Below are 144179 nucleotides of genomic sequence, written 5' to 3'. Positions count from 1 at the left end.
CCCCAACTATCTCATACCCTACCTATCTCATACCCTTTCTGTTCCCCAGGGAAGGTGAGGTCATCCATAAGGGGTCTTCAGAGTCTGTAATGACTTTAATTTTGTATTTTTTATTAGTTCAAATTAGGAACAACCTTGCTTCACATGTCCATCCTTTCTCCCTCTCCCTCCCCTATCGACCACCCCTACCCCCTACCCCACAACTACCCCTAACCCAATCCACTTTCCACTACCCAACCATGGTAGAGGCCATGAAATGGACTTGCATAAGTCCACCACATCATCCTGGGCTGTGCCTAGGCCCTCCTCCATGTGTCCAGACCAAGAGTGCATCCCTTGACTTGGGATGGGCACTCAAAGTCCTTTCTTACACCAGGGAAAATATTAATCCACTATCACGGTCCACTTAGAGTGCAGAGGCCTCCTAATTGACATCCATGTTCAGGGGTCTGGATCCCTCCTGTACTGACCTCCCAGACAGCAGTCTGGTGTCCATGTGCTCCCCCTTGTTCAGGCCAGCTGTTTCTTCGGGTTTCACCAGCCTGGTATCCACCCCTTTGGTCTTCATTCCTCCCTCTCTACAACTAAGTTCCAGAGTTCAGTTCAGTGTATATCTGTGGATGTCTGCCTCTGCTTCCATCAGCCACTGGATGATTGTTCTAGGATGGCATAAAAAGTAGTCATCAGTCTCATTAAAGGGGAAGAATCCCTCGCTACATAATAATAAAAATTTAAAACATACAGAATAAAAAGTCAATATTAAGAGTTGCAAAGGAAACAGGCCAAAGAACATATAAAGGCAGACCTATCAGAATCACACCTGACTTCTCAATGGAAACTTTGAAAGCCAGAAGGTCCTGGATAGAGATCCTACAAACACTAAGGGAGCATGGATACCAACCCAGACTACTGTATCCAGCAAAACTTTCAATCACTACAGATGGAGAAAACAAGATATTCTATGACAAAACAAGTCTTTTTTTTTTTTTTGGTTTTTCAAGACAGGGTTTCTCTGTATAGCTTTGGAGCCTATCCAGGCACTAACTTTGGAGATCAGGCTGGCCTCGAACTCACAGAGATCCACCTGCCTCGGCCTCCCAAGTGCTGGGATTAAAGGCGTGCACCACCAACGCCTGGCTGACAAAACCAGTCTTAAACAATACATATCCACAAAACCAGCACTACAGAGAGTTCTGGAAGTAAAACTCCAACCCAACGAAGATAAATACATTCACAAAAACATAGGCAATAGGTAATCCAATTTTACCAAACATGAAAAGAAAGAGGAGGGCAAAATACACGCACAATGACACCACCAACGATAAATCCAAAACAAACAACAACCAACAAAAAATGAACATTTATATCCCTTAAGGACAATGGTCTTAACCTGCCCAAAAAAAGATACAGGCTAAAATTATGGATATGAAGACAGAATCCATCCCTCTGCTGTATACTAGAAACATGCCTCAACTTCAAAGGCAGGTGTTACCTCAGAGTAGAGTGTTGGGAAAAGATTTTCTAATCAAATGGTTCCAAGAAACAAGCTGGTGTATCAATCCTCATATCCAACAAATTAAACTTCAAATTAAAATCAATCAAAAGAGATGAAGAAGGGCATTTCATACTCATCACAGGAAAAGTCCATCAAGTTGAAGTCTCAATCCTGAGCACCTATGCCCCAAATACCAAGGCACCCACATCTGTAAAGAAACATTACTAAAGCTTAAACCACGCATAAAACCACAAACACTTATAGTAGGAGACTTCAACACCCCGCTTTCACCACTAGACAGGACCACCAGACAGAAATAAAGAAACAAAGAAACAAAGGATCTGACAGAAGTTATGACCCAACTGGGTTTACAGATATCTATAGAACATTCCATCCAAACACAAAAGAATATACCTTCTTCTCAGCATCACATAGAACCTTTTCTAAAATTGACCACATAGTTGTCAGTAAAGCAAACCTCCACAGATACAAAAGAATTGAAATAACCCCCTGTATCTTATCAGATCACCATACATCAAAGTTAGAATTCAATAGCAATACAAATTCAGAAAACCTACAAACTCGTCGAAATTGAATAACACCCAATTGCACCATTCCTGTGTCGAGGAAGAAAGGAAAAAATAAATTAAAGACTTCCTAGAATTTAATGAGAATTTAGACACAACATATCCAAACATATGGGACACTCTGAAAGCAGTGATAAGAGGAAAGTTCATAGCACTAAGTGCCCACATGAAGAAACTGGAGAAAAGTCACATTAGAGAATTGACAGAACAACTGAAAGCTTTAGAGCAAAAAGAAGCATAGTCACCACAGACGAGTAGACGCCAGGAAATAATCAAACTGAGGGCTGGAATCAATAAAGTAGAAACTAGGAAAACATTACAAAATATCAATGAAACAAAGAGTTGATTCTTTGAGAATATCAACAAGATAGACAAACCTCTTTCAAAAATAACCAAAAGGCAGAGAGAGAGAGAGCAGGCTAATTAACAAAATCAGAAACGAAAAGGGGGATATAACAACAGACACTGAGGAAATCCAGAGAATCTTCAGGTCATACTTTGAAAACCTGTACTCCACAAAATTGGAAAATCTAAAGGAAATGGACAATTTTCTTCATAGATATCACTTAACAAAATTATACCAAGAACAGATAAGCATTTTAAATCAACCTATAACCCCTAATGTATTAGAAGCAGTCATCAAAAGACTCCCAACCAAAAGAAGCCCAGGCAAAGATGGATTCACTGCAGAATTCTACCAGAAATTCAACCAAAGAGCTAATATCTGTACTCCTCAAATTGTTCCACACAATAGAAGCAGAAGTGACATTGCCAAACACTTTTTAGGAGGCTACAATCACTTTGATAACCAAGCCACACAAAGATACAACTAAAAAAGAGATCTACAGACCAATATCCCTCATGAACATCAATTCAAAAATACTCAACAAAATATTGGGGAATCATATGCAAGAACACATCAGAAAAAATCACCCACTATGATCAAGTAGTCTTCATCCCAGGGATGCAAGGATGGTTAAAAATACTAAAATCCATCAATGTAATCCACTATATAAACAAACTAAAACAGAAAAACCACATGATTATCTCACTAGATGCTGAAAAAAGTCGTTGAAAAAAATCCAACCTCCCGCCAGTACAGGACTAATCCAGCCCCCTGAGCATGGATGCCAATGGGGAGGCCCATGCACTCCTGGGAGTCTCCGGAGGTGGACTGGCGTTTTGCCCTGGTGTGTGTGGGGGACTTCGAGAGCCCATCCCACTTGAAGGGATTCGCTCTGTCTCTGAACACATGGGGAGGGACCTAGGCCCAGGACAGGAAGATTCGGTGGACTTGGTGGAGGCCCGGTTGGGGGCCCTACCTTGCCTGGGGAGTGGTGGGTGGATGGGGTGGGGGGTAGGTTGGAGGTGGGGGAGAAGGAATGGGGGTAAGGGGAGGGAGAGGGAGAGGGGAATTACATGTGAAACAAGCCTGTTCCCTAACTTGAATTAATAATAATAATAATAATAATAATAATAATAATAATAATAATAAGAGAGAAAAAATCCAACCTCCCTTCATGATAAAGATCTTGGAGAGAATAGGAATAACAGGAATATATCTATACATGATAAAAGTATTATACACTAAACCAACAGCTAACATCAAACTAAATGGAGAGAAACTCAAAGCGTTTCCTCTAAAATCAGGAACAAGACAATGCTGTCCACTCTTTCCATATCTCTTCAATATTGTACTTGAAGTTCTAGCTAGATCAATAAAACAAGAAAAGGAGACGAGAGTGATACGAATTGGAAAGGAAGAAGTCAAACGCTCACTATTTGTAGATGTTATGATAGCTTACATAAGTGACCTGAGAATCTCTACCAGGGAACTCATATGGCTGAAAAACACCTTCAGCAAAGTAGTAGGATACAAAATTAAATAAAAAATCAGTAGCCCTACTATATACAGATGATAAAACCAATGAGAAGGAAATCAGGGAAACATCACACTCCACCATATCCACAAGCTACCTAAAATAACTTGGTAACACTAACCAAAAAAGTGAAAGACCTGTACAGTAAGAACTTTGAGGCTTTAAAGAAAGAAAGTAAGGAAGATACCAGAAATTGAGAAGACCTCCCATGCTCTTGGAAAGGTAGAATCAACATAGTAAAAATGGCAATGTTGCCCATTGTAATCTACAGATTCAAAACAATCCCCATCAAAATCCCAGCACAGTTCTTCACAGACCTTGAAAGAACAATACTCAAGTTTATATGGAAAAACAAAAAACCCAGGAGAGCCAAAACAACTCTGTACAATAAAGGATCTGCTGGAGGCATCTCCATCCTCGATTCAAGCTCTATTATAGAGCCATAGTTCTGAAAACAGCATGGCATTGAAACAACAATAGACAGATATACCAAGGGAATCAAATTGGAAACCCTGACATTAACCCACACACCTATGAACACCTTATCTTTGACAAAGATTCCAAATCAATACAATTATAGAAAGATAGCATCTTCAACAAATGGTGCTGGCACAACTGGATTCTAGCATGCAGAAGATTGCAGATAGATCTGTCACCATGCATAAAACTTAAGTGCAAATGGATCAAAGATCTCAACATACATCCAGCCACACTGAATCTTCTAGAAGAGAAAGTGGGAGATACCCTTGAACGAATTGGCATAGGAGACTGCTTCCTGAACATTACACCAGTAGCACAGACATTGAGATCTGCAATTAATAAATGGGACCTCCTGAAACTGAGAAGTTTCTGTAAGGCAAAGGACACAGTCAGTATGACAAATTAACAGCCCACAGAATGGGAAAAGATCTTCACCAACCCCACATCTGACAGAGGGCTGATTTCCAAAATATACAATGAACTCAAGAAGCTAGCCACCAAGATACCAAACAATGAAATTAAAAAGTGGGGTGCAGAATTCTCAACTGAGGAATCTGAAATGGCTGAAGGACACTTAAGAAACTGCTTAAAATTCTTGGCCATCAGAGAAATGAAACTCAAACAACTCTGAGATACCATCTTACACCGGCCAGAATGGCTAAAATCAAAAACACTAATGAAAATCCATGCTGAAGAGGATGTGGAGAAAAAGGAACACTCCTCCATTGCTGGTGAAAGTGCAAACTTGTAAAACCACTCTGGAAATCAATGTGGTGTTTGATCAGCAAAATGGGAATCAGTCTACCTCAACATCCAGCAATTCCTCTCTTGGGAATATACCCAAATAATGCTGTCCATACAACAAGGACATATATACAACCATGTTCATAGCAGCATTGTTTTTATTGCCAGAACCTGGAAGACTTTATTTTCAAGCTATTTATTTATTTATGATTGTCTATACCCTTTTTCTTTCTTTTTGCTTATGCCTACCCACATTGTTAAACACACTGTAACCTATTTAGAGGATTTTCCCACCTGAACCTGCTTTCCTGTGTATCTGCAATCATTTCTGTCTGAATGAGTGCAACTCAAACCACTGTACGGCTTAGGCCATGTAGTGCTGGTGGCTCTATGTCTGCAGGCTGCGGCTGGGAGACACATCTTTGTATCATGGCCCAAGGAGAGACTGGGACTAGGAAGCCATGTTTGGCTCAATTTTTGTGTGTTTTAGGAACCTTTGAAAAAGCCTTTTCAGGTCTTATGTGGAAAAACATGCTCCACACTTGACACCATTTGTAGGCAAATCTTTTCTTTGAGAACTCTGGCTCCCCAATAATGACATGGAGACTTATTATTAATTATGAAAGCTTGGCCTATTGATAGCTTAGGCTTGTTTCTAACTAGTTCTAATAACTTAAATTAACCCATATCTTTTAGTCTATGTTCTTATATGTGGCTAACTTACCTTTACTTTTTAATGGCCATGCCGTTTCTTCTCCATCTGGCTGGCAACTCACCCTTCCTTCTTTTTCTCAGAATCCTGTGTGCCTGATGATCCTGCCTAGCTATTGGGCCTTTGGCTTTTTATCGAACCAATCAGAATGACACATCTTCACATTGTACAAAAAGATCATTCCACAACAGAGAGGAGGGCACATATATTGGACAAACACTCAGAAACCAGGTGTATGGTTTATTGGGAGGGAGTGGTTGACTACATGAGTATTCTGTGCATAAGAGAAATATCTTCAAGGATTCCTCTGGCAGATATTCAAAACGCCAGAGCTCACATTTCAGACTTTTTAATCCATCTGTTTGGAAGTATTCCAGGCCTTGAGTTTTCTCTGTATTTTCAATGACCTGATCTCAAAGAGGATCATAAGTACAGCAACCAGTGAAAGAATTGTTGCCATGATCCCAATGGGAAACACATGAGTGTGGTGTTTCTTTATCAGGGCTTCTTTCCTAACAGGAAAAGCAGGTGGAAAGCCAAGAGTTGTTTCGCCATAAAGATCTACTACATGGTTCTAGGTGACAGAAAGAATCGTGCAAAAGCTGCTGAGAACCAGAACTAAGGCATAGCCCTTGTAGCAGAGCATGTGTATATCAGGGACTTTGGCTTTTATGATGCTGATTCTAATGGCCACTAAGGGGCATACCAGGATAACAGGTTTTATCAAAATCGACAGCAATATCAGGTACCACCCATATCGAAATTCAGGTGAAATGGTCCAGCTTGAGTTGACCAGGATGTGCATGGGAATACTGACCACAGAGCTAGATATGTTTAACTCTTGATTGTAAAAATTTGTTGTCAAATTCCCAGAGGCGCCAGTATCTGCTGTGTACAAGGATTATTCCAAACACCAAAGAGCAGAGGCTGCAAAGGAAGCCAGTGAGTTTGAACATCCACTGCTTCATCTCAGTAAATCTGTAGATGAGATTGAGCATACAGAGTCAAGTTACAAGTATTGAGAATATGAAAAAACAGAATAAGTCATGGTTTACAGTGTTGTAAGTTCTAACACCTTGTCCCTGTTGTCATATACTTGTATTAAAGTAGTCTATATACTTACTCTACACAAAAGTTTAAGTGTGTATAAGAAATCTTGAAATCTTTCGCTGTGGCAGGAGTTCCCATCTCAGGACATTTTGGACAACATATTACAGTGTCCTCCAAATGCTGTTTTTTGACTAAGAATATGCAGTCAATTCAGGAACAGAAGGGAAGTCAGGAAAACAGAATGAGATATGGTTTACCAATCACTAAGTACTCATGCCTGCACTTCCATCTCAAAATTGTGTTCAAATAATCCAAATACTGTGGATAAGAATAAAGGAAGGATGGCAGAGACTATTCACTGGTGAAGAGTGTAGTGTTCTAGCTTAGGACCCAATTTCAGTTCCCAGAACTCACTTTGGGTGGCTTACAATTCTGTATAAGTGTACAAGGTCCTCTTACAATGACCTGTACTTGCATGCATATATCCACCCACAGACATAGAGACACATAATCCAAAATAAAATAAATATTAAAAAAAGAAGAGAAAGCAACTAGAAATCCATGACTATGGCAAGAGTACCCATTATAAGGTTTGAAAGTGATTTGATTGTTTGTCTGCATGTATATCTGTGTACCACATCCATGCTTGGTGCACCCTTCTGTGTGGAGGTCAGAAGAGGACATTGTATCCCTCGGAACTGGAGTTCTAGATAGTTGTAAGCTGTCATGGAGGTGGTGAGAATGGAATAGGTGTCCTCTGGAAGAACAGTCAGTGCTCTTAATCACTAGCCAAATATAAGACATTTTAGACAACAATATGGCAATGTCTTTTGTTAGGGTACCCTGTACTTCAGGTGGCAGTCCACCATGTCTGGACAGCTCTCTGAGCTTGGTGTCAAATGGAGGACTCCCCTCCCCCAGCAGGGCTACCTGCTCTCTCCCTGACCTTATCTGTAGCTGTCTCTAAGCATGGATGCCTGACCCATCTGGAGAATGACCTTTGATAAAGTTCCCTGCAGATGCTCACCCCCTGCTGCCCATATAATAATTAGGCATTGTGCTCTAGCTCTATGGTAGGACTGTGCTCACAATCTTTCACAAGTTGAAATGTTCAAGTTTTTTGACTAGAAATTTCATTTCCTGCAATTAATAGTAGCATAATTGGTTACAATATCATATATAATGTGATATTTATTTCATTTCAGTTTTCAAACCAGAAAAAACAATTATTAATAACGTGAGTGTAGAAAGCAGAGGATTGCTCAGATTTACTATGACTTCTCCAATAGTGTAGTGGAATATCATATGACCTTTGCCAAGCATGGATTAATGTATATGATCTTAGAGGAAGCAGGCAAAATGAGAAATAATACACATGGAATGCCCATTTATGTTCAAGAAAACATACTTTTTCAAATATCTAAGAAGATTGGAATATAAAAGTTGTGCAAAATAAAAAATCTAAGCAGATCAATTGGTGGAATAGAAACTATCATTCCTATTTGCACACTTTCCTAGAATGTGCACTTTTCTAAAGAAACCTTTGCATGGCACTTTATAACTTAAGACAGACTGAACACAAACCTTAAACATCCATATGTAACTGGAAGGAGATATAGCTTGGTGCTGGTGTAATTAACTAACATGTGTGAGGCACTAGGGCACTCCCCACTCCCAGGAAAATAAAATCTGCATATAGAAGATGAAAAACAGTGGATATGCCCATTTTGTAGCTATTCTTTTTGTTTTGTTTTGTTTTTCGAAACAGGGTTTCTCTGTGTAACTTGGAGCCAATAGTGTCACCCGGTCTGTAGACCAGCCTGGTATCGATCTCATAGAGATCTGCCTGCCTCTGCCTCTCGAGTGCTAGGATTAAAGGCAGGAGCCACCAACGGCTAGCTTTGTAGTTATTCTTTACTTTACATTCCACCTTGAGACAATTAGGTGAAACATACAATGTACACTGATGTATTTGGGGTGAACATGTATCTTCTTTGAAGCAAAACTTACACTTCCCTTTAACACTATGAGGCAACATATTTAGATCTTTTGACAACCCAAATCTTTGAATGTAGCAATAATGAAATTGAGAAAATCCCACTGAAGGATCCCACTGATTCATTTAGTAAAAAGGAAGGCAAAGTCCTTCAGTCACTAAGCACATAGATAATGCCATTGTCATTGCCATTGTCCATGCAGAAGTTTTGAGGGACCTTAAACTGGATCTCCTTACCAGGAAACCATCCCTACCAGCCACCCACTGTTCCATGGTCTCTGTGGAATGCACTTTCTAACTGGGTGAAGGCAGTATAACTGCTCTACTAGGGAAGTAACATCAGCAAGTTAGGTGTGAAACTGAGGGTGGCTTGGGTAAAACCCTGCCCATCCCCTCTTCCTTGACCAGGCAGGTCTGAGGTAGTGGTCTGCGCAAACAATGTGCTTTGAAACCTAACTGAAAACAGAGTGGAAAATGCTGTTGTGTCAAATAAATGGGCTACCGGGGCAGATTTTATGCTTGGATCTGAAACCCAAAGCGTGGAGGTATTTATTTCTTAATGACCTAGTAGGAAAGCCTCCATACAACTTAGTTTCAATTATTACCTTATTGTTTTGTAGGTGAAGTAATAATTTGAAGGCTGATTTACAAAGCAGCTGGAAACGTTGACCATAGAGGGCATCACATGAAGAGGGAAGTACCTTGAATAAAAGAAGTACAGATAATTCTGTTCATAACAAGATTGGTTGATAGGCTCTCATAATCTTTCGATTATCTGGAGAGTCTTTTATAACTTGAGGAATATTAGCCCATTTGATATTCCCATTCCTCCAACAATACCCTTCCGATAATTATGCCCATTTTTAGATAAGGCAACAAAACCCATAGGCAAATTCACACAGTCAACTTCATGGAGCTATACAGACAGCATTGCACCTCCCTGATTCCATGTAGTCACACATGGGGCTTCAAGGCTCTTATGATATGTAGCAGAACTTACACACACTTAATCATATGTCATTGGCCCCTTCTGGCATTCAGTGTCCTGTTAAATTGAATGTAATAAGCTCAGTCGGTAGAGCATAAGACTCTTAATCTCAGGGTCGTGGGTTCGTGCCCCACGTTGGGCGCCACCTGTAACGATTAAAGTCTCTTTATTCAAGAAAACACCAGGGCAAAACACAGGCCAGAGCGAGGTTATAGAACCCAGCAAGCGCGGCCAGAACAAAAGGGGCTTGGGTCTCCACGAGCCGGTCTTTAAGAAGCCTCCCTTACGTCACCTTGGCTTTCCTACACCACGCCCTTATGGGCGAGTCCTGGGTCCACGTGGTACCTGTCCCAGGGCGGGGTTAGGGTGTCTCCCTACAGTAATTAATAAAAGACTCCTGGAAGTTATAAAAATACTTGCCTGTTTTCTTTTCTTTGAAGTCCAAATGTTAGTGGTTTCCCAACATAAGAAAGACAATTACTGCAAACGTTCTTATGTTTCCATGGATACCTGGGCTTAAAAGGCAGACTCTGAACAATGAGAACATTCCAAATACAAGAATGTACTATCAGGAATCTCTTTAACATGTTGATAAGTCTTTGTAGAAATGAAATTTATTTTCAAACTCCAATGTGTTGATAATCCTTTGTAGAAATAAAATTCATTTATTTTTTTAAATTTATTTATTAGTTTTAGTTAGGGAACAATCTTGTTTCACATGTAAGTCCCTTCTCCCTCTCCCTCCCCTAACCCCCATCCCTCCTCCCTCAACCCCAGCCTACCCCAACTCCATCCACCCACCACTCCCAAGGCAGGGTAGGGCCCTCAATGGGGGCTCTGCAAAGTCCACCAAATCTTCCAGTGCTGGTCCTGGGCCCTTCCCCATGTGTCCAGGGCCAGGGTATAACCCTTCACGTGGGATGGGCTCTCAAAGTCTTTTCTTGCACCAGGGAAAAGTACTAATCCACCACCAGAGGCTCCCTGGAGTGCAGAGGCCTCCTTATTGACATCCATGTTCAGGGGTCTGCTTCAGTCTTGAACTGGGCTCCCCGACAGGATCTGGGGTCGATGTGCTCTCCCTTGTTCAGACCAATTGTTCCTGTGGGTTTCCCCAACCTGGTACAGACCACTTCTTTCTTCATTCCTCCCTCTCTTCAACTAAATTCCCGATTTCAGCTCAGTGTGTATTGGTGGATGTCTGTCTCTGCTTCCATCAGCCACTGGATGAGGGCTCTAGGATGGCATAAAGAGAAGTCATAAATCTCATTTTAGGGGAAGGGCTTTTAGGTTATCCTCTCCACCATTGTCTCGATTGTCAGATCGTGTCATCCTTGTAGGTGTCTGGAGATCTCCCTGGTTCAAAACTCTTCTCGGACCTATAGTGGCTCCCTCTGATATGGTATCTCTCATCCTGTTCTCTTTCCTCTATTCTTCCCCAACTCAATATTTCTGCCCCTCCATTTCCTCTCCTCTACTCCTCTTCTCTTGCTCTTATTGTAGCAGCTCCTTCCCCCCTACCCTCATGCTCCCAATTAGTTCAGGAGTTCATGCCACTTTCATTCCTGGGGACTATTTATCCCTTAGAGTCCTTCATGTTTCCTAGTTTCTTTGGTGAAGAGGATTATAGGCTGGTAATCCTTTGCTCTATGTCTAAAATTCATATATTCATACCATGTTTGTCTTTTGTGACTGGGTTACCTCACTCAGGATGGTTTCTTCTAGTTCCATCCAATTGCCTACGAATTTCAAGATTCCATTGCTTTTTTCTACTGAGTAGTACTCCATTGTATAAATGTACCACATTTTCTCTATCCTTTCTTCAGTTGAGGGGTATCTAGGTTGCTTCCAGGTTCTGGCTATTACAAACAATGCTGCTATGAACATGGTTGAACATATGTCCTTGTTGTAGGAACATGCACTATTTAGGTATATATCCAAGAGAGGAATGGCTGGATCTGCTTCCCGTTTATCTGAGCAACCTCCATACTGATTTCCAGAGTGGTTTTACAAGTTCGCACTCCCACCAGCAATGGAGGAGTGTTCCTTTTTCTCCACATCCTCTCCAGCATAGATTGTCATTGGTATTTTTGATTTTAGCCATTCTGACAGGTACGAGGTGGTATCTCAGAGTTGTTTTGAGTTGCATTTCTCTGATGGCCAATGATTTTGAGCACTTTCTTAAGTGTCTTTCAGCCATTTCAGATTCCTCTGTTGAGAATTCTCTATTTAGTTCTGCACCCCACTTTTTAATTTCATTGTTTGGTGTTTGGTGGCTAGCTTCTTGAGCTCCTTATATATTTTGGAAATCAGTCCTCTGTCTGATGTGGGATCGGTGAAGATCTTTTCCCATTCTGTGGGTGGTCGTTTTGTCTTACTGACTGTTTCCTTTGCCTTGAAGAAGCTTCCCAGTTTCAGGAGGTCCCATTTATTAATTGCAGACCTCAATATCTGTGCTACTGGCTTAATGTTCAGGAAGCGGTCTCCTGTGCCAATTTGTTCAAGGGTAATTCCCACTTTCTCTTCTAGAAGATTCAGTGTGGCTGGATGTATGTTGAGATCTTTGATCCATTTGCACTTAAGTTTTGTGTATGGTGACAGGTATGGATCTATCTGCAATTTTCTGCTTGTCCAAATCCAATTGTACCAGCACCATTTGTTGAAGATGCTATCTTTTTTCCATTGTATAGATTTAGCACCTTTATCAAAAATAAGTTATTCGTAGGTGTGTGGGTTAATATCAGGGTTTTCAATTCGATGCCATTGGTCTATCTGTCTATTTTTGTGCCAATACCAAGCTTTGTTTTCAGAACTATGGCTCTATAGTAGAGCTTGAAGCCGGGGATGGTGATGCCTCCAGAAGATCCTTTATTGTAATGAGTTGTTTTGTCTATCCTGGGTTTTTTATTTTTCCATATAAAGTTGAGTATTGTTGTTTCAATGTCTGAGAAAAACTGTGTTGGGATTTTGATGGGGGATTGCATTGAATCTGTAGATTGCTTTTTCCAGGATTGCCACTTTTACTATGTTAATTCTACCTATCCAAGAGCATGGGAGATCTTTCCATTTTCTGGTATCTTCTTTAATTTCTTTCTTTAAAGTCTCAAAGTTCTTATTGTACAGTCTTTCACTTTTTTGGTTAGTATTACCCCAAGATATTTTATGTTGCTTGTGGATATTGTGAAAGGTGATGTTTCCCTGATTTCTTTCTCATTGGATTTATCATCTGTATATAGTAGGGCTACTGACTTTTTTGAGTTAATTTTTTACCCTACTACCTTGCTGAAGGTGTTTATCAGTGGTAGGAGTTCCCTGGTAGAGTTTTTCGGGTCACTAATGTAGGCTATCATGTTGTCTGAAAATAGTGAAAGTTTGACTTCATCCTTTCCAATTTGTATCCCTTTGATCCCCTTTGCTTGTCTTATTGCTCTAGCCAGAACTTCAAGTACAATATTGAAGAGATATGGAGAGAGTGGACAGCCTTGTTTTGTTCCTGATTTTAGAGGAAACGCTTTGAGTTTCTCTCCATTTCGTTTGATGTTGGCTATTGGTTTGGTGTATATTGCGTTTATCATGTTTAGATATGTTCCTGTTATTTCTGTTCTCTCTAAGATCTTTATCATGAAGGGATGTTGGATTGTGTCAAAGACTTTTTCAGCATCTAGTGAGATGATCATGTGGTTTTTCTTTTTCAGTTTGTTTATATGGTAGATTACATTGATTGATTTTCGTTTGTTGAACCATCCTTGCATCCCTGGGATGAAGCCTACTTGATCATGGTGGATGATTTTTCTGATATGTTCTTGGATTCAGGTTGCCAATATTTTATTGAGTATTTCAGCATCGATGTTCATGAGGGATATCGGTCTGTAGTTCTCTTTCTTAGTCATATCTTTTTGTGGCTTGGGTATCAATGTGATTGTAGCCTCGTAGAATGAGTTTGGCAATATCCCATCTGCTTCTATTGTGTGGAACAGTTTGAGGAGTACTGGAATTAGTTCTTGTTTAAATTTCTGGTAGAATTCTGCAGTGAAGCTATCTGTCCCTTGGCTTTTTTTGGTTGTGAGGCTTTTGATGACTGCTTCTATCTCATTAGGGGTTATAGGTCGATTTCAACTGTTTATCTGATCTTGATTTAATTTTGGTAAGTGATATTTATCCAGAAATCTGTCCATTTCCTTTTGATTTTCCAATTTGGTGGACTACAGGTGTTCAAAGTATGACCTGAAGATTCTCTGGATATCCTCAGTGTCCCTTGTTATATCCCTCTTTTCATTTCTGATTTTGTTAATTAGCATGCTCTCTCTCTGCCTTTTGGTTAGTTTGGATAGAGGTTTGTCTATCTTATTGATATTCTCAAAGAACCAACTCTTTGTTTCATTGATTCTTTGTACTGTTTTCCCAGTTTCTACTTTGTTGATTTTGGCTCTCAGGTTGATTATTTCCTGGTGTATACTCCTCCTTGGTGTGTTTGCTTCTTTTTGCTCTAAAGCTTTCAGTTGTTCTGTCAATTCTCTAATGTGACTTTCCTTCAGTTTCTTCATGTGGGCACTTAGTGCTATGAACTTCCCTCTTAGCACTGCTTTCAGAGTGTCCCATAAGTTTGGTTATGTTGTGTCTACATTCTCATTAAATTCTAGGAAGTCTTTAATTTCTTTTATTATTTCTTCCTCAACCCAGGATTGGTGCAATTGGTTGTTATTCATTTTCCACGCGAATGTAGATTTTCTCCAATTCGTATTTCTGTTGAATTCTAGCTTTAATGCTTGGTGGTCTGATAAGATACAGGGGATTATTTCAATTCTTTTGTAATTTTGGAGGTTTGCTTTGCTGCCAACTATGTGGTCAATTTTTGAGAAGGTTCCATGTGGCACTGAGAAGAAAGTATATTCTTTTGTGTTTGGATGGAATGTTCTATAGGTTAAATCCAGTTGGGTCATAACTTCTGTCACATCCTTTGTTTCTTTGTTAAGTTTCAGTCTGGTGGTCCTGTCTAGTGGTGTAAGGGGGTATTGAAGTCTCCTACTATAAGTGTGTGTGGTTTTATGTGTGGTTTGAGCTTTAGTAATGTTTCTTTTACAAATGTGGGTGCTTTCGTATTTGGGGCATAGATGTTCAGGCTTGAGACTTCTTCTTGATGGACTTTTCCTGTGATGAGTATGAAATGCCCTTCTTCATCTCTTTTGATTTCTTTTAGTTTAAAGTCTAATTTGTTAGATATTAGGATTGCTACACCAGCTTGTTTCTTGATCCCATTTGATTGGCAAATTTTTTCCCATCCTTTTACTCTGAGGTATTGCCTGTCTTTGAAATTGAGGTGTGTTTCTTGTAAACTGCAGAAGGATGGATTCTGTCTTCGTATCCATTCTGTTAGCCTAGATCTTTTTATGGGTAAGTTAAGACCATTGACATTTAGGGATATTAATCTCCATTGTTCATTTGTTCTTCTTTGTTTTGGATTTATTGGTGGTGGTGTCGTTGTGTGTGGATTTTGCCCTCCTGTGCTTTTTCTGTTTGGTCAAATTAGATTATCTATTTCCAGTGTTTTTGTGAGTGTAGTTATGGTCGTTGGGTTGGAGGTTTCCTTCCAGAACCTTCAGTAGTGCTGGATTTGTGGATATGTATTGTTTAAATCTGTTTTTGTCATGGAATATCTTGTTTTCTCCATCTATAGTGATTGAAAGTTTTGCTGGGTTCAGTAGTCTTGGTTGACTTCCATGCTCCCTTAGTGCGTGTAGGGTATCTATCCAAGACTTTCTGGCTTTCAGAGTTTCCATTGAGAAGTCGGGTGTAATTCTGATTGGTTTGCCTTCATATGTTACTTAGCCTTTTTCCTTTGCTGCTCTTAATATTTTCTCTTTATTCTGTAGATTTGGTGTTTTGATTATTATGTGTTAGGGCGACTTCTTTTTGTGGTCCAGTCTGTTTGGTGTCCTGTAAGCTTCTTGTACTTTCATAGGCATATCCTTCCCTAGGTTGGGGAAGTTTTCTTATATGATTTTGTTGAATATGTTTTCTGTACCTTTGAGAAGTGTTTCCTCACCTTCTTCTACACTGATTATTCTTAGGTTTGATCTTTTTACGGTGTCCCATATTTCCTGGATATTTTGTGACAGGGATTTGTTGGACATGAGGTTTTCTTTGGTTGATGAATGTATATCCTCTAGCGAGTCTTCAATAGCTGAGATTCTCTCTTCCATCTCTTGAATTTTTTTTATTTAATTTTTTATTAGTTCAAATTAGGAACAAGCTTGTTTCACATATCAATCCCTTCTCCCTCTCCCTTCCCTCACCCCCACCCCTCCTCCCCCACCCCACCTACTCCCTACCCCATCCTCCCTCCACTCCCCAGGCAGGGTAGGGCCCTCAACGGGGGGCTCCCCAAAGTCCACCACATGATCCTGGGCCTAGGCCCATGACTCTTTTTTTCTCTCTTTTTATTATTATTAATTCAAGTTAGGGAACAGGCTTGTTTGTAGAAATAAAATTTATTTTTGAAGTCATGAAACAAATAGCTACTATACTTAATGAGATCCCTAAAGAATGTTTAAGAAACAAACCCTGGGCAGATTAAATGACTTAGTGGATAAAGGCACCTGCCCGAAATCTTGATAATCAGGAACCCACATGGTGAAAAGCTGAAAAGAATCCACAGAGTTGTACTCTGACCTATGTGTGTTCCTTGGCGAGACCCCACAAGCGCACACACACACACCTGCACACACACAAAGATACAATGAGGGAGAAAACCAAGAAGCTTTTTAAAAGGAATCTCCAGATAGGAGAAACAGCTAAGGAAACAGCATTGAACCAAACCAAACACTCTGAATGTGGGTGCCAGGTAGGAGGCCAAGGCAGTCTATGGGACCTCTAACAGTGGAGACATTCTTTAACCTTAGAGCTCAAATGGTCTTTGGGAGCCCATTCCCTATGGAGGGATCATATTGCAGTGCAGATACACCAAACAATATGAGAGACTTTGAAAGTCCTTGGTGTAGGGCCTCACTATCCCTGGGGAGGAGTTTGGTGATGTGTTGGGGGGGTTGGTGGGAAACATAGGAGGGTGGGAGGGCGAGGGAATGGGGGTGAATGGATACGTAAATATGAGTAGCAATTAAAGAATAAAAAGAGAAAATAAGACCACTACAGCAATTTAAAGCCAAATTTGAAGTAAGCTTTAATTAAACACTGGCCATGTCTATCTTTGGGATTCCAGAAGATGGCCCAAATTCAAGTTTTACAATAGGTGCAGTCAAGGGCAAGCACACATCCTGATGTATTATTTCCTGACTGTGAGGCTCATGCCCACAATGTGATCAAGCATATCCATTGCTGATGGAGCAAATAAACTTGTTTTGGGGAGTAAAAAACAGGTGGCTTATTATCTCCCATAACAACAGCCTCCAGAATCTCAGAAACTATTTGTTCTTGAGCAAGAGGCGCACACATCAGACATTTTTGTTTCATCAATCAGTCTCTTAAGCTCCCATATTGGCTGTTAAGATTGTTCAGCATGTAAATGTGTTTCTCAAAGCCTGATGAATTGAGTTCTATCCTCAAACTCTACATAAAAGTGGAAATAGAATCAACTTTAAGAACTTGTTTTCTGAGTGGAGCGGTAGTGGTGCACGCCTTTAATCCTAGCACTCCAAAGGCAGAGGCAGGTGGATCACTGTGAGTTCTTGACCAACACGGTCTACAGGAGTTAGTTCCATGACAGCGTCCAAAGCAACAGAAAAACCCTGTCTCGAAAAGAAAAAAAGAAAACCAAACCAACAATAAAGGAAAACCCAATGGACCTGGAAAGCTTGTTTGGAGGTTCTAGCATGGGAGCACAGCTACTCTTGTACCCTTGACCAAAGAACGGTCCTCCTCAATTTGGGGAAGGTTGTCCTCATCGACAGAGCACACAGCTTCTGTAGGGACACACATGGAGGAGGAAGGAAGGGGACCCCTGCCTAGCCAGCCAGATCAGCCCAATCAACCCTGGCAAGCAATGGGGTGTCACATGTCACAGCCAGATCACCTTCACATCCAAAAGAGGAGGGATGCAGAGGACATGAGGGAGCAGAAAGGTTGTGTCAGGTGAAGAATAGAAGAAAACAAGAAAGGAGATACCATCAGGCACTAGGGAAATGTCTGGAGATCTACAAAATGACAACAGCTAACAATCTAAGCAACAGAGGAGAGGCTACCTTAAATGCCCTCCCCTGATAATGAGATTGATGACTTACTTACATGCTACCTGATAGCCCTCATCCAGCAGCTGGTGAAAGTAGAAGCAGACACCCACCACTAATCACTGAACTGAACTGGAACCCAGATGCAGAGAAGAACAGGAGAAGAGCAAAGTGGTCCAGACCAGGCTGATGAAACCCACAGAAACAGCTGACCTGAATACCGGAGAGTTCTTGCTCCCCAGACTGATAGCTGAGATACCAGCATGGGACTGAACCAGACCTCAGGAACATGGGTTTCAGTGAGGAAACATTGGAAATCTACAGGACCTCCTGTAGTAGTTCAGTACTTATCCCTAGCATAGGTGTGGACTTTGGGAGCCAATTCTACAAAGAGGAATACTCCCTGAGCCAAGACACACATGGGTGGGCATAGGCCCTATGCCAAAGGATAAAATAGACTCTTATGACACACTGTGGAAGGCCTCACCATCCAGGGGGAGCCAAAAAGGACATGTGATAGGTAGGGTTTTAGTTGGTGGTGGCTGGAAGTGGAGGACAGGATGGAGAAGGGACCTGGGATTGTCATATAAAACAATCTTGTTTCTAATTCAAATTAAAAACATCTGAGAAAAAAGAAAAACCAAAAAAAGACAAAAAAGAAAGAAAAAGAACTGGTCTTCTGACCTCCACATGCAGTCTGTGGCATGTGTATGCCCACACACAATGATTATTATTTAAAAAGAAATCCCACATTGGCTAGAAAGATGTCCTGGTATAAAAGCCAAATATCTTTAATGCAAAAATTAGGTCAACCTGGCCACCCTGAATTCTTTGAAACACAGAACCATGGTTAGATAATGATGGTCTGCATTTCCTAACCTGTTTTGGGAATTTTGGTTTTGTAGTTACAAACATATGTCTATTTCTTCTCCTTTCAGTATTTTACTTTCAATGTGGTTGTGACCTGGTTATGTTAAAGGTTGTATATTCACACTATTTTTGTTCATCCTATATAAAATTTTTGAGAAATTCCCACACTCTAGGAGGTACAGAGGTCTTTGTGCTCACAAAGAAGACCTAGGGGAATCTGGAATGTTAAGCACACAGTTATTACTTCAAGGGAAGCAATGTAATACATTAACTTTTCAGATGGCAAGGAATGGTAATACTCATTAGCCTAGTGTCTTTTGCTCTATCAGTGTGGTAGAGACTTTCCCAGCACTATATACTCCCCCAGACTCTCATTCTAAATTTGTTTTTCTCAATCTATAGAATCTATCTTCATGGACTTTACAAAGAGTTTTGTAACAGCCACACCTGATCTTTATTTAGTTTACTTTGTTCCTCAAGGAGATTTATGTATGCTTTGTTCTCCACACGTGATAGTTAATTGTCACCAGAATAATGTTCACCAAATTATATTGTGCGTAAATATGTCTAAAGCAAACAACTGAGAGTCAGACTCCCAAAGTTTGAACCAACACTTGATACTAAATCATGTTGACCTGAACTGCCTGCTTGCTTCTCAAAGGCCTGTGAGGGTTGCAGATAATCCCATACCATAAGAACACATTCAAAACAAACCCCAATTTATTTTGTTAAAGTCAAGCAAGAGGATATGTTGGCATGTGGTAAGCACCAAGCACAAATGTGCATTTTTTGACAGGGCAGAGTTCAGGGTAAAGCCACAAGAACTGACCACAAGCAAGGTCAGTGTTTATACAGAGAGTTCCATAGCTATGCCCATGCCTATGCATACCAAGGACCAACCATTAGCACCAGATTGTTTCTTATGAAACAGTACCATTATTCTCAGACATATGTACATGGACTCTCTGGAATTCTTGAGTCCCTACTACTCAGACATAGAACAGGCAAGCAGGGAATGGACATGAAGGTCATAATTGTTATGTGATTCAGTACAAGTATGCCACACACCACATATTATTCTCTATAACAGACAATTTTGGAACAACACAAAAAGGCAGGTTACAGATAAACAAAATTCCATTATTCACATTTTACACACATATCACTAAAATGTTCACAACACTGTATTTGGGGATAAAGACCCACAGGTAAATAGCTTGTTGAAAAATTAAAACAAGACAGTCTGAAGTTCCTTAAAAAGTTTGTGGACAGCCAGCAACACATTTCCTGACATGACCCATGATCACAGCAAGGGATGGCCAAGTGGAAGAAGGAGGCTGCACTGTCGGATCAGGGACTTCCAAAGGTAGAAGTAGCTCTGTTTGATAGGAGTCAACACTCTTGTAAAGATTTTCTTCCAACTGATGGTGATAGGCTGACAACAAGGCCATCTGTGGTCTGCAATAGAGAAGCTTGCCCATATTGTCTCAGCTGTACAGAGGGCACTATCATCTTCACCAGAGCATCTCGTGTCACCCTCTATTCCTGTGGCTCTGGAAGCACAGAATCTGGTCCTTTAAGACAACTGCATGTGAGAGTGTGAGCACATGAATATACACATGTACCTAAGTGTGCATGTGTATTCTGGAAAGGGTGTGGTTACTGCTGAAAGAGGGAAATCTTTGCATCTGCTGCAATCTCAGGGGAAAAGAAGGATTCAATAATCCCTTGGTAGAACAAAGACTAGTGATGTCTAAACATCTAATCACTAAAGGGACTTGCTCAACTGTCACCATGCATTGTGTTACATAAACATTGTTTGAACTACACCAAATCTACACACATTTAACATTAAGTAAGTTATACATGCCACTGGTGGCTGAACATTTTTCATGTTTTATCTGCCACACATACATCTTCTTTGGTGAAGTGTCTAGTCAAGTCTTTTGCCCACATTTTTCAAACAGTTTGTTTTCTATTGTTGGGTGTTGGGAATTCGTTAAAGAATTCCCTGAATAAATCTTTTATTCAGAATTTCAGAGCCATGGAAGTGGGGTATGATGGTAAAACGAGAACTCAGAAAGTGGAGGCAGGAGGATCAGGATTTCAAGCTCATCTGGACTACATAAGGAGACTGAAGTCAATATGGATTTCATGAGACTCTTCTAAAACATACAAACAATAATAAAAACAAAATGAGTAACAAATCAGACACATGATTGACAAATATTGTTTCCCAATCTCTACTGTGCTTACTGGAAACCAATCGAATGACAGTGTTGATTTAATGAGTAACACTCTAATAGTTGTTTTTCCATTTCTAATGCTGAGGACAAGGAACCTTGAAACTCTGTTTCATACGTAAGCAACAGTCACTCCACAGGACCTCTGACAAACCAGAAGATGGATCTTATGTCTTAAGCTACATGGCATGTGGCCCATGGTAACATTGAGAAAAGCAAGAAGAGACAAGCCACAGATTATCATGAAGGATCACATACACAAACAACTTATTGTTTTGGGGAAGGAAACTACAAAATATTCCATCATTCTCAGGAAAAAAGAGTAATTAATAACATTATTATTAGACACACTTCTAACCAAGAATGTCACTTGGCTACAAATTATTTAAGATGTGATAAAAAGGACACTAGCTATCTGTTTGTGGTGTTTCAAATCATGCACACAAGTTATGTGATGATTTTACTCTAGGAATGAATGTATCCAATATGTAGGTTGTTCATTTCTTAGTTGGTATTTTCCCACTAGGAAACTTGATGTTTCCCACACATCAATAAATTACCATCATCACTGTTTTTTACTGGGTCAGAGAATGTCATGATGATAGCCTAATGAATGCTTGCATTGTTGAATGAACATGGATAGAACACACAGCAGCCCATGCCTGGATAAATCACAAGGGTCTTTCCTCTCATGCACCATAGGGATGTATTTGCCATCTACTCAAGGGAGGAACAATGCTGCCACCACTGCAAAGGAGTGTTTGAATATTTTATGGGCCCACCCATTGAACATCCTAGGGGACCCTGCTGAACAGCAAAGCCTGGAATTCTGTGAAGTTACATGTAATAGGAAACTGCTCAACAAACCAACAGAAATAAAAACATAACTAAATCATCACATACTAACAGGACATTATTGCTTTTTTACTAGCCTTGTTGCTCCAGAGTGTGTCTCTCCAGAGATGTGCAAATAGGCTTGGGTTCACTCTTGTATTCCCAGGCATTAATCTCCTGGCTCAGTGTCCAACTTCTGCAGGGATGGACCTCTCATTTGCTTCTCTCAGGCTGTAGGCTGTCGAACAAGCACTTGAGCTGCTCTTCACCCAGGTGGATTTTATCTTCCAGCTCTCGCTGTTCAATAATGAGGGCTGACTTCATCTTCACAAAGTGCTCATAGTCAGCCAGGTTCTCCTCGCTGAGGTAGGTGGCCAGGATGTCAAACACAATGCGCTCACGACGGTCTAGGTTCTCTTTAAGCTCTTTGGCGTCCTCATGCTGCTGGGTTAGAATTCTCTGTTTCTCCAACAGTGATTGCTGTTGAGAGGGAGGGAGACAGAAAGTCCTGTTGAGGCACAGCCAAAGCAAAGACTCTGGTCAACCCCTTAAAAGCCCTGCAGAATATAGAGATTGGTCTCTTAACTGCCCATGGAAAACTTGAAGCCACATGGGATCTCCATAGGAATGACCAGGATGTAGTCTACATGTGCTTTTAACTATGGCTAGCTTCTCTACAATTCTTCCTTTCCTCACCCTTCCAGAAGCCACTCATAGGCCCCACTGGGTTTCCTCTCTCTGTCTGTGACTTCTTCTATGCCATTTGCCTTAAAGTCAGGGAACAGAAACTACAGAGTTCTGACATGTTTCAAAGGGACAAAGGACTTGAGGATTCTGTTTGTCCCAAAATTGTAAAATGGAAATACGATAATTAAGTTGAGCCTGGAGGCTCAGGCTTGTAATGTCAGCTACTCAGGAGGCTGGGGCAGAAAGCTCATAAGGTATGCCCTGGCTATGAAGTAAATTCCAGTCTAGCCTAGCAAACCTTCTGACACCTGGCTTCAAAATAAAAAGCAAAACTAGCATTGAGCTATAGTTCGGAGGTAGAGAGTTTTCCTTGTATGAGTAAGCTTATGGGTTCAATCTCTAGTATGAGAGGGAGAGGAGGAGAGGGGTAAGGATGGATGGACACACACACACACACACACACACACACACACACACACACACACACACACACACACACACAGAGAGAGAGAGAGAGAGAGAGAGAGAGAGAGAGAGAGAGAGAGAGAGAGAGATTGATTCTAGGGCAGGATTAAACTAACTCTTCGACAGGAAGTGGTACAAGGACAAGCAAAGGCCAGAAAACAAGACACAGGGTGAAGCTGCTGGAAGGTGTGTATGGAACAGTATTGAATAGCCCTTAAGTCTTTACAGTGTCCTGTTTGGTATGGGGTATACAGTGTCCTGGTTCAGACAATGATGTCTGTAACACACAGAACTTGCAATCACTGCTTTCAGTTTATAGATTATATACATCCAATAGAAACCCTACCACATTCAAGATGAAAGAAGCTAAGAAAGTATGAGATGAATGCATCCATTGTCTTCACATGGAGACTAGTAGAAAGAGGTCAGCAAACAGGACTATTAACTCTTACTAAATGTGGCCTGAACAAGAAACTCTCTTTGGCATTCCTATGACCACATAAGGTTTAGAAAACATCTTGCCTTGTCAGCTCCAAGACAAACAAAGTTATCAGATATTTTCTGAAAAGAGACCAGGTAAAGCCATTGTACTCCAATCAGAAAATAAGCAGACTGTAACATGTTCTACAAATGTAGTTCAGGTTGTGAAAATGCCTGAAAGCTACTGAGATAGTGGTGGAAGATTGCAGTAGATGTTTGATTAATAAACAGGTTCATTTTGAAGTCCCATAATATGCAAGGAGCACAGAAAGATGTTGACTGAAACATAACCTATGAAACAAAGTCGGCAAGTAATGTATTTCCCTTCCTTTGAGTACAAGAAAACTGAGGATTCACATGGTGGACCATGCCGTAATGGCCCCTACACCCACATCTCATTAGCTTCTTCTTTCAACTGAAAGGAAACGGAGAAGAATGGACCTCAGATGGACCAGAACACCATGCTCTAGACACTATACTGGCCATGCACAGATAGCATGAGGCTTCTGAGAGCTGACTTTCTTAGCATCCCCCACACACAGGACAGCATTTCTAATGACCATCATCACTTCCCATATCCCTGACAGATGTATTTGCAATTCCCCGATCACCAATAGAAGGACTGTCATCCAAATTATTGAGGGCATTTCCCCCATGAGCCAGGCGGCCTGACAGAGACAGCAGGTGGTTCACCACATTGTCCAGGTCCGCAGTGAACATCTGGAACTTGTCGGACTCATTAGGTTTGCAGACATCTTTCACAATGGCTTCCACCCCATCCCCCCAGAGCATTATTGTCTTGGATGTTCTCCATCAGGCTCTCTCAGGCTTACAGGAGTACCTGCAGCTTGAGGATGATACTGTCAATGAGCTCTTGCTGTAGGGCAAGGAGGCATGGGGACACTTGTTAGAATGATCTCAAGCTAGTGCCCTAAGTTAGAGTAGGCAAATCATACACAGCCTGGGAAGAATTCATTCAGATAAGGGGTGTTAGCCTTTGTACCACCAAATAAAGGGGGATTTATAAAATCAGTGAGAGGAAGGCCTCCTTTTCAAGTATGAGCCTCCTTGTTTGTATGAGCCAAAGAGGTGGCTCAGCTGAGAAAGGAGCTTGCTGCCAAGTCTGATGACCTGAGTTCCATTTCTACAACCCATATAGTGAAAGGAGAACCAACTCCCACCAGTTGTACTCAAACCTCCATTCATGTGCTGTGACATGCACGCATGGACGCACACATGCACACTCATGTGTGCCCACACTAAAAGAAATTAAATTGTTTGTGGTAGAATATTATTTTAAGGTATGTTACTTTTGTTTATGCAACATTTGTTTAACTATGTGAAACTATGTTACTGTGCCTGTCTAACACACCTGGTTGTCCTAATAAAAGCACTGAATGGCCAATAGTGAAGCAGGAGCAAGGATAGGTGGAGCTGGCAGGCAGAGAGAATAAATAGGAGAAATTAGGAGCAGAGAGCAGCAAGAGAACATGGAGAGGAGGAATGTAGGGGCCAGCCACCTACCCAGCCAGCCAGTCACAGTGTAAGAAGGAAAGTAAGATATATAGAAGTAAGAAAGATAAAAGCCCAGAGGGAAATGGTAGATGGGTTAATTTAAGATAAACTGGCAAGAAACAAGCCAAGCCAAGGCAGGGCATTCATAACTCAGAATAAGACTCCAATTGTGATTTACTTGGGAGCTGGGTGTTAGGCCCCTCAAAAGACCCTCAAACAGCCAAAAAAGCCAAAAGAGTAAATATATATATATAATATATATATATATATATATTTATAAACAAAATAGGGCTGGTGCATAAGTCAGTGATAATATATATGTCTAGTATGTCTGAGGTCTTGGGTGCCAGCCTCTGCACTACAAATATGCACAAATGAATCAGGAAAGAAGGAAGAAGCCAGGTCTGTTGTTACATGACTTTAATTTCAGCACCGGAGAGAGAGGCTCAAGGATGATGAACTCTAGGCTGGCCCGGGCTATATAGTGAGATGCTATTTAAAAACATAAAAACAAAAATTAAATAAAACAAATTTTTATTTGGTGAATGTTCTGTTACATTACAGCTACCTCAGTTTGACTCATAGTAGATAACGACTTCAATTTCTATGTCTGCAAGGATTCATAGAATCTATATGATACCTTGGGCTCTGTCTTTTCAAGTATACGAGTTATAGACTTACATAAAGAGACATTTTCATTCCTATGTCTAGCACTGTTATTGATCCCTGTTCTTGAGTGAAAGAGCTATCATTTATTTTTTATTAAAATTTATGTGTTTAGTGTGTGTGCATGTGCATGCATGCTTACAAGTACATACATGCCATGGGACACATGTAGAGCTTCGAGGAAAATTCTGAAGACTTGTATCTGTTCTGTCACCTTGTGAGTTCTTGGGATTAAACTCAGATCTTCAGGCTTGTGTAATAGAGCTTCTATCTATCTAGCTATCTCCCAGGCCTGTCATTACCCAAAAGCAGAAAAGAGACCATCCACAAGATCAGCTTAACTCTCCCCCAGAGAAGGAGAGAGTAGGAAAAGGTCCTAAGTGTGTCTCCTGAGATCCCAGCCAGTTACTCCTGTACATTTTCTATTAGCATGCAGTATTGCCCCCATTGCATATGTCTTTCGGAGCTGGGAAATGGTATATAGACCATGAATGTTTAACTGAAGGGGGAGAGGGCTCCACCTATGCAGCTTTTGGGAAGTTGTTATCTAAGCTGGGGTGAGTCTTCTCCAGTGATGGGATTGTTTTGGGGTCACTCTTGCTTCTTTCAGTAAATACAGTAAATTCACTGATTCACCAAGCTATATATGCGTGGAACCATTCTTTTTGTTGCCAGTTCTGTGCAGAGTTAGACATGAGGCAACTGAGGACGACTGCTTTATGTGTCTTAAGCACTATGTTTCCTGAGAGAATGCCCCCTTTGTGGTTAGATGTCCTTGAAGATGCAGATAGGCTGTTCCTACTTTATCAGAAACTAAGGAGCCAGGGCATTCTCCCACACATGTGTACTAACAAAGAGTCTCCATCCTCAACAGACCTGAAATCAACATTGCATTATGGTTGACACCCTTCCTTCTGTGAGCTTTTATGAGGACCATGTGAATGCTATCCTATTAAAAAGGAGGTCTGCTGCACCATGATCTCAGAAGTATAAAGAGTTGCCTTATTCCATGAATATGCCACCCACTTCACAAATATTGACTAAAATTCCTTAAAAATTCACAATGAAGAACCATGGGCTGCTCTGTGCTTTGGAAAGTCTACCCAATTTATCGTTGAAATGTTTGCTTTGCTTAGGGAAATATATATGTACCATAAATGATTTAACATTTCTGACTTTCACTTTTTTGCAGTGCTGGGGATATAACTCTGGGCCTTGTTCATTCTAGGCATTCACTATATCACTGAGCTACACAGACTCAGATATTGACTATTTTTAAGAGTGTGGCAATGTGGAATTTTTCACTTTCATGCTTCTGTACAGCTGCTTACTACCAGGCATTGGTTTCTAGAACCCCATGTTCCTCAGACAGAGCAGTAAACATCAACACTATAACCCACCTCTATATAAACCGTTTAATGAAGTGGGACTCAAACTATAGGTCACGATCCTTTGCAGTGAAATGACCCTTTCATGGGGGTCGCATAAGACCATTAGAAAATAGATATTTACACCATGATTCATCACAGTAGCAAAATTACATTTCTGTAGTAGCAATGAAGATAATTTTTTGGTTGGGTGTCATCACAGCATGAGGAAGTCTAATTATATTAAAAGGCTGTAGCACTAACAAGGTTGAGAACTAGTATTTAAAGGATAACTTTTATTTATTATTTTTATGTGGTCCTGAGGATCAAATCCAGGACCTGCTACATGCTGGACATGTACTCTGTCACTGAGCTAATCCCAGTCCTAAAACACTAATTTTGTGTCTGGTCTTTACTGTTGTTGAGACAGTCTTTCTGTGTATTTCAACCTGGTCTAAAACTTGTGTTCCTCCTGATTCAACCTCAATGTGAGGATCATGGGTGCAACCTCCTTGCATTTCATCTATATGTCGTATGCATATATGTAAGTATGCAGATCTTAGCATGCATGAGAAGATAGAGGTTGACATGAGTGCTATCCTTGATTGCTCTTCTCCTTCTATATTGAGGCAGGATCTCCCATTTAAATACAGATCATAAAAAATTGGCTGTTCTAGTTAGTTGGCTTGTTCTGTGGGACCCCTGTCTTCTTCTCCTAAGAACTGGAATTACTGACAGGCTGTCACACCCACTATATATTTTTGTGGGTTCTAGGGATCTGAAATCCAGCCTTCCCTAATTCCTGGGAGAGCATTTTACCCACAGAGACATCTCCCTAGTCCTAAAGCATTGATTTTCAAAGAGCAAAAGTAAAAGTACAATGTGGAGCTGGATATCATGGTTCTTGCCTATCCATCATGGAGGTAGCTGATATAGGAGGATTGTAAGAGATTTAAGAACAGGCTAGGGTAATATGGAGTACCAGGGCAGACAAGGCTACATATCAGGACTCTGTCTCAAAAACTAAGTATACCAAATACATACATGTGTCCACCACATACATAGGAATCCCCCCTTTTATGTCATAATTGAAAGGGGGATTGGGATGCAGCTTAGAGACAGAGTGATACCTATGATGATTTAGGCCCTACCTTTCGTCCCAAGAACAGGGAGGAAATGGGCAAATTAATATTTAGTATCTAAAAATGTATGCCAGGCTGGGTATGTTTTTGCAGTTATGTAATCCCAGCACTTAGGAGGCTGAAGCAAGGAGACAAGTTAGAACCCACCCTGAACTGCACATCAAGTTGTAGGTCAGCCTGGGCTACATATCATGACTCTGTGTCCAAAAATAAATAAATCAAATATAGTAAAACTGTCCAGGCTCTGTGATTCACTCAGACCCAAAGCAGGTGCCTCTAGTGACACAGTATTCAAGCAAATGGTACCTTTCAGAACAAATAGGTATAGCACCATACAGAGAGAGGTGGGTGACAGCATTTTTTAAATTGTTTTTTGGGATGAGATTTCTGAGATAGGGACTTGTTATGTACCTCTGGCTGGTATCGAACTGGCTAAGTATCCCAGAGTAACCCTGAACTAAGGTGTTAATCCATGTCCCTCTTCATCCTGAATGCTAGGATTACAGGTATGTGTCACCACAGCTAGATTTTAAAGATATTTTGGAATACTTTGTGGGGTAGGGTGCCAGACAATGAATCCAGGACCAAACACATGCTAGGTCAGCATTCTGCCAATGAGCTATGTCCTTGGCCAAGGCATGCACTTATAAATGCATTGTCCTAACTGTGAAAAGGGCAGTTCCCTGTGTGTAGAGTGTGTCCTAAATTAAATGCTTCAAATTCTTTGACTTCTGTTTTATGAGTAAAAACTGAAAATGCTGATGTGTTTTTAAAAATATGGTCATGTGGCTAAAGTACACAGTTCTGTAATTCAAAGTCTCTAAGAGACCAAAGCCCCATCTTCCTATTTAATTCCTAGAATCCAAAAGGTTACCATTTTCTACACTGAAAAGACTTTTTAAAATGTAGAAACAGTTCAGGATACTACCTCCCTTATATTACTAGCACAATTAACATAAATCTGTGCTATCTTTCAAATCACCATGTTGGGAGCAATAGATAACACTTTCCTTGCAGTGATTGTCATGGGTGCTATGTAACATGACCTTGAGGTAAATTCTTACCTTCTTTCCTTGTTCAGGAAGCTGAAGCCTTACTTTCTGTGTCTTTTCCCAAAAACCACCAAGCTCCCAGCTAGGACATCTGTATCTGCTTCATGTTTCCCCTACATGGTACACATTTTTAGGGCTTGAGCCTGGCATCACTCTGGGTTCTGCAATCACTGGTCCTTGCCTCTTTCTAGTTATTCACACTATTCCAACTGTTTAATACCTGATGTAGTGTAACATGGGTTGGCAAAATTGTCCCATTAGGTGCTAGAAAGTAGATATTTTATTCCTTGTAGGCTGCATGGTCAGTGATAGTAAAACCAATATCCAAAATCAGGTAGACAGTCAGGAAAACCAAGCCTATGTTAAACATGTTTTTATTTTTTGGTGGTTGTGGCCATACATATTTCCATTGAGAACACAAGGTCCCTTACAGAGGGGCTTCTTTCTCGAGTCTGCCTATAGTTGGATCCTGAAGCTTTGTAGAAGAGTTGGAACATAATTAAGTATGAAGGGCTAATTCATGCTGAACCATGTCTTGCATGATATGCAAGCAGAAATGTCTCAGAGATGTTACGTAAGGTATCTGCTGGGGTGACAAATAAGTGGTCCCTCTACCTTTCACTGACCCCGCATACAATTCTGAGGGGAGGTTTGTTTGTTTTTTAGTAATGAGTATTTTTTTACAGTCCAATTCCACTTCCCCTTCCCTCTTCTCCTCCTACATCCCTGGCACCACATCTCCAATTTGCTCCTCAGAGAGGGTATGCCCCCCATCGAGGGCATCTACTAAGTCTAAGCCCCCCCCCCCCGGAATCTGCTAAGTCTCTGCATCATCTTGTTGGGGCAGGACCAAGGCACATTTAGTTGTCCAGACCCCGCAGGACAGCAACCTAGAGCACGAAATCCAGGGAGGGGAATGGAGACAAGAGATGTGAGAGAATGATCAGAAGACAGGATTCTGATCAAGTGGCAAATTTTATTTTTTCCTGGCTAGCTTATATAGTCAGTAGTATGGGCTAAAGCGGAGGGGGAGAATAGGCCAAGAGCCAGGTGTTAGTTTATGCAGGATGTTAGAAAATTATATAAAGAGGATATAGGCAGTGTAAAAATTTCGTGGGTGAGAGAAAGGGAGGCTTACCTAGATAAGTGGTGGGGTGAGCGAGTGTTGCCTAGGTAAGTGGGCCTTGTGGTTGGAAAAAGGGATTGACGTCTGGGTCATGTTGTTCCTTCTAGGTGTTCATGCTTCTAGAAGCCATTTATAATCTAAAGCACCTCCACTCACCGTGGTGTCTAGGCTGAGCAAGGGAGCAATTTGATTTTCTTTTATCTTTTTGAGGAAGGATCACATTGGGAAGCTCAGGTTGACCTTGAATTTAATGTGCAGCATAGACTGATTCAAACTTGTCACCCTCCTGCCTCAGCCTTGCTAGTGCTGGAAACACAGGCATGTTATCACCATGCTCAGCAGATAGGGGATTTTTGCATGAAGGAAGGCCTTGCTATTTCTCCCAGACTGGCCAGAATTCCTGGCCTTAGATGATTCTCTTGCCTCAGTCTACTTAGTAGTGGTGAGTTGGAGGTACTGGGTTGAGGTCAGATTCATACTTCTCCTTCTTACCTTCTTAACTGACAGGTCATGGTCCAATTCACCCCCTGAATACTCCTCAGGCTAATGTAGGTCCTTCATCTTGATAAGCAGTTCTGCCTTGGGGGCTGATGTGCTGTAATAGGTAAAATTGGTGGTCAAGGACACAACCCCTGACGCACCTGGATCCTGTTTCCTGGGTATACAGGCCAAAATTTTAATCAGCTGTGTCATTTGCACACTCTTTGAACCCATTACCTTTGTTTTTTCAAATGGCACTGGCAGAAATACAACAGCCAGGATGGTGAGAAAAAAAGTTAAATCCAAAATATTAACGACAACAACAACAACACAAACAAAATAAAAACCCCACTAATACTCATAAGGCTCACAGAGTGCTATTGATTGCTGCCCTTCTTTTCAGTAGTAGATTGGGAACTGTGGGCCTCACATTGCTAAGCAAGTGCTCTCATAAACTGTTGTGTCCCTAACCAAGGACCACAGTGCTTTAATTTTTCTTTGTTTTTTGGTTTTTCCAGATAGGGTTTCTCTGTAGCTATGGAGTCTGTCCTGGAACATGCTCTGCAGACCATGCTGGCCTGGAACTCACAGAGATCCACCTGCCTCTGCCTCTCTAGTGCTGGGATGAAATGTGTGTGCCACCACAGCCTGGGCAATGTTTTAATTTTTAAGTTTGTGTGCATGTTCTATTGAATCATAAGCCTATACTAGATACCAACTCCACAACCACTGATGCAGAAAAAAACTGAGTTTAGACACTGCCACATGGCCAAGTGTCTTCATAGAAGCAAGACTGCTTTTCCTATCCCATCAGTGATTCAGATTAAAGCCATGTCTTTACACATGGTAGGTAAGTACTTTACCTCTGAGATGCATGCTTGGCCCCAAGGTAACTGAAATTTAAACAAACAAACAAACTACATCTCTAATGAAACAAAATTGTGTTCAGTATCATGTCCTTAGGCTTTGTAATGTGACTCAAAATTAGGTGAAAGGCAGGTAGACAAAAGATACATAGATTAAATACTTGCAAAGATTACGTGATAGCTGTAGGACGAGTGTACAATGCCATCTCTTAGGGATCTAAGGTGGGAAGACTTTGTCTTCAAAGCCAGTCAAGGTAACATGTCTCAATCAAAATAAAATGGGAAGGGCCTATTGCTTAGTGATGACAAACTTGCCTAACATATATGAGGACCTGGATTTTAGTTCAACATTTTCAAGAAGTCGGTAGGAGGGAGATAGGCAGTTGTGGTGGTATATTCCTATAACCCTAGGGTTTAGGAAGCTGAAGTAAATGGATCAAGTCCAAGGAAGCCCAAGCTTCAAAGAGAACCTACTTCAAAAACAAATGGATGAATGAAAAGGCATGTGATACACATATTAAATATAGAGATTAGGTGATGGACACAACACAGGTGAGGGGGTGGACGGTTAGCCTCACACCAACAGAGGGTTTCTCAGGGCCAGCACTGACAGTATCTGAGAGCTGTCTCATAAACTGTAAGATCTGTAGTAGTATCTGCTGCCTTTCCACTTAGGTGTGAGGAGTGCTCCATTCTCCAGTGTAGCAGGTGAAATTACAGAATGGCATTCCTAAAGGCACCTAGAGAGGACATGTGGGTACTGCCATATCCATTCCAGTTGTAAGGTAAGGACAGCAGCAGCAGCTCCAGTGGGCTTCACCTTGCCTCTGTTAAGTTCCATGCAATCAAATCCAGATATGATCATTTAAAAACTTACCAAAAAGTGCTAAGTACTGGGGACCCCAAGGAAAACCAGCACCTCTCTGCAGAAGCAATCATGAATATCAATACAGCCCTAAATCCCTTCTTTCACTTCTAATCACACAAGAGAGAGGGACTGAGAAACAAACATCCCATGGTGTGTGTCATCTACTCACTTGTCCTCTGTGACTCTGGGTGAGGGGATTTTGGGAAGCAGCTTTCTTAACTGCTGAGTTTCCTCCATGAGGTATTCATCTTTGGGGAAAATTCCCTCCGTCAGATCCATGGTTGTTTTGATCTTCACGTTGGAGTCCAGGATGTCAGCCAATGACTTGTCCTTTACCACAATCTCCCTGGATAATTTTTCACACTTCAAGTCACCCATGGTCTTCTCCTTGGCTTTCCCACAGTTGAGTGTGGGAGGGGAGGAACAGGTAACTTTGACAGGAGGTTCAGAGGTGCTGGGTTGCCTGGGCTCTGGAGGGAGGGCTCTCTGAGGTGTTTCCCCCTCCTGTCATGTATACACACAGAAGCTGGAATAGCACTGTTCTGTTGTGCTCAATGACTTGATCTGGTCCCTCTCCAGCACACTGTGCAGCGTGTGCAGCTCAGTTGGGCATGCGAGACTCTGTTGGCCCTCCTTCTTATGCTGGATTCCTGAGTGCACAATTTTTATGGGCACCATTTCACAGTGGTGTTGTTGTCTATCCCTCTGCTCAATTATGCATAGACAAGGGTTGTCCTCTGAATTCTTAACATGTAGAGATTCCCAACCAGGATTCACACAGTGATCCCAACACAAAGAACCACTGTCAACCAGACAAATAAAAAACAAGTCAGAGGTTGCAAAGTGTCCTCATCTGGCCCCTCACATGCTCTCTGGATGCCTAGCAGTCCAACACAAACTCTGTCACATACCTACAGGCATTGGAGAAAGGGATCCTGAATGATGTGAGACCTGCTTAATATTTATTTTTGTTTTCTTTAAAATTGGGCATTGAACCTATGGACTTAGGTAAAGACAAGTTCTCTATCTCATGAGCTATGTCTACACTCCCTGATTGAGTGTTTTTATTATGAGGCAATATAAATGCATCAAGCCCCATTTGTTCAATCTCCTTTTGTAGGAAAAAATCATCACTGGATAGAATTACTACAAGTCTAAAAGTAGGTTGCTGCATACCAGCAAGTGCCTGGGTAGCCTTCTGTATCCCTAGAAGACTTCTAATGGGAGTATCTCTGTTTGGAATAATTGATGAGTACCTACACTCATGGATTTCACTTAGGAGCTTTGTCATGTGCACTGCATCCCATGTTTCATGTGCTCTTACAAAGGATGGCTTCAGATGTTAGTATGAGACTAGGAAACCTTCTGTCCAAATCCCTAACAACAATGCTGTCATCTGAAAGATGCTGATATGATACCACATAAGAAATAAAACACAGCTGAGTCATACATATAAAGTTGTGGATTCAATACCATCACTGGAGACTGTGCTTGTTTTTTTGTTTGTTTGTTTTGTTAATGTCATACAAGCTAACGTTCTCTGGGAAGAGAGAACATCAACTGTAATGTAACTCCTTCTGATTGGCCTATAGGCAAGTGTGGGACTTTTTCTTGAGTAATGTTTGATATGGGAAAGTCTGGCCCACTCTGGCAGGTGGTCTTGGGTTATATAAGAAAGCAGCCTGAGCAGGCCATGGAGAACAAGCCAGGAAGCAGTGTTCCTCCAAGGTCTCTGTTTTAGTTCTTTCTCTGACTTTCTTTAAGTTGCTCTAATGTGGGAAATTACAAATATGAAGCCAGGTAAAAATACAAGGGATTTTAATAGTGAAAAGCCTAACTTACAAAGCTACCTGGCCAGCTGGATGGCAGCAGCCTGTACAGCAATCTGAAAGTGAAACTGAAAATAGAAACCCGCCAGCTGAATGTCCCTCGAAGGCATTGTCAGGCACACTTGTAGCCTGCCCCTAAGCTACAACATCCCCTACAATTCCCCTTTTAGTCTAAAAGAGGATTAAAACTTAACAGTGTAAAGTATCCAAAATTAACAATCATAAATGTGAAATGTAAGAAGATCTGCTTATGTCACATTCTAAGTATGTCTATTTTAACTAAACCCTAAAGTTAGCTGAAAGAGTTGTCCAAGCCTGAGATCCTTCCAATCTCAAACATAAACAATAGGAAGCTGTCTGTAACTAGGTATATACACTCTCCTTAGTGACAACAATGGGGCAAAGGTGGCATAGCATTCTCCAAGTTACTTCCTGCTGAAGTGGGACTAGGACAGCCCTGTGGGTTCCTGCAGGAAGAAAATGTTTGTGTAGTGAAAGTCTTGAATGGATTGTATACTGTCCATTTTAGATGGGATTTGCTTGATTGAAGATCTCGCTTGAAATCCTCAATTTGATTGAAGTCGGTACCTGAACCTCTGGCCATAGTGTCAGTTGAAATGGATCAAGTTGGATCCAGTGTAGTTGAGGAGGAGTGGCCCATTTTCTCTCCGGGGTTTCCAGGGATTGCTGTCAGGCAGGTCTTCATTGGCTGTGTGGGACTCAAACATAAACAGTTAGCAGAGAAATGTTTTTTGTGTATGTACACATACTGAGAAAGGCAACCATGGAGCATAACAATTATGAGAGGGTGCACACCTTGAAAGAAATAGCCAAGAAAAGACAAAGACAGTCCACAAATTCTTATCTTATTCTGTATTGCATCAATTGGCTTCTTGATACAATACAGAAACTCTAAGTTTAGTTAAACAAAGTGCTTGGATTTTAGAGGAGGAATGCCAAATCCGCTGCTGAATCCAGCATTGGTTAAATTGAATAGGGACTAGGAAATAAAGAGAAATAGAGTTCTCTGAGAGACAGCTGTAAAATTTACTGTATGGCACGGTCCTTTTGTTTAATGGTTATAGCTACCTTCTCTTCTTAAGTATCTACCCATACAGTGTCCTTTGCCTTCTGGAGATGAGTGTTCCTGTGAAGATAAAAGCAAAAACACTTCCCTTTCTTTGGGAGGTTTCTATTTACTTCATGTGATATTCCTTAGTAGAATACATGTCATTTTTCCTTGTCGAGAGGTTTTTCCTTTTCATCTCAAATCTTGATCAACTTTGATGGTATCCAAAGTTTTTCTTCTCCTGTGAAAACCAATGCAAACCCCCTACCCCATTGTATCAAATGTCCTGGTTTCCATACAGAGGTTAGTACATCTTTGAATTATACAGGTGATTGACTTCAGCAGTTTTTTCTGTAGTCCAGTGTCTTTCTGCAGCTGTTTGTCCTTTCTTATTGGCATTAAGAAAGTTTAGTGTTAATAAAGCATTATGCAACCTATGTTTGGGGGGTTTTGACTTCCCAGCCTGTCTATGGAGCATTTTCTTAAGTGTTCTATTAGATCTCTCAACCACTGCTTGTCCTGTAGGATTGTGTGGTATACCAGTTACATGCTTTATGTTATAATATTTGAAAAATTGTTCCAATTTTGTGGAGACATATGCTGGAGCGCTGTCAGTTTTTATTTGTGCAGGTATACCCATAACTGCCATCATCTCTAGCAGGTGTGTAATAATAGAATCAGCCTTTTCAGAGTCAAAAGCAGTAGCCCTTGGAACCCTGAGAATGTGTCTATAGTATGATGCACATATTACAAATTTCCAAATTCTGCAAAGTGAAAGACATCCATCTGCAAAACTTCATTTCTCCGAATGCTCTTAGGATTATAGCCTGCTGGCAATGGAGTTTGGTTACAAAAGGAACAAGTAGAACAGTGTCTCACTATCTCCTTGGCTTGTTGCCAAGTAATGGAGAAGTCCTTTTTCAAACCTTTGCCATTTACATGATGTTTTTTTATGAAATTCTGAGGCTTCTAGCACACTTCCAATTAATAAATGATCAATTTCATCCTTGCCTTGTGCCAGTGGGCCTAGCAGATCCGTATGGCATCTGATATGTGTAATGTATATAGGATTACTTCTGTTTCTGATTGTTTCCTGTAATTGTACAAACAGTGAAGTTAATTCTGTGTTTTCAGGAACAAATTCTGCAGTCATAATATGTAACACGACTCTCTCTGCATATTGAGAATCAGTAACTATAATTAGAGGTTCTGTAAAATCCATGAGTACCGCATAGGAAGATTTGGTGGACTTTGCAGAGCCCCCGTTGAGGGCCCTACCCTGCCTGGGGAGTGGTGGGTGGATGGGGTGGGGTAGACTGGGGGTGGGGAGGAGGGTTGGGGTGAGGGGAGGGAGAGGGAGAAGGGACTTGAAATAAGCTTGTTCCCTAACTAGAACTAATAAAATAAAAAATAAAAAAGCTGAAATACAAAAAAAATATCCATGAGTACCATGAGAATTGCATATAATTCTGCCTCCTGTACAGATGTATATGGACTTTGAACTACTTTACTTACCTCACCTGATTTATAACCAGCTTTACCTGATTTGTTGGCATCAGTGTAGAATGTAAGAACTCCAGAAATGGGAGTATGTCTTACAATACGTGGAAGAATGCAGACTGTCTTTTTTTTTATTAATTTAATCCTGTCAGTTTTGGGATAATTGTTGCTAATCATTCCCAAAAAGTCAGTAAGAGCTATTTGCCAATATTCATTATCCTTCCATAAGGAGGAAATTTCTTCATTAGTTAAAGGTACTATGATTTCTGCTGGATCTTTTCCAGTCAGTTGTCGAAGTCTTAATTTTCCCTTTAGAATCAAATCAGAAATATAACTGCATATGTCTTTAACATTTTATTCTGTTTATGTGGCAGAAATATCCACTCCAATATGGTGTCTTCCCTCTTCATCAGAATCCCAGAAGGGTATTCTCTGGATGGCAAGATAACAAGAATACAGTCTAAAGTAAGGCTTATCCGATCTAACGTGTATCCACTATTCTGTTTTTTACCCATTGTAACTCTTTTTCTGCCTCAGGGGATAATATTTTCTGAGTGTTCAGGTCCTTATCACCTTTTAGGGCCATCTTTAAATGCTTTAAGTCATGTCCTTCTACCCCAATAATTGTCTGTAATTGAGAAATTTACCCTAATAATTTCTGAAGAGAATTATGAGTTTGATAATGATCTCTCCTAATTTGTACCTTCTGTGGCCCGATGCTATGTGAATCTATCTTGAAACCTAAATAGTTAATAGAATCTCCTTTTTGTATCTTTTCTGGGGCAATATGTAACCCCCAACTAGGCAGAACTTCCTTCACCATTTCAAACATAAGTTCCAATGTTTCCTTATTAGAATCTGATAAAAGAATATCATCCATGTAATGATAAACAAGAGATTGTGAAAATTTCTTACGAATTATTTCCAAAGTTTGCTGTAAAAAGTGCTGACACACAGTAGGACTATTTAGCATTCCTTGTGGCAAAACCCTGCACTGATATCTCCTAACTGGCTGTGAATTATTAACAGTTGGTAGAGTAAATGCAAATTTTTCTCTATCATTTTCCTGTAATGGTATTGTGAAAAAAACAGTCTTTTAGATCAATGACTATGATAGGCCATCCTTTAGGTATTAAGCAAGGCAGTCGCATTCCAGGTTGCAGAGAGCCCATTGGTTGAATTACCTTATTTATGGCTCCCAGGTCTGTCAGCATTCTCCACTCACCTGACTTCTTTTTGATAACAAATACAGGAGAATTCCACAGGCTGGTAGATTCCTCTATGTGTCCAGCCTCTAGCTGTTCCTGTACTAACTTTTCTAAAGCCTCTAGCTTCTCAGAGATCACAGGCCATTGTCCTACCCAAACAGGTTCATCTGTAAGCCACTTGAATGTTAGGGCTTTGGGCTCTTCTGAAGGTCTATCATTTGTATTTCATTTCTGTACATCCTGGATGGTTGGTAACCGTTTTCCATAGAGTCTTACCAGATCTTTTCTACAATGTAAAGATTGTACATAATTTGTATCTGACACTAGAGGAATATTAATCTGAGTATTACATTGCTGTAAGAGATCACGACCCCAGAGATTTATAGCTATTTCTGCCACATATGGTTTCAGTATCCCTTTCTGTCCTTCCAGTCCAATGCAGACCACCGAGTAAACACTCTGTTGAACTCTAGATAGAGTTCCAATTCCTAAAAATTGTACATTCCCCTCTCTAAGAGGCCATTTCTGAGGCCAAGACTTTTGGGTAATGATAGTTACATCCTCCCCAGTGTCTACTAAGTCTGTAATAACGTTATTATTAATATTCACTTTCAACTGAAGTCTTTTATCATTAATAGAAGTTTGCCAAAATATGCATTTCTCCTTTCGTCCATTCACATTTGATTCTTCATCACTATTCAAACTACCATCTAGAGCAGTATCATTTTTCACAATAGGTACAGAACTACCTATTTGTCCTGTGAGAGATTGTCTTCCACTGCTACTGGGAACGACTGGACCTTTCTTGATGTGGAGGTCTTCTTGTGTCCCCACTCGGGGTTTCCCCGGCCTTAACAGGTTTCCTTGCATGTCCATGTTTGATCTACATTCATTGGTCCAGTGTCTGCCCTTACCACATCTTCTATACAATGCAGAAGACAGTAGCCTTCCGTATGAGGCATTTGTAGAATTCCTTTGTCTACAGTTCCTCTTGATACGTCCCACTCTACGACAGCTGAAACATCTAGGTTCCTGGCACCTTCGTGGGCTCCGAGGAAGGCTGTTCCTACCCAAGGTTCTGGTTCACAGTAGTAGTAACCTCTAGCCTCTTGGTACCTATGTTGAATTCCGTAAGGTGCTTCTCCTTCCCAAGCCCTTGCATCCTCACCTCTAGAACTTTTAAACTCCTGTTGCTTTTTTAATCATTTCGAGATGCCTTCTCTTACCCAAGCTCCAGTATCTTGCACATTATAGTCAATGTTGGCTGCATGAAAAACCCATTCTTCTAGCAGAGCTGATCTGATCTTTAAAGGCAAAAGTATTCTTTTGCATATTGGGTTTGCATTTTCATAAGCGATTGCATATATAATTGATTGTCTTGTTTCCAGATCTGTTACCTGTAATTCTACTGCCCTAGTTAACCTTTGTAATAAGTCCTGGAACTGTTTGGTAGGTCTCTGTTCTATTCTGGTATAAGCTACTAGGCATTCTCCTGGCTCACGGACCTTATCCCAGGCGTTTAATGCTGCTTTCCTGCATAGGGACAGTATATGGTCGTCATATTCAGCCTGAGCCTGTGGGTTAGCATAAATACCCTCACCAAGAATCTTATCTGGGGGAAAGGGCTTCAAAACCTTCCTTTATGCCTTGATGCTCAAGGAGCTTTTCTTCCTCCCTGAACAATGCCCTCCATTGGATTTGGCATGAATTCTCATGTACAGCTGCTACCAAGCGTTCCCAATCTGTGGGTGTCACCCTGTTAAAGGTTGCCCATAAATGCAATAGCTGTTTTACATATGGGCTATGGAGACCATATGAGACAACTGATTCTTTTATAGTCTTGAGATCCTTCAGGTGTATAGGTTGCCATTCATAAGTCATCTGTCCCTGAGGGTGTTTCTTAGAAGATGGCATTTCTACCATGGTAGCTAGGTTGACTAATGTCTTACCAGTAACACCGTTAGAATAGTCATGATACCTGGGTGGAATAGGTGCCTCAGATTGGAGTGATTCTGACTCTGAGGCATCCCAATGATCTTTAAGTCTAGTAATGATATCCTCATTAAAAGTTTCAATCTCCTTAATCATAAAATTCCAAGCATGTTAGTGAATCTGGAAATTGCTCTAACTGGTCCTCTACACGTTTTTTCTGAGGTCTTTAATATGGTCGTCCTTAGAAAGCATCTGGATTGTAATTTCCATGGGTTTGTAGGTTTTCTGTAGTTAGTGTTGTTGTTGAATTCTAATTTTAAAGCATGGTGGTCTGATAAGACACAGGGGGGTTATTTCAAACCTTACCCACTTACCAAATTGTCTTATGAAATTTGGGCTTTAATTGATGACAATGAAGGAAATAAACCCAATAATATGAAAATGTGTATCAGAGCACATTAATCTCTCTTATAGATGCCTGGATCCACATCTCTTCCATATGAAGTTTTCCAAATGTGTTCAATTTGACAAATCAGTGGAAGGAATCTCCCAAGTATATTACAAGACTTAATGGCCTGAAGATGTCTATATTTCCATTAATAAGCAATCATTTTCTGCTTATCCAACCTAATAGCATTTGTGACTATCATACAAAACCTCTTGCGGCATATTGAAAGGTCACTAGGTACCACTAACTCAGAAACTAAGAATATCAGCAGATTACATATGAAATCTATAGCTGAGATTTCTCCTCTTTGATGTAACTCAACTACCTAATGTTCATAGCAGTTCATTGAGGGATGCCTTGGATTATGACTTTATTTTGTTTCCTAGCCTGAAAAACCTCATATACGCTAAACACATATCCCTTCACTCATTCATTTCAGCCCTTGCATAGCTGCCCATTCCTCTTCTAGGTAGCAATATCATGTCTAAATTTCAGGCCCAATTAAATCTCCTGGGAATCTGATTCCTCTTCTTACCTCCTTGTGCTCTTACACACACACACACACACACACACACACACACACACACACACACACACACTACACACACAAAATATTTAAAGCAGCATTTAGAAGTGACACTCACTGTGTTGTCCATAACTCAGATGCCATGAGTTGCCTCTTTTAAAGCTGTTAGACTTTAAGGTCTCATAGACCCCAACTATTTAGGTTATTACCATTGCTGTTGGTTTCCTTCCAAAACTTCATGGTCTGTTCCTATTGCTAAGAGACCATGTACTTGAATCACAAAAATATGAAAAAAAGCTGGTAATGACCCAAATGCTTCATCCCCACTGGCTAGCTTTCATAGTGCTAGGAGGTGTTATTGACAATGGTAGGGGAGTAAATTAATCAACAATCTCACCCAGCTGTGAACTCTGGGAATTGTAGTAATGAATGTCCTGGAAAATCTCCTGATACAATAGTGACAGGATTGTTATGGAGTAAACAGCTTTTTTATTGGATTTCAGACCTGCTTGACAAAACAGAACTTATGGCTGATACTGTTAAGTGCCAAAAACTCATAGCTGGTTAGGCCATAGTCCCTAGCAAAGATCCAACCCATTCTGCTAAGTGGACATAGCATTAAATCCTCCCTCAAGTACTTGTCTGTATACCCATAGGTACATCTTAACCCTTATCAGAGAACCTTCTTTTACAATAGAAGTCAATTAACATAGATATCCATTAACTCCTGCAGAGAGTAGGAAACTTCTAAGTTTTCAACACTAAATGTGACATAATATCACATTTTCTCCCAAAGTTGAGAGATCATTGTGGAAGAGTGACTGGGAAGCTTGTAAGAGACTGAGGTAGTGGATGACTACTATGAAACTATTTTCCAGACAGGACAGGGCAGCTGTACATATGAGCTCACAGTGGCTTTGACTGCATGCACAAGATTAGGCTAGACACATCCCAGCACACATAGAGGAGAGCTTCACTAACTCCCACTCCCTACTGAGGGGCTGTTGGCAATCAATGGCTGCTAGGAGAGGAGGGAATCAGTTCTTTCAAGATGTGACCCCTGGGAGGCTACCCATGCTCTATACCGAAGCACATACTAACAACACTAAGTGGACTCAAAAGTTTTAAAAGACAAAGCAAAACAAAAAGTAACATGAAATCAGGAAAGAATAGTGGAGGATTGTGGGGTGGATTTCATGAAAACATAAGCATGTATAGAATTCTCACAATAGAAAATCATTTTAGAAGGGACATCATTAATGTTGTTATTACATCTCTGTCCTAGTTAAGTTTCTACAGCTGTGATAAGGACCATGACCAAAAGCAACATGGGGAAGGAGAGGCTCTCTTTCACTTTACAGCTTACAGAGCACCTTGAAAGAAAGTCAGAGAAAGAACTGAAACAGAGACCTTGGAGGAACACTACTTACTGGCTTATTCCTGTAAGGCCTGCTCAGCCTGCTTTCTTATATAACCCAGACCACGTGCCACAGTGGGCCAGGCTCTCCCACATCAAACATTATTCAAGAAAATATTCCAGAGACTTGCCTATAGGCCAATCTGATGGAGGTACTTTACAGTTGAAGTTCTTTCTTCCCAGAGGACTTTAGGTTGTATGATACTAGCAAAACAAACAAAAAAACAAGCACAGTCTCCAGTGATGGTATTGAATCCACAACTTTATATGCATGCCTCATCTGTGTATTATTTCTTATGTGGTATCACTTCAGCATCTTTCCGATGGCAGCATTGTTGTTAAGGATTTGGAGATAAGGTGTCCTAGTCTCACACTGACATCTGAAGCCACCCTTTGTAAGGGCACATGGAACATGGGATGCAGTGCACATGACAAATCTCCTGAGTGGAATCCATGGGTGTAGGTACTCAACAATAATTTCAAACACAGCTACTCCCATTAGAAGTCCTCTAGGGATAAGGAAGGCTACCCAGGCACCTGCTGATATGCAGCAACCTAATTTTAGACTTGTGGTAATTCTATCCACTGATGATTTTTTTCCTACAAAAGGAGGTTGAACAAATGGGGCTTGATGCATTTGTATTGCCTCAGAATAAAAACACTCAATGAGGGAGTGTATCCATAGTTTGCGTGATGAAGCACTTGTCTTTACCTAAGTCCCTGGGTTCAATATTCAATTTTGAAGAAAAAAATTAATATTAAGCAGGTCTCACATCATGCAGGATCTCTTCCTCCAATGCCTATAGGTATGTGACAATTTGAGTTGGACTGCTAGGCATGGAGAGAGCATGTGAGAGGTCAGATGAGGACACCTTCCAACCTCTGCCTTGTTTTTTATTTGTATGGTAGACAGTGGGTCTTTCAGTTGGGATCCCTTTGGCAATCGTGGGTGGGAATCTCTACATGTCAAGATTTCACAGGACAGCTCTTGTCTTTGCACAATGGAGTGGGTGATGGACAACACCACCTCTGTGAAAATGGTGCCCATAAAAATTGTGCACTCAGAAAGCCAGCCTGAGAAGAAGAGCTGACAAGGGTCTCCTATGCCCAACTGAGCTGCCCTTGCTGCCCAGTGGGCTGGAGAGGGACCAGATGAAGTCATTGAGCACATCAGAGCAGTGATATTCTTGCTTCTGTGTGTATACATGACAGCAGATGGAAGCCCCTCAGAGAGCCCACATTCCATAGCCCAGGCCACACAGCACCCCTGCACCTCCTGTCAAAGATTACTGTTCCTCCCCTCCCTTGCTCAACTATGGGAAGGCCAAGGAGAAGACCATGGATGACTTGAAGTCTGAAGAGTTAGCCAAGGAGATTGTGGTAAAGGACAAGTCATTGGCTGACATCCTGGACCCCAGCGTGAAGATCTAAACAACCATGGATCTGATGGAGGGAATTCTCCCCAAAGATGAGTACCTACTGGAGGATGCTCAGCAGTGAAGTAAGCTGCTTCCCAAAGTCCCCTCACCTAGAGTCACAGAGGACAAGTGAGTAGATGACACACACCATGGGATGTTTGTTCCTCAGTCCCTCTCTCTTGTGTGCTTAGAAGTGAAAGAAGGGATTTAGGGGTGTATTGATATTCATGATTGCTTCTGCAGAGAGGTGCTGGTTTTCTTTGGGGTCCCCAGTACTTGAAGTTTTTGGTAACTTTTTAAATGATCATACCTGGATTTGATTGATGGAACTTAGCCGAGGCAAGGTGAGGCCCCGCTGGAGCTGCTGCTGCTGTCCTTAGCTTATAACTGGAATCGATATGGCAGTACTCATATGTCCTCTCTAGGTACCTTTTTTTGAGGTTTTCTATAAAAACTTATTTATTTATTTATTTATTTATTTATTTATTTATTTATTTATTTATTAGTTCTAGTTAGGGAACAAGCTTGTTTCACATGTAAGTCCCTCCTCCCTCTGCCTCCCCTCACCCCCATTCCTCCTCCCCCACTCCCAGCCTACCCCCCACCCCATCCACCGACCACTCCCCAGGCAGGGTAGGGCCCTCAACGGGGGCTCTTCAGTGTCCACCAAATCATCCTGTGCTGGTCCTGGGCCCTTCCCCATGTGTCCAGGGCCAGAGTGTATCCCTTCATGTGGGATGGGCTCTCAAAGTCCCTTCTTTCACCAGGGAAAAATACTAATCCACCACCAGAGGCTCCCTGGAGTGCAGAGGCTTCCTTATTGACATCCATGTTCAGGGGTCTGGATCAGTCTTGTACTGGCCTCCCCGACAGCATCTGAGGTCGATGTGCTCTCCCTTGTTCAGGCCAACTGTTCCTGTGGGTTTCTCCAACCTGATACAGACCACTTCGCTCTTAATTCCTCCCTCTCTTCAACTAAATTCCCGATTTCAGCTCAGTGTATATCTGTGGATGTCTGTCTCTGCTTCCATCAGCCACTGGATGAGGGCTCTAGGGTGGCATAAAGAGAAGTCATCAGTCTCAATTTAGGGGAAGGGCTTTTAGGTTATCCTCTCCACCATTGCCTCGATTGTCAGATCGTGTCATCCTTGTAGGTCTCTGGAGATATCCCTGGTTCCAGATCTCTTCTCGAACTTATAGTGGCTCCCTCTGATATGGTATCTATCATCCTGCTCTCTCTCCTCTATTCTTCCCCAACTCAATATTTCTGCCCCTCCATTTCCTCTCCTCTACTCCTCTTCTCTTGCTCTTATTGTAGCATCTCCCTCCCCACTACCCTCATGCTCCCAATTAGTTCAGGAGTTCATGCCACTTTCATTCCTGGGGACCATTTATCCCTTAGAGTCCTTCATGTTTCCTAGTTTCTTTGGTGAAGAGGATTATAGGCTGGTAATCCTTTGCTCTATGTCTAAACTTCATATATGAGTGAGTAATACCATGTTTGTCTTTTTGTGACTGCGTTACCTCACTCAGGATGGTTTCTTCTAGTTCCATCCAATTGCCTACGAATTTCAAGATTCCATTGCTTTTTTCTACTGAGTAGTACTCCATTGTATAAATGTACCACATTTTCTCTATCCTTTCTTCAGTTGAGGGGCATCTAGGCTGCTTCCAGGTTCTGGCTATTACAAACAATGCTGCTATGAACATGGTTGAACATATGTCCTTGTTGTATGAACATGCACTATTTAGGTATATATCCAAGAGAGGAATGGCTGGATCTTGAGGTAGACTGCTTCCCTTTTTTCTGAGCAACCTCCATACTGATTTCCAAAGTGGTCTTACAAGTTCACAGTCCCACCAGCAATGGAGGAGTGTTCCTTCTTCTCCACATCCTCTCCAGCATAGATTGTCATTGGTGTTTTTGATTTTAGCCATTCTGACAGGTGTGAGGTGGTATCTCAGAATTGTTTTGAGTTGCATTTCTCTGATGGCCACGGATTTTGAGCACTTTCTTAAGTGTCTTTCAGCCATTTCAGATTCCTCTGTTGAGAATTCTCTATTTAGTTCTGCACCCCACTTTTTAATTTCATTGTTTGGTGTTTTGGTGGCTAGCTTCTTGAGCTCCTTATATATTTTGGAAATCAGTCCTCTGTCAGATGTGGGATCGGTGAAGATCTTTTCCCATTCTGTGGGTGGTCGTTTTGTCTTACTGACTGTTTCCTTTGCCTTGCAGAAGCTTCTCAGTTTCAGGAGGTCCCATTTATTAATTGCAGACCTCAATATCTGTGTTACTGGCATAATGTTCAGGAAGCGGTCTCCTGTGCCAATTTGTTCAAGGGTAATTCCCACTTTCTCTTCTAGAAGATTCAGTGTGGCTGGATTTATGTTGAGATCTTTGATCCATTTGCACTTAAGTTATGTGCATTGTGAAAGGTATGGATCTATCTGCAATTTTCTGCATGTCCGAATCCAATTTTACCAGCAGAACTTGTTGAAGATGCTATCTTTTTTCCATTGTATAGATTTAGCACCTTTGTCAAAAATAAGGTATTCATTGGTATATGTGTCAATATAGGAACGCCATTCTGTAACTTTATCTGCTACACTGGAGAATGGAGCACTCCTGCCACCTCATGGAAAGGCAGCAGATAGATACTACTACAGATCTTAGAGTTTATCAGACATCCCTCAGATACTGTCGTCAGTGCTGGCCCTGAGAAAACCTCTGTTGGTGTGAGACTAACAGTCCACCCCCTCACCTGTGTTGTGTCCATCATCTAATATCTGTATTCAATATGCATATCATATGTCTTTCCATCCATCCATTTTTGTTAAGTATGGTCTCTATGAAACTTGGGCTCCCTTGGACTTGATCCTTCTATTTCAGCTTCCTATACCCAAGGGTTATAGGAATATGTCACCACAACTGCCTATCTCTCTTGTACCTACTTCTTGAAAATGTTGAACTAGAACCCAGGTCCTCGTGTATATTAGGCAAGTTTGTCATCACTAAGCAATAGGCCTTACCCATTTCATTTTATTTGAGACAAGTTACCTTGACGGGCTTTGAACACAAAGTCTTCCTGCCTTAGATTCCTAAGGATATCTTAATCTGTACCCTCTCGGTACACAACATGTAGCTAGCTCTTAGGAAGCATGGTTACAGTGTCTCCCTACACCTAAGAGCTGGTATTGTACATGAGTACTACAGCTATCATATAATCTTTGCAAGTATTGTATCTATGTATCTTCTGTCTGCCTGCCTTTCACTTAATTTTGACTTGCATTATGAAGCCTGAGGATGTGATACTGAACAGCATTTTCTTTCATTAGAGATGTTCATTTGTTTGTTTGTTTGTTTAAATTTCAATTACCTAGGGGCCAAGGATGCATCTCAGAGGTAAAGTACTTATCTATCATGTGTGACGACTTGGCTCTAATCTGAATCACTGATGGGATGGGAAAAGCAATTTTGCTTCTATGAGAGATATGTGACCATGTGGCAGTGTCTAAACTCAGTTTTGTTTTCTGCATCTGGGATTTTAGAGTTGGTTTCTAATAAATGCTCAAGATTCAACATAACATACGCAATACTTTAAAAATTAAAAATTTCTAGGGCCTGGTGGCACACACCTTTAATGCCAGCACTCCAGAGACAGAGGCAGGTGGAATTCTGAGAGTTTTAGGCCAGCCTGGTCTTCAGAGTGAGTTCCAGGACAGACTCCATAGCTACAGAGAAACCCTGTCTTGAAAAAGCAAAGAACAAAGAAAAAATTAAGCACTGTGGTTCTGGGTTGGGGATCCAATAGGGAGCACTTGCTTAGCAATGCAAGGCCCACAGTTCCCAACCTAATACTGAAAAGAAGGGCAGCAATCAATCGCAGACTGTCAACCTTGTGAGTATTAGTGTGGTTTTTCTTTTCTTTTTTTAATTGTTGTTAATGTTTTGGGTTTAACTTTTTTTCTCACCTTCTTGGCTCTTGTCCTTCTGTCAGTGGCATTTGTGACAACCCATGTGCTGGGTTCAAAGAGTGTGCATGTGTCATAGCTGATTAAAATTTTGGACTCTACCCAGGAAATGGAATCCAGGTTTGCCAGGGGTCATGTCCTTGGCCACCAGTTTTACCTATTACAGCACATCAGCCCCCAAGGCAGAAGTGCTGGTCAAGATGAAGGACCTACAGCAGCCTGAGGAGAATTCAGGGGGTCACTTGGAACATGACCTGACAGTTAAGAAGGTAAGAAGAAGTATGAATCTGACCTTAACCCAGTACCTCCAACTCACCACTACTAAGGAGACTGAGGCAAGAGAATCATCTAAGGCTGGGAATTCTGGCCTTAATAACAAGTCTGGGAGAAATAGCAAGACCTTCCTTTATTCTAACAAAATCCCCTATCTGCTGAGCATGGTGGTAACATGCCTTTGATACCAGCACTAAGAAGGGTGAGGCAGGAGGGTGACAAGTTTGAATTAGTCTATGCTTCACATTAAATTCAAGGTCAACCTGAGCTTCCCAATGTGATCCTTCCTCAAAAAGATAAAAGAAAAACAAACAGCCAGCTTGCTCAACCTCAACACTGTGGTGAGAGGAGATGCCTTGGTCCTGCCTCAACCAGATGATGCAGAGACTTAGGAGATGCCCTAGCAGGGGACCTTACCCTCTCTGAGGATCAAATTGGAGATGGGGTGCCAGGGAAGCTGGAGGAGAGGGGGAAGGAGGTAGTAGAATTGGACTGTAAAAAATACACATTACTAAAAAACCAATAACCCTCCTCTCAGAATTGTATGCGGGGTCAGTGAAAGGTAGTGGGGCCACTCATTTGTCACCCTAGCAGATACCTTACATAACATCTCTGAGGTCATTTTTGCTTGCATATCATGCAAGACTAGGTTCAGCACGAATAAGCCCTTCATGCTTAATTATCTTCCAACTCTTCAACAAAGCTTGAGGATCCAACTCCCAGCAGACTTGGGAAAGAAACCCTTCTCTAAGGGACCTTGTGTTCTCATTGGAATTATGTATGGCCACTACACACCAAAATAAAAGCATGTCTATTATAGGCTTGGTAATCCTGACCCTCTACTTGCTTTTGGAAATAGGTTTTACTGTCACTGACCTTACGGCCTACAAGGAGTAAAATATCTACACTCTAGCACCTAATGGGATAAGTTTGTCAATCCTTGTTATACTACATCAGGTATTAGACAGTTGGAATAGTGTGAATTGCTAGAAAGAGACAAGGACCAGTGATTGCAGAAACCCAGAGTGATGCCAGGCTCAAGCCCTAAAAATATGTACCATGTATGGGAAACGTGAAGCAGGTACAGATGTCCTAGCTGGGAGCTTGGTGGTTTTTGGGAAAAGATGCAGAAAGCTTCCTGAACAAGGAAAGAAGGTAAGAATTTATCTCAAGGTCATGTTACATAGTACCCATGACAATCACTGCAAGGAAAGTGTTATCTATTACGCCCAACAAGGGGATTTGAAAGATAGCACAGATTGATGTTAATTGTGCTAGTAATATAAGGGAGGTAGTATCCTGACCTGTTTCTACATTTTAAAATTTTTTCAGTGTAGAAAATGGCAACCTTTAGGATTCTGGGAATTAAATAGTGACATGGGTGTTTGGTCTCTTACAAACTTTGAATTAGAGTACAGTGTATTTTAGTCACATGACCATGTTTTTAAAAAACACTTCAGCATTTTCAGTTTTTCCTCATAAAACAGAAGTGTTAGAATATGAAGCATTTAATTTAGGCTATACTGTACACACAGGGAACTGCCTTTTTTACAGTTAGTACAATACATTTAGAAGTGTATGCCCTGGCCAAGGACATAGCTCATTGGCAGAATGCTGACCTGGCATGTGTTAGGTCTGAGATTTATTCTCTTGCACACTACCCCACAAAGGACTCTAAAATATCTTTAAAATCCATCAGGCTGGAGAAACCCACAGAAACAGCTGACCTGAACAAGTTGTTGCTCATGGACTCCCAACTGATAGTTGTGAAACCATCATAGAAATGTTCCAGACCCCCTGAATGAGGATGTCAGTTCTGGACAATCTATGAGGACTCTTTTAGTGGATCAGTATTTATCCCTAGTACAAGAATGGACTTTGTGAGCCCACTCCACATAGAGGGAAACTCTCTCAGCCTAACCACATGGGGGGTGGGGGTGTAGGCCCTGTTCCAAATGATATGACAGACTTTTATGATCCCCCATGGAAGGCCTAACCCTCCCTGAGAAAGTTGTTGGGATAGGGGACCTGTGATGGGCAAGGGCGGAGGGGAGGGAGAAGAAACTGGGATTGAAATGTAAAATAACATTGTTTCTAAATTAAATAAAAAATAAAAATAAAAAACCCAGCTGTGGTGACACATACCTGTAATCCTAGAATTCAGGATGAAGACAGAAGTAGATTAACACAAGTTCAGGGTCACTCAGTGATACTTAGCCAGCTTGATACCAGGAAGAGCTCTACAGGAAGTCCCTGTATCAGAAATGCCACCCCCAAAAACAATAAAAAAAATATGCTGTCATCTACCTTTGTCTGTATGGTGCTCTACCTCTTTGTTCTGAAATGTACCATTTGCTGTGATAAAGTGTCACTAGAGGCACCTGCTTTGGGTCTGAGTGAATCACAGAGCCTGGACAGTTTTACTATATTTGATTTATTTATTTTTGGACACAGAGTCATGTTATGTAGCCCAGGCTGTCCTACAACTTGATGTGCAGTTCAGGGTGGGTTCTAACTTGTCTCTTTGCTTCAGCCTCCTAAATGTTGGGATTACATAACTGCAAAAACATGCCCAGGCCAGCTTTCATTTTTAGATAGTAAATATTATTTTGCCCATTTCCTCCATGTTCTTGGGACGAAAGGTAGGGCCTAAATCATCATAGGTAGCACTCTGTGTCTAAGCTGAATCCCAATCCTATTTTCAATTATAATATAAAAGGGGGAATTCCTATTTATGCGGTGGACACATGTATGTATTTGGTATACTAATTTTTTGAGTCAGAGTCCTGATATGTAGCCTCATCTGCCCTGGAACTCCATATGTGGCCTAGGTTGGTCTTAAATCTCTTACAATCCTTCTATCTCAGCTACCTCCATGATGGATAGGCATGAACCATGATATCCAGCTCCACATCATACTTTTACTTTTGCTCTTTGAAAATCAATGCTTTAGGGCTAGAGAGATGTCTCTGTGGGTAAAATGCTCTTCCAGGAAGTAAGGAAGGCTGGGTTTCAGATCCCAAGAACCCACATAAATATGTAGTGGGTGTCTGTAATTCCAGTTCTTAAGAGACAGAGACAGGGGCCCACAGATCAAGCCAACTAGCTAGAACAGCCAATTTGACATGATCTGTGTTTAAATGAGAGATCCTGCCTCAATATAGAAGGTGTAGAGCAATCAAGGAGAACACTCATGTCAACTTCTGGCCTTCTCATGTATGCTAAGATCTGTATACATACATATATGCATACGACATACAGATGAAATGCAAGGAGGTTGCACCTATGATCCTAGCATTGAGGTTGAACCAGGAGGAACACAAGTTTTAGCACAGGCTGCAATGCACATAAAGACTGTCTCAACAACAGTAAAGACCAGAAACAAAATTATTGTTTTAGGACTGGGATCTATCTCAGTGACAGAGTGAATGCCTAACATTTAGCAGGTCCGGGATTTGATCCTCAGGACCACAAAATAAATAAATAAATAAAAGTTATCCTATAAATAGTGGTTCTTAACCTTCTTAGTGCTACAACCCTTTAATATAGTTAGAGTTCCTTATGCTATGATGATCCCCAACATAATAATACGTTCATTCCTACTTCATAACTTTAATTTGGTTACTGTTATGGATCACAGTGTAAATATCTATTTTCTAATGGTCTTATGGGACACCAATGAAAGGGTCATTTTACTCCAAAGGATTGCAACCTATAGTTTGAGAACCACTGCTTTGAATGGATTATATAGGGGGTGGAAAAGCCTTCTTTGAGGGTTGACACTGTTTATAGAAGCATTCAATACAGCTTTCCTTCCTCATGCATTTAATAGCCCCACCTCCTTGTTCAGCTGTATGCAATAACCCCTCCTCTCAGTTCAACTCCATGTAATATGTATGCTGAGCTTACAGACTGCTGTGGTATCTCCATCAGAGATCCCAGTCTACCTGACCCCTGATTCCTGTGGCCATTCCACATGTCCATGTACCCATCTTCCTTTTCTTCATTCGGTCATCACAGCAGCCAGTGCTTTGATGTGGCATACCTGCCTAGGGATGCTGCTGCCCAAAGTGAGCCCACTTACATCAATTAGCAATTAAGAAAATACACCACAGACATTCCCACAGGCCAATGAAACAAATTCCTCACCTGAGGGACCTTCGTTCTTCATGACTTGTTTGTTTGTGTCAAGCAGGCAAAACTAACTAGCACAGTGTCCAACCTCTGTCAGCCATATGAACCATGGTTTCAATTGGTAGCAGTACCAGAAAGGACCCCTTCCTAGTTGATTTCAGCTTATTCTCTTTCCAGCAATTTATCAGCAGTCAGTCCCCATGTAGGGAGGAAAGGGTTAGATATCTGAGTGGAGGGATTTGGAGGAAAAGGCCTTTTAACCTAAGGGAAGCCAAAGAGGAGGAAAAGCCCAGTGTGTAATTTGTGAGGAATTATCCCTTAATTTCCATGGTGGGAGGTCAGTGGCTCTCCCAAAGTATGACAGTCCATATAGAAACTCTTAATGAGACAGTCCTAGGTTGTTTCAAGGGGCTATAGGGTTCCTAAGCAAAGGTATAAGCAAAAGTCTGGTATAAGGCACTTGAATCAAATAGAAATTTGCTATTTATGGGGCTGATACATTCTTTCAACTTTACATGAGGAGGGAGGGTGCCAAGATATATGATAGCTCCTATTAGTATCTAATGTCTTCATGAGGTCTTTTAGAATAATGGTTTGATTTATCTGAGTCTGTATTTTCTATTAAAATCAGTCTTAGGACCGTTGCTTCTAAGACTGTTAAATGGTTAGCTGCAGGTACAAGGGTGAGAGAAAGCTTCTATCCAATTAGTCAGTGCTTGTGGTGATTTAAACAAGAAATGACCCCAACAGGGTCCAGTTTTTGAATACTTGGTTTCTGGTTGGTGTCACTGTTGGGGGAGGTTTGGGAGGTAGGGCCTTGATGGAGGAAATATGTCACTTTGAGAGCACAAAGTCTCGCCCTACTTGCAGTTCATTCTCTGCTTCCTGCTTGCATTTGAAGCTGTGAGCTCTCAGCTTGCTCCTCTTCCCACCATGCCTGAATCTTTCTGCAATGCCTCCCTACCATATTGAACTCTATTAACCCTGGAAGCATAAGCAAAATTAAATTCCTTCATATTTATGCTCCTTTGGGTTTGCTCCAGCAACAGAAAAATAATGAATATAGGGGTCACAATAACCAATAAATATTTCAACTGCCATCCCTGTGGTGTCTACTTAGATACTCTGGAAGCATTTCAGCCCATGAGGCCTCTTTCTGGACTTCTTTGTTTCTTATTTGTGTTTCCATCATCATTTTCTTGTTGATCTTTTGGCATGTGTGCTGTCTAGTTTTATATTAACTTGACACAAGCTAGAATTATCTGAAAGGAGGCAACTATTTGAGAAAATGCCCCTATAATATCTGGCTCTCGGGCATATTCTAAATTACTAACTGATGCAGGAGGGCATAGCTGCCATTGTGTGTGGTGCCATCCCTGTGCTGGTGTCTTTAGGTTGTATAAGAATGCAGGCTAATGCTGTGTGGTGGTGGCTCTCGTTTTTATTCCCAGCTCTCAGGAGGCAGAGGCAGGTAGATCTCTGAGTTCTGAGTTCGAAGCCAGCATGGTCTATAGTGAGAGTTTCAGTACAGCTGGGACTATACAGAGAGACCCTGTATTGAAAAACAGAAGAAAACGAACAACAAACATCAAATAAAAAGACAATAAAGGAGGCTGAGTAAGTCAGTAAGTAGCACTCCTCCATGGCCTCTGCATCAGCTCTTGCCTTCAGGTTCCATCCCTGTTTAAGTTCCTGTCCAGTTTCCTGCAGTGATGGACTACAATGTGGGAGCATGAGGAAAGTGAACTCTTGCCTCCTCAACTTGCTTTTGGTCATGGTGCTTCATTGCAACATTAAAATTCCTCACTAGACCAGAAAGTCACACATCTCCCATATACCTATTTATCAAAGGTATAGGCCCCATACAATGATAAGTTTTGTATTATATCTTACATAGACTGAGGTTCCCAATGACACTTCCCATTCTCACATGATATGCACTCTTAAGATGTCCAATATCTGATGATTTTTGTGATCTCTCTGCTCAAGAGGACAAGTGATTAGTCACAAAGGCCCCATAATTCCATCATTTCATATTCTTTATTTTTAATTTTTATTGATGCATAGTAGAAACTGGCAAAGGCTCAGAGCTGATTATTCTTGTTTTGTTTTGTCCATGACTTCCCTGACAAGTAGTAGGCCACCACATAGATAAGGATTTGAGGAATTTGTGAGGTATCCAATATAACAAAAAGGTTACAGTATGACCAGTGAATGTTGTTTTAGATTTACCAACAGGCGTCATAATTTCCTTGTTCAAAATTACTTCTCTATCCGACTCCATTTTAAATTTATTTTTCATCTCAAACATTTATGTCTTTATTTTTAACTCAAAATTTGAGGGCTCCTTCATTCAATAAATACAGAATATATTGTCACCATTAATTTTCTTCAGCATTTTGAAGATTTTCCTTTCTGTTTACTTTGCTTGCTTACTCACTTGTTTCTTTTAGGTGCTCACTGTCAGATGTGGGTCTATTGGCATAATTGTAAGTGGTTAATTCTTAATTTATGAATTTCTATTTGTTCCTCAAAGAACATTTTTGGGGCATCAAAGGACACAGGATCCCTTTTCAGGTTCTTAGTCTAGCTGACAAAAAATTGTAAAAATGGATTCAGAATAAAACTGGCATAAAATTCATTGGACGAAAAAAATTATGGCAGGCAAGCTATAGACCTCAGTCACTGCCAGGAAGAGAGAAATGCAATAGAATAAAGAGTTAAAAATACATTAGAGCATTTAAAAATACATCCTAGAAGATCAGACAGAAACACTGGGGAACGGGCCCAGTTACTTTCTCCTTGTAAGATTTATGAAATGGTTCTTTGTCTTTCACTATAACTTCCTTTTCTTTTTGTAAAAAGATACATATATATATATATATATATATATATATATATATATATATATATTCTCCAGGATTATCATATATAAACCTTTTTACCAAAGAGAAGGAATATAAGTTTTTAAAGCAACGATGGTATTTGAACATGGTATATGAATACTTACTAATAGGTAAATAAATTAAGAATCAAATATCATAACCACTTCCTACATTAATAATCAAATAAATAAAACTCTCTACTCTCTACTGCACCACAATCTATATATCTCTCCACCAGGAAACTCAGCATCTTGAGTTAATGGTCCAATAAACAACGGTGTTCTCTCTCCCTCTCCATCTCTCCTTCCTTTCATTCTCCCGTCTCATTTTTGATTGTTGGCCAATCTCAAACTTATGGCTTTCTTGCCTCAGTCACACAAGTGGTTGGATTACAGGCATGTGCCACCATATCTGACTTTATATATTCATGCTACTTTAATGAGTTCTATAAGTTTTACCTAAGGAAAATTCATTGTTTATAATAATCATGACTTATAATTCTTTAACTTTAAATATATAAGAATACATTTAGATTTTATCACTTAGCTACAGTCATAAAATATTTTCCCATGTGTCCACGGGATAGTAGTATAATATCATCAAAAGCAATAGAAAATATTTCAATTATTCGAACAGCTTATAGCGTTTTCCATTTGGCCACAAGATGGCATCAGAATCCCACCAAGCAAAGCAGATGGACCAGGTAATTTCAGTTCTTCCATGTTCATAGAGTATTATTCCATTTCTCCACGTGATCACAGCATCAGACCAGCACATACAGTACAAACTATTTCAAGGCTTTCCTTTCCACAAATGATTCTTCCACCAGTCCACAAGAACACAGCAAAAGGACATTAGCTACAAAAGAAGCAACAAATTCTTTCAAATAGCTGTATCCTTAAAGAATTTTTCACCAGCTGTAAAACAACTATGTCTAACAGACATTTGCAAAACATTCCACCGAAACATTAAAGAATCTCTTTCTTCTCAGCATTCCATGGAAAATTCTCCAATATCAAACACAAATTAGGACACATACGAAGTCTCAACAAAATTAGGAAAATTTAAATATTATCCAGGATCCTAACAGGGCATGATAGAATAAAACTTGGTATTAAAAGGAATAGAGACTATATAAACTCATGGAAAAGAGAACAACACATGACTGAAAAGAAATTGGGTCATGAATGTGATTTTCATATTCCTATAACTTATTAAAAATGGAAACACAACCTACCAAAATCTATGGGATACAATAGAAGTAGTCATAAAAGGAAAGATTATAGCAATATGGCCCCATGTCAGAATAATCCACCAAGAATAACCTACTTAATATTCAATTAAGTAGACAGGAAAAGATAATGAAAATCAGGGCTAAAATTAGTTAAATAGAAAATACATAAAATCAATGAAACAGAGTTGGTTCTTTGAAAAGATTAACAAGATTAACAAACTTTCAGCCAAGTTAAAAAAAAAAGAGGATTTCTAAAAATTACAGATGAAAAAGGAGACATTACAACAAACATTCAGGAAATTCAGTTAATCATAAAAACATATTCTTTTTCTTTAAGAAGCTGTTTGTTATTCTTTGTTTTAGAGATTACAGCACATACAAGTGAATTTTATCAAAATATAGCAATTTCTTCTACTATATTCATAAAAATCAATTCCTATGTAAATAGTATTGAAAAGTCAACTAAGATGAGTTAAAATTTACAAAGAGTTGTTAAATGGTTTCAATCAAGATTATTAAAAGTATACAGTACAATACCCAATTTGTAACAGCTTGAAAGGAGTGTAATATTTGAGCTCAGATATTTAAAAGTGCTGACTATTCTTTCTAGGAATGGAAATACTTCCAACTCATTTTGTAAATATAATGCAGGTGTTGTTTTAGCTAATCCTCTAAAGATCTCAACTAAGTCAAGGTTGAAGAAAAATCATAACACATTAGAAATACCCAAATTATGCATCTCAGAAATTAAAAAATGAATTCAAGAATGGAATATTGCTCTAACAAAAGTTTCCAGACTAGCCTCAACTAAAAACAGTTGCTGGTTTCCTATGGCACTTTTCTGTGGTTCAAATAATCATGTATTACTTCTTACCCCTGCATGTCATTCAAATTTTATTTGATTACATACAACAAAAGCAAATAAAATTAATGATCTGGATATAAACAAAATTAATAACTTCCATCATCAAATACTTGTTACAGTAACTGGGAACAAAGGCAATTGGCAGTAAAGCACTATTACACCCACACATTTAGAAACCCTTTAACGACTCTGAAGTGTGGAGTTCACATTGAATGTATGTGTAGGAACAGCCTTTTATCTGCACACGTAACACACTGGTAGGCCTCGAGGACCATCCCTTTGCTCTACAACTCCCCACAGCAATTCTCTATCACCGTGCCAGTCTCAAAGATTTGCTTTGGTTTCCTAGCTCCATGAGCACTCCACGTTTCCTTTCACTTTACCAAGGCGATGCCAGGCTGAACAAAATCAAGAGGCTTTCCTAAACCTTCTGAAACTTTGTATTACAGGCAACATATACAATCTTAAAACTGGCCTTTTAGTTTCATTTGCTTCTTAAAACAAAAATTATAAATTAGATTATGATGGAAACTAATTATAAAAATTAGATTGCAAGTACCACCATTTGCTAAAGAAAAACATATCAGGGAACTTTGTAGTAAGGGAAATGTGTGGACATGCATCTACATTAGAGTTAAAACTTCAGTAACTAAAAAAATTAAAAATTGAATCACCAGTAGCAAATGTATAGTCAACAGCTATGACAAGAATTGATCTTGCAGAGCTCATAAAATGCAATTATTGTCTTTTTAAAAGACGTCATGTATTTTATTGCATTATTCTATTAATAAAAATACATTATCATATAACTTTTTTCACTGTTAGCCTCAGATTTTATAGGAAATAATGTTTTAATCTGGCCTCAGAAAGTGAACCCACCAGCACCAACTTCATCTAGCCACTCTTCAGTATGCACATAGCAAAAGCCAACATTTCAAATCTCTTACCCACATGGAAAAAAGTAGTTCAGCAGAAAAAACATTAATACCAGTTGGAGAAAAATAAGGGCACAAAAGCTGTGAGATAGATAGCTCTGCCATCTGTCTCTGGGCTACAATCAAGGCTAACTATTGCCTTGCGTACAGTCAGTCATGTGTATGAAATCCAAAAATAAACCTACAATCTATACAAAAACAACAATTTTGTTTTTTAGCCTTGATTTGCTAAGTTTAAAAACCTAGCAACAAATTTCATATATGAATTCAACAGTCTCTTTTATCTTCTGTACAGTGGCTCTTCCCATCTAACCACAAGCTCCATTATTTCAGTAATGTACAAGTTCCAAGCCAACTGCCTGAGTTCTTCTTTATATATAAAAATAACCAAAATAGTCATTTCCCCTGCAAGTGTCTTTCAATAAATCTTCCCTTTTTTGTCTATAGTGCTTATGAAGAAACTTCTCATACAATGATGAGTTCTACTGTGTTCTGGAAAGTTTTTAACAAGGACACTGCTTGTCCATGTTCAATGTTGATAAAACTGTAGCCATTAGCCTGAATAATTTTATCACCTGGCTGTAGTAATCTTGATACTGGTCCTTCAGGCTGTACCCTTGTTACAAATATACCATCATCATCAGGCCTGAAAGGGTTTCCTCTACACCCCCCCACCTCCTGATATGCTAAATCCACGTTCTGGATCCTTTTCTACTCTTACTCAAACTCTTGCTTTGCCTGCTCATAGCCTTGTCTAGGAGAACAATGGGGATGTGTATATGGAGGCTGGTGGGCCACTTTCAGCATCAAATAATCAATGAGTTGTTCTCTAGAGGGATGGCTTGCCACAGATGCCTGAGGGGGATGATGTATTTGACTATAATTTGCCTGAGGCCTGAGAGGCTGGCCCATCTGTCCATTACTCAAAGGCATGTTCAATTACCTTTTCTAACTTTTTGGCCTCAATATGTCGAAGTACTTGTTCTTACCAGTGATGAGGAACTTTACTTTTTCCTGGAGGATCTAATAAAGAATGTTCAGAACCAACCCTTGCATTTGGTCTTTTTGAAGGACTAGTCCGTGAGTAATTGAAATCACTAACTGACATAGTTCTCTCTGTTATTTCACTAATAGAGGGGTGGGCACTTTGAGGCCTTGAAGAATTTGGGCCATCAATGCTCTATGCCCATGCAGAAAGAGGTCTCTGCGATCCTGACATCACTGGTGTTCTTCCCACTGAATGTAATTCTCTGTATGATAAATAATCTCCTTCAGAAATCTGAGTACGCCTCGTGAGACCAGGATCACGAGAGTTACAGAAGCTGTTGAAGACACACTACTCTGTCGTTGAACTGGAGTCAGAGTTACTGTTGGAACCAGCCGGTCATTTGGGGAAGACAGCTCACATTTCTCCATGTCTGGCTGGAGCAAGTCTCTGATGTAAATGGTATGCAGTATTGGCCCTCACATTGTTATGGTTAGAGAAATTCATATTGGCAGAATGCTTGATGTAACTGTGATTTTCTGTGCTCTCTGATCTAGGAAGGCGCTGAGGAGGACAACTGACAGGATCTATTTGTGAATTCTGTTTAGGGTGCCACAAAGTGTCTTTGGCTGCAGCACTGCCACTAAATTGGACATTATACTGCGGAGGACCATATAGTTGAGGTGTAGACTCTGGGCCGGCTACTGTGGGGGTTCTTATTAAATCGGGATCCTCAGGGTTATGATTTGAAACAAACTTGAAAACGGCCTTTGTAGCTGACATTAAATCAGAGGATGAGGAAGAGGAAGTGAACACCTGCAGTGGCTGGTCATACAGCAGTGTGGCAGACTTGCTCCTCACTATGTTTTTCCCATCCACGGCAGATGCGATTTTAACTGCTGCACTTGGCAGCTGAGGGCCATCATCACTAAGGATGTCATAGATCTTCAAGCCTCCAGTTTCCATGTTAGTTATACTATGAGATTTCACAACAGATCCAACTGGACCACTTCTCTGAGGGGAGAGATCATCAATGCTTTTAGAAATACCCACGTCAGCAGAAGAAGTGGAGTTCTGTGGTTTAATCCTACCAGAAGACTGTGGAAATTCCTCAGAAACACCATTTATTTTGTTTATGGATTCCAAATTCAGATACTTATTTCCATTTTCTGTATGCTGAGCTTCACTTTTAGGATGAAAACTTAAAAAAGCCTTTTCCAAGCACTATATCCTGTATCTTTGATCTTTCCATTATTTCTGGCTGGAAGTATTATTTGTCACAAGTTTATTAAGATTCATGTTGATATGGTCTAACAGGTGAGGTTCATCAGATTCGGCTTTTGAGTCATCTTTTTCAATCAGAACTAATCGCTCTTCAATACTCAAATCATAATCAGGGAACTTAAAATCCTTTTTTATCATTAACTTTGAATTTTTCTTCTGGTGAATTGTTTAAAATATCTCCATTTTGTAAAAGTCTGTCAAAATTTTCATCTTCTTGCCTGATTTTGGAGTTACTATCAATAAGAGTCTGTTTCACTGGAGAACAGAGTGAGGTGTCTTGACTACTGTCAGTATTAAGAGAAACTGAATCAGACATCCGAGATGGAGAAGAACAATTGCTGTTATTCTGATTGCTATTGTGTGTGACTTCATCTGATAAAGAATCTGTATCCTTTGCATCATCCTTTTTGTTACTACTAAGTGCTACATCTTTGGGCTGGTTAATTGAGGTTTCAATTAATGGGGGTCACATCTCTGCCATTTTCATTTTTTCATCAGAAGAATGTTCTTCAGATTCCTCAAAAACATCATCATGGTTAACAATATGTTTCAGGTCCCTAGACACTTTCCTATTCGAAATCACTGGCAAATTGCCAGGGCTGGTCTCAGGTTCAGGTTCACTCATCTTCTGTACAGAATTCATGTATTTTTCTCTTTCATCCAGTTGGCTTTTCATTGTAGTACTTTCTGAAGTCTTCACACCCAGATCCTTATTTACAACTTGCTGATCTTCATGTTTCATATCTCTCCCAGAATCTTCATTAGTCTCTTCATCTTTTAATCTATGTACAATGGTTTGAACAGTCTTGACCATATTCTCAAGTTCATCTGGGTATGGTGTTGGATATCTCTTCAAGTTCCCCTCCCTGGGGGGTGCCACTCTCTCATCTTTGTCTTCATCACATTCAAATGCCACTTGGGCCCACTATTTCCTCTGTTCTTGGTGTTAGTGTCTTGGGGTAACACTAACCAAAAAAGTGAAAGACCTGTACAAGAAGAACCTTGAGACTATAAAAAATGAAATTAAAGAAGATACCCGAAAATGGAAAGATCTCCCATTCTCTTGGAAAGGTAGAATTAGCATAGTAAAAATGGCAATCCTGCCAAAAGCAATCTACAGATTCAACGCAATCCCCATCAAAATCCCAACACAGTTTTGCACAGACAATGAAAGAACAATACTCAACTTTATATGGAAAAATAAAAAAACCCAGGATAGCCATAACAACTCTTTACAATAAAGGATCTTCTGGAGGCATCACCATCCCCGACTTCAAGCTCTACTATAGGGCCATAGTTCTGAAAAAAGCTTGGTATTGGCACAAAGATAGACAGCTAGACCAATGGAATCGAATTGAAAACCCTGATACTAAACCCACGCAACTACAAACACCTTAGTTTTGACAAAGGTGCTAAATCAATACAATGGAAAAAAGATAGCATCTTCAACAAATGGTGCTGGCACAATTGGATTCGGACATGCAGAAAATTGCAGATAGATCCATACCTGTCACCATGCACAAAACTTAAGTGCAAATGGATCAAAGATCTCAACATAAATCCAGCCACACTGAAACTTCTAGAAGAGAACAAATTGGCACAGGAGACCGCTTCCTGAACATTACACCACTAGCACGAACATTGAGGTCTGCAATTAATAAATGTGACGTCCTGAAACTGAGAGGCTTCTGTAAGGCAAAGGAAACAGTAAGACAAAACGACCACCCACAGAATGGGAAAAGATCTTCACCGATCCCACATCTGACAGACGACTGATTTCCAAAATATATAAGGAGCTCAAGAAGCTAGCCACCAAGACACCAAACAATGAAATTAAAAAGTGGGGTGCAGAACTAAATAGAGATTTTTCAACAGAGGAATCTGAAATGGCTGAAAGACACTTAAGAAAGTGCTCAAAATCCGTGGCCATCAGAGAAATGCAACTCAAAACAATTCTGACATACGACCTCACACCTGTCAGAATGGCTAAAATCAAAAACACCAATGACAATCTATGCTGGAGAGGATGTGGAGAAGAAGGAAGACTTCTCCATTGCTGGTGGGAGTGCGAACTTGTAAGACCACTCTGGAAATCAGTATGGCGGTTGCTCAGAAAAATGGGAATCAGTCTACCTCAAGATCCAGCCATTCCTCTCTTGGGTATATACCTAAATAGTGCATGTTCATACAACAAGGACATATGTTCAAGTATGTTCATAGCAGCATTGTTTGTAATAGCCAGAACCTGGAAGCAACCTAGATGCCCCCCAACTAAAGAAAGGATAGAGAAAATGTGGTACATTTATACAATGGAGGACTACTCAACAGAAAAAAATCAATGGAATCTTGAAATTTGTAGGCAATGGATGGAACTAGAAGAAACCATCCTGAGTGAGGTAACCCAGTCACAAAAAGACAAACATGGTATGTACTCACTCATATATGAATTTAGACATAGAGCAAAGGATTACCAGCCTATAATCCTCTTCACCAAAGAAACTAGGAAACATGAAGGACTCTAAGGGATAAATGGACCCCAGGAATGGGAAGTGGCATGAACTCCTGAGCAAATTGGGAGCATGAGGGTAGGGGAGAGGGAGCTGCCACAATAAGAGCAAGAGAAGAGTAGTAGAGGAGAGGAAATGGAGTAGCAGAAATATTGAGTTGGGTGAAGAATAGAGGAGAGAGAGCAGGATGAGAGACACCATATCAGAGGGAGCCACTATAGGTCCGAGAAGGAATCTGGAACTAGGGAGATCTCCAGAGACCTACAAGGATGACACTATCTGACAAACCAGGCAATGGTGGAGAGGATAACCTAAAAGCCCTTCCCCTAAAATGAGATTGATGACTATGCTTTATGCCATCCTAGAGCACTCATCCAGTGGCTGATGGAAGCAGAGACAGACTCCACAGATATATGCTGAGCTGAAATCTGGAATTTAGTTGAAGAGAGGGAGGAATGAAGATCGAAGGGGTCTGTACCAGGTTGGAGAAACCCACAGGAACAGTTGACCTGAACAAGGGAGAGCACATTGACCCCAGATGCTGTCAGGGAGGCCAGTACAAGACTGAAGCAGACCCCTGAACATGGATGTCAATAAGGAGGCCTCTGCACTCCAGCGAGCCTCTGGTAGTGGATTAGTATTTTTCTCTGGTTCAAGAAGGGAATTTGAGAGCCCATCCCACGTGAACGTTTACACTCTGGCCCTGGACACATGGGGAAGAGCCCAGGCCCAGCACAGGAAGATTTGGTGGACACTGCAGAGGCCCCATTGAGGGCCCTACCTTGCCTGGGGAGTGGTGGATGGATGGGGTGGGGGTAGGTTGGGGGTGGGGGAGGACAGTAGGGATGAGGGGAGGGAGAAGGAGAAGGACTTACATGTGAAACAAGCTTGTTCCATAACTTGAACTAATAAATTTTAAAAAAAGAGAAAAAACATGAAAACACTCAGACACACACACACACACACACACACACACACACACACACACACACACGGGAGAGAGAGAGAGAGAGAGAGAGAGAGAGAGAGAGAGAGAGAGAGAGGAGAGAGAGTTAAGATGTAATTAACTTATAACAATAACCCTACTAGATACCGGGGGTTAACAAAAAATATGCAACTTGAAAGAACAATTCTCAACTTTATGTGGAGAAACAAAAGACCCAGGATAGCCAACACATCCCTATAGGATAAAGGAACTTCTGGAGGCATCACCATCCCTAACTTCAAGCTCTATTACAGAGCTATAGTCCTGAAAACAGCTTGGTATTGGCACAAAAATAGACAGGTAGACAAATGGAATAGAATTGAAAACCCTGATATTACCCCACACACCTATGAAGACCTGATTTTTGACAAACAATCCAAATTTATACACTGGAACAAAGAGAACATCTTCAACAAATGGTGCTGGCATAACTGGTTGCAGACATATAGAAGACTGCAGTTAGACCCAAGCCTTGCACAAAACTTAAGTAAAAATGGATCAAAGATCTCAACATAAATCCAGCTACACTGAACCTATTAGAAGACAAATTGGGAAATACCCTTGAATTAATCGGTCCAGGAGACCGCTTCCTGAACATTACACCAGTAGCACAGACACTGAGGTCAACAATTGATAAATGGGACCTCCTGAAACTGAGAAGCTTCTGTAAGGCAAAGGACATAGTCAGCAAGACAAAATGGCAGCCCAAGACTGGGAAAAGGTATTCACCAACCCCACATTTGACAGAGGGCTGAGCTCCTAAATATACAAAGAACTCAAGAAGCTAGTTCCCCAAACACCAAACAATCCGATTAAAAAGTGGGGTACGGAACTAAATAGACAATTCTCAATAGAGTAATATAAAATGGCTGAAAGACACATGAGAAAGTGCTCAACAGCCTTAGTCATCAGGGAAATGCAAATGAAAACAACTCTGAGATACCATCTTACTCCTGTCAGAATGGCTAAAATCAAAAATATCAATGACAGTTTATGCTGGAGAGGATGCAGAGAAAGAGGAACACTCCTCCATTGCTGGTGGGAGTGCCAACTTGTAAAGCCACTGTGGAAATCAGTATGGCGACTCCTCAAGAAAATGGAAATGAGTCTACCACAAGATCCAGCAATTCCACTTCTAGGCTTGTACCCAAAAGAAGCACATTCATATAACAACCATGTACATAGCAGCATTATTTGTAATAGGCAGAAACTGCAAGCAGCCTAGATGCCCCTCAACCGAAGAATGGATAGAGAAAATGTGGTACATTTACACAATGGAGTACTACTCAGCAGAAAAAAACAATGGAATCTTGAAATTTGCAGGAAAATGGATGGAACTCAAAGAAACCACTCTGAGCAAGGTAACCCAATCACAAAAAGACAAACATGATATGTACTCACTCAGATGTGGACCTGCTTTATGATACATAGTAGTGACCATGCTTTATCAGAGCTGTTTTTAATGATGTTGCTCGGAATGGTTTCCTCCCAGATGATGACTGAGAAGCTAATTTAAAAAAAAATGGTGCCAAGTACCACATGAGTAACAGAACTGCGCTGTTTTCTGGGATTTGTTTTTTACATTTTTGTTGTTGTTTGTTTGCTTATTTGTTTATTTTTTTGTTTTTGTCTTTTTTTGTATTTTGTTTTTTGTAGTTTGCTTTTTAAATGGAGTGTGCTGGATAATATAATATAATTTTGTTAAAATGACTGCAGAACCTGGAAAAGCTGTTGCTGCTATTGATGCATAACATATGGCCATTATTGCTTTATATATTATATATATATATATATATATATATATATATATTAATTGAAACTCAAATATGTGATAAATCCAAGGTATTTCAGAGAGTGCTCACCTGTGCATGCAAATTTGATTTCATCTTTAGTAAGTAGTTAAGTTATATGCTTGCCAAAAAAAAATAAGTGACACACTGGAAGACAAATGTCACACAATTTCTATTTTATGTGTAACCTAGAAATGATGAACTTATGGGAAGAGAGAGCAGAATTATGGCTATTAGGCTTTAATGTGGGTCTTTTAACAATGGGGAAATGATTGGTTTAAGGATATAAAACTGCAGTTGGACAAGAGGCATGGACTCTCTGAAGTCTTGAGGTCTACTGAGAGCATGATAAATATGGTTGATAACAATATGCTATATTTTAAAAGTTGTGAGATAGTATACTTTAAGTGTTCTCAAAACAAAAATGATGAATATGTGTGACATAACATGTTAATTGGTTTAATTCAGCCATGCCATTGTGAACATGCTGTATTGTGTATCATAATTGTGCATGACTTTATTTATGAGCTAAATAAATGAATGAAAAAAAAAGAAGGGACTTTGAGAGCCCATCCCATGTGATGGGATGCTCTCATCCAGGACACATGGGGGAGGGCCTAGGCCTGGCCCAGAATGATGTTGTGGAATTTGGGGAGCCCCCGTGGAAGGCTCTACCCTCTATGGGGACTGGATGGGGGAAGGGGGATGGTGGTGGATTGGGGGGGGGAAGGAAGAAGGGATTGACATGTGAAATTATAATTTGTAAAAATTAAATAAAAATTAAATAAAAAAGAATTACTTGTTTTGAAGTTGTTAGTCAGTGAAGTCCTGTACATCCCCAAATAGTAAGATCCCCAAATAGTACAGATTATTGATATTGCAGAGGAGTTTAAAATAACAGAAAGGGTGTCTGCAAAAGACAGAAGGAGTCATACTATTAACTATCTATATAAAATCACCCTTTAATAAACACAAATCTGGGTACAAATCTACTTATATAATTTAAAAGAAATTCTCTTTGGGGCTGATAATGCTCCCTCTAAATGCCAAAGATCATATAACAAAATCCCCAGTACCAAACATGATAAACCCTATTTCCAGTTGTTGGTCAGAATTGTGCAAAACCTCCCAAAACATATTGTTGTGGCCCTTGGTTACTCTCCAGAGGTAGAAGGCAAGTCCCAAATTGCTAAAGACACCATGAACCCCAGACACAAGATCAAGAAGATATTGAGCTAGAACTGACCTGAAAGCTTCTTCCTTGAGGTCTAGCTTTCATGGTACAAGCAGGCATCATACAAGATTCCAAAGGAGGGAAGCAATAACAATCCTACTCAGGTATGACTCTTGTGAACTACATCCATAAAGACCTCTTCCATAAATCCAGCAGATGGCAGCAAAGTCAATCAAATGCAGTAGAAACAAAAGATTTCAAAAGTTTTCATATGAAGGTGGGACAACCATACCCCATGGCTCCTCCTCACCATTTAGGAAAATAGAATGAATCAAAAGTTTATGAAATATGTAGCTAAAGGTATACTTAAAACAAAGTTACTATGGAATATCTAGATATTTGTTTAGAATTAGAACACCTCCAAGAAGGAGAGCAGAACTTTCTCCATATGAAAATTATATGACTCCCTATATCTTAGTGGGTTCACTGACCTCCCTACTGTGGAAATCAAAGAACAATTTACCAAAGAAATGAATAAATAAGTGCCAAAAGAAAAAAGAAAAGAAACTGGGCTGGCTGTCAAGCATGGTGATGCACAATTTTAATCACAGTACACAGGAGGCAGAGGCAGGTGGGTTTAGATGAATTTGAGGTCAGTTTTGTCTACATAGCAAGTTTCAGACCAACCAAAGCTACATAGTGAGACTGTGTCTCAAATACAAAAAAAAAGAAAGGAAGAAAGAAAGAAGGAAGGAAAAAATGGAGGAAGGAAGAAAGAAGGAAGGAAAAAAGAGCAAGAAAGGAAAAAAGGAAGGAAGGAAGGGAGGGAGGGAGGAAGGAAGGAAGGAAGGAAGGAAGGAAGGAAGGAAGGAAGGAAGAAAGGAAGGAAGCAAAAATGAAACTGGGTTGGAGAGACGGTTCAACCATTAAGAGCACTCGTTCTTGCATAGGACTGTGGATCAATTCCAAGCACTCATATGGTGGCTTACAACCATTTGTAACTCCAGTTTCAGATGATCTGGCATCCCTTTCTGACATCCATGGGCACTAAGCTAAGAGGTCCAGCTCTACCCTCCAGACGAATGAACACTTAAGTGTCTCCACTCAGGAATCTGGTGACTTTTCTGTGTTGAGGTCCAGTTTACTTGCAAACCTTTCACCTGATATTTGTCTTTTTATTTAAGCAACTCGCATTTCACCAGTACTCTTGCCTGATAATACTTGTTGTCAGTATCTGAAGGCATGATAATGACCTGCAAACTTTAGGATGTGAAAACATTTAAAGAATGGAATGAAACTGACAGGCAGAGGTGTAGATGGACTTTTTTGTCCTGCTAGCCAGATCTCAAATAACCACATGGAGACTTTTTATTAATTGTGAAAGCATGGCCAATAGCTTAGGATTGTTTCTAACTAGCTCTTAAACGAACCCAATTCTATTAATTTACTTTTTGCCTTGTGACATTATTACCTTTACTATGTACTACCCATATTGCTTTCCTGATTCCTCTATTTCTGACTAGTGACTCCCTTTTCTTTTCAGTCATCTCCTTCTTCTTTCTTCTCCCCCACCTTCCTCCTCTTCCATTCACCCTCTTCTTGTCTGTAGTCTGAATTTTAGGAGGTCTTCCCTTAATAAAATCAGATCTCTATCCACCTTGACTGAATCCACAGCCTTTCATTTTCTGTGGAAACAAAAGAAGAACCTCTTCTCCAATGTAACATATATTTGACTTGTATTTTGAAGTTAAGACATTCTTAGAGTTTATAGGTTGGTTTATTTCAGCAGTCTCTTTTACAATCTCATGTCTCCTGGTAGCTATTGTTTACTTATCAGCAATCAAAAAAATCGAAGATGAAACAATAACATACAGGATCCAGACTCTCTGAGTATTTGCCATCTCTGTTTCGTGTGGAAATCAGGATGCTTGACCAGTAAGATGAAGTGGACTTTATTAGGAGAAAATAACTTACACAGGAAAGGAATGACAGTCGTGGGCTTCAGCTACAAGCATGCAGACCTTGTCACCTGGATGCTATTGGCAATCTGAGCAGGAAGCTAGTGAGAGCATCCTAGCCCCAAACCTAAACCTTATCACCAAAAGGGCATGGTCAGTGCTACAGGCATGGAGGTGGATAGCACTACAGATCTCTATATGGCTTTTTAAAATTATTATATTACTTTCTTTAAAGACTTTTGGTTTTTCTTTTTGTCACCATTTTAAAATTTAAATTAGAAAGAAGATTGTTTTACATGTCAATGCCAGTTTCCTCTCCCTCCTCTCCTCCCTTGTCCCCCAAATATCTCATACCCATATTGTTTCTTACACCAGGAAAAAATACAAATCCACTACCAGGGGCCACCTATGGTGCAGAGGCCTCCTAATTGACATCCATGTTCAGGGGTCTGGATCCCTCCTGTACTGGCCTCCCAGTCAGCAATCATAGGGTCCATGTGCTTCCACTTGTTCAAGCCAGATGTTTCTGTGGGTTTCACCAGCCTGGTATCCACCCCTTTGATCTTCATTCCTCCCTCTCTACAACTAAGTTCCAGAGTTCAGTTCAGTGTATATCTATGGGTGTCTGCCTCTGCTTCCATCAGCCACTGGATTGCTCTAGGATGGCATAAAAAGTAGTCATCAGTCTCATTAAAGGGGAAGGTTCCCTCATTACATAATAATCAAAACCACAAACATACAGAATAAAGAGAAAATATTAAGAGCAGCAAAGGAAAAGGCCAAGGAACATATAAAGGCAGACCTATCAGAATCACACCCGACTTCTCAATGGAAACTTTGAAAGCCAGAAGGTTATGGATAGATATCCTACAAACACTAAGGGAGCATGGATACCAACCCAGACTACTGCACCCAGCCAAATCAATATAGATGGAGAAAACAAGATATTCCATTTCAAAACCAGTGTTAAACAATACATATCCACAAAACCAGGACTACAGAGAGTTCTGGAAGAAAAACTCCAACCCAATGAAGATAAATACATTCACAAAAACATAGGCAATAGATAATCCAATTTTACCAAACACGAAAAGAAAGAGGAGGGCAAAATACATGCACAATGACACCACCAACAATAAATCCAAAAGAAACAACAACCAACAAAAATGGACAGTTATATACCTCAAGGACAATGGTCTTAACCTGCCCATAAAAAGATACAGGCTAACAATAGGGATATGAAGACGGAATCCATCCTTCTGCTGTATACAAGAAACACACCTCAACTTCAAAGACAGGCTCTACCCTCAGTGTAGAGGGTTGGGAAAAGATTTTCCAATTAAACTGGGTCCAATAAACAAGCTGGTGTGTCAATCCTCATAACTAACAAATTAGACTTCAAATTAAAATCAATCAAAGAGCTGAAGAAGGGCATTTCATGCTCATTACAGGAAAAGTCCATCAAGATGAAGCATCAATCCTGAACATCTATGCCTCAAATATGAAGGCACTCACATTTGTAAAAGAAACATTACTAAAGATCAAACCACACAAAACTACAAACACTAATAGTAGGAGACTTCTACACCCTGCTATCACCACTAGACAGGACCACCAGACAGAAACTTAACAAAGAAACAAAATATGTGACAGAAGTTATGACCCAACTGGGTTTAACAGATATCTATAGAACATTCCAACCAAACACAAAAAATATACCATCTTCTCAGCGCCACATGGAACCTTCTCTAAAATTGACCTCATAGTTGGCAACAAAGCAAACCTCCACAGTTACAAAGAATTGAAATAAACCCCTGTATCTTATCAGATCACCATACTTCAAAGTTAGAGTTCAATAGCAATACAAATTCAGAAAACCTACAAACTTGTCGAAATTGAATAACACACAATTGCACCATTCCTGGGTCCAGGAAGAAAGGAAAAAAGAAATTAAAGACTTCCTAAAATTTAATGAGAATATAGGCACAACATCCCCAAACATATGAGACACTCTGAAAGCAGTGATAAGAAGAAAGTTCATAGCACTAAGTGCCCACATGAAGATACTGGAGAAAAGTCACACTAGAGAATCGACAGAACAACTGAAAGCTTTAGAGCAAAAAGAAGCATACTCACCACAGAGGAGTAGATGGTAGGAAATAAACAAACTGAGGGTTGAAATAAATGAAGTACAAACTAGGAAAACATTACAAAGAATCAATGAAACAAAGAGTTGTTTCTTTGAGAATATCAACAAGATAGACATACATCTTTCCAAACTAACCAAAAGGCAGAGAGAGAGATGCTAATTAACAAAAAATCAGAAACAAAATGGGGATGTAACAACAGACACTGAGGAAATCCAGAGAATCAGCAAGTCATACTTTGAAAACCTGTACTCCAGAAAATTCAAAAATCTAAAGGAAATGGATAATTTTCTGGATAGATATCACTTAACAAAATTAAACCAAGAATAGATAAGCAGTATAAATCGACATATAACCCCTAATGTAATAGAAGCAGTCATCAAAAGACTCCCAACCAAAAAAGCCCAGGGCCAGATGGATTCACTGCAGAATTCTACCAGAATTTCAACCAAGAGCTAATAACAGTACTCCTCAAATTGTTCCACACAATAGAAGCAGAAGTGACATTGCCAAACACTTTTTAGGAGGCTACAATCACATTGATACCCAAGCCACACAAAGATGCAACTATAAAAGAGATCTACAGACCAATATCCTTCATGAACATAGATGCAAAAATATTCAACAAAATATTGGGCAATCGAATCCAAGAACACATCAGAAAAATCACCCATTGTGGTCAGTACGCTTCATCCCAGGGATGCAAGGATGGTTCACCATATGGAAAATCAACCAATGTAACCCACCATATAAAAAACTAAAGAAGAAAAACCACTTGATCATCTCACTAGATGCTGAAAAAGTCATTGACAAAATCCAATCTCCCTTCATGATAAAGATCTTGGAGAGAACAGGAATAACAGGAACATATCTAAACATGATAAAAGTATTATACACCAAACCAACAGCTAACATCAAAATAAATGGAGAGAAACACAAAGCAATTCTTCTAAAATGAGGAACAAGACAAGGCTGTCCACCATCTCCATATCTCTTCAATATTGTACTTGAAGTACTAGTTAGAGCAATAAGACATGAAAAGCAGATCAAAGGAATAAATATGTGAAAGGCAGAAATCAAACTCTCACTATTTGCAGATGATATGGTAGTCTACATAAGTGAACCGAGAAACTCTACCAGGGAACTCCTACAGCTGAAAAATACCTTCAGCAAAGTAGCAGGATACAAAATTAACTAAAAAAATCAGTAGCCCTACTACATACAGATGATATAACCAATAAGAAATAAATCAGGGAAACATCACACTTAACAATATCCACAAGCAACATAAAATAACTTTGGGTAACACTAACCAAAAAGTGAAAGACCTATACAGTAAGGGCTTTGAGTCTTTAAAGAAAGAAAGTAAAGAAGATACCAGAAAATGGAAAGATCTCCCAGGCTCTTGGATAGGTAGAATCAACAAAGTAAAAATGGCAATGTTGCCCATCGTAAACTAATCTACAGATTCAAAGCAATCCCCATCAAAATCCCAGCACAGTTCTTCACAGACCTTGAAAGAACAATACTCAATTTTATATGGAAAAACAAATACCCAGGATAGTCAAAACAACTCTGTACAATAAAGGATCTTCTGGAGGCATCACCATGCCTGACTTCGAGCTTTAATAGAGCCATAGTTCTGAAAACAGCTTGGCATTGACACAAAAATTGACAGATAGACCAAGGGAATTGAATTGAAAACCCTGATATTAACCCACACACCTATGAACACCTTATCTTTGACAAAGATTCCAAATCAATACAATTGTAGAAAGATAGCATCTTCAACAAATGGTGCTGGCACAACTGGATTCCAACATGCAGAAGATTGCAGATAGATCTGTCACCATGCATAAAACTTAAGTGCAAATGGATCAAAGATCTGAACATAAATCCAGCCACACTGGATCTTCTAGAAGAGAAAGTGGGAAATACCCTTGAACGAATTGGCATAGGAGACTGCTTCCTGAACATTACACCAGTAGCACAGACATTGAGATCTGCAATTAATGAATGGGACCTCCTGAAACTGAGAAGTTTCTGTAAGGCAAAGGACACAGTCAGTATGACAAATTAACAGCCCACAGAATGGGAAAAGATCTTCACCAACCCCACATCTGACAGAGGGCTGATTTCCAAAATATACAATGAACTCAAGAAGTTAGCCACCAAGATACCAAACAATGAAATTAAAAAGTGGGTGCAGAATTCTCAACAGAGGGATCTGAAATGGCTGAAAGACACTTAAGAAAGTGCTCAAAATCCTTGGGCATCAGAGAAATGAAACTCAAACAACTATGAGATACCATCTTACACCAGCCAGAATGGCTAAAATCAATAACACTAATGAAAATCCATGCTGAAGAGGATGTGGAGAAAAAGAAACACTCCTCCATTGCTGGTGGGAGTGCAAACTTGTAAGACCACTTTGGAAATCAGTGTGGCATTTGCTCAGCAAAATGGGTATCAGTCTATCTCACCATCTAGCAATTTCTCTCTTGGGAATATACCCACATAATGCTCGCCCATACAACAAGGACATGTGTACAACCATGTTCATAGCAGCATTGTTGTAATAGCCAGAACATGGAAGACTTTATTTTCAAGCTATTTATTTATTTATTATTGTCTATATCCCTTTTCTTTCTTTTTTCTTATGCCTACCCTCATTTTTAAACACACTGTAACCTATTTAGAGGGGTTTTCCACCTAAACCTGCTTTCCTGTGTATCTGCAAACTTTTCTGTCTGTATTAGTGCAATTCAAACCACTGTACAGTTTAGGTCATGGAGTGCTGGCGGTTCTATGTCTGTAGGCTGCATCTGGGAGACACATCTTTATACCATGGCCCAAGGGGAGACTAGGAAGCCATGTTTGGCTCCATTTTTGTGTGTTTTAGGAACCTTTTAAAAAAGTCTTTTCAGATCTTATGTGGAAACACATGCTTCACACTTGACACCGTTTGTAGGCAGACCGATTCATTGAGAACTCTGGCTCCCAATAATGACTTAGAGACTTATTATTAGTTATGAAGGCTTGGCCTATTGATAGTTTAGGCTTGTTTCTAACTGTCTCTAATAACTTAAATTAACCCGTATCTTTTAGTCTATGTTCGTATATGTGGCTAAGTTACCTTTACTTTTTAAAAGCCAGGCTGCTTCTTCTACATCTGGCTGGCAACTCCCCCTTCCTTCTTTTTCTCTGAATCCTGTGTGCCTGAGGATCCTGCCTGGCTATTGGGCATTTGGCTTTTTATTAAAACAACCAGAATGACACATCTTCACAGTGTAAAAAAGATTATTCCACAACAGAGAGGAGGACACATATATTGGACAGACACTCAGAAACCAGGTTTCTGCTTTATTTGGAGGGAGTAGATGACTACATAAGTATTCTGTGCAAAAGAGAAGTATCTTCAAGGATTCCTCTGGCAGATATTCAAAATGCCAGAGTTCACACTTCAGGTCTTTTAATCCACCTCTTTGGAAGAATTCCAAGCCTTGATTTTTCTTTGTAGTTTCAATGACCTGATCTCAATGAGGACCATAACTACAGCAACCAGTGAAAGAATCGTTGCCATGATCCCTATGGGAAACACATGAGTGTGGTGTTTCTTTATCAGGGCTTCTTTCCTAACAGGAAAAGCAGGTGGAAAGTCTAGAGTTGTTTCGCCATAAATATCTACCACATGGTTCCAGGTAACAGAAAGAACCGTGCAAAGACCGCTGAGAACCAGAACTAAGGCATAGCCCTTGTAGCAGACGATCTGTATATCACGGACTTCGGGTTTTATGGTGCCGATTCTAATGGCCACTAAGCTGCAAACCAGGATAACAGGTTTTATCAAAATTGACAGCAATATCAGGTACCGGGCATACCAAAATTCAGGTGAAATTGTCCAGCTTGAGTTGACCGGGATGTGCACCGGAATACTGACCACCGAGCTAGAGATGTTTAACTCTTGATGGTAATAAGCTTCCCAGAGACCAATGTACACAAGCTGAACATATTTGTCGTCAAATTCCCAGAGGCGCCAGTATCGGCTGTGTACAAGGATTAGTCCAAACGCCAAAGACCAGAGGCTGCAAAGGAAGCCAGTGAGTTTGAACATCCACTGCTTCATCTCAGTAAATCTGCACATGAGATTGAACAGAGTCAAGTTACAAGTATGAAGAATAGTGAAAAAAACAGAATAAGTCATGGTTTACAATGTCGTAAGTTCTAACACCTTGTCCCTGTTGTCATATACTTGTATTAAAGTAGTCTATATACTTACTCTTCACAAAAGTTTAAGTGTGTATAAAAATCTTGAAATCTATGGCTGTGGCAGGAATTCCCATCTCAAGAGATTTTGGACAATATTTCACAGTGTCCTCCAAATGCTGTTTGTTGACTAAGAATATGCAGTCAATTCTGGAACATAAGGGAAATCGGTAAAATAGTATGAGAAATGGTTTACCAATCACTAAGTACTTATGCCTTGCACTTCTATTTCAAAATTGTGTTTAAATAATCCAAATACTCTGGATAAGAATAAAGTAAAGATGGGAAAGACTGTTCACTGGTGAAGAGTTTAGTGTTCTAGCTTAGGACCCAATTTCAGTTCCCAGCACCTACTTTGGGTGGCTTACAATTCCATACAACTGTACAAGGTCCTATTACAACGACCTGTTTTGCATGCATATATCCACCCACAGACATACAGATACATAATCTAAAATAAAATAAATATTAATAAAAGAAGAGAAAGCAACTAGTAATCCATGACTCTGACAAGAGTAACCATTATAAGGTTTGAAAATGATTTGATTATTTGTCTGCATGCATGTTTGTGCATCACATCCATGATGGTGCACCCTTCTGTGTGGAGTTCAGAAGAGGACATTGTATCCCTCAGAACTGGAGTTCTAGATAGTTGTAAGCTGTCATGTAGGTGGTGAGAATGGAATAGGTGTCCTCAGGAAGAAGAGTCAGTGCTCTTAATCACTAGCCAAATGTAAGATATTTTAGACAACAATATGGCAATGTCTTTTGTTAGGGTACCCTGTACCTCAGGTGGCAGTCCACCATGTCTGGACAGCTCTCTGAGCTTAGTGTCAATTGCAGGACTCCCCTCTCCCAGCATGGCTACCTGCTCTCTCCCTGACCTTATCTGGAGTTGCCTCTAATCATGGATGCCTGACCCATCTGGAGCATGACCTTGGACAAATTTCCCTGCAGATGCTTACCCCCTGCTGCCCATATAATAATTAGTCATTGTGCTCCAGCTGTATCGTAGGACTCACAATTTTTTACAAGTTGAAATGTTCACATTTTTGAGTGGAAATTTCATTTCCTGCAATTAATACTAGCATAAGTGTTTACAATATCATATATAAAGTGATATTTATTTCATTTCTGTTTTCAAATCAGAAAAACAATTATTAATAACCTTAGTGAGTGTAGAAAGCAGAGGATTGCTCAGTTTAATTGTGACTTCTCCAACAGTGTAGTGGAATATCACAGGATCATTACCAAGCATGGATTAATGTATATGATCTTAGAGGAAACAAGCAAAATGAAAAATAATACACATGGAAGGCCCATTTATGTTCAAGAAAACATAACTTCTTCAAATATCTAAGAAGATATGAATATAAAAGAAGTGCAAAAATAGAAAATCTAAGCAGATCATTTGGTGGAATACAAACTGTCATTCCTATTTGCACACTTTTCTAGAATTTGCACCTTTCTAAAGAAACCAGTGCATGGCATTTTATAACTTAAGACAGAGTGAACACAAACCTTAAACATCTCTTTATAACTGGAAGGAGATATAGCTTGGTGCTGGTGTAATTAACTAACAGGTGTGAGGCACTGAGGTCACTCTCCACTCCCAGGAAATAAAATGTGCATATAGAAGATGAAGAACAGTGGATATGTCCATTTTGTAGCTATTCTTATTTTGTTGTTTTGTTTTGTGTTTTCAGACAGGGTTTCTCTGTGTACTTTGGAGCCAATCCCGTCCCTCGGTCTGTCGACCAGGGTGGCCTCGATCTCACAGAGATCCACCTGCCTCTGCCTCCAGAATGCTGGGATTAAAGGCACATGCTACCAACGGCCAGCTTTGTAGCTATTCTTTACATTCCACTTTGAGACAATTAGGTGAAACATACAATGTACACTGATGTATTTTGGGTGAACACGTATCTTCTTTGAAGCAAAACTTACACTCCCCTTTCACACTATGAGGCAACTTATTTAGATCTTTTGACAACTCAAATCTTTGAATGTAGCAATAATGAAAATGAGAAAATCCCACTGAAAGATCCCACTGATTCATTTAGTAAAAAGGAAGGCAAAGTCCTTAAGACGATAGGCACATAAATAATGCCATTGTCATTGCCATTTTCCATGCAGAAGTTTTGAGGGACCTTAAACTGGATCTCCTTTCCAGGAAACCCTCCCTACCAACTACCCATGGTTCCACAGTCTCTGTGTAATGCGCTTTCTAACTGGGTGAAGGCAGTATAACTGCTCTACTAGGGAAGTTACATCAGAAAGTTAGCTGTGAAACTGTGGGCCTTGGGTAAAACCCTGCCCATTCCCTCTTCCTTGACAAGGCAGGTCTGTGGTGTTGGTCTGCGCAAAACATGTGCTTTGAAACCTAACTGAAAACATAGTGGAAAACGCTGGTGTGTCAAATAAATGGGCTACCAAGGCAGATTTTTATGCTTGGATCTGAAACCCAAAGCCTGGAGGTATTTATTTCTTAAAGACCCAGTAGGAAAGCCTCCGTACAATTTATTTTAATTATTACTTTATTGTTTTGTAGGTGAAGTGATAAATTTAAAGGCTGATCTACAAAGCAGCAGGAAATGTTGACCATAGAGGGCATCACATGAAGAGGGAAGTACCTTGAATAAAAGAAGTACTATTAGGCAGATAATTCTGTTCATAACAAGGCTGGCTGATAGGCTCTCATAATCTTTGGATTATCAGGAGAGTCTTTTAAACACTTGAGGAATATTAGCCCATTTGATATTCCTGTGCCTTCAACAATACCCTTCCAATCATTATCCACATTTTTGTAGATAAGGCAACAAAACCCAGAGGCAAATTCACACAGTCAACTTTATGGAGCTGCACAGACAGCAGTGCACCTCCCTGATTCCCTGTAGTCACACATGGGCTTCCAGGCACTTATGAATTCAGCAGAACTTACACACACTTAATCAAATGTCATTGGCCCTTTCTGGCATTCTGCGTCCTGTGAAATTGAATGTAATTAGTAAAAGGCTCCTGGAAGGTGTAAAAATACTTGCCTGTTTTCTTTTCTATGAAGTACCAATGTTAGTGGTTTCCCACCATGAGAAAGACAATAACTGTAAACATTCTTATGTTTCCATGGATACCAGGGCTTAGATGGAATACTCTGAACAATGAGCACATTCCAACATACAAGAATGTACTATCAGGTATCTCTTTAACATGTTGATAAGTCTTTGTAGAACTGAAATTTATTTTCGAACTCAAACGTGTTGGTAATCCTTTGTAGAAATAAAATTTATTTTTGAAGTATGAAACAAATAGCTACTATAATCAATGAGATCCCTAAAGAATGTTTAAGAAACAAACCCTGGGCAGATTAAGTGACTTAGTGGATAAAGGTGCCTGGCCGAAATCTTGATAATCAGGAATCCATATGGTGAAAAGCTGAAAAGAATCTACAGAGTTGTACTCTGACCTATGTGTGTTCCTTGGCGAGACCCCACAAGTGCATGCACACCCCGGCACACACACACACACACACACAAAGATACAAAGGAAGAACACCAAGAAGCTGTTTAAAAGGAATCTCCAGATTCCCAGAGACGTCTGGCACAGGGGAAATGTTAGGGGATCCACGGGGATGAACCAATTTATGAATCCAAGCAGTGGTGGAGAAAATGCCTTTCATGCCCTTCCCCTATCATGAGATTGGTGTCTACCTTGGTTACCATTCCTAGAGCCTTCATCCAGTAGCTGTTTGAAGCAGAAACAGTATCCCACAGGTAAGCACTGAAGCATACCCCTGGAATCCAGTTGTGAAGAAGGAGGAGGGATGAGCAAAGAAGCCAAGACGGTCCTGCAGAAACTTGCAGAAAGAGTTGACCTGACTTAGTGAGAGCATGGCACCCTAATCATAAAGCTAGGGAAATAGCATTGGATCAAACCAAGCCCTCTGAGTGTGGGTGCCAGCTAGGAGACCAAGACAGTCTATGGGACCTCTAACAGTGGAGCCAATCTTTAAACCTAGAGCACAAATGGACTTTGGGAGCCCATTCCCTATGGAGGGATACTATTGCAGTGCAGATACACCAAACAATAAGGGAGACTTTGAAGTTCCTTGGTGTAGGCCCTCACTATCTCTGGGGACGAGTTTGGGGATGTGTTGTGGTGGTTGCTGGGGAACATGGGAGGGTGGGAGAGAGAGGGAATGGGGATGAATGGATATGTAAATATGAGTAACAATTAAAGAATGAAAAAGAGAGAGAATAAGACCACTACCACAACCTAAAGCCAAATTTGAAGTAAGCTTTTATTAAACATTGGCCAGGTCTATCTCTGGGATTCCAGAAGATGGCCCAAATTCAAGTTTTACAGCAGGTGCAGTCAAGGGCATGCACACATCCTGACATATTTCCTGCCTGTGAGGATCCTGCCCACAATGTGATCAAGCATCCATTGCTGATGGATCAAATGAACTTGTTACGTGGAGTAAAAAACAGGTGGCTTGTTGTCTCCCATAAACAACAGCCTCCAGAATCTCAGAAACTATGTGTCCTAGAGCAAGAGGCATACACATCAGACATTTTTGTTTCGATTGGTCTCTTAAGCTCCCATATTGGCTGTTAAGATTGTTCAGCATGTAAATGTGTTTCTCAAAGCCTGATGAACTGAGTTTTATCCCCAAACTCTACATAAAAGTGGAAAGAGAATCAACTTCAAGAACTTGTTTTTTGAGCAGGGCGGTGGTGGTGCACGCCTTTAATCTTAGCACTCCAGAGGCCGAGGCAGGCGAATCTCTGTGAGTTGGAGACCAATCTGGTCTACAGAACTTAGTTCCATGCCAGCCTCCAAAGCTACAGATAAACCCTGTCTGGAAAAAATCAAACCAACAAAAAAGGAAAAACCAGTGGTCCTGGGAAGCTTGTTTAGAGGTTCTAGCATGGGAGCACAGCTACTCGTATACCCTGAACCATAGACCAGTCCTCCTCTATTTGTGAAGGTTGCCCTCATCGACAGAGCACAGAGCTTCTGGAGGGACACACATGGAGCGGTGAGGAAGGAAGGAGACACCTGCCTAGCAAGCCAGATCATCCCAATCAACCCTGGAAAGCAATGGCGTGTCAGATGTCACAGCCAGATCACCTTCACATCCAAAAGAGGAGGGATGCAGAGGACATGAGGGAGCAGAAAGGTTGTGTCAGGTGAAGAATAGAAGAAAACAAGAAAGGAGATACCATAATAGAGGGAAACATTTTAGGTTTACAGAGAAATCAGACACTGGGGAAATGTCAGGAGATCTACAAAGATGACACCAGCTAACAATCTAAGCAACAGAGGAGAGGCTACCTTAAATGCTCTCCCCTGATAATGAGATTGATGACTGACTTATATGCTACCTGATAGCCCTCATCCAGCAGCTGGTGGAAGTAGAAACAGACACCCACTACTAATCACTGAACTGCACTGGAATCCAGATGCAGAGAAGGATGGGTGAAGAGCAATGTGGTCCAGACCAGGCTGATGAAACCCACAGAAACAGCTGACCTGAATACCGGAGAGTTCTTGCTCCCCAGACTGATAGCTGAGATACCAGCATGGGACTGAACCAGACCTCAGGAACATGGGTTTCAGTGAGGAAACATTGGAAATCTCCAGGACCTCCTGTAGTAGTTCAGTACTTATCCCTAGCATAGGTGTGGACTTTGGGAGCCAATTCTACAAAGAGGAATACTCCCTGAGCCAAGACACACATGGGTGGGCATAGGCCCTATGCCAAAGGATAAAATAGACTCTTATGACACACTGTGGAAGGCCTCACCATCCAGGGGGAGCCAAAAAGGACATGTGATAGGTAGGGTTTTAGTTGGCAGTGGCTGGAAGTGGAGGACAGGATGGAGAAGGGACCTGGGATTGTCATATAAAACAATCTTGTTTCTAATTCAAATTAAAAACATCTGAGAAAAAAGAAAAACCAAAAAAAGACAAAAAAGAAAGAAAAAGAACTGGTCTTCTGACCTCCACATGCAGTCTGTGGCATGTGTATGCCCACACACAATGATTATTATTTAAAAAGAAATCCCACATTGGCTAGAAAGATGTCCTGGTATAAAAGCCAAATATCTTTAATGCAAAAATTAGGTCAACCTGGCCACCCTGAATTCTTTGAGACACAAAACCATGGTTAGATAATGATGGTCTGCATTTCCTAACCTGTTTTGGGAATTTTGGTTTTGTAGTTACAAACATATGTCTATTTCTTCTCCTTTCAGTATTTTACTTTCAATGTGGTTGTGACCTGGTTATGTTAAAGGTTGTATATGCACACTATCTTGGTTTATCCTATATAAATATTTGGAGAAATTCAGACATTCTAGGAGGTACAGAGGTCTTTGTGCTCACAAGAAGCCCTAGGGGAACCTGGAATGTTAAGCACACAGTTATTACTTCAAGAGAAGTAATGTAATACATTATCTTCCCAGATGACTAGGAATGGCAATACTCATTAGCCTGGTGAACTTTGCTCTTTCCGTGTGGGTAGAGACTTTCTCAGCAATAAATACTCCCCCAGACTCTCATTCTAAATTTATTTTTTATCTATAGAATCAATCTTCATGGACTTTACAACGAGTTTTGATACAGCCACATCTGATCTTTATTTACTTTACTTTGTTCCTCAAGGAGATTTATGTATGCTTTGTTCTCCACATGCGATAGTTAATTCTCACCAGAATAATGGTCACTAAATTATATTGTGCGTAAATATGTCTAAAGCAAACCACTGAGAGTCAGACTCCCAAAGTTTGAACCAACACTTGATACTAAATCATGTTGACCTGAACTGCCTGCTTGCTCCCCAAATGCCTGTGAGAGTTGCAGAGAACCCCATACCCTAAGAACACATTCAAAACAAACCCCAATTTATTTTGTTAAAGTCAAGCAAGAGGATATGTTGGCATGTGATAAGCACCAAGCACAAATATGCATTTTTGACAGGGCAGAGTTCAGGGTAAAGCCACAAGAAGTGATCACAAGCAAGGTCAGTGTTTATACAGAGAGTGCCATAGCTATGCCCATGCCCATGCATGCCAAGGACTAAACATTAGCACCAGATTGTTTCTTACTAAACAGTACCATTACTCACAGACATGTGTACATGGACTCTTTGGAATTCTTGTGTCCCTGCTATTAAGACATGGAAAAGGCAAGCAGAGAAAGGACATGAAGGTCATAATTGTTATGTGATTCAGTACAAGTATGCCACACACCACATATTCTCCATAACAGACAATCATGGAACAACACGAAAAGGCAGGTTACAGACAAAAAATTTCCTCTATTCACATTTTACACACATATCACTAAAATGTTCACAACACTGTATTTGGGGATAAAGAACCACAGGTAAATAGCTTATTGAAAATTTAAAACAAAATAGTCTACAATTCCTTAAAAAGTTTGTGGACAGCCACCATCACATTTTCTGACATGACCCCCGATCACAGCAAGGGATGGCCAAGTGGAAGAAGGAGCAGGCTGCACTGGCGGATCAGGGACTTCCAAAGGTAGAAGTAGCTCTGTTTGATAGGAGTCAACACTTTTGTAAAGATTTTCTTCCAACTGATGGTGATAGGCTGTCAACAAGGCCATCTGTGGTCTGCAATAGAGAAGCTTGCCCATATTGTCTCAGCTGTACAGAGGGCACTATCATCTTCACCAGAGCATCTCATGTCACCATGTATTCCTCTGGCTCTGGAAGCACAGATTCTGGTCCTTTAAGACAACTGCATGTGAGAGTGTGGGCACATGCATATACACATGGATTTAAGTGTGCATGTGTATTCTGGAAAGGGTGTGGTTACTGCTGAGAGAGGGAAATTTTGCATCTGCTGCAATCTCAGGGGAAAAGAAGGATTCAATAATCCCTTGGTAGAACAAAGACTGGTGATGCCTAACATCAAATCACTTAAGGGACTTGCTCAACTTTCACCATACATTGAGTTACATAAACATTGTTTGAACTACACCAAATCTACACTCATTTAACATTAATTAAGTTATACATGCCACTGGTGGCTAAACATTTTTCATGTTTTATCTGCCATACAATCATCATCTTTGGTGAAGTGTCTAGTCAAGACTTTTGCCTACTTTTTTCAAACAGTTTGTTTTCTATTGTTGGGTGTTAGGAATTCTTTAAAGAATTCCCTGAATAAATCTTTTATTCAGAAATTTGGGGATATGGAAGTGGGGTATGATGGTAAAACTAGAACTCAGAAAGTGGAGGCAGGAGGATCAGGATTTCAAGCTCATCTGGACTACATAAGGAGATGAAGTCAATATGGATTTCATGAGACACTTCTAAAACAAACAAACAATAATAAAAAATGAGTAACAAATCAGACACATTATTTACAAATATTGTTTCCCAATCTCTAATTGGAAACCAATAGAATGACATTGTTGCTTTAATGAGTAACACTATTTGTGTTACTCTCATTTGCTTCTCTCAGGCTGTAGGCTGTCGAAAAAAGCACTTGAGCTGCTCTTCACCCAGGTGGATTTTATCTTCCAGCTCTCGCTGCTCAATGATGAGGGCTGACTCATCTTCCCAAAGTGCTCATAGTCAGCCAGGCTCTCCTCGCTGAGGGAGGTGGCCAGGATGTCAAACACAATGTGCTCAGGACAGTCTAGGATCTCTTTAATATCTTTGGCGTCCTCATGCTGCTGGGTTAGAATTCTCTGTTTCTCCAACAGTGATTTCTGTTGAGAGGTAAGGAGACAGAAATTCCTGTTGAGTCAAGGCCAAAGTAAAGACTCTAGCCAACCCCTTATATGCCCTGCAGCTTTTGAAGACTGGTCTCCTAACTATCCATGGAAACCTTGAAGCCACATGGGATCTCCATAGGAATGACCAGGATGTAGTCTACCTGTACTTTTAACTATGGCTAGCTTCTCTACAGTTCTTCCTTTCCTCACCCTTCCAGAAGCCACTCATAGTCCCAACTGGGTTTCCTCTCTCTGTCTGTGAATTCTTCTCTGCTATTTGCCTTAAAGTCAGGGACCAGAAACTACAGAGTTCTGACATGTTTCAAAGGGACAAAGGACTTGAGGATCCTGTTAGTCCCAAAATTGTAAAAGGGAAATATTATAATTAAGTTGAGCCTAACTGCTCAGGCTTGTAATGTCAGCTATTCAGGAGGCTGGGGCAGAAAGCTCATAAGTGAAAGGTATGCCCTGGCTATGAAGTAAATTCCAGTCTACCCTAGCAAACCTACTGACACCTGGCTTCAAAATAAAAAGCAAAAGTATCATTGAGCTAAGTTCGGAGGTAGAGAGTTTTCCTCGTGTGAGTAAGCTTATGGGTTGAATCTCTAGTATGAGAGGGAGAGGAGAAGAGGGGTAAGGATGGATGGACACACACACACACACACACACACACACACACACACACACACACAGAGAGAGAGAGAGAGAGAGAGAGAGAGAGAGAGAGAGAGAGAGAGAGAGAGAGAGAGAGACTGATTGATTCTAGGGCAGAATTAAACTAACTCTTCGACAGGAAGTGGTACAAGGACAAGCAAAGACCAGAAAACAAGACACAGGATAAAGGTGCTGGGAGGTGTGTATGGAACAGTATTGAATAGCCCTTAAGTCCTTACAGTGTCCTGTTTGGTATGGGGTATACAGTGTCCTGGTTCAGACAATGATGTCTCTAACACACAGAACTTGCAATCACTGCTTTCAGTTTAGGGATTATATACATCCAATAGAAACCCTACCACATCCAAGATGAAAGAAGCTAAGAAAGTAAGAGATGAATGCATTCATTGTCTTCACATGGAGACTAGTAGAAAGAGGTCAGCAAACAGAACTATTACTTCTTACTAAATGTGGCCTGAACAGGAAACACTATTTGGAATACCTATGACCACATAAGGTTTAGAAAACATTTTGCCTTGTCAGGTCCAAGACAAACAAAGTTATAAGATATTTTCTGGAAAGAGGCCAGGTAAAGCCATTGTACTCCAATCAGGAAATAAGCAGACTTTAACATGTTCTACAAATGTAGTTCAGGTTGTGAAAATGCCAGAAAGCTACTGAGATAGTGGTTGAAGAGTACAGCAAATGTTTGATTAATAAACAGGTTCATTTTGAAACCCCATAATATGCAAGGAATACAGAAAGATGTAGATTGAAACATAACCTATGAAACAAAGCCAGCAAGTAATGTATTTCTCTACCTTTGAGTAGAGGAAAACTGAGGATACACATGGTGGGACATGCCGGTAATGGCCCCTACCCCCACATCTCATTAGCTAATACTTTTTGTCAATTGAAAGGAAACGGAGAAGAGTGGACCTCAGATGGACCAGAGCTCCATGCTCTAGACACTATACTGGCCATGCACAGATAGCATGAGGCTCTGATAGCTGTCTTTATTAGCTCTATAGGAAATGCAGAAATTAAAAACTCAAAGACTTTCTTTTTTCATTCATTTATTTAGCTCATAAATAAAGTCATGCACAATTATGGTACACAATCCAGTATGTTCACAATGGCATGGAAAAATTAAACCAATTAACATGTTATATCACACGTATTCATCATTTTTGTTTTGAGAATGCTTGAAGTATACTATCTCACAACTTTTAAAATATAGCATATTGTTATCGACCATATTTATCATGCTCTCAGTAGACCTCAAGACGTCACAGAGTCCATGCCTCTTGTCCAACTGCAGTTTTATATCCTTAAACCAATCGTTTCCCCATTGTTAAAAGTCCCACATTGAAGCCTAATAGCCACAATTCTGCTCTCTGTTCCCATAAGTTCATCTTTTCTAGGTTACACATAAAATTGAAATTGAGTGACATTTGTCTTCCAGTGTGTCACTTATTTTTTTTTGGCAAGCATATAACTTTACTACTTACTAAAGATGAAATCAAATTTGCATACACAGGTGAGCACTCTCTGAAATACCTTGGATTTATCACATATTTGAGTTTCAATTAGCATATATACATATATATATATATATATATATATATATATATATAGAGAGAGAGAGAGAGAGAGAGAGAGAGAGAGAGAGCAATAATGGCAATATGTTATGCATCAAGAGCAGCAACAGCTTTTCCCGATTCAGCAGTCATTTGAACAAAATTGTAGATACATCCAGAACACTCCATTTCAAAAACAAAAAAAACAAAAACAAAAAACAAAAACAAAAAAACAAACAAACAACAACAACAAAGTAAAAAACAAAATCCCAGAAAAGAACGCAGTTCTGCCACTCTTGTGGTACTTGACACCATTTCATTTATTTATTTATTAGTTCTAGTTGGGGAACAAGCTTGTTTCACATGTAAGTCTCTTCTCCCTCTCCCTCCCCTCACCCCATCCATCCTCCCCCACCGCCAGCCTACCCCCCACCCTGTCCACCCCCAGCCTATCCCCCACCCCATCGACCCACCACTCCCCAGGCAGGGTAGGGCCCTCAAACAAGTATGTTTGTCTTTTTGTGACTGGGTTACCTCACTCAGGATGGTTTCTTCTAGTACCATCCATTTGCCTGCAAATTTCAAGATTCCATTGCCTTTTTCTGCTGAGTAGTACTCCATTGTATAAATGTACCACATTTTCTCAATCCATTCTTCAGTTGAGGGGCATCTAGGTTGCTTCCAAGTTCTGGCTATTACAAACAATGCTGCTATGAACATGGTTGAACATATGTCCTTGTTGTATGAACATGCACTATTTGGGTATATACCCAAGAGAGGAATGGCTGGATCTTGAGGTAGACTGATTCCCATTTTTCTGAGCAACAGCCATACTGATTTCTAGAAGGGTCTTAAAGTTCGCAGTCCCACCAGCAATGGAGGAGTGTTCCTTTTTCTCCACATCCTCTCCAGCATAGATTGTCATTGGTATTTTTGACTTTAGCCATTCTCACAGGTGTGAGGTGGTATCTCAGAGTTGTTTTGAGTTGCATTTCTCTGATAGCCAATGATTTTGAGCACTATCTTAAGTGTCTTTCAGCCATTTAAGATTCCTCTATTGAGAATTCTCTATTTAGTTCTGCACCCCACTTTTTAATTTCATTGTTTGGTGTTTTGGTGGCTAGCTTCTTGAGCTCCTTATATATTTTGGAAATCAGTCCTCTGTCAGATGTGGGATCAGTGAAGAACTTTTCCCATTCTGTGGGTGGTCCTTTTGTCCTACTGACTGTTTCCTTTGCCTTGCAGAAGCTTCTTAGTTTCAGGGTGTCCCATTTATTAATTGCAAACCTCAATGTCTGTGCTACTGGCGTAATGTTCAGGAAGCGGTCTCCTGTGCCAATTTGTTCAAGGGTAATTCTCACTTTCTCTTCTAGAAGATTCAGTGTGGCTGGATTTATGGTGAGATCTTTGATCCATTCGCACTTAAGTTTTATGCATGGTGACAGGTATGGATCTATCTGCAATTTTCTGCATATCTGAATCCAATTGTACCAGCACCATTTGTTGAAGATGCTATCTTTTTTCCATTGTATAGATTTAGCACCTTTGTCAAAAATAAGGTATTAGTAGGTGTGAGGGTCAATATCAGGGTTTTCAATTCGATTCCATTGGTCTATCTGTCTATTTTTGTGCTAATACCAAGCTGTTTTCATAACTATGGCTCTATAGTAGAGCTTGAAGTTGGGGATGGTGATGCCTCCAGAAGATCCTTTATTGTAAAGAGTTGTTATGGCTATCCTGGGTTTTTATTTTTCCATATAAAGTTGAGTATTGTTCTTTCAATGTCTGTGCAAAACCGTGTTGGGATTTTGATGGGGATTGCGTTGAATCTGTAGATTGCTTTTGGCAGGATTGCCATTTTTACTATGTTAATTCTACCTATCCAAGAGCATGAGAGACCTTTCCATTTTCTGGTATCTTCTTTAATTTCTTTTTTTAATGTCTCAAAGTTCTTATTGTACAGGTCTTCCACTTTTTTGGTTACTGTTATCCCAAGATATTTTATGTTGCTTGTGGATATTGTGAAAGGTGATGTTTCCCTGATTTCTTTCTCATTGGATTTATCATCTGTATATAGTAGGGCTACTGATTTTTTTGAGTTCATTTTGTATCCTGCTACCTTGCTGAAGGTGTTTATCAGCCGTAGGAGTTCCCTGGTAGAGTTTTTCGGGTCACTAATATAGACTATCATGTCGTCTGCAAATAGTGAAAATTTGACTTCATCCTTTCCAATTTGATCCCTTTGATCCCCTTTGCTTGTCTTATTGCTCTAGCCAGAATTTCAAGTACAATATTGAAGAGATATGGAGAGAGTAGACAGCCTTGTCTTGTTCCTGATTTTAGAGGAATCCCTTTGAGTTTCTCTCCATTTAATATGATGTTGGCTATTGTTTTGGTGTATATTGCATTTATCATGTTTAGATATGTTCCTGTTATTCCTGTTCTCTCCAAGATCTTTATCATGAAGGGATGTTGGATTCTGTCAAAGGCTTTTTCAGCGTCTAGTGAGATGATCATGTGGTTTTTCTTTTTCAGTTTGTTTATATGGTGAATTACATTGATGGATTCTCATATGTTGAACCATCCTTGCATCCCTAGGATGAAGCCTACTTGGTCATGGAGGATGATTTTTCTGATATGTTCTTGGATTCGGTTCGCCAATATGTTATTGAGTATTTTAGCATCGATGTTCATGAGGGATATCGGTCTTTAGTTCTCTTTCTTATTCTTATCTTTGTGTGGCTTGGGTATCAAAGTGATTGTAGCCTCGTTGAAAGAGTTTGGCAATATCCCATCTGCTTCTATTGTGCAGAACAGTTTGAGGAGTACTGGAATTAGCTTTTGTTTGAATTTCTCGTAGAATTCTGCAGTGAAGCCATCTGGCCCTGGGCTTTTTTTAGTTGGAAGGATTTTGATGACTGCTTCTATATCACTAGGGGTTATAGGTCGACTTAAACTGCTTATCTGATCTTGATTTAATTTTGGTAAGTGATATTTATCCAGACAGCTGTCCATTTCCTTTAGATTTTCCAATTTTATGGAGTACAAGTTTTCGAAGTATGACCTGAAGATTCTCTGGATTTCCTCAGTGTCCGTTGTTTTATCCCCCTTTTTCAATTCTGATTTTGTTAATTAGCATGCTCTCTCTCTGCCTTTTGGTTAGTTTGGATAGAGGTTTGTCTATCTTATTGATCTTCTCAAAGAACCAACTCTTTGTTTCATTGATTCTTTGTCCTGTTTTCCCAGTTTCTACTTTGTTGATTTCAGCTTTCAGGTTGATTATTTCCTGGCGTCTACTCCTCCTTGGTGTGTTTGTTTCTTTTTGCTCTAAATCTTTCAGTTGTTCTGTTAATTCTCTAATGTGACTTTCCTCCAGTTTCTTCATGTGGCCACTTAGTGCTATGAACTTCCCTCTTAGCACTAATTTCAGAGTGTCCCATAAGTTTGTTTATGTTGTGTCTACATTCTCATTAAATTATAGGAAGTCTTTAATTCCTTTTTTATTTCTTCCTCAACCCAGGAATAGTGCAATTGAGTGTTAATCATTTTCCACACGAATGTAGGTTTTCTGCAATTCATATTGCTGTTGAATTCTAGCTTTAAATCATGGTGGTCTGATAAGATACAGGGGGTTATTTCAATTCTTTTGTAACTGTGGACATTTGCTTTGCTGCCAACTATGTGGTCAATTTTTGAGAAAGTGCCATTTGGCGTTGTGAAGAAGGTATATTCTTTTGTGTTTGGATGGAATGTTCTATAGATATCTGTTAAACCCAGCTGGGTCATAACTTCTGTCATATCCTTTGTTTCTTTGTTAAGTTTCTGTCTGGTGGTCCTGTCTAGTGGTGTAAGGGGGTGTTGAAGTATCCTACTATTAGTGTGTGTAGTTTCATGTGTGGTTTGAGCTTTAATAATGTTTCTTTTACAAATGTGGGTAGTTTCGTATTTGGGGCATAGGTGTTCAGGATTGAGGCTTCATCTTGATGGACTTTTCCTGTGATGAGTATGAAATGCTCTTCTTCATCTCTTTTGATTGCTTTTAGTTTAAAGTCTCATTTGTTAGATATTAGGATTGTTACACCAGCTTCTTTCTTGAGCCCATTTGATTGGAAAAAATTTTCCCATCCTTTTACTTTGAGGTATTGCCTGTCTTTGAAATTGAGGTGTGTTTCTTGTAAACAGCAGAAGGATGGATTCTGTCTTCGTATCCATTCTGTTAGCCTATATCTTTTTATGGGTAAGTTAAGACCATTGACATTTAGGGATATTAATGTCCATTGTTCATTGGTTCTTCTTTGTTTTGGATTTATTGTTGGTGGTGTCATTGCGTGTGGATTTTGCCCTCCTGTTGCTTTTTGTGTTTGGTAAAATTATATTATCTATTGCCAGTGTTTTTGTGAGTGTAGTTATGTTTGTTGGGTTGGAGTTTTCCTTCCAGAACCTTCAGTAGTGCTGGATTTGTGGATATGTATTGTTTATATCTGCTTTTGTCTTAGAATATCTTGTTTTCTCCATCCCCTTTCCTCCGACTGACCCAGGAAGGAGGTAAGTGAGCCTTTGCCTTACCCAACCCCCACCCAAACCATCACTCACCCTGACCTCCCCAGGCCTGTGCCTGCCTGCTTGGGGTAGACATGCACAGACAAGGAGGAGCTCCCTGAATCTGGAAACACCCCACTCTTCCATCTCTTTCCGCCAACCTATCCACAGCGAGTAAGGAGGCTACCAAGAGAGTCAAGACCATCCAGAGTTGTGGACATTGAATTCCTGGCCCCCACACACCACTGGGTCACAAGAGGAGATGGAGAGACCCCACCTGCACCCACTAAAAGAAGATATGGGAAGAAGACAGAATAAGATTTCACTCAACAACAGAAAGACCAATATGACATCACCAGAATCTAGGGACACCACTCCAGCAAGATCTGAAAAGCCCAAAACAGTGCATGAAGATGAGATGGACCTGAAAAATTATCTCAGCAAGATGATAGAGACCTTTAAAAAGGACGGAAGAAAATCCCTTAAAGAAATAGAAGAAAAAGCAAACAAAATATTACACGAAATGGAAGAAAAGACAAACCATAAAATTCAAGAAATAAACAAGTCTCTTAAAGAATCTAAAGAAACCCAATAAAAACATCTAAACAAGTGAAGGAAGTTCTTGAAACAGTTCAAAGCATGAAAACTGAAATAGACACTATAAAGAAAACACAGAATGAGGAGATGCTGGAAATGGAAAGGCTGGATAAACGATCAGGAACTAAAGATGTGAGTATAACCAATAGAATTCAAGAGATGGAAGAGAGAATCTCAGCTATTGAAGACTCTCTAGAGGATATACATTCATCAACCAAAGAAAACCTCAAGTCCTACAAATCCCTAACAGAAAATATCCAGGAAATATGGGACACCGTAAAAAGACCAAACCTAAGAATAATTGGTGTAGAAGAAGGTGAAGAAACACTGCTCAAAGATACAGAAAACATATTCAACAATCTCATACAAGAAAACTTCCCCACCCTACAGAAGGGTATGCCTATGAAAGTACAAGAAGCATACAGGACACCAAATAGACTGTACCACAAAAAGAAGTGCCCCCGACACATAATAATCAAACCACCAAATCTACAGAATAAAGAGAAAATATTAAGAGCCGCAAAGGAAAAATGCCAAGTAACATATAAAGGCAAACCAATCAGAATCACACCCGACTTCTCACTGGAAACTCTGAAAGCCATAAGGTCTTGGATAGATACCCTACAAGCACTAAGGGAGCATGGATATCAACTCAGACTACTGTACCCATTTTTTAAAGTTAGCTTCTCTGTCATCATCTGGGAGGAAACCATTCTGAGCAACATCATTAAAAACAGCTCTGATGAAACATGCTTTATGATACACTACTATGTATCATAAAGCAGGTCCACATATGAGTGAGTACATATCATGTTTGCCTTTTTGTGATTGGGTTACCTCGCTCAAATGGTTTCTTTGAGTTCCATCCATTTTCCTGCAAATTTCAAGATTCCATTGTTTTTTTTTCTGCTGAGTAGTACTCCATTGTGTAAATGTACCACAATTTCTCTATCCATTCTTTGGCTGAGGGGCATCTAGGCTGCTTCCAGTTTCTGACTATTACCAATAATGCTGCTATGAACATGGTTGAACATATGTCCTTGTTATATGAATGTGCTTCTTTTGGGTACATGCCTAGGAGTGGAATTGCTGTGTCTTGTGGTAGACTCATTCCCATTTTCTAGAGGAGTCGCCATACTGATTTCCACAGTGGCTGTACAAGTTGGCACTCCCACCAGCAATGGAGGAGTGTTCCTCTTTCTCTGCATCCTCTCCAGCATAAACTGTCATTGGTATATTTGATTTTAGCCATTCTGATAGGAGTAAGATGGTATCTCAGAGTTGTTTTGATTTGCATTTCCCTGATGACTAAGGCTGTTGAACACTTTCTCATGTATCTTTCAGCCATTTTAGATTCCTCTATTGAGAATTGTCTATTTAGTACTGTACCCCACTTTTTAATTGGATTGTTTGGTGTTTGGGGAACTAGCTTCTTGAGTTCTTTGTACATTTAGGAGCTCAGCCCTCTGTCAGATGTGGGGTTGGTGAATATCTTTTCCCAGGCTGTGGGCTGCCTTTTTGTCTTGCTGACAGTGTCCTTTGCCTTACAGAAGCTTCTCAGTTTCAGGAGGTTCCATTTATCAATTGTTGACTTCAGTGTCTGTGCTACTAGTGTAATGTTTAAGAAGAGGTCTCCTGTACGGATTAATTCAAGGGTATTTCTCACTTTGTCTTCTAATAGGTTCAGTGTAGCTGGATTTGTGTTGAGATTTTTGATCCATTTTGACTTAAGTTTTGTGCAAGGCGATAGGCTTGGATCTAACTGAGTCTTCTACATGTCTGCAATCAGTTATGCCAGCACCATTTGTTAAAGATAGTCTCTTTGTTCCATCATATAAATTTGGATTGTTTGTCAAAAACCAGGTGTTCAAAGGTGTGTGGGGTAATATCAGGGTTTTCAATTCTAATCCATTGGTCTACCAGTTTATTTTGTGCCAATACCAAGCTGTTTTCAGGACTATAGCTCTGTAATAGAGCTTGAAGTTAGGGATGGTGATGCCTCCAGAAGTTCCCTTATTGTATAGGGATGTGTTGGCTATCCTGGGTCATTTGTTTCTCCATATAAAGTTGAGAATTGTTCTTTCAAGGTCTGTGAAGAATTGTGTTGGGATTTTGATGGGGATTGCATTGAATCTGTAGATTGCTTTTGGCAAGATTGCCATTTTTACTATGTTGATCCTACCTATCCAAGAGCATGGGAGATCTTTCCATTTTCTGGTATCTTCTTTAATTTCTTTCTTTAGAGACTCAAAATTCTTATGGTACAGATCTTTCACATTTTTGGTTAGTGTTACCCCAAGGTACTTTATGTGGTTTGTGGCAATTGTAAAGGGTGCTGTTTCTCTGATTTCTTTCTCCACCAATGTGTCATCGGTGTATAGTAGGGCTACAGATTTTTTTGAGTTGATCTTGTATCCTGTCACTTTTCTGAAGGTGTTTATTAGCTGTAGGAGTTCCCTGGAAGAGTTTTTCTGGTCACTAATGTAGACTATCATATCGTCTGCAAATAGTGAGAGTTTGACTTCTACCTTTCCAATTTGTATTCCCTTGATCTCCTTTTGTTGTCTCATTGCCCTGGCTAGAACTTCAAGGAAAATATTGAAGAGGTATGGAGAGAGTGGACAGCCTTTTCTTGTCCCTGATTTTAGAGGAATTGGATTGCGTTTCTCTCCATTTAATTTGATGTTGGCTGTTGGCTTGCTGTATATTGCTTTTATTATGTTGGGGTATGTTCCTGTTATCCCTGATTTCTTCAAGACCTTTATCATGAATGGGTATTGAATTTTATCAAAGGCTTTTTCAGCATCTAGTGAGATGATCATGTGGTATTTTTGTTTCTCAGTCTGTTTATATGGCGGATTACATTGATAGATTTTCGTATGTTGAACCATCCTTGCATCCCTTGGATAAAGCCTGCTTGATCATGGTGGATGATTTCTCTGATATGAACTTGTATTTGATTTGCTAGGATTTTATTGAGAATTTTTGCATCAATGTTCATGAAGGATATTGGTCTGTAGTTCTCTTTCTTAGTTGTGTCTTTGTGTGGCTTGGGTATCAAGGTTATTATAGCCTCGTAAAAACAGTTTGGCAATGTCCCTTCTGCTTCTATTTTGTGGAACAATTTGAGGAGTATTGGTATTAGCACTTCTTTGAATTTCTGGTAGAATTCTGCACTGTAGCCATCTGGCGCCGGGCCTTTTTTGGTTGGGAGACTTTTGAAGACTGCTTCTATTTCCTTAGAGGTTATAGGTCTGTTTAAGTTGCTTATCTGTTCTTGATTCAATTTTTGTAAGTGATAACTGTCCAGAAAATTGACCATTTCCTTTAAATTTTCCAATTTTGTGGAGTACAGGTTTTCAAAGTATGACCTGAAGATTCTCTGGATTTCTTCAGTGTTTGTTGTTATGTTGTTATGTTCCCCTTTTCATTTCTGATTTTGTTAATTTGCATGATCTTTCTCTGCCTTTTGGTTAATTTGGATAACAGTTTGTCTATTTTGTTGATTTTCTCAAAGAACCAACTCTTTGTTATATTGATTCTTTGAATTGTTTTCTTTGTTTCAACTTTATTGATTTCTGCCCTCAGTTTGATTATTTCCCAGCGTCTGCTCCTCCGGGGTGAATTTGCTTCCATTTTTTCTAGAGCTTTCAGCTGTAATGTCAGATCTCTGGTGTGACTATTCTCTAGTTTCTTCATGTGAGCACTTAGAGCTATGGACTTTCCTCTTAGTACTGCTTTCAAAGTGTCCCATAAGTTTGGTATGTTGTGTCAACATTTTCATTGAATTCTAAGAAGTCTTTAATTTCTTTCCTTATTTCTTCCTTGACCCAGGAATGCTGCAAATGCGTGTTGTTCAATTCCTTAAGTTGGTAGTTTTTTTGCACTTTGATTTGTTTTTTATTTCTATCTTTAAAGCATGGTGGTCTGATAAGACACAGGGGATTATTCCAATTTTTTTCTACCTGTTGAGGTTTGCTATGTTGCCAAGAATGTGATCGATTTTTGAGAAGGTTTCATGTGATACTGAAAAGAAGGTATGTTCTTTTGTGTTTGGATAGAAAGTTCTATAAATGTCTGTTAATTCCAATTGGGTCATAACTTGTGTTAGTTCCTTTGTCTCTTTGTTAAGTTTCTGTCTGGTGGTCCTGTCCAGTGGTGAGAGTGAGGTGTTGAAGTCTCCCACTATAACTGTGCGAGCCCTTATTTGTGATTTGAGTTTTAATAATGTTTCTTTTAAGAATGTTGGTGCCTTTGTATTTGGGGCATAGATGTTTAGAATTGAGACTTCTTCCTGATGGATTTTTCCTGTGATGAATATGAAATGACTTTTTTCACCTCTTTTGATTGATTTTAGTTTGAAGTTTATCTTGTTATTTACAAGGATAGCTACCCCAGCTCATTTCTTGGGTCCATTTGATTGGAGTATCTTATCCCTACCCTTTACTCTGAGGTAATGTCTGTCTTTGAATTCGAGGTGTGTTTCTTGTATGCAGCAGAAGGATGGATTCTGTCTTCGTATCCAATCTGTTAGCCTGTGTCTTTTTATAGGAGAGTTAAGACCATTAATATTGAGGGAAATTAAGTTCCATTTAGTGTTTATTCTTGTTTGTTTTTGGTTTGTTGTTGGTACTGGTATTGTATGTAGATTTACCCTGCCTTTTATTTTGTGTTCTTGTAGAGTGGGATTATCTATTGCCTATGTTTATCCGAGTGTAGTTAGTTTCCTTAGGTTGGAGTTTTCCTTCCAGTACTTTCTGTAGGGGTGGATTAGTGGTTACATATTTTTTAAATCTGGTTTTGTCGTGGAATATCTTGTTTTCTCCATTTATATTGACTGAAAGCTTTACTGGGTATAGTAGTCTTTGCTGGCATCCATGTTCTCTCAGAGTTGATAGAATATCTATCCAGGTCCTTCTAGCTTTCAGAGTTTCCATGGAGAAGTCTGGTGTAATTCTGATAGGTTTGCCTTTATATGTTACTTGGGCTTTTCCCCTTGCTGCTCTTATTATTTATTCTTTATTCTGTACATTTGGTGTTTTAATTATTATGTGACAAGGGGAATTTTTTTGTGGTCCACTCTATTTGGCGTTCTGTAGGCTTCTTGTACTTTCATTGGCATGTCTTTCTTTAGGTTGGGAAAGTTTTCTTCTATGATTTTGTTGAATATGTTTTCTGTACCTTTGAGTTGGGTTTCTTCACTTTCCTCTATACCTATTATCCTTAGGTTTGGTCTTTTCACGGTGTCCCAAATTTCCTGAATATTTTGTGTTATGGTTTTGTTAGACTTCAGATTTTCTTTGCTTGATGAGTTTATTTCCTCTAGTTTGTCTTCAGCGTCTGAGATTGTGTCTTCCATCTCTTGTATTCTATTGGTTATGCTTGCATCTGTGGTTCCTGATTGTTTACTAAGCTTTTCCACTTCTAGCATTCCCTCAGTTTGTGTTTTCTTTATTGTCTCTATTTCAGTTTTCAGGTCCTGAACTGTTTCCCTCAGCTGTTTAATTGTATTTTCTTGGCTTTCCTTGATTTCTTGCATCTTTTGGTTTGTCTTGTCTTCCATTTCTATGAAGAATTTTCTGATTTCCTCTCTTAGATTCTCTATCATTTCCATGAAGTTGTTTTTAAGATTGCTCTCTTCTGCTTCTTCTGTGTTCGGATGTTCATGTTTTGCTGGTGTAGAGTTCCTAGGCTCTGGCGGTATCATATTGGTTTTCCTGTTGTTGGATGTGTTCTTATATTGTCATCTTCCCGTCTCTTGTTCCAGTGGGTACAGTTGGTGTCAGTTCCTTTCCTGGTGTGTATGGGTCTGGTGTTCTCTTCAGGTGTGTGCAATTGACTTTGATACTCTGATGGGTTTCAAGTTGGGTGCAGACAGGTCTGAGGCACTCGCTCTCCAGGTGGATGAGAGCAACACTGGCTCAGAGATGTCAGCAGACTCTGGGTTACTTGGACTTCAGGGTTGAAGTGGTCCTGTCGAAGATTCCTGGGGAGGGTTTGCCAGGGTGGGCAGATGGAAGTTGGGCCCAAGTTAGGGGCCGAATCAGCTCACCTCTGGACTGTCTGCACACTGTGTGGGCTGGAATGGCCCAGCGATCTCAGCAGAGACAGGATCCCAGAGTCCTCCGGGACCGATTCGGTCTGCCTGCAGATCCTGGTGCAGGATTTGCCAGGGTGGGCAGGCGGAAGTTGGGCCCAAGTTAGGGGCCGAGTCAGCTCACCTCTGGACTCTCCGTACTCTATGGGGGCCGGAATCAGGACAGCATTTCTAATGACAATCATCACTTGCTATTTTCCAGACAGACATATTTGCAATTCCCCAATCACCAGGAGAAGGACTGTCATCCAAATTATTGAGGGCATTTCCCCCATGAGCCAGGTGGCCTGACAGAGACAGCAGGTGGTTCACCACATTGTCCAGGTAACCAGTGAACATCTGGAACTTGTCGGACTCATTAGGTTTGCAGACATCTTTCACAATGGCTTCCACCTCATCCTCCAGAGAATTATTGGCTTGGATATCCTCCAGCAGGCTCTCACAGGCTTCCCAGAGTACCTGCAGCTTGAGGATGATACAGTCAATGAGCTCTTGCTGTAGGGCACAAGAAGGCATGCAGACACTTGTTAGAATGATTTCAAGCTGGTGCCCTAAGTTAGAGTAGGCAAATCATACACAGCCTGGGAAGAATTCATTCAGATGAGGGGTGTTAGTCTTTGTACCACCAAATAATGGGGGATTTATAAAATCAGTGCGAGGAAGGCCTCCTGGTCAAGTATGAGCCAAAGAGGTGACTTGTTTGTATGAGCCAAAGAGGTGACTCAGCTGAGAAAGGTGCTTGCTGCCAAGTCTGATGACCTGAATTCCATTTCTACAAACCATATAATGAAAGGAGAACCAATTCCCACCAGTTGTACTCAAACCTCCATTCATGTGCTGTGACATGCACGCATGGACGCACACATGCACACTCATGTGTGCACACAGTAAAGGAAATTAAATTGTTTGTGGTAGAATATTATTATAAGGTATGTGACTTTTGTTTATGCAACATCTGTTTAACTCTGAGAAACTATGTTACTATGCCTGTCTAATACACCTGGTTGTCCTAATAAAACGCTGAATGGCCAATAGCGAGGCAGGAGCAAGGACAGGTGGGACTGCCAGGCAGAGAGAATAAATAGGAGAAATGAGGAGCAGAGAGCAGCAAGAGAACATGGAGAGAAGGAAGGCAGGGGCCATCCACACAACCAGCCAGCCAGTCACAGAGTAAGAAGTAAGATATATAGAAGTAAGAAAGATAAAAGCTCAGAGGGAAAATGTAGATGGGTTAATTTAAGATAAACTGGCAAGAAACAAGCCAAGCCAAGGCAGGGCATTCATAACTCAGAATAAGACTCCAATTGTGTTTTACTTGGGAGCTGGGTGGTAGGCCCCTCCAAAGACCCTCAATCAGCCAAAAAAGCCAAAAGAGTAAAAAACATTTCAAACAACACTTGTTTGCACTTACTAAATATATAAACTCTGACATGTATATATATAAATGTATTTTAAAAAACAGGGCTGGTGCATAAGTCAGTGATAATATAATTGCCTAGTATGTCTGAGGTCTTGGGTTCCAGCCTCTGCACTACAAATATGCACAAATGAATCAAAAGAAGGAGGAAGCCAGGTCTGGTGTTACATGCCTTTAATTGAAGCACTGGGGAGAGAGAGGCTCAAGGATGATGAGCTCTAGGCTGGCCCGGGCTATATAGTGAGATGCAATTTCAAAACATAAAAACAAAAATTGAATAAAACAAATTTTTAATTGGTGAATGTTCTGTTACACTACAGCTACCTCAGTTTGACTCATAGTAGATAACGACTTCAATCTATATCTGTAAGGATTCATAGAATCTATACGATAACTTGGGCTCTGTCTTTTTAAGTATACAAGTTATAGACTTACATAAAGAGACATTTTGATTCCTATGTTGTTGAACCCTATTCTTGAGCAAAACAGCTATCATGTATTTTTTTTAAATTATGTGTTTAGTGTATGTGCATGGGCATGCATGCTTAAAAGTACATAATACCATGGAACACATGTAGAGCTTCGAGGAAAATTCTGAATATTTGGTTCTGTTCTGTCACCTTGTGAGATCTTGGGATTAAACTCAGATTTTCAGGCTTGAGTATTAGAGCTTCTATCTATCTATCTATCTATCTATCTATCTATCTATCTATCTCTGAGGCCTGTCATTACCCCAAAGCAGAAAAGAGACCATCCACAAGATCAGCATGTTAACTATACCCCAGAGAAGGAGAGAGTAGGAAAAGGTCCTAAGTGTGTCTCCTGAGATTCCAGCCAGTTACTCCTGTACATTTTCTATTAGCATGCAGTATTGCCCCCAATGCATATTTCTTTGGGAGCTGGGAAATGTTATATAGACCATGAATGTTTAACTAAAGGGGGAGATGGCACCACCTATGTAGCTTTAGGGAAGTTGTTTTCTAAGCTGGGGTGAGTCTTCTCCAGTGATGGGATTGTTTTGGGGTCACTCTTGCTTCTTTCTGTAAATCCAGTAAATTCACTGATTCACCAAGCTATGTATGGGTGAAACCATTCTTTTTGATGCCAGTTCTGTGCAGAGTTAGACATGAGGCAACTGAGGACAACTGCTTTATGTGTCTTAGGCACTATGTTTCCTGACAGAATGCCCCTTTGTGGTTAGATGTCCTTGAAGCTGTAGATAGGCTGTTCCTACTTTATCAGAAACTAAGGAGTCAGGGCATTCTCCCACACATGTGTACTAACAAAGTGTCTCCATCCTCAACAGACCTGAAATCAACATTGCATTATGGTTGACACCCTTCCTTCTGTGAGCTTTCATGAGGAGCATGTGAATGCTATCCTATTAAAAAGGAGATCTGCTGCACCATGATCTCAGAAGTAAAAAGAGTTGCCTTATTCCATGAATATGCCACCCACTTCACAAATACTCACTAAAATCCCTTAAAAATTCACAATGAAGAACCATGGGCTGCTCTGTGCTTTGGAAAGTCTACCCAATTTATCGTTGAAATGTTTGCTTTGCTTAGGGAAATATACATGTACCATAAATGATTTAACATTTCTGACTTTCACTTTTTTGCAGTGCTGGGGATATAACTCTGGGCCTTGTTCATTCTAGGCATTCACTGTATCACTGAGCTACACAGACTCAGATATTGACTATTTTAAGAGTGTGGCAATGTGGAATTTTTCACTTTCATGCTTCTGTACAGCTGCTTACTACCAGGGATTGGTTTCTAGAACCCCATGTTCCTCAGACAGACCAGTAAACAAAACACTATAACCCACCCATATATAAACCATTTAAAGAAGTGGGTTTCAAACGATAGGTTGAAATCTTTTGGAGTGAAATGAATTTCATGGGGTCGCATAAGACCATTAGAAAATATATATTTACACTGTGATTCATAACAGTAGCAAAATTAAATTTCTGTAGTAGCAATGAAGATAAGTTTATGGTTGGGTGTCATCAAAGCATGAAGAAGTCTAACTATATTAAAAGGCTGTAGCACTAACAATGTTGAGAACCTCTATTTAAAGGATAACATCTATTTATTATTTTTATGTGGTCCTGAGGATCAAATCCAGGACCTGCTACATGTTAGGCATGCACTCTGTCACTGAGCTAATCCCAGTCCTAAAATACTAGTTTTGTTTCTGGTCTATACTGTTGTTGAGAATGTCTTTTTGTGTATTCCAGCCTGGCCTAAAACTTGTGTTCCTTCTGATTCAGTCTCAATGTGAGGATCATGGGTGCAACCTCCTTGCATTTCATCTACATGTTGTATGCATATATGTAAGTATGCAGATCTTAGGATGCATGAGAATATATAGGTTGACATGAGTGTTATTCTTGATTGTTCTTCTCCTTCTATATTGAGGCAGGATCTCCCATTTAAACACAGATCATGGCAAATTGGCTGTTTGGCTGTTCTAGTTAGTTGGCTTGCTCTGTGGGACCCATGTGTTTGTCTCCTAAGAAGTGGAATTACAGACAGGCTGTCCCAACCTATATATATATATATATATATATATATATATATATATATATATATATATATGGGTATTAGGGATCTGAAATCCAGCCTTCCTTCCTTCCTGGGAGAGCATTTTACCCACAGAGACATCTCCCTAGTCCTAAAGCATTGATTTTCAAAGAGCAAAAGTAAAACTACAATGTGGAGCTGGATATCATGGTTCATGTCTATCCAGCATGGAGGTAGCTGAGATAGGAGGATTGTAAGAGATTTAAGACCAGCCTAGGCTATATATGGAGTACCAGGGCAGACGAGGCTACATATCAGGACCGTGTCTCAAAAACTTAGTATACCAAATACATACATGTGTCCACCACATGCATAGGAAACCCCCTTTTATTTTATAATTGAAATGGGTAATTGGGATGCAGCTTAGAGACAGTTTTACCTATGATGATTTAGGCCCTAGCTTTGTCCCAAGAACAGGGAGGAAATGGGCAAATTAATACTACTATCTAAAAATGTAAGCCAGACTGGGCATGTTGTTGCAGTTATGTAATCCCAGCACTTAGGAGGCCGAAGCAAGGAGACAAGTTAGAACCCACCCTGAACTGCACATCAAGTTGTAGGACAGCCTGGGCTACTTATCATGACTCTGTGTCCAAAAATAAATAAATCAAATATAGTAAAACTGTCCAGGCTCTGTGATTCACTCAGACCCAAAGCAGGTGCCTCTAGTGACACTGTATCCCAGCAAATGGTACCTTTCAGAACAATCAGGTAGAGCACCATAATACAGCATCTTTTAAATTGTTTACTGGGATGAGATTTCTGAGACAGGGACTTGTTATGTACCTCTGGCTGGTATCCAGCTTGCTAAGTATCCCAGAGTGACCCTGAACTTGTGTTAATCCACTTCCCTCTTCATCCTGAATGTTAGGATTACAGGTATGTGCAACCACGACTGGATTTTAAAGATATTTTGGAATACTTTGTGGGGTAGGGTGCCAGAGAATGAATCTAGGACCAAACACATGCTAGGTCAGCATTCTACCAATGAGCTATGTCCTTGGCTAAGGCATGCACTTCTAAATGTATTGTACTAACTGTAAAAAGGGCAGTTCCCTGTGTGTAGAGTGTAGCCTAAATTAAATGCTTTAAATTCTGTGATCTCTGTTTTATGAGGAAAAACTGAAAATGCTGATATGTTTTTTAAAAATATGGTCATGTGGCTAAAGTACACAGTTCTGTAATTCAAGTCTCTAAGACCAAAGCCCCATCTTCCTATTTAATTCCTAGAATCTAAAAGGTTACCATTTTCTACACTGAAAAGACTTTTTAAAATGTAGAAACAGTTCAGGATACTACCTCCCTTATTTTACTAGCACAATTAAAGTCAATCTGTGCTATGTTTCTAATCACCATGTTGGGAGCAATAGAGAACACTGTCCTTGCAGTGATTTCAGGGGTGCTATGTAACATGACCTTGAGGTAAATTCTTACCTTCTTTCCTTGTTCAGGAAGCTGAAGCCTTGCTTTCTGCTTCTTTTTCCAAAGACCACCAAGCTCCCAGCAAGGACATCTGTACCTTGTGTACCACGTTTCCCATACATGGTACACATTTTTAGGGTTTGAGCCTGGCATCACTCTGAGTTTCTGCAATCACTGGTCCTTGTCTCTTTCTAGCCATTCAACCTATTCCAACTAATACTTGATATAGTATAACAAAGGTTGGCAAACTTGTCCCATTAGGTGCTAGAGAGTAGATATTTTATTCCTTGTAGGCTGCATGGTCAGTGACAGTAAAATCAATTTCCAAAATCAGGTAGATGGTCAGTATGACCAAGCCTATGTTAGACATCTTTTTATTTTTTGGTGGTTGTGGACATACATATTTCCAATGAGAACACAAAGTCCCTTACAGAGGGGTTTCTTTCTCATGTCTGCCTTGAGTTGGATCCTGAAGCTTTGTAGAATAGTTGGAACATAATTAAGTGTGAAGGGCTATTTCATGCTGAACCATGTCTTGCATGAAAAGCAAGCACAAATGACCTCAGAGATGTTATGTAAGTTATCTGCTGGGGTGACAAATGAGTGGTCCCACTACCTTTCACTGACCCCGCATACAATTCTGAGAGGAGGTTTGTTTGTTTTTTAGTAATGTGTATTTTTTACAGTCCTATTCCACTTCCTTCTCCCTCTTCTCCTCCTGCTTCCCTTGTACCCTACTAACAATTTGCTCCTTGGAGAGGGTAAGGTCCCCCCAAGGGCATCTACTAAGTCTCTGCATCATCTTGTTGAGGCAAGACCAAGGCACCTTGTGGTTGCCCCCACTGAAGCAACCTAGAGCACAAAGTCCAGGGAGGGGAATGGAGACAAGAGAAGCGAGAGAATGACCAGAAGACAGGATTCTGATCAAGTGGAAAAGTTTATTTTTTCCAGGCTAACTTATATAGTCAGTAGTATGGGATAAAGGGGAGGGGGAGAATAGGCCAAGATCTAGGTGTTAGTTTAAGCAGGATGTTAGAAAACTATAGAAAGAGGATCTTGGAAGGGTAAAAATTTCATGGGGGTTTGGAGAGGGAGGCTTGCCAATGTAAGTGGTGGGATGAACGAGTATTGCCAAGGTAAGTGGGCCTATGGTTGGAACAAAGGATTGACATCTGGGTTATGTTGTTCCTTCTGGGTGCTCATGCTACTAGAAGCAATTTATAATCAAAAGACAGTTCTATAACCCTGTGGCTTACCACATTTGGCATAAAGGTTCATGTGAAGCTGTATGGCTCCAAACAGCACCTCCCCTCACCCCGGTGTCTAGGCTGAGCAAGGGAGCAATTTGATTTTCTTTTATCTTTTTGAGGAAGGATCACATTGGGAAATTGAATTTATCAATTGATCAAATTGAATTTATTGTGCAGAATTGACTGATTGAAACTTGTCACCCTCCTGCTTCAGCCTTCTTAGTGCTGGGATCAAAGGCATGTTATCACCATGCTCAGCAGATAGGGGATTTTGTTTGCATAAAGGAAGGTCTTGCTATTTTTCCCAGACTGGCCAGAATTCCCGGCCTAAGATGATTCTCTTGCCCCAGTCTTCTTAGAAGTGGTGAGTTGGAAGTACTGGGTTGAGGTCAGATTCATACTTCTCCTTCTTACCTTCTTAACTGACAGGTCATGTTCCGAGTAACCCCCTGAATTCTCCTCAGGCTCCTGTAGGTCCTTCATCTTGATAAGCAGTTCTGCCTTGGGGGCTGATGTGCTGTAACAGGTAAAACTGGTGGCCAAGGACATGACCCCTGTCACACCTGGATCCTTTTTCCTGGGTAAACAGGACAAAATTTTAATCAGCTGTGGCACTTGCACACTCTTTGAACCTTGGTTGTTACAAATGGTACTGACAGAAAGACAAGAGCCAGGATGGTGAGAAAAAAAGTTAAACTCAAAATATTAATGACAACAACAACAAAAAAAAACAAAATAAAACCCCATTAATACTCATAAGGTTCACAGAGGTTATTGATTACTACCCTTCTTTCAGTAGTAGATTGGGAACTGTGGACCTTGCTTTGCTAAGCAAGTGCTCTCATAAACTGTTGTGTCCCCAACCCAGGACCACAGTGCTTTAATTTTTCTTTGCTTTTTGATTTTTCATGACACGGTTTCTCTGTAGCTAGGGAGTATGTCCTGGAACATGCTCTGTAGACAGGCTGACCTAGAACTCACAGAGATCCCCCTCCTCTCCCTCCCGAGTGCTGGGATGAAAGGTGTGTGCCACCAGAGTCTGACCAATGTTTTAATTTTTAAAAGTGTGTGTGTATGTTCTGTTGAATCTTGAGCCTATACTAGATACCAACTTCACAACCACAGATGCAGAAAACTAAACTGAGTTTAAACACTGCCACATGGTCAAGTGTCTCTCATAGAAGCAAGATTGCCTTTTTCCATCCCATCAGTGATTCAGATTAAATCCATGTCCTTACACATGGTAGGTAAGTACTTTACCTCTGAGATGCATGCTTGGCCCCAAGGTAACTGAAATTTAAACAAACAAACAAACAATGAACATCTCTAATGGAAGAAAATTGTGTTCAATATCACATCCTTAGGCTTCATAATATGACCTCAAATTAGGTGAAAGGCAAGCAGAAACGATTCATAGATACAATACTTGCAAAGACTACATGATAGATGTAGGACATGTGTAAAATACCAGCTCTTAAGAATCTAAGGCAGGAATACTTTGTCTTCAAAGCCTGTCAAGGTAACATGTCTCAAACAACATTAAATGGGAAAGGCTATTGCTTAGTGATGACAAACTTGCCTAAGATATATGAGGACCCGGGTTTTAGTCCAACATTTTCAAAGAGTAGTTAGGAGGGAGATACCATTTGTGGTGGTATTTTCAAATAACCCTAGGGTTTAGGAAGCTGAAGTAAATGGATCAAGTCCAAGGAAGCCCAAGCTTCAAAGAGAACCTACTTCAAAAGCAAATGGATGGATGAAAAAGCATGTGATACACATATTAAATACAGAGATTAGATGATGGACAAAACACAGGTGAAGGGGTGGATGGTTAGCCTCACACCAACAGAGGGATTCTCAGGGCCAGCACTGACAGTATTTGAGGGCTGTCTCACAAACTAACTATCTGTAGTAGTATCTGCTGCCTTTCCACTTAGGTGTGAGGAGTGCTCCATTCTCCAGTGCAGCAGGTGAAATTACAGAATGGCATTGCTAAAGGTACCTAGAGTGGACATGTGGGTACTGCCATATCCATTCCAGTTGTAAGGTAAGGAAAGCAGCAGAAGCTCCAGTGGGCTTCACCTTGCCTCTGTTAAGCTCCATGAAATCAATTCCAGGTATGGTCATTTAAAAACTTGCCAAAAACTGCTAAGTACTGGGGACCCCAAAGAAAACCAGCACCTCTCTGCAGAAGCAATCATGAATATCAATACAGCCCTAAATCCCTTCTTTCACTTCTAATCACACAAGAGAGAGGGACTGAGAAACAAACATCCCATGGTGTGTGTCATCTACTCACTTGTCCTCTGTGACTCTGGGTGATGGGACTTTGGGAAGCAGCTTTCTTAACTGCTGAGTTTCCTCCATGAGGTATTCATCTTTGGGGAAAATTCCCTCCGTCAGATCCATGGTTGTTTTGATCTTCACGTTGGAGTCCAGGATGTCAGCCAATGACTTGTCCTTTACCACAATCTCCCTGGATAATTTTTCACACTTCAAGTCACCCATGGTCTTCTCCTTGGCTTTCCCACAGTTGAGTGTGGGAGGGGAGGAACAGCTATCTTTGACAGGAGGTTCAGGGGTGCTGTGTGGCCTGGGCTCTGGAGGGAGGGCTCTCTGAGGCATTTCCCCCTCCTGTCATGTATACACACAGAAGCTGGAATAGCACTGTTCTGATGTGCTCAATGACTTGATCTGGTCTCTCTCCAGCCCACTGGGCAGCGTGTGCAGCTCAGTTGGCATGCAAGACTCTGTCGGCTCTCCTCAGGTGGCTTCCTAAGTGCACACTTTTTATGGGCACCATTTTCACAGTGGTGTTGTTATCTATCCCCCTGCTCAATTATGCATAGACAAGGGCTGTCCTCTGAATTCTTGACATGTAGAGATTCCAAACCAGGATTCACACAGTGATCCCAACACAAAGACCCACTGTCAACCAGACAAAAAACAAGTCAGAGGTTGCAAAGTGTCCTCATCTGGCCCCTCACATGCTCTCTGGATGCCTAGCAGTCCAACACAAACTCTGTCACATACCTATAGGTATTGGAGGAAGAGATCCTGAATGATGTGAGACCTGCTTAATATTAATTTTTGTTTTCTTTAAAATTGGGCATTAAACCTATGGACTTAGGTAAAGACAAGTTCTCTATTGAATGAGCTATGGCTACACTCCCTGATTGTTTTTATTATGAGGCAATACAAATGCATCAAGCCCCATTTGTTCAATCTCCTTTTGTAAGAAAAAATCATCACTGGATAGAATTACAAGTCTAAAAGTAGGATGCTGCATACCAGCAAGTGCCTGGGTAGCCTTCCGTATCCCTAGAAGACTTCTAATGGGAGTAGCTGTGTTTGGAATTATTGATGAGTACCTACACTCATGGATTTCACTCAGGAGCTTTGTCATGTGCACTGCATCCCACGTTCCATGTGCTCTTACAAAGGATGGCTTCAGATGTCAGTATGAGACTAGGACACCTTCTGGCCAGATCCTTAACAACAATGCTGTCTTCTGAAAGATGCTGAAATGATACCACATAAGAAATAAAACACAGCTGAGGCATGCATATAAAGTTGTAGATTCAATACCATCACTGGAGACTGTGCTTGTTTTTTGTTTGTTTTTTTAATGTCATACAAGCTAACGTCCTCTGGGAAGAGAGAACATCAACTGTAATGTACCTCCATCTGATTGGCAGCCTATAGGCAAGTCTGTGGGACATTTTTTTGAGTAATGTTTGATGTGGGAAAGCCAGGCCCACTTTGGCAGGTGGTCTTGGGTTAAATAAGATAGCAGGCTGAGCAGGCCATGGGGAACAAGCCAGGAAGCAGTGTTCCTCCAAGGTCTCTGTTTTAGTTCTTTCTCTGACTTTCTTTCAAGGTGCTCTAATGTGGGAAATTACCAATATGGAGCCAGGTAAAAATACAAGGGATTTTAATAGTGAAAAGCCTTACTTACAATGCTACCTGGCCAGCTGGATGTACAGCAGTCTGTACAGCAAGCTGAAAGCGAAACCGAAAACTGAAACCTGCCACCTGAATGTCCCTCAAAGGCTTGGTCAGGCACACCTGTAGCCTGCCCCTACGCATGTGTGGCTACTGTTATTCTTTTGTTTAAGCTGCAGCTGCTGATATAAAGAAAGGAACAAAGGATAAACAACCCACGTGGAGTTTATTTACCAGAAAAAGGGGGGGAGGGGTATGGGTAGTCAGTCAACCCAAGAGGAGCCAAAAGGAAGAGAGCGAGGGATGGGTGGCAGGACCTTTTAAAGGAAAGGTTGCATATGCGCACTGGGGTTTTGCACCTCACAGGTTGCAATGCATGGCGGGTGAGTGAGTGCCCCATTGTTAGGGGGCGGGGTCAGGGTCATCCAGGTGTATTGTTCTTACAATCCCGGCTGTTGTTCATTATAAAAGTTGGAGAATTGGGCGTGGCAGGTTAGGGAAGTAGGGGCGAAGATGTCTTAAGGCTGCTTCCTGCTGGCCTGGGGCGTTGACTGTCTTTGGGGGGTTGGGGTGATGCCACGTCCTGGGGTTGATTGTTGTTTCATTGCAGTCCGGGCCATATGGTACACTCTGGTGCCTTTTAGACCTGGCAAGATGTTCACAGAGCAGAGGACAAGGTTAAGTTTAGAAAAAAAAATTTTTTTCTTAGGTCCTGTCACTTGAGGGGAAGATTGTAAGAGGGAGGGGTTCCCGAGGTGTCCCGAGATGAGGGAAGGGAAATTGGGACTGGGGAAAGGTTGGATATTACCTGGAGTGAATCTGACCTGTTTGGATCTGATTCGGCTCCCTGGAACTTATAAGAGTCCTTAAAGTTTGGGAAAACATAAAGATTAGACATATTAAATCATATCTAGGTGGTATGAAATCTTTCTGGTTACCTTTAACCAGAAGGCACAAACACTTGGTGGTCCTTGTATCTTTAGATCCATGGCTTTTAGGCTGGCATTCCTGTAACAACAGCTAAGTAAGTTATTGTGAGATACTTTGGAAATTAATGAGCAGAGTGTAATTAGAAGCAGGAAAGTTTAAATCAGCCTTGTAGAAATTGAGCCTTATTCTTCTGAAATAGGAGGCAAAGTAGATGATTTCAGTGTCCTCTGAAACCTAAGGGAACAGGGTCCTGTTGTAGAAACTGTGTGTGAAGGGTGAGTCTCAGGTGGAGAAGTAAAGGGCTTGAGGTGGGATAAGTGAATCCAGTGAGGAAGGCCCTCAAGCTTAGCTGCTGTTGGAGCGACAAGAATTACTTTGAAAGGGCCCTTCCACTTAGGAGAGAGGGGAGAGGGGCTCTGGTCTGGAGGAGAAAGGAGTACCTGATCCCCTATATTAATTGGAGAGGTACAGGGGGTAGCACATGGTGGAGGTAGAGAGTAGTCAGCAAATTCCCAAAGGAGGGAATGGAGATGATGAAGTAAAGGTGTAAGCAAGTGGTCAGGGAGAGGCGAGAGTTTAGGTGAGAGGCCAGGTGTTAGAGCCGGCCGCCCACACATGAGTTCAAAGGGTAAAATGAAAAGTGGTTGTTTAGGGAGAGCCCTAAGCCTGAAAAGGGCCAGAGGCAGAAGCTTTACCCAGTCAAGGTGAAGTTCCTGTGACATTTTAACCAGAACAGTCTTTAAAGAACTGTTAGTTCTCTCCACCTTCCCTGAGGACTGGGGGTGGTATGGAATATGAAAATGCCAAGGAATATTGAGAGCTTTAGACAGGGTTTGAGAGATCTGAGAGGTAAACTCAGGACCATTGTCTGACTGAAGAGAGGCTGGAATCCCAAACCGGGGGATAATTTCCCTGAGAAGGATGTCAGAGACGGTCTGAGCTTTCTTGTTAGTAGTAGGAAACGCTTCTACCCACCCTGAGAAAGTATCCACTAGTACCAGGAGGTATTTAACTCGCCTGACTGTGGGCATGTGGGTGAAGTCAAGTTGCCAGTCAGTCCCTGGGAGAGAGCCCCTAGCCTGGTGTGTGGGAAAAGGGGAGCTACGATACCTGGAGTTAGGGTTTGACATCTGACAGGTTTTACAGGAGGCAGTGATAGTTTTAAGAAATTTAACTCCTCAGAAGTAGGTTTGAGGTGAGCCTTGACAAACAGAGAAAGAGCCTTACTGTTAGGGTGGAAAAGCTGGTGTAAGTAGGACAGAATTTGTCTCATGTCAGGAGGTGGCTGTGAGGATGTGGGTTGTAGTGTATGAACTCCCTGTGGTGGGTGAGGTAGATCTGGGCCTTGGAGGGCTGCAGCCCTAGCTGCTCTATCAGCCCGATTGTTGCCCCTAGAGATAACAGAGCTGTCAGTCTGATGTGACCGACAGTGAATAATTCCTATAGCTTTGGGGAGGTGAGTGGCCTTTAGCATGGCCATAATATAACCTGAGTTAGTTATGAATCCTCCTCTTGTAGTAAGTAGCCCACGTTCCTTCCAAATAGCTGCGTGGGACAGGAGGATATGAAAAGCATATTTAGAGTCTGTATAAACATTTAGAGAATGTCCCTGTGCCAATTGGAAGGCACGGGTGAGGGTTATTAATTCAGCCTGTTGGTTAGTAGTGTGGGCAGGAAGTGCCCGTGCTTCCACCACCCTGGTGTCTGACACTATGCCATAGCCCGCTTTACAGTTCCCCTCATGTAAAAAAGAGCTGCCATCTGTGTACCAGGTATAGGTGGCCTGAGGTAGTGTGCCCTCCTGTATGTGTGAAAGATGGGGCAATAGTTCCTCCAAGGTTTCAATGCAGGAATGAGCTGGAGAATAGTTAGCATTAGGTTGAGGTAGAAGATTTGAGATATTAAGGGGTGGGCAAGATTGGAAACTAAGCGTGGAATCTTCTACTAATGCCACCTGGAGGGAAAGAACTCGGGAAGGAGGTAGAGTTTGTAAGCCTCTATAGGTTAGGAGATGGGACAGGTTGTGATGAGAGAAGACAGTGATGGGTGACCCAAAGGTTAATTTCTTTGACTCACGGATAAGGAGCTCAGCAGCTGCTGAAGCACGTATGCAGGATGCCCACCCTTGAGTAGTCAGGTCTAGCTTCTTCGACAGATAAGCTACAGGTGCAAAGGAAGGTACTAGCTGGTGACCTAGAACTCCAAGGGCAAATCCTTCCTTTTCTGTTACATAGAGGGAGAAAGGACGAGTTAAATCTGGTAGATGAAGAGCAGGGGCTTTCAGGAGAGCCTGTTTAAGTCTCTGAAAGGGCTTAGTAACAGGGTTAAGGAGGGGTTCATGTGGAGGTCCGAGAGCTGCCTCATAAAGGGGGCGGGCAAGGAAGGAGTAAGAGGGGATCCAGGTACGTAAGAAGCCAGCTATTCCCAGAAATGATAAAATCTCCTCTTTAGTAGAAGGAACTGCAAGAGACCCGATTAAGTTTTTCCTGTCTACAGTAATAGCTTTGTGGGTTGCGGTAATGGTTAGTACCAAATAGGTGACCTGAGGAGTAGACAATTGAACCTTAGAAGGTGAGACTCTGTAACCCCTGCTAGACAGGAAATTTAGGAGGGTGGAAGTGTCAGTCGGGCTAACTTCCAAGGAGGGGCTACAAAGTAAAATATCATCTACATACTGTATGAACTTGAATTTAGGGAAAGACAGAGAGAGCAGGTCAGAAGCCAGGGCCTGACCAAAAAGGTGTGGGCTGTCCCGGAAGCCCTGAGGTAGGACAGTCCAGGTGAGCTGAGTGGAGACATGAGTATCTGGATCAGTCCAGGTGAAAGCAAAGATATTTTGAGACCGGGTGTGGAGGGGTATAGAGAAAAAGGCATCCTTAAGGTCTAAAACTGAGAAGTGAGATGTCCCCAGGGGGATAGTAGAGAGGAGTGTGTAAGGGTTAGGAACCACAGGATGGAGGGGCACTACTGTAGAGTTAATGAGCCGGAGGTCCTGAACCAGACGAAAAGTCCCATTAGGTTTTTTTACTGCCAGTATAGGGGTGTTAAAGGGGGAGGAGGTAGGAAGAAGTAGCTTTTTCCTTAGGAGGTCAGAGATAATAGGTTTAAGTCCCTTAAGGCTCTGGAGTGGGAGTGGGTACTGAACTTGAGCAATGTACCTAGAGGGGTCCTGTAACTGAATGACAATGGGGGGATGGTGTCTAGCCACAGAAGGGTTCTGGGTGTCCCAGACCTTGGGGTCTACCTGAGAGGCTGGTAAAGGAAATGACGTACTGGAACCTGTAGGGTGAGTAGCTAGGAGGAGGAGGGGAGCCGCTGGCAAGTCTGGAGTTAGGCGAATGTGGGGAGCAAAGGATATAGAAGCTCCTACCTTAGCTAGAAGGTCCCTCCCTAGTAAAGGTACCGGACAAGTCGGTATAACCAAAGACGAATGAGTAAGGGGAATCCTCCTAAAAATACAGCTAAGCGGTGGAGTCTGCTGAGGTAAGTAAGGCTGTCCTCCTACCCCGACAATAGGAAGACGAGAAGGAGAGGTGGGTCCCCAAAACTCCTTTAGGACTGAGTATGTGGCACTGGTGTCCAAAAGGAAAGAGATAGACCGCCCTGATACTTTAATGTCCACCCGGGGCTCCCTTTCAGAGATGATGGTGGTTGGGTCAAGAGAGCCTGGGCCTCGTCATTCATAGTCATCTATAGCCAGGGCTAAGAGATCAACTGGAAGGCCGTCTGTATTTGATGTCCTCTTGTCACCTGGGACACGGGGACAGTCCACTGACCAATGGCCTACATCCTGGCATCTAGGACATGGCTTTCATGGTGCACGGGGGTTCGGGCAACCCGGGACCAGTGCCCTTTCTGACCACACTTCAAGCATGGATGCTGCGGTACTCTGGCCCCAGAGAGCAAGGGATCCCGGGCAGATGCTGAGGCCGGTCAGATGGCTTCAGCTAGCATCTGGTATCTGTTCTTAAGGGTCTGGCTATCTCTCCCATGGTACACCTAAAATGCCACTCTTAGGGCCTCATCCTGTGGAGTCAGGGGTCCTTTCTCCAAATTTTTAAGTTTAGCTCTAATGTCAGGGCAGCTCTGAACAAAAAAGTATGTCATGAGAAGTTGTCTTCCCTCTAGCGTCTCAGGGTCTAAGTTAGTATACTGTAAAAAGGCTTGTTTAAGACGCTGTAGGAATTGGGAAGGATTTTCTGATTTGTCCTGAACTATATCTAGGAGCTTATCATAATTTATGGGCTTTAGGGCAGCCTTACGGAGACCAGATATGAGGCAAGTTACAAACTGATCTCTAGCCAAAATACCACCCGGGGTGTTATAATCCCAGTGGGGTTCCTTCTCCGGGACAGCGTCATTTCCAATAGGGTGAGTTGGCTGAGTCTGATGTATCTCATCTGCACATGCCCTCGCATAATTCCAAACTCGCTCGTGCTCCTCATGTAGTAAGTTGTTACTTAAAATCATGAAGACATCATGGAAAGTAAGACTATAAGACTGTGCAATGTACTGAAATTCCTTTATAAAGGCAGTGGGGTTAGAGGTATAGGATCCTAATCTGTGCTGAATCTGAGAGAGCTCTGACAGTGGAAAGGGAACATGAACTCTAACCACGCCGTCCACACCGGCTACCTCACACAAGGGGAGGATAGTGGCCAGATTGGCTTTGGTAGATCGCGATCCCATTCGAGAATGAGTAGTAGGTGGGGTGAAGGTGGGAGCCAGGGGTGGGTGTTTGGAAGCGGCTGAGTCAGAGGAAGCTGGAGCAGGGACGATTGAGACAGAAGAGAGAGAAGGTTCAAGGATCTTAGTAGAAGCTTTAGAAGGCGCAGTTGGAGGGTGAAGGCGAACCGGTGGAGGTTCATCAGCTGGATCTGAAAGACCCGCTCGAAATGCCCCTGAGCCCCCTGCCCCGAAGCTGCCGGGGCCTCCCAAGCCTTCACCCTGGCAGGGCTCGCGCCCCCGGCCCGCCCCGCCTGGCACCGAGCCTCGGGGCTGGGGCCGAGCAACGAGCACCAGATGGGCAGGCCCGAGAACGAGCACCAGGTAGGCTGGGGCCGAGCAACGAGCACCAGGTGGGCCGGCACGAGGGCGAGCACCAGGTGGGCCGGCACGAGAACGAACACCAAGGGAGCCGGCCTGGAGCCCTGCCCCTGAGCCCCGCCCGATGAGAAACACTCCGTCCCAAGGTCTCCGCCCCCAAGGTCAGCCATCTGGACGCGGAGGGGGGGGAATTGAGTCTGTTGTACCAGACACCAGACCTTGAGAATATGCTGATCTGGAATGGCTCTGTGTCTTATTTGAACCATCCAATAGAAATGATTCTGTATTTCGCCTCATTTGAAAGACTCTGTGTTTCACCTCATTTGAATAACTCTGTACTTTGCCTCATTTGAATAACCCTGTATAGCGCCTCATATACATTGACCAATGGGAATAGCTCTGTACAATGCCTCATTAGAATTATCCAATAGAATCCCTGCTCCTAGCTTGCGCCTTTTTCCCTATATAAGGACCCCTTTCCCTTGGCTCGGGGCGCTTAGCCACACAAAGGCTAAGTCGCCCCGGGTACCCGCGTCTCCAATAAAGCCTCTTGTTTTTTGCATCCAGTTCGTGGCCTCGCTGATTCCTGGGTGTGTGGGTCTCCCTCTACGAAAGTGCCTCTTCGGGGGTCTTTCAGATCCAAGTCTATAAGATTTAATTCAGGCTTAGATTCCATAGCCAGAAGAATTGGGGATGAGGAGGGAGAGAGAGAGTGTTTAGCAGATAGATAGAAAAAAGCCTGTACATAAGGTAACTCCTTCCATCTTCCGGTTTGCTGACAGAAGTTAGATAAATCCCAAAAAACCTCGGGGTCTAATGTCCCGTTTGGGGGCCAGTGAGACTGGTTCTCTAAGGAATACCTAGGCCATTTTTTTTTGTGCTGAGATGTGTGAGTCTGGATGCCTTAACGAACGGCATGAGGTTTAAGGGTTTTAAGTTCTCTAAAAGACATCCCAGTGGTGTGGATGGGCTTATTTCCTTAGTTGGCTTATTTCCCATGGGTGAACAAGTTAGAAACCGGTAAAAGCCCCTCTCCGGATGCTCGTCAACCCGGGGGGGGGGCTACCGAGGGGCCTTAGCCCGATAGACCCTGGGTCTGAATAGGGACTCAGCCATCCCGAAGAACAAAAAGAAAACAGAAGAACCCAACAGTAGCTACTGCTGGGACCACCCTTAGGAAGTAAGCCAAGAGCGATTGTCGGCGAAGGGGGTCGACCGTAACCGTGAAGGTCGTGGCCGGGTGGTCCCCCGCCTCCAAGAACACCAGAGGGGTGCCAGAACATCAACGGTCAGTCCCTCGGGTTCAGGGAGACGTTTACGCTGACTGAAAGGGGTAGCCTTACCGAATTGGGTCCGGTGTTGTATGCAGAGTCCCAGCAAACTGGTGAGATGGAATGTGGATTGTCTATCCGTGTGTTAAGGGTACCCTTGACCTAACACGTGCCCGCCAGTGGGTCGAGGGAGAAGGTATAAGGGCAGAGCCTTTCCACGTCCGGGCGCCAAAATGTTATTCTTTTGTTTAAGCTGCAGCTGCTGATATAAAGAAAGGAACAACGGATAAACAACCCACATAGAGTTTATTTACTAGAAAAGGGGGGAGAGGGGGATGGGTAGTCAGCCAACCCAAGAGGAGCCAAAAGGAAGAGAGCGAGGGATGGGTGGCAGGACCTTTTAAAGGAAAGGTTGTATATGCGCACTAGGGTTTGCACCTCACAGGTTGCAATGCATGGCGGGTGAGTGAGTGCTCCGTTGTTAGGGGGCGGGGTCAGGGTCATCCAGGTGTATTGTTCTTACAGCTACAGTATCCCCTACAATTCCCTTTTTAGTCTAAAAGAGAATCAAAACTTAACAGTGTAAAGTATCCAAAATTAACAATCATAAATGTGAAATATAAGAAGATACAACAATCTGCTTATGTCGAATCCTAAGTATGTCTATTTTAACTAAACCCTAAAGTTAGCTGAAAGAGGTGTCCAAGCCTGAGCACCTCCTTCCAATCTCAAACATAAACAATAGGAAGCTATCTGTAACTAGGTTTATACACTATCCTAAGTGACAACAATGGGGGAAAGGGGACATAGCATTCTCCAAGTTACTTCCTGCTGAAATGGGATGACGACAGCCCTGTGGGTTCCTGTAGGAAGAAAATGTTAGTGTAGTGAAAGTCTTGAATGGATTGTATACTGTCCATTTTAGATAGGATTCACTTGATTGAATATCTCGCTTGAAATCCTCAACTTGATTGAAGTCAGTACCTGAACCTCTGACCAGAGTTCAGTTGAAATGGATCAAGTTGGATCCAGTGTAGTCGAGGAGGTGTGGCCCATTTTACTTCTGAGCTATTTCTCCAGGCCCAAAATGATGTTTCCTAGGCAATGAAAATAGAAATATCATCGGAGTTACAACCTACACATGTAGAAAATCGTGGGCTCCAAAAAACTGATTCTTTTGGATCCCATCTAATAGTTCTCTTCTCACATATTCATTCTGTGGTATTGAGGGTATAATTATATAGATAGTGCCTGAAAATAAAGCCCTTGAAAACACACTTTTGGGGAGGTTGATATAAACCATTTATCCATCACAGACAAGTACCTGATTTCTAACAGCATCACTTCAAAAACAACAACAGCTATAAAACAATAATAGAAAACCTAACACAAGCCATGCATGGTGGCACATGTCTATTATCCAATTATTCAGGAATTTGAGACACCTGAATTTCCTTGACTATGAAATCTGACTGGGCCACATAATGATCTGAAGAAAATCCTTGTATTTTGTGAGACGTTGTCTCAAAAAATTAATTTAATTTAATTTAAAAAGGAAAAAATAGGGCTGGAGAGGTGGCTCAGAGGGCAAGAGCACTGACAGCTTTTCCAGAGGTCGTGAATTCAATTCCTAGCAACCACACGGTTGCTCACAACCATTTGTAATGGGATCTGTAGCCTTCCTCTGGCATGCAGGCAATTCAGGCAGAATACTGTATACATAATAAAAACAATAAACCTTTAAAGCAGTTTCAAATAATGGAGAAATAAAGAAAAACAGCTAAATATCTAAATAATAAATACTCAAAAGTGTTACAGTGTAAACGTACTAAGAAATATGCTTAGTGGTTTCTATAAATTTTAGATTTGTTTCCTGGTGAACATTTTCTTAGGTACCAAATTGTCCTCTCTTTTGACATGTGGCCAGTATTCCAGTGAATTGGTTTGCTTCAAGGTAATGTACACTGAGCAGTAAAATGTATGTGGTTCCTAGAATAAATTAATTTTCTATTACTTTTCTCATTAATTATTATTATTGACTTTTTTCATACAGAGTCTCACTGTGAAGTTCTGGCTGGTCAGGAACTTGAGATATATATTATGCTGACCTTAACACTCCCCCAATATTCCGAATTGTTCATCATCTTTGTAGCTGAATATCTATATCCAAACCTCATTGTGTATCTGGACCAACAGTCCAAAAAGGAACTGTTAGAATTCATTGTCAAGCCACAGTAAATATCCCCCAATGGCTTTTCACTTAATTTGCTTAGCAATAGGAATTTCCAGAACAAAGGCCCATTTTCTAAAATCTAAACAATTAATCCATCCTGTTACTAGTCACTCAACAGACAATGTCCCATGCATGAGGAGCCTGCCCTCATGTTGTCTTGTATTTCTTTACAGTTATCCAATATTCACTGTCATGATGATACTGTTCAACAAAGATTTCAATTACCAGGTAGGAGGTTTTGCTTTGTCCACCATAGCATGGATTCTTTGCATCACCTCCATGGGCCTCACGCAGTGTCACATATGGTATTTAAAAGAAGCTGTGATGTCTTACCCTAGTGTGTTCTTGTTGGGACTGTGGAAGGCCTGCTTGTACCACTATGACAACTCCAGCAATATTAGTATGAACCTGTTACCAATACACCTTCATCCTTTTGGATATACTTATTACTCTACACCTGCTGCTGATCACCAGCATTTTCTCGCTGATTGGAAAAATGGCCACCATTGTTACTCTTAGAAATGTGTACAGAGGGAGACAAGAGCAGAATGCTACCTGTTGGGGGCCAATTCTCAGGGCTTGGGATGAGATCTTAGGCCATGCTTGGCAGGCCACATAGTTAAACTTTACATAGCTCATTCTTAGAAACCTCAGCTCAAGAAAAGAAACAACTTGACCCAGTCCTCCACCCACAGGCTCAGTCACCTGGGCAACCTCTTTCTGACCTCTTACTCATGAACTCTTTACCCTGCCAAACATCCTCTTTGTGGCTTCCTAATATCCTGCCTATACCAACACCTGGTGCACAAACAACCCTTTCTGCCCCTCCCCATATCCTGACTATATAAGCTAGCCTGAGAAAAGTAAAGTGTGCCACTTGATCAGAATCCTGTCTTGTGGTCGTTTTTTCTGCATCTCTTGTCCCCATTCCCTATTCCTGATTCTCTTGCCCCAGGTTGACATCCTGCAGGTATGGACAGCTACCCACAATGCCTTTGCCTTTCAGTGATTCTGAATATCGTTGCCAATAGCTTTGTCTTCCTTGCCATCTTGTGCAATTATTTCTCCATTGTAAACAAGGAAGGGATTGCCTTTCCACCCTCTTTCCATATGCCCCTTTATCCAAATATTCAGAAAGCTGGGGCTGCCATGGGTATGGCATTTCTATCGGCTGTCCTGGTTCTGTTCAGTGGCATGATTTTTATTTCTTCTATGTTTCCTTTTAACATCATAAGTTTTCCTGATATCTGAAAATAAATTTACTTCACCTTGAGAAATCCAAAATTCCCTGTGGTTATAGCAAGGATTTTGGAGATGTCTACCTAAAGTTTCCAAAGACTCACTGATGCTCAACTGGCCTGTGACAGAAAATGGTTCAATGGCTCCTTCTGTTATCTTTTCTGTCTTGTTTGTTTCATTATTTCATTGGTTGCATTATGGACTTCTATTAAAATCTTTAAAAAAACCTTACCCACTTACAAAATTGTCTTATGAAATTTGGGCTTTAATTGATGACAATGAAGGAAATAAACTCAATACATATGAAAATGAGTATCAGAGCACATTAATCTTTCTTATCGATGCCTGGATCCACATCTCTTCCATAGGAAGTTTTCCAAATGTGTTCAATTTGACAATCAGTGGAAGGAATTTCCCCAGTATATTACAAGACTTAATGGCCTGAAGATGTCTATATTTCCTTTAATAAGCAATCATTTTCTGCTTATCCAACCTAACAGCATTGGTGACTATCATACAAACCTCTTGAGGCATATTAAAAGGCCACTAGGTACCACTAACTCAGAAGCGAAGAATATTAGCAGATTACATATGAAATCTATAGCCAAGATTTCTCCTCTTTGATGTAACTCAACTACCTAATGTTCACAGCAGTTCATTGAGGGATGCCTTGGATTACGACTTTATTTTGTTTCCTAGCCTGAAAAACCTCATATACGATAAACAAATATCCCTTCACTCATTCATTTCAGCCCTTGCATAGCTGCCCATTCCTCTTCTAGGTAGCAATATCATGTCTAAATTTCAGGCCCATTTAAGTCTCCTGGGAATCTGATTCCTCTTCTTACCTCCTTGTGCTCTTACACACACACACACACACACACACACACACACACACACACACACACACACTACACACACAAAATATTTAAAGCAGCATTTAGAAGTGGCAATCACTGTGTTGTCCATAACTCATATGCCATGGGTTGCCTCTTTTAAAGCTGTTAGACTTTAAGGTCTCATAGACCCCAACTATTTAGGTTATTACCATTGCTGTTGGTTTCCTTCCAAAACTTCATGGTGGGATCCTTTTGCTAAGAGACCATGTACTTGAATCACAAAACATGAAAAAAAGCTGGTAATGACCCAAATGCTTCATCCCCACTGGCTAGCTTTCATAGTGCTAGGAGGTGTTATTGACAATGGTAGGGGAGTAAATTAATCAACAATCTCACCCAGCTGTGAACTCTGGGAATTGTAGTAATGAATGTCCTGGAAAATCTCCTGATACAATAGTGACAGGATTGTTATGGAGTAAACAGCTTTTTGATTGGATTTCAGACCTGCTTGACAAAACAGAACTCATGGCTGATACTGTTAAAGTGCCCAAAACTCATAGCTGGTTAGGCCATAGTCCCTAACAAAGATCCAACCCATTCTGCTAAGTGGACATAGCATTAAATCCTCCCTCAAGTTCTTGTCTTTATACCCATAGGTACATCTTAACCCTTATCAGAGAACCTTCTTTTACAATAGAAGTCAATTAACATAGATATCCATTAACTCCTGCAGAGAGTAGGAAATTTCTGTGTTTTCAACCCTAAATGGGACATAATATCACATTTTCTCCCAAAGTTGAGAGATCATTGTGGAAGAGTGACTGGGAAGCTTGTAAGAGGCAGAGGTACTAGATGACTACCATAAAACTATTTTCCAGACAGGACAGGGCGGCTGTACATATGAGCTCATAGTGGCTTTGACTGCATGCACAAGATTAGGCTAGACACATCCCAGCACAGATAGAGGAGAGCTTCACTAACTCCCACTCCCTACTGAGGAGCTGTTGGCAATCAATGGCTGCTGGGAGAAAGGGAGTCAGTTCTTTCAAGATGTGACCCCTGGGAGGCTACCCATGCTTTACACCCATGCACATACTAACAACACTAAGTGAACTCAAAAGTTTTAAAAGACAAAGCAAAACAAAAAGTAACATGAAATCAGTAAGGAATAGTGGAGGATTGTGGGGTGGATTTCATGAAAACATAAGCATGTATAGAATTCTCACAATAGAAAATCATTTTAGAAGGGACATCATTAATGTTGTTATTACATCTCTGTCCTAGTTAGGTTTCTACAGCTGTGATAAGGACCATGACCAAAAGCAACATGGGGAGGAGAGGCTCTCTTTCACTTTACAGCTTACAGACCACATTGAAATAAAGTCAGAGAAGGAACTGAAGTCAGAGACCTTGGAGGAACACTGCTTACTGGCTTGTTCCCCATGGCCTGCTCAGCCTGCTTTCATATATAACCCAAGACCACGTGCCACAGTGGGCCAGGCTCTCCCACATCAAACATTACTCAAGAAAATGTCCCACAGACTTCCTTATAGGCCAATCTTGTGGATGTACTTTACAGTTGAGGTTCTCCCTTCCCAGAGGACTATAGGTTGTATATCATTAACAAAACAAATAAAAAAACAAGCACAGTCTCCAGTGATGGTATTGAATCCACAACTTTATATGCATGCCTCATCTGTGTATTATTTCTTATGTGGTATCACTTCAGCATCTTTCCAACGGCAGCATTGTTGTTAAGGATCTGGAGATAAGGTGTCCTAGTCTCATACTGACATCTGAAGCCACCCTTTGTAAGAGCACATGGAACGTGGGATGCAGCGCACATGACAAAGCTCCTGAGTGGAATCCATGGGTGTAGGTACTCATCAATAATTCCAAACACAGCTACTCCCATTAGAAGTCCTCTAGGGATAAGGAAGGCTACCCAGGCACCTGCTGATATGCAGCAACCTACTTTTAGACTTTTGTTAACTCTGTCCACTGATGATTTTTTTTCCTACAAAATGAGATTGAACAAATGGGGCTTGATGCATTTGTATATCCTCAGAATAGAAACACTCAATCAGGGAGTGTATCCATAGCTTGTGTGATGGAGCACTTGTCTTTACCTAAGTCCCTGGGTTCAATATCCAATTTTGAAGAAAACAAAAATTAATATTAAGCAGGTCTCACATCATGCAGGATCTCTTCCTCCAATGCCTATAGGTATGTGACAATTTGAGTTGGACTGCTAGGCATCCAGAGAGCATGTGAGGGGTCAGATGAGGACACGTTGCAACCTCTGCCTTGTTTCTTATTTGTCTGGTTGACAGTGAGTCTTTCTGTTGGGATCCCTGTGGGAATCATGAGTGGGAATCTCTACATGTCAAGATTTCACAGGACAGCCCTTGTCTTTGCACAGTCAAGTGGGTGATGGACAACAACACCTCTGTGAAAATGGTGCCCATAAAAATTGTGCACTCAGAAAGCCAGCCTGAGAAGGAGACCTGACAAGAGTCTGGCATGCCCAACTGAGCTGCCCATGCTGCCCAGTGGGCTGGAGACGGACCAGATCAAGTCATTGAGAACATCTGAGCAGTGCCTTTCATGCTTCTGTGTGTATACAGGACAGTAGGTGGAAACCCCTCAGAGAGCCCCCTTCCAGAGCCCTGGCCATCCAGCACACCTGCCCCTCCTGTCAAAGATTGCTGTTCCTGCCCTCCCTCGCTAAACTATGGGAAGGCCAAGGAGAAGACGATGGATGATTGAAGTCTGAAGAATTAGCCAAGGAGATTGTGGGAAAGGACAAGTTATTGGCTGACATCCTGGACCCCAGCGTGAAGATCTAAACAACCATGGATCTGATGGAGGGAATTTTCCACAAAGATGAGTACCTACTGGAGGATGCTCAACAGTGAAGGAAGCTGCTACCCAAAGTCTCCTCACCCAGAGTCACAGAGGACAACTGAGTCGATGACACACTCCATGGGATGTTTGTTCCTCAGTCCACTCTCTTGTGTACTTAGAAGTGAAAGATGGGATTTGGGCATGTATTGATATTCAGGATTGCTTCTTCAGAGAGGTACTGATTTTCCTTGGAGTCTCCAGTACTTAGCAGTTTTGGTAAGTTTTTAAGTGATCATACCTGGATTTGATTGCAAGGAACTTAGCAGAGGCAAGGTGAGGAGCGCTGGAGCTGCTGCTGCTGTTCTTAGCTTACAAATGGAATGGTTTTGGCAGTACCCATATGTCCACTCTAGGTACCTTTAGGAACACCATTCTGTAATTTCATGTGCTACACTGGAGAATGGACCAATCCTCACACCTAGTGGAAAGGCAGCATATACTACTATAGATCTTATAGTTTATGAGACAGCCATCAGATACTGTCTTGGCCTGAAAAACCCTCTGTTGGTGTGAGGCTAACCATCCATGCCCTCACCTGTGTTGTGTCCATCATCTAATCTCTGTATTCAATATGCATATCATATGCCTTTCCAACCATCCATTTGTTTTTGAAGTAGGGTCTCTATGAAGCTTGGGCTCCCTTGGACTTGACCCTTCTACTTCAGCTTCCTATATCCAAGGGTTATAGGAATATGTCACCACAACTGCCTATCTCCCTCATACCGACTTCTTGAAAATGTTGAACTAGAACCCAGATCCTCATCCATATTAGGCAATTTTGTCATCACTAAGCAATAGGCCTTCCCCATTTTATTTTATGAGACAAGTTACCTTGACTATCTTTGAACACAAAGTCTTCCTGCCTTAGATTCCTAAGGATATCTTAATCTGTACCCTCTCGGTACACAACATGTAGCTAGCTCTTAGGAAGCATGGTTACAGTGTCTCCCTACACCTAAGAGCTGGTATTGTACATATGTCCTACAGCTATCATACAATCTTTGCAAGTACTGAACCTATGTATCTTTTGTATACCTGCCTTTCACTTAATTTTGACTCCCATTACGAAGCTTGAGGATGTGATATTGAACAGCATTTTCTTTCATCAGAGATGTTGATTGTTTGTTTAAATTTCAATTATCTAGGGGCCAAGGATGCATCTCAGAGGCAAAGTACTTATCTATCATGTGTGAGGACTTGGCTCTAATCTGAATCACTGATGGGATGGGAAAAGCAATTTTGCTTCAATGAGAGACATGTGACCATTTGGCAGTGTTTAAATTCAGTTTTGTTTTCTGTATCTGGGGTTGTAGAGTTTGTTTCTAATATATGCTCAAGATTCAACAGAACATACACACACACTTTTAAAAATTAAAAATGTCCAGTTTCTGGTGGCATACACCTTTGATCCCAGTACTCCAGAGGCAGAGGCAGGTGGATCTCTGAGAGATTTTGGCCAGCCTGGTCTACAGAGCGAGTTCCAGGACAGACTCCATAGCTACAGAGAAACCCTGTCTTGAAAAACCAAAAAACAAAGAAAAAATTAAGCACTGTGGTTCTGGGTTGGGGACAGAACAGGGTATGAGAGCACTTGCTTAGCAATGCAAAGCCCACAGTTCAAACTTACTACTGAAAAGAATGGCAGCAATCAATAGCAGTCTGTGAACATTGTGAGTATTAGTGGGTTTTATTTTGTTTTTTTAATTGTTGTTAATATTTTGGTTTTAACTTTTTTCCTGACATCCCTGGCTCTTTACTTCTGTCAGTGCCATTTGTCACAACCCATGTACTGGGTTCAAAGAGTGTGCATGTGTCATAGCTGATTAAAATTTTGGTTTCTTTAAACAGGAAACAGGAAACAGGTGTGTCAGGGGTCGTGTCCTTGGCCACCAATTTTACTTATTACAGCACATCAGCCCACAAGGCAGAACTGCTGATCAAGATGAAGGACCTACAGGAGCCTGAGGAGTATTCAGGGGGTTACTTGGAACATGACCTGCCAGTTAAGAAGGTAAGAAGGAGAAGTATGAATCTGACCTCAACCCAGTACTTCCAACTCACCACTTCTAAGAAGACTGGGGCAAGAGAATCATCTTAGGCCGGGAATTCTGGCCAGTCTGATAGAAATAGTAAGACCTTCATTAATTCTAACAAAATCCCCTATCTGCTGAGCATGGTGATAACATGCCTTTGATCCCAGCATAAACAAGGCTGAGGCAAGAGGGTGACAAGTTTCAATCAGTCAATGCTGCACATTAAATTCAAGGTCAACGTGATTTCCCAATGGGATCCATCCTCAAAAAGATAAAAGAAAAACAAACAGCCACCTTGCTCAGCAAAGACACCGTGGTGAGGAGAGTTGCCTTGGTCCTGCCTCAACCAGATGAGGCAGAGACTTAGGAGATGCCCTAGCAGGGGACCTTACCCTCTCTGAGGATCAAATTGGAGATGGGGTGCCAGGGAAGCTGGAGGAGAGGGGAAGGAGGTAGTAGAAATGGACTGTAAAAAATACACATTACTAAAAAACAAACAAACCTCCTCTCAGAATTGTATGCCGGGTCTTTGAAAGGTAGTGGGACCACTCATTTGTCACCCCAGCAGATAACTTACATAACATCTCTGAGAAATTTCTGCTTGCTTTTCATGCAAGACATGGTTCAGCATGAACAAGCCCTTCATGCTTAACTATGTTCCAACTCTTCTACAAAGCTTGAGGATCCAACTGTCGGCAGACTTGAGAAAGAAACCCCTCTGTAAGGGACCTTGTGTTCTCATTGGAATTATGTATGGCCACTACACACCAAAATAAAAGCATGTCTATCATAGGCTTGGTAATACTGACCCTCTACCTGCTTTTGGAAATAGGTTTTACTGTCACTGACCATGCAGCCCCCAAGGAGTAAAATATCTAATCTCTAGCACCTAATGGGACAAGTTTGCTAACTCTTGTTATACTACATCAGGTATTAGACAGTTGGAATAGTGTGAATTGCTAGAAAGAGACAAGGACCAGTGATTGCAGAAACCCAGAGTGATGCCAGGCTCAAGTCCTAAAAATGTGTAACATGTATGGGAAACGTGAAGCAGGTACAGATGTCCCTGCTGGGAGCTTGGTGGTCTTTGGGAGAAGCAGCAGAAAGCAAGGCTTCAGATTCGTGAACAAGGAAAGAAGTTTGGAAATTACCTCAGAGTCATGTTACATAGCACCCATGACAATCATTGCAAGGAAAGTGTTATCTATTCCTCCCAACATGATTTGAAAGATAGCACAGATTAATGTTTATTATGCTAGAAATATTAGGGAGGTAGTATCATGACCTGTTTGTACATTTTATAAATTCTTTTAGTGTAGAAAATCGTAAACTTTAGGATTCTGGGAATGAAATAGGAACATGGGGGTTTGGTCTCTTAGAGACTTTGAATTAGAAAACGGTGTATTTTAGTCACATGACCATGTTTTTAAAAACACAACAGCATTTTCAGTTATTCCTCATAACACAGAATTGTTAGAATTTGAAGCATTTAATTTAGGCTACACTGTACACACAGGGAATTGCCTTTTTTACATTTAGTACAATACATTTGAAGTGTATGGCCTGGCCAAGGACATAGCTCATTGGCAGAATGCTGACAGAATTGGCAGAATGTGTTAGGTCTGAGATCCATTTTCTAGCACCCTACCCCACAAAGGACTCTAAAATATCTTTAAAATCCATCAGGCTGGAGAAACCCACAGAAACAGGTACCTGAACAAGTTGTTGCTCATGGACCCCCGACTGATAGTTGGGAAGCCATCATAGGAATGTTCTAGACCCCCTGAAAGAGGATGTCAGGTTGGAGTTCTGGGCAATCTATGAGGACTCTGGTAGTGGATCAGTATTTATCCCTAGTACAGGAATGGATATTGGGAGTCCACTCAACATAGAGGGAAACTCAGTGTAGCCACATGGGGGTGGGGGTCTCCGCCCTGCTCCAAATGATATGACAGACTTTTAAGATCCCATGGAAGGCCTAATCTTCCTTGGGAAGGAGAAAGTTGTTGGGATAGGGGACCTGTCCGGGGCAGGTGAAGAGGGGAGGGAGAAGAAACTGGGATTGAATTGTAAAATGATCTTGTTTCTAAATTAAATAAAAAAGAAAAATTATAAATAAAAATTAAAATGCCAGCTGTGGTGACACATACCTGTAATCCTAGAATTCAGGATGAAGAGGGAAGTGGATTAACACAAGTTCAGGGTCACTCTGGGATACTTAGCCAGCTGGATACCAGCCAGAGCTCTATAAGAAGTCCCTGTCTCAGAAATGCTACCCCCAAAAAACAACTTTAAAAAAATGCTGTCACCTACCTCTGACTGTATGGTGCTCTACCTATTTGTTCTGAAATGTACCAGGTGCTGGAATACTGTGTTACTAGACGCAACTGCTTTGGGTCTGAGTGAATCACAGAGCCTGAACAGTATTACTATATTTGATTTATTTATTTTTGGACACAGAGTCATGTTATGTAGCCTAGGCTGACCTACAACTTGATGTGCAGTTCAGGGTGGGTTCTAACTTGTCTCCTTGCTTCAGCCTCCTAAGTGCTGGGATTACATAACTGCAACAACATGCCCAGCCCGGCTTACATTTTTAGATACTAAATATTAATTTGCCCGTTTCCTCCCTGTTCTTGGGACAAAGCTAGGGCCTAAATCATCATAGGTAAAACTCTGTCTTTAAGCTTCATCCTAATCCCTCTTTCAATTATAACATAAAAGCGGGGATTCCTATGTATGTGGTAGACACATCCATGTATTTGGTATACTTACTTTTTGAGACAAAGTCCTGATATGTAACCTTGACTGCCCTGGAACTCCATATGTGGCCTTAGCTGGTCTTAAATCTCTTAGAATCTTCCTATATCAGCTACCTCCATGCTGGATAGGCATGAACCATGATATCCAGCTCTATATTGTAGTTTTACTTTTGCTCTTTGAAATCAATGCCTTAGGACTAGGGAGATGTCTCTGGGTAAAATGCTCTCCCAGGAAGTAAGGAAGGCTGGAGTTCAGATCCCCAGAACCCACATAAATATATAGTGCGTGTGACAGCCTGTCTGTAATTCCAGTTCTTAGGAGACAGAGACAGGGGCCCCACAGATCAAGCCAACTAACTAGAACGGCCAATTTGACATGATCTGTGTTTAAATGACAGATCCTGCCTCAATATAGAAGGTGAAGAGCAATCAAGAATAGCACCCATGTCAACCTCTGGCCTTCTCATGTATGCTAAGATCTGTATTCTTACATATATGCATATGACATACAGATGAAATGCAAGGAGGTTGAACCTAGGATCCTAGCATTGAGGTGGAATCATTAGGAAAACAAGTTTTAGGCCAGGCTGGAATACACAGAAAGACTGTCTCAACAACAGTAAAGACCAGAAACAAAATTATTGTTTCAGGACGGGGGATCTAGCTCAGTGAAAGAGTGCATGCCTAACATGTAGGAAGTCCTGGGTTTGATCCTCATGACCACATAAAAATAATAAATAAATGTTATCCTTTAAATAATGGTTCTCAACCTTCTTAGTGCTAAAACCCTTTAATATATTTAGAGTTCCTCTTGCTATGATTATACCCAGCATATTATTATGTTCATTCCTACTTCATAAGTGTATGAATCACAGTGTAAATTTATATTTTCTAATGGTCTGTTGTGACCCTAATGAAATAGTCATTTTACTCCAAAGGTTCGCAAACTATAATTTGAGAACCACTGCTTTAAATGGTTTATATATTGGTGGAAAATAATTCTTTGAGTGTTGACAGTGTGTATAAAAGCATTCACCACAGCTTTCCCTCCTAGATACTTATGGCATACACTGTTCCCTACAGAGAATAGCTAAACTTTTCTCATTGATCTGGCTGCATAATGTAAACCCCACCTCTTGATAATGTGCATAGCCCCACCTCCTTGTTCAGCTGTATGCAATAACCCTCCCCTCTGTTCAACTCCACATAATAAGTATGCTGAGCTTACAGAGTGCTGTGGTATCTCCATCAGAGATCCCAGTCTACCTGACCCCTGATTCCTGTGGCCATTCCACATGTCCATCTACCCATCTTCCTTTTCTTCATTCGGTCATCACAGCAGCCAGTGCTTTGATGTGGCATACCTGCCTAGGGATGCTGCTGCCCAAAGTGAGCCCACTTACATCAATTAGCAATTAAGAAAATACACCACAGACATTCCCACAGGCCAATGAAAGAAATTCCTCACCTGAGGGACCTTCTTCCTTCATCACTAGTTTGTGTCAAACTGGCAAAACCAACTAGCACAGTGTCCAACCTCTCTCAGCCATAGGAACCATGGTTTCAATTGGTAGCAGTACCAGAAAGGCCCCCTTCCTAGTTGATTTCAAATTATTTTCTTTCCAGCTCTTTATCAGCAGTCAGTGCCCATGTAGAAAGGAAAGGGTTAGATATCTGAGTGGAGGGATTTGGAGGAGAAGGCATTTTAACCAAAGGGAAACCAAAGTGGAGGAAAACCCCAGTGTGTAATTTGTGAGGAATTATCCCTTAATTTCCATGGTGGGAGGTCAGTGGCTCTCCCAAAGTATGACAGTCCATATAGAAACTCTTAATGAGACAGTCCTAGGTTGTTTCAAGGGGCTATAGGGTTCCTAAGCAAAGGTATAAGCAAAAGTCTGGTATAAGGCACTTGAATCAAATAGAAATTTGCTGTTTATGGGGCTGATACATTCTTTCAACTTTACATGAGGAGGGAGGGTGCCAAGATATATGATAGCTCCTATTAGTATCTAATGTCTTAATGAGGTCTTTTAGAATAATGGCTTGATTTATCTGAGTCTGTATTTTCTTTTTTTTCTCTTATTATTATTATTATTATTATTATTATTATTATTATTAATTCAAGTTAGGGAACAGGCTTGTTTCACATGTAATTCCCCTCTCCCTCTCCCTCCCCTCACCCCCATTCCTTCTCCCCCACCTCCAACCTACCCCCACCCCATCCACCCACCACTCCCCAGGCAGGGTAGGGCCCCCAACCGGGGCTCCACCAAGTCCACCAAATCTTCCTGTGCTGGGCCTAGGCCCCTCCCCATGTGTCCAGAGACAGAGCGCATCCCTTCAAGTGGGATGGGCTCTCAAAGTCCCCCACACACACCAGGGCAAAACGCCAGTCCACCTCCGGAGGCTCCCAGGAGTGCAGGGGCCTCCCCATTGGCATCGATGATCAGGGGGCTGGATTAGTCCTGTACTGTCCTCCCAAAGAGCGTCTGGGGTCGATATGCTTTCCCTTTTTTTGGCCGACTGTTTCTGTGGGTTTCCCCAACCTGTTACAGACCCCTTCGCTTTTCATTCCTCCCTCTCTTCAACTAGGTTCCAGATTTCAGCTCAGTGTATTTCTGTGGATGTCTGTCTCTGCTTCCATCAGCCACTGGATGAGGACTCTAGGATAGCATAGAGAGTAGTCATCATTCTCATTCTAGGGGAAGGGCTTCTAGGCCATCCTCTCCTCCACTTCCCGGACTGTCAGAATGTGTCATCCTTGTAGGTCTCTGGAGATCTCCCTAGTTCCAGATCTCTTCTCGGACCTATAGTGGCTCCCTCTGATATGGTATCTCTCATCCTGCTCTCTCTCCTCTATTCTTCCCCCAACTCAATATATCTGCTCCTCCATTTCTTCTCCTCTACTCTTCATCTTGTGCTCTTATTGTGGCAGCACCCACTCCCCTACCCTCATGCTCTCAATTAGCTCGGGAGTTCATGCCACTTCCCATTCCTGGGGTCCATTTATCCCTTAGAGTCATTCATGATTTCTAGTTTCTTTGGGGAAGAGGATTATAGGCTGGTAAACCTTTGCTCTATGTCTAAAAATCATATATGAGTGAGTACATACCATGTTTGTCTTTTTGTGATTGGGTTACCTCACTCAAGATGGTTTCTTCTAGTTCCATCCATTTGCCTGCGAATTTCAAGATTCCATTGCATTTTTCTGCTGAGTAGTACTCCATTGTATAAATGTACCACATTTTCTCTTTCCATTCTTCAGTTGAGGGGCATCTAGGTTGCTTCCATGTTCTGGCTATTACAAACAATGCTGCTATGAACATAGGTGAACATATATCCTTGTTGTATGGACATGCAGTATTTGGGTATATACCCAAGAGAGGAATGGCTGGATCTTGAGGTAGATTGAGTCCCATTTTTCTGAGCAACCGCCATACTGATTTCCAAAGCGGTCTTACGAGTTCACACTCTCACCAGCAATGGAGGAATGTTCCTTTTTCTCCACATCCTCTCCAGCATAGATTGTCATTGGTATTTTTGATTTTAGCCATTCTGACAGGTGTGAGGTGGTATGTCAGAATATTTTTGAGTTGCATTTCTCTGATGGCCAAGGATTTTGAACAATTTCTTAAGTGTCTTTCAGCCACTTCAGATTCCTCTGTTGAAAAATCTCTGTTTATTCTGCACCCCACTTTTTAATTTCATTGTATGGTGTTTTGGTGGCTAGCTTCTTGAGCTCCTTGTATATTTTGGAAATCAGTCCTCTGTCAGATGTGGGGCTGGTGAAGATCTTTTCCCATTCTGTGGGTGGTCATTTTGTCTTACTGACTGTGTCCTTTGCCTTACAGAACCTTCTTAGTTTCAGGAGGTCCCATTTATTGATTGCAGACCTCAGTGTCTGTGCTTCTGGCCTGATGTTCAGGAATCATTCTCCTGTGCTAATTTGTTCAAGGGTTATTCCCACTTTCTCTTCTAGAAGATTCAGTTTGGCTGGATTTATGCTGAGATCTTTGATCCATTTGCACATAAGTTTTGTGCATGGTGACACGTATGGATCTATCTGCAATTTTCTGCATGTCCGAATCCAATTGTATCAGCACCATTTGTTGAAGATGCTATCTTTTTTCCATTGTATGGATTTAGCACCTTTGTCAAAAATAAGGTGTTCGTAGGTGCGTGGGTTAATATCTGGGTCTTCAATTCGATTCCATTGGTCTATCTGTCTATTCTTGTGCCAATACCAAGCTGTTTTCAGAACTATGGCTCTATAGTAGAGCTTGAAGTCAGGGATGGTGATGCCTCCAGAAGATCTTTTATTGTAAAGAGTTGTTTTGGCTATCCTGGGTTTTTTATTTTTCCATATAAAGTTGAGTATTGTTCTTTCAATGTCTGTGAAAAACTGTGTTGGGATTTTGATGGGGATTGCGTTGAATCTGTAGATTGCTTTTGGTAGGATTGCCATTTTTACTATGTTAATTCTGCCTATCCAAGAGCATGGGAGATCTTTCCACTTTCTGGTATCTTCTTTAATTTCTTTCTTTAAAGTCTCAAAGTTCTTATTGTACAGGTCTTTCACTTTTTTGGTTAGTGTTACCCCCAGATATTTTATGTTGCTAGTGGATATTGTGAAAGGTGATGTTTCCGTGATTTCTTTCTCATTGAGTTTATCATCTGTATATAGTAGGGCTACAGATTTTTTGAGTTAATTTTGTATCCTGCTACCTTGCTGAAGGTGTTTATCAGCCATAGGAGTTCCCTGGTAGAGTTTTTCGGGTCACTTATGTAGACTATCATGTCATCTGCAAATAGTGAAAGTTTGACTTAGTCCTTTCCAATTTGTATCCCTTTGATCCCCTGTTCTTGTCTTATTGCTCTAGCTAGAACTTCAAGTACAATATTGAAGAGGTATGGAGAGAGTGGACAGCCTTGCCTTGTTCCTGATTTTAGAGGAAACGCTTCGAGGTTGTCTCCATTTGGTTTGATGTTGGCTATTGGTTTGGTGTATATCGAGTTGATCATGTTTAGATAAGTTCCTGTTATTCCTGTTCTCTCCAAAGTCTTTATCATGAAGGGATGTTAGATTTTGTCAAAGGCTTTTTCAGCATCTAGTGAGATGATCATGTGGTTTTTCTTTTTCAGTTTGTTTATATGGTGGATTACATTGATGGTTTTTCATATGTTGAACCATCCTTGCATCCCTGGGATGAAGCCTACTTGATCGTGGTGGATGATTTTTCTGATATGTTCTTGGATTCGATTAGCCAATATTTTATTGAGTATTTTAGCATCGATGTTCATGAGGGATATCGGTCTGTAGTTCTCTTTCTTAGTCTTATCTTTGTGTGGCTTGGGTATCAAAGTGATTGTAGCCTCATAGAAAGAGTTTCGCAATATCCCATCTGCTTCTATTGTGCGGAACAGTTTGATGAGTACTGGTATCAGCTCTTGTTTGAATTTCTGGTAGATTCTGCAGTGAAGCCATCTGGCCCTGGGCTTTTTTTAGTTGGAAGGATTTTGATGACTGCTTCTATATCACTAGGGGTTATAGGTCGATTTAAACTGTTTATCTGATCTTGATTTAATTCTGGTAAGTGATATTTATCCAGGAAACTGTCCATTTCCATTAGATTTTCAAATTTTGTGGAGTACAGATTTTCAAAGTATGACCTAAAGATTCTCTGGATTTCCACAGTGTCCGTTGTTATATCCCCCTTTTCGTTTCTGATTTTGTTAGTTAGCGTGCTCTCTCTCTCTGCCTTTTGGTTAGTTTGGCTAGAGTTTTGTCTATCTTGTTGATCTTCTCAAAGAACCAACTCTTTGTTTCATTGATACTTTGTAATGTTTTCCTAGTTTCTACTTTATTGATATCAGCTCTCAGGTTGATTATTTCCTGGCATCTACTCCTCCTTGGTGAGTTTGCTTCTTTTTGCTCTAGTGCTTTCAGTTGTTCTGTCAGTTCTCTATTGTGACTTTTCTCTAGTTTCTTCATGTGGGCACTTAGTGCTATGAACTTCCCTCTTAGCACTGCTTTCTGAGTGTCCCATAAGTTTGGATATGTTGTGTCTGCATTCTCATTAGATTCTAGGAAGTCTTTAATTTGTTTTTTTATTTCTTCCTCAACCCAGGAATGGTGCAATTGGGTGTTATTCATTTTCCAAAAGTTTGCAGGTTTTCTGCCATTTGTATTGTTGCTGAATTCTAACTTTAATGCATGGTGGTCTGATAAGATACAGGGGGTTATTTCAATTCTTTTGTAACTATGGAGGTTTGCTTTCTTGCCTACTATGTGGTCAATTTCAGAGAAGGTGCCATGTGGTGCTGAGAAGAAGGTATATTCTTTTGAGTTTGGATGGAATGCTCTATAGATATCCGTTAATCCCAGTTGGGTCATAACTTCTTTCAGATCCTTTGTTTCTTTGTTAAGTTTCTGTCTGGTGGTCCTATCAAGTGGCATAAGGGGGGTGTTGAAGTCTCCTACTATAAGTGTGTGTGGTTTTATGTGTGGTTTGAGCTTTAGTAATGTTTCTTTCATAAATGTGGGTGCCTTCGTATTTGGAGCATAGATGTTCAGGACTGAGATTTCATCTTGATGGACTTTTCCTGTGATGAGTATGAAATGCCCTTCTTCATCTCTTTTGATTGATTTTAGTTTAAAGTCCAATTTGTTAGATATTAGGATTGCTACACCGGCTTGTTTCTTGAGGCCATTTGATTGGAAAATCTTTTCCCATCCTTTTACTCTGAGGTATCGCCTGTCTTTGAAGTTGAGGTGTGTTTCTTGTAAACAGCAGAAGGATGGATTCTGTCTTCGTATCCATTCTGTTAGCCTATATCTTTTTATGGGTAAGTTAAGACCATTGACATTTAGGGATATTAATGTCCATTGTTCATTGGTTCTTGTTTGTTTTGGATTTATTGTTGGTGGTGTCATTGTGTGTGGATTTTGCCCTCCTGCTTCCTTTTGTGTTTGGCAAAATTAGATTATCTATTGACTTTTTTTGTGCCTGTAGTTATGTTCCTTGGGTTGGAGTTTTCCTTCCAGAACCTTCTGTAGTGCTGGATTTGTGGATATGTATTGTTTAAATCTGTTTTTGTCATGGAATATCTTGTTTTCTCCATCTATAGTGATTGAAAGTTTTGCTGGGTACAGTAGTCTGGGTTGACATCCATGCTTCCTTAGTGCTTGTAGGGTATCTATCCAAGACCTTCTGGCTTTCAGAGTTTCCATTGAGAAGTCTGGTGTGATTCTAATTGGTTTGCCTTTATATGTTACTTGGCCTTTTTCCTTTGCAGCTCTTAATATTTTCTCTTTATTCTGTAGATTTGGAGTTTTGATTATTTATGTGTCTGGGGGACTTCTTTTTGTGGTCCAGTCTGTTTGGTGTCCTATAAGCTTCTTGTACTTTCATAGGCATATCTTTCTGTAGGTTGGGGAAGTTTTCTTCTATGATTTTGTTGAATATGTTTTCTGTACCTTTGAGCAGTGTTTCTTCACCTTCTTCTACACCTATTATTCTTAGGTTTGGTCTTTTCACTGTGTCCCATATTTCCTGGATATTTTGTGTTAGGGATTTGTTGGACTTGAGGTTTTCTTTGGTTGATGAATGTATATCCTCTAGCGAGTCTTCAATAGCTGAGATTCTCTCTTCTGTCTCTTGGATTCTATTAGTTATACTCACATATTTAGATCCTGATTGTTTATCCAGTCTTTCCATTTCCAGCATCACCTCATTCTGTGTTTTCTTTATTGTGTCTAATTCAGCTTTCATGCTTTGCACTGTTTCAAGAGCTTCCTTCACTTGTTTGGTTGTTTTTTTCTTTGGTTTCTTTAGATTCATTAAGAGATTTGTTTATTTCTTGAATTTTTTGGTTTGTCTTTTCTTCCATTTCATGTAATTTTTTGCCTGCTTTTTCTCCTATTTCTTTAAGGGGTTTTCTTGTTTCCTCTTTAAAGGTCTCTATCATCTTGCTAATATAATTTTTGAGGTCCATCTCATCTTCATGCACTGTGTTGGGCTTTTCAGGTCTTGCTGGACTGGAGTTCCTAGATTCTGGTGGTGTCATATTGGTCTTTCTGTTGTTGAGCAAGTTCTTATTCTGTCTTCTTCCCATATCTTTTTCCAGTGAGTGCAGGTAGGATCTCTCTATCTCCTCTTGTTACTCTGTAGTGTGTGTGGGCCAGGAATTCAATGTCGGAAGCTCTGGATGGTCTTGCCTCTCCTCATAGTCTCCTCACTCTGAAGGAGTTAGGCATCCATAGGGATCAGGTGTGTGGGGGTGGGACAGGAAGTAATAGTGGGGTGTTTCCAGGCTCTGGGGGTTCCTCACTGCCTGGGCAGGTCTACCCCAAGCAGGAGCAGGCCCGGAGAGATTGGGATGGATGGGGCATTGATAGGGTTTGGGTAAGAGTGGTGGATCACTGACCTCCTGGCGGATTGGTCGCCGGGAATGGAAGGAAGAGTGGTCTGTACCCAGATTCAGGGAGCTCCTCCCTGCCTGGGCGTGTCTATTTCAAGCAGGGACAAGTCTGGGGGGATCTGGGCGAATGGCACTTTGGACAGGAGTTGGGTAAAAGCAGGGGGTCACTCACCTGGTCTGTGATGATTCGGTGGAAAGGGAAGGAAGAGTGGCCTGTACCCAGATTCTGGGAGCTCCTCCCTGCCTGGGCGTGTCTGTTCCAAGCAGGGACAAGCCTGGAGGGAACTGGGTGATTGGCGCTTAGGACAGGAGTTGGGTAAAAGCAGGGGGTCACTCACCTGGTCTGTGATGAGTTGGTGGAAAGGGAAGGAAGAGTGGCCTGTACCCAGATTCTGGGAGCTCCTCCCTGCCTGGGCATGTCTATTTCAAACAGGGACAAGCCTGGGGGGATCTGGGTGAATGGCGCTTAGGACAGGAGTTGGGTAAAAGCAGGGGGTCACTCACCTGGTCTGTGATGAGTCCTGAGTCTGTATTTTCTATTCACATCAGTCTTAGTACCTTTGTCTCTAAGACTGTCTGTTAAATGGTTACCTGCAGGTACAAGGGAGAAGGAAAGCTTCTGTCCAATTAGTCAGTGCTTGTGGTGGTTTAAATAAAAAATATCCCCTACAGGCTCCAGTTTTTGAATACTTGTTTCCTAGTTGGTGTCACTGTTGGGGGAGGTTTGGGAGGTAGGGCCTTGACGGAGGAAATATGTCACTTTGAGAGCACAAAGTCTCACCCTACTTGCAGTTCATTCTCTCTGCTTCCGGCTTGCATTTGAAGCTGTGAGCTCTCAGCTTGCTCCTCTTCCCACCATGCCTGAAACTTGCTGCAATGCCTCCCTACCATATTGAACTCTTATAACCCTGGAAGCATAAGCAAAAATAAATACCTTTATATATATGCTCCTTTGGGTATGTTATTTTATCACAGCAACAGAAAAATAATGAATATAGGGGTCAGAATAACCAATAAATATTTCAACTGCCATCCCTGTGGTGTCTACTTAGATACTCTGGAAGCATTTCAGCCCATGAGGCCTCTTTCTGGACTTTTTTGTTTCTTATTTGTGTTTCCATCATCATTTTCTTGTTGACCTTTTGGCATGTGTGCTGTCTAGTTTTATGTTAACTTGACACAAGCTAGAATTATCTGAAAGGAGGGAACTATTTGAGAAAATGCCCCTATAATATCTGGCTCTTGGGCGTATTCTAAATTACTAACTGATGCAGGAGGGCATAGCTGCCATTGTGTGTGGTACCATCCCTGTGCTGCTGTCTTTAGGTTGTATAAGAATGCAGGCTGATGCTGGGTGGTGGTGGCTCACACCTTTAATCCCAGCACTCAGGAGGCAGAGGCAGGTAGATCTCTGAGTTCTGAGTTTGAGGCCAGCATGGTCCATAGTGAGAGTTTCAGGACAGGCGGGACTATACAGAGAGAGACCCTGTATTAAAAAACAGAAGAAAATGAACAACAAACAACAAATAAAAAAGAAAATAGAGGAGGCTGGGTAAGCCAGTAAGTAGCACTCCTCCATGGCCTCTGCATCAGCTCTTTCCTTCAGGTTCCATCCCTGTTTAAATTCCTGTCCAGGTTTCCTGCAGTGATGGACTACAATGTGGGAGCATGAGGAAAGTGAACTCTTGCCTCCTCAACTTGCTTTTGGGTATTGGTGCTTCATTGCAACATTAAAATTCCTCACTAGGCCAGAAAGTCACACATCTCCCATATACCTGTTTATCAAAGGTATAGGCCCCATACCATGATAAGTTTTGTATTGTATCTTATATTGCCTGAGGTTTCCTATGAAAGTCCCCATTCTTATATGATATGCACTTATAAGATGTCCAATATCTGAAGTTTTTGTGACCTCTCTGATCAAGAGGACAAGTGATTAGTCAGAAAGGCCCCATAATACCATCATTTCATATTCTTTATTTTTAATTTTTATTGATGCATAGTAGAAACTGGCAAAGGCTCAGAGCTGATTATTCTTGTTTTGTTTTGTTTTGTCCATGACTTCCCTGACAAGAAGTAGGCCACTACATAGATAAGGCTTTGAGGAATTTGTGAGGTCTCCAATATAACAAAAAAGTTAAAGTGTGACCAGTGAGTGTTGTTTTAGTTTCACCAACAGGCTTCGTAATTTCCTTGTTCAAAATTACTTCCCAATCCGACTCGATTTTGAGATCATTTTTCATCTCAAAAATTTATGTCTTTATTTCTAACTGAAAATTTGAGGGCTCCTTCATTAGATAAATGCAGATTATATTGTGACCATTAATTTTCTTCAGTATTTTGAAGATTTTCCATTCTGTTTACTTTGCTTGCTTACTCGTTTCTTTTTGGTGCTTGCTGTCAGATGTTGGAGTTATTGGAATAATTGTAAGTGGTTAATTCCTAATTTATGAATTTCTATTTGTTCCTCAAAGAACATTTTTGGGGTGTTAAAGGACACAGGATCCCTTTTCAGGTTTTTAGTCTAGCTAACAAAAGATTGTAAAAATGGACTCAGAATAAAACTGGCATGAAATTCATTGGAGGTAAAATATGGCAGGCAAGCTATAGACCTCAGTCACTGCCAGGAAGAGAGAACTGAAATAGAATAAAGAGTTAAAAATACATTAGAGCATTTAAAAATGCATCCTGGAAGATCAGACAGAAACACTGGAAACAGACCCAGTTATTTTCTCCTTGTAAGATTTATGAAATGGTAATTTGTCTTTTACTGTAACTTCCTTTCCTTTTTTTAAAAAGATAGTTATACATCATAAATATATATATATATATATATATATATATATATATATATATGTATCTTCAGCAGGATTATCATATATCAGCATTTTTACAAAAGAGAAGGAATATAAGTTGTTCAAGCAATGATGGTATTTGAACATGGTATATGAAAACTTATAGGTAAATAAATTAAGAATCAAATATCATAACCACCTCCAAGGTTCATAATCAAATAAATAAAACTCTCTACTGAAAGAAATACTGCACCACAATCTTTATATCTCTCCATCAGGAAACTCAGCATCTTAAGTTAATGGTCCAATAAACAACAGTGTTCTCCCTCTCTCTCCATCTCTCCTTCCTTTCATTCTCCCGTCTCATTTTTGATTGTTGGCCAATCTCAAACTTATGACTTTCTTGCCTCAGTCACACAAGTGGTTGGATTACAGGCATGTGCCACCATATCTGACTTTATATATTCATTCTCCTTTAATGAATTCTCCTTTAATTAGTTCTCCTATAAGTTTTACCTAAGGAAAATTCATTGTTAATAATAAGCATGACTTATAATTTCTTTAACTTTAAATATATAAGAATATATTTAGATTTTATCACTTAGCTACAGTCATAAAATATTTTCCCATGTGTCCACTGGATAGTAGTATAATATCATCAAATGCAATAGAAACTATTTCACTTATTCGAAGAGCTTATAGTGTTTTCCTTTTGGCCACAAGATGGCACCAGAATCCCACCAAGCAAAGCAGATTGACCAGGCAATTTCAGTTCTTCCATGTTCATAGAGTATTATTCCATTTCTCCACGTGATCACAGCATCAGACCAGCACATACAGTACAAACTATTTCAAGGCTTTCATTTCCACAAAGGATTCTTCCACCAGTCCACAAGAACACAGCATAAGGATATTATCTATAAAAGAAGCAACAAATTCTTTCAAATAGCTGTATCCTTAAAGAATTTTTCACCAGTTGTAAAACAACTATGTCTAACAGACATTTGCAAAACATTCCACCCAAACACTAAAGAATCTCTTTCTTCTCAGCATTACATGGAAAATTCTCCAAAATCAAACACAAATTAGGACATATACGAAGTCTCAACAAAATTAGGAAAATTGAAATATAATTGAAATATAACGGGGTTTATCGATTATAGAACAGGCTCCTCTAGATGGATATAAAGTACCGCCAAGTCCTTTGAGTTTTAAGCTGAGGCTAGTAGTTCTCAGGCAAGGGTTTTTTTTTTTTTATTTAACTCCTCATGTTTAATGCTAAGCATAGTGGGGTATCTAATCCCAGTTTCAGTCTTAGCTGTCGTGTATTGATACGATTAGAATTACTTTCATAATTGAGTTTAATGCCAACTATGAATTTTCACATATTAGTTGGGTTTTAATTCTATTGATTTAAGTTTATAACACGTTTTATGCCAAAGATCATTAGGTTGGTTTAATCGTATGACCGCGGTGGCTGGCACGAAATTTACCAACCCTATGTAAGGTATTACTAAGTCAAACTTTCGTTTATTGCTTAATTTTTATCACTGCTGTGTCCCGTGGGGGCGTGGCTAGGCAAGGTGTCTTTAGCTATAATAATGTGCTTGATACCCTCTCCTTAGAGCTTAAAATTAAATTCTAGGGATTTGACACTGGCGCATGGAGTTTTGTATGTGTAATTCTACCTTCAATTAATTATAAGGCCAGGACCAAACCTTTATGTTTATGGGATTAAAAATCCTTCTAAGCATTTTCAGTGCTTTGCTTTAGTTAATTAAGCTACATGAACGTATCTATGCCAGTTACCCACTTGTAGATTTAGACTAGGCTAGGTGTTAATAGGAATTTTAGTTGCCTTTATGAAATTTTACACTTATTGAAATTCAAGTTACATTTGGTGGATTACTAGAATGGTGGAGAGGACTGATATTGAAATCTCTGGTTTGGGGGTTTTTCAGAGTTAGTAATTATCAGTGGGGGAAGGAGGTTTGTCTTGAAAATTAGTATTGATTCAATTTATGTCCAAGAAAACATTAATCTTGAGAGATTTCCTATGAGGATAAATGACACTTGAATAGAGAAGTCCAGCTACACGAATAAGCTGACCTTCATGCCTTGACAGCAATGGTGAGTCACAGCATACCGAAAAATAAAAAATACCAAAGGCACGAGACCACAGTTTTGTTGGGCATGGGCTGATTAGACCCGTACCATCGAGATGTTTTATTTAAGGAGAATGTATGGACGATAACGCATTTTATGGCCCTGAAGAAAGAACCAGATGCCTCGTAAAGTTTCAGGTTAGTCACCCCCAAGTTAAAATGGGCCCGGAGCGAGAAGAGGGGCAGAGGTGGGCGGGTTGCTGATTTCTCGGAGGATGGTAGATGTGTTAAACCAAATAGGGGCGGGGATAGTCATATGGAAAAGCAGGGTTATGACTAAAATGGTGTATGTAAGATAACGCAGAGATGTTGAATTACATTAATATATAGTAGACATGAAAATACATGTTTTAGACCATTTATGTGGATTTTACATAATATGTCTTAATGCATTAACTTTATAATACATGCTTATATGCTAGGGGAATATAATTTAATGCACAATATACGTGAATGTATTATGGAGTAGATAAATTTATGTACAAGAAGTAGTTTAATGAGAATTTCAGCTTTGGGTGCTGACGGTGGGGGCTAAACCTTCCTTCTTGAGATGTCCTAAGAAGATTAAGTCTTCATTTTTGGTTTACAAAACCAAGGTAATTTTTATACTATTAGGGTATTAAGTGAATTTTAAGACACTATCTTCAATTATGTTAGCGATTGGTATAAAAATAACAATGATAGCAAAGTATGCGATTGAGGCGATTTGACCGATAATGATGAAGGGGTATTCTACTGGTTGACCTCCAATTCATGTGAGTAGAAGAAGTTCTGCTACTAGGAGTCAATACATGGTTTGTGTAATACGTCGGAAGATTATGGCTGGAAGTTTAGATGTATGAAGTAGGAGTGGCAAGGATCAAAATAGAAAGGATAAGGGCTAAAACGCCTCCTAATTTATTAGGGATAGATTGTATGATTGTGTAAGCGAATAGGAAGTATCACTCTGGTTTAATGTGTGCGGGAGTATTGAGTGGATTTGCAGGAGTGTAATTATCTGGGTCTCTGAGAATATCTGGGAAAAATAATACTAAAATTATGACAGCAATTAATATAGGAAGACTCCTAACAGGTCTTTAATTGTATAGTAGGGGTGGAATGGAATTTTATCTGCATCGGAGTTTAGGCCTGTTGGATTGTTTGAACTCGTTTCATGGAGGAAGAGTAGGTGAACTACTGCTAAGGCAGCAATAATGAAGGGGAGAATAAAATGGAATGCGAAGAAGCGAGTGAGTGTAGCTTTATCTACAGAGAAGCCACCTCAGATTCATTCTACTAGGGTAGTGCCGATATAAGGGATGGCTGATAGAAGATTAGTAATAACTGTAGCTCCTCAGAATGATATTTGGACTCATGGGAGGACATAGCCTATGAATGCTGTTGCTATCACTGCAAATAGCAGGATGATTCCTACATTTCAAGTTTCTACCATAGTGTAGGATCTGTAATAGACGCCTCGACCTACATGAAGAAATAAGCAGATAAAGAATATGGAAGCTCCATTGGCATGGAGATAGTGAATCAGTCAGCCATAATTGACATCTCGACAAATGTGCGTGACTGATGAGAATGCTGTGGTGGTATCTGATGTATAGTGTATGGCTAGGAATAGTCCGGTTAGAATTTGAATAATAAGGCAAAGTTCGATTAAGGATCCAAAATTTCATCATGATGAGATATTAGATGGGGTGGGTAGGTCAATAAATGCGTGATTAATAATTTTTATTAATGGGTGTTTTTGCGTATGATTGTCATTAGTGTTTCTATAGTTGAATTACAACGATGATTTTTCATGTCATTGGTCATAGGTAGAATCTATGTAGAAATTATGACAGAATATATTTTCATTTTAAGTTCATTAATTACGTTAGGTTGTCTAGGCACATCTTTGAAGCCTTCACCTATTTATGGGGGTATGTGTTTAATTATTAGTGGATGTGCTGGTTGTTTAGCGGTGTTAGGGTTTGGTGGGTCCTTTTTAGGTCTTATGGTATTTTTAATTTATTTAGGGGGAATGATAGTTGTATTTGGGTATACAACTGCTATGTCAGCTGAGGAGTACCCGGAAACTTAAGTGTCTAGTTGACTGGTATTAGGGATTCTAGTAATAAGTAAATTTATAGAGTTAGGGATGACATTTGTGACTAAGTATTATGAGGGTGTGGAGTTGATCTTAGATTTTAATAGTATAGGAGGTTAAGTAATTTATGATGGTGATGAATTAGGTCTAATGGGAGAGGGGGAGCTGGTGTAGCAGCGTTATATAGTTGTTCAGCTTGATTAATGGTAGTTTCTGGGTCAACTTTACTGATGGGGGTTTTATTATTATTGAGATTACTCGGGGAAGTTAATCAGTAAAACTGGAATTACTAATAAGGAGACTAGGAAGGATAGAAAGTATAGTTTGATGAGGCCTTTTTGGTTAGTGATGGCTTGAGATGCTTGGGAGTTTGAGAGGGAGATAGTTTTTGGGATTGCTTTTTCAAGTCATGTTAAATCAAGTGTAGTAAGGGCTGTGTTAAAGCTTATTGTTAGGTATTTTGTTGGAAGTAGGCGGTGGAAAATAAATGTGAAATATCCTAGTGAGGTTGAGAATAAGTTTGGTGATGATTGTAAATTTAGTTTAAGATTATAAGTTAGGTTATTTAGTTCTAGGGCAATAGAAAATCCTACGATAGTAACTAGAATTGCAGTAGTTTTTAGATATCATGGTATGGTTATTACTTGAATAGAAGAGATAGGGATGTTATGTGAGATAATGAAGCCGACAAAAATACTCCCTAAAGCCAAACGTTTGATTGGGTTGATGAGTGTTGGATTATTTTCGTTTAGCACGATTAATGGGGGGAAGCAAGGTTTTGATATAAGAGCGAAAAAGATAATTCGTAGGCTGTACACAGTTGTCAGGGAAGTGGCTAATAATGTAATTAAGAGGGCTCAGGCATTTGTATAACAGGTGTTTGCGGCTTCGATGTCTTTTGAGTAGAAGCCTGTGAGGGAGGGTATTCCTGTTAGGGCAAGACTTCCAATCGTTAGGCATGAGGAAGTAAATGGGAGAGGTTTTAATAGGCCTCCTATTTTTTGAATGTCCTGTTCGTCATTTAAACTATGAATAATAGACCCGGAGCGTAAGAATAATATGGCTTTGAAAAACGTGTGTGTGCAAATATGTAAAAAAGCTAGG

At 40.7% G+C, this 144179-nt stretch overlaps 1 protein-coding gene and 7 pseudogenes across 1 annotated transcript; 3 read left to right on the top strand and 5 right to left on the bottom strand.

Moving 5' to 3' along the window:
• Positions 1-6247: 6247 nt before the first annotated feature.
• Positions 6248-6866, bottom strand: LOC100760530 (annotated as a pseudogene).
• Positions 6867-22269: 15403 nt separating this feature from the next.
• LOC103161952 lies at positions 22270-34709 on the bottom strand (annotated as a pseudogene).
• Positions 34710-43601: 8892 nt separating this feature from the next.
• On the top strand, positions 43602-48754 carry LOC103161951 (annotated as a pseudogene).
• A 10111-nt stretch (positions 48755-58865) lies between these two features.
• Positions 58866-67245, bottom strand: LOC100760237 (annotated as a pseudogene).
• A 7472-nt stretch (positions 67246-74717) lies between these two features.
• Positions 74718-75371, bottom strand: LOC100759943. The gene has a single exon (XM_027432146.1). It carries the CDS (start codon positions 75369-75371, stop codon positions 74718-74720), a length of 654 nt encoding a protein of 217 aa, XP_027287947.1.
• An 8621-nt stretch (positions 75372-83992) lies between these two features.
• LOC103161947 lies at positions 83993-107384 on the bottom strand (annotated as a pseudogene).
• Positions 107385-118029: 10645 nt separating this feature from the next.
• On the top strand, positions 118030-119085 carry LOC100753237 (annotated as a pseudogene).
• A 2696-nt stretch (positions 119086-121781) lies between these two features.
• Positions 121782-125738, top strand: LOC113837591 (annotated as a pseudogene).
• The last annotated feature ends 18441 nt before the right edge of the window (positions 125739-144179 follow it).

The sequence above is a fragment of the Cricetulus griseus genome, chromosome X (assembly GCF_003668045.3).
Source record: "Cricetulus griseus strain 17A/GY chromosome X, alternate assembly CriGri-PICRH-1.0, whole genome shotgun sequence".
Lineage (NCBI taxonomy): Eukaryota > Metazoa > Chordata > Mammalia > Rodentia > Cricetidae > Cricetulus > Cricetulus griseus.
The sequence above is the reverse complement of the archived record's forward strand: the minus strand, read 5'-3'. Positions and strand labels throughout refer to the sequence as shown.

Coding starts and splice junctions, on each gene's coding strand:
- LOC100759943 (XM_027432146.1), bottom strand. CDS start 75,371: ATGAAGCAGTGGATGTTCAAACTCACTGGCTTCCTTTGCAGCCTCTGG.